The sequence below is a fragment of the Salvelinus namaycush genome, chromosome 34 (assembly GCF_016432855.1).
Source record: "Salvelinus namaycush isolate Seneca chromosome 34, SaNama_1.0, whole genome shotgun sequence".
Taxonomy (NCBI): Eukaryota; Metazoa; Chordata; class Actinopteri; order Salmoniformes; family Salmonidae; genus Salvelinus; species Salvelinus namaycush.
Window position 1 is genome coordinate 24,200,972 of NC_052340.1, and position 144,179 is coordinate 24,345,150.

At 43.0% G+C, this 144,179-nt stretch overlaps 3 protein-coding genes and 1 long non-coding RNA gene across 5 annotated transcripts; 2 read left to right on the plus strand and 2 right to left on the minus strand.

Moving 5' to 3' along the window:
- Positions 1-17,075: 17,075 nt before the first annotated feature.
- On the plus strand, positions 17,076-18,194 carry LOC120028595. The gene is made up of 3 exons (XR_005473477.1): positions 17,076-17,189; positions 17,581-17,784; positions 17,976-18,194. It is a non-coding gene; the product is annotated as an uncharacterized LOC120028595 (long non-coding RNA).
- A 10,568-nt stretch (positions 18,195-28,762) lies between these two features.
- On the minus strand, positions 28,763-40,989 carry npat (nuclear protein, ataxia-telangiectasia locus). 2 transcript variants are annotated; one of them, XM_038973944.1, is made up of 17 exons: positions 40,811-40,989; positions 40,472-40,590; positions 40,274-40,334; positions 40,091-40,169; positions 39,957-39,997; positions 38,987-39,244; positions 38,730-38,805; positions 36,062-36,173; positions 35,872-35,963; positions 35,667-35,748; positions 35,450-35,546; positions 35,193-35,312; positions 33,709-35,088; positions 31,398-31,510; positions 31,172-31,262; positions 29,731-31,082; positions 28,763-29,527 (listed from the first exon to the last, which is right to left on the minus strand). In XM_038973944.1, exons 1-17 carry the CDS (start codon positions 40,845-40,847, stop codon positions 29,447-29,449), a joined length of 4,191 nt encoding a protein of 1,396 aa, XP_038829872.1. In that variant the 5' UTR covers positions 40,848-40,989; the 3' UTR covers positions 28,763-29,446. The 2 variants fall into 2 exon arrangements, with proteins under 2 accessions (XP_038829872.1, XP_038829871.1); XM_038973943.1 differs by having other exon boundaries at positions 36,062-36,185.
- Positions 40,990-41,289: 300 nt separating this feature from the next.
- On the plus strand, positions 41,290-75,144 carry atm (ATM serine/threonine kinase). Its single transcript, XM_038973752.1, has 60 exons — positions 41,290-41,368; positions 41,706-41,835; positions 41,924-42,045; positions 42,883-43,028; positions 48,542-48,706; positions 49,113-49,278; positions 49,633-49,871; positions 50,089-50,258; positions 50,432-50,607; positions 50,744-51,115; positions 51,260-51,457; positions 54,346-54,447; positions 54,555-54,780; positions 54,863-54,994; positions 55,084-55,209; positions 55,317-55,406; positions 55,548-55,743; positions 55,988-56,181; positions 56,328-56,410; positions 56,505-56,660; positions 56,759-56,834; positions 56,956-57,086; positions 57,216-57,333; positions 57,422-57,592; positions 58,361-58,524; positions 58,918-59,161; positions 60,709-60,827; positions 60,925-61,051; positions 61,224-61,423; positions 61,583-61,757; positions 61,908-62,066; positions 62,197-62,329; positions 62,452-62,547; positions 62,718-62,889; positions 63,303-63,444; positions 63,571-63,747; positions 63,915-64,092; positions 64,309-64,417; positions 64,692-64,850; positions 64,938-65,046; positions 65,128-65,216; positions 65,305-65,407; positions 65,520-65,668; positions 65,884-65,988; positions 66,093-66,212; positions 66,742-66,976; positions 69,230-69,397; positions 69,517-69,636; positions 69,869-70,086; positions 70,309-70,516; positions 70,719-70,844; positions 70,968-71,108; positions 71,270-71,408; positions 72,068-72,150; positions 72,356-72,496; positions 73,854-73,970; positions 74,294-74,443; positions 74,537-74,702; positions 74,833-74,919; positions 75,026-75,144. Exons 2-60 carry the CDS (start codon positions 41,764-41,766, stop codon positions 75,142-75,144), a joined length of 8,874 nt encoding a protein of 2,957 aa, XP_038829680.1. The 5' UTR covers positions 41,290-41,368; positions 41,706-41,763.
- Positions 75,145-99,671: 24,527 nt separating this feature from the next.
- On the minus strand, positions 99,672-112,090 carry LOC120029099 (beta-secretase 2-like). The gene is made up of 9 exons (XM_038974400.1): positions 111,521-112,090; positions 104,471-104,559; positions 103,985-104,198; positions 103,291-103,422; positions 102,619-102,753; positions 102,176-102,277; positions 101,740-101,889; positions 101,423-101,591; positions 99,672-101,205 (listed from the first exon to the last, which is right to left on the minus strand). Exons 1-9 carry the CDS (start codon positions 111,809-111,811, stop codon positions 100,967-100,969), a joined length of 1,521 nt encoding a protein of 506 aa, XP_038830328.1. The 5' UTR covers positions 111,812-112,090; the 3' UTR covers positions 99,672-100,966.
- Positions 112,091-144,179: the final 32,089 nt, after the last annotated feature.

Sequence of the window (144,179 nt, forward strand, 5' to 3'; positions counted from 1 at the left end):
ACGACATAAATCTAGAACCAGCTGAAAAAGAGGTCTTAGTGAGGTAGCACCAGGGGAAAACATACTACAGTCGTAGCCAAAAGTTTTGAGAATGACACATTCATTTCCACAAAGTTTGCTGCTTCAGTGTCTTTAGATATTTTTGTCAGATGTTACTATGGAATACTGAAGTATAATTACAAGCATTTCATAAGTGTCAAAGGCTTTTATTGACAATTACATATAGTTGATGCAAAGAGTCAATATTTGCAGTGTTGACCCTTCTTTTTCAAGACCTCTGCAATCTGTCCTGGCATGCTGTCAATTAACTTCTGGGCCACATCCTGACTGATGGCAGCCCATTCTTGCATAGTCAATGCTTGGAGTTTGTCAGAATTTGTGGGTTTTGTTTGTCCACCCACTTCTTGAGGATTGACCTCAAATTCAATGGGATTAAGGTGGAGAGTTTCCTGGCCATGGACCCAAAATATCAATGTCTTGTTCCCCAAGCCACTTAGTTATCACTTTTGCCTTATGGCAAGGGGCTCCATGCTGGAAAAGGCATTGTTCGTCACCAAACTGTTCCTGGATGGTTGGGAGAAGTTGCTCTCGGAGGATGTGTTGGTACCATTCTTTATTCATGGCTGTGTTCTTAGGCAAAATTGTGAGTGAGCCCACTCCCTTGGCTGAGAAGCAACCCCACACATGAAGGGTCTCAGGATGCTTTACTGTTGGCATGACACAGGACTGACGGTAGCGCTCATCTCGTCTTCTGCGGACCATATTTTTTTCCGGATGCCCCAAACAATCGGAAAAGGGATTCATCAGAGAAAATTACTTTACCCCAGTCCTCAGCAGTTCAATCCCTGTACCTTTTGCAGAATATCAGTCTGTCCCTGATGTTTTTCCTGGAGAGAAATGGCTTCTTTGCTGCCCTTCTTGACACCAGGCCATCCTCCAAAAGTCTTCGCCTGACTGTGCGTGCAGATGCACTCACACCTGCCTGCTGCCATTCCTGAGCAAGCTCTGTACTGGTGGTGCCCCGATCCTGCAGCCGAATCAAATCAAGTTTATTTTATATAGCCCTTCGTACATCAGCTAATATCTCGAAGTGCTGTACAGAAACCCAGCCTAAAACCCCAAACAGCAAGCAATGCAGGTGTAGAAGCACGAATCAACTTTAGGAGACGGTCCTGGCGCTTTCTGGACTTTCTTGGGTGCTCTGAAGCCTTCTTCACAACAATTGAACCACTCTCCTTGAAGTTCTTGATGATCCGATAAATGGTTGATTTATGTCCAATATCCTTGCCTGTGAAGCCCTTTTTGTGCAAAGTAATGATGACGGCACGTGTTTCCTTGAAGGTAAGCATGGTTGACAGAGGAAGAACAATGATTCCAAGCACCAGCCTCCTTTTGAAGCTTCCAGTCTGTTATTCGAACTCAATCAGCATGACAGAGTGATCTCCAGCTTTGTCCTCGTCAACACTCATACCTGTGTTAACGAGAGAATCACTGACATGTCAGCTGGTCCTTTTGTGGTAGGGCTGAAATGCAGTGAAAATGTTTTTTGGGGATTCAGTTCATTTGCATGGCAAAGAGGGACTTTGCAATTAATTGCAATTCATCTGATCACTCTTCATAACATTCTGGAGTATATGCAAATTGCCATCATACAAACTGAGTCAGCAGACTTTGAAAATTAATATTAGTGTCATTCTCAACTTTTGGCCACGACTGTACACTGAACAAAAATATAAACGTAAAGTTTTGGTCCCATTTTGCATGAGCTGAAATAAAAGATCCCAGAAATGTTCCATATGCACAAAAAGCTTGTTTCTCTCAAATGTTGTGCACCAATTTGTTACATCCCTGTTAGTGAGCATTTCTCCTTTGCCAAAATAACCCCTCCACCTGACAGGTGTGGCATATCAAGAAGCTGATTAAACAGCATGATCGTTACACAGGTGCACCTTGTGCTGGGGACAATAAAATGCACCATTTTGTCACAACACAATGCCACAGATGTCTCAAGTTGAGGGAGTGTGCAATTGGCATGCTGAATGTGGCTGGTCATTTTAGAGACAGCTGATAAATGTGTTTGCACAACCAGAGAAATTCTGCACAAACTGTCAGAATCTGTCTCAGGGAAGCTCATCTGCTTCCTCACCAGTCTTGACGTGACTGCAGATCGTCGTCGTATCCGACTTCAGTGGGCAAATGCTCACCTTCAATGGCCACTGGCATGCTGGAGAAGTGTGCTCTTCACAGATGAATCCCAGTTTCTACTATATCGGGCAGATGGCAGACAGTGTGTATGGCGTTCTGTGGGTGAGCTGTTTACTGATGTCAATGTTGTGAACAGAGTGCAGCCATGGTGGCGGTGGGTTTATGGTATGGGCAGGCATAAGCTACGGACAACGAACACAATTGTATTTTATCGATGGCAATTTGAATGCACTGAGATCCGTGACAAGATCCTGAGGCCCATTGTCGTGCCATTTATCTGCTGCCATCACCTCATGTGTCAGCATGATAAGCATGCAAGGATCTGTACACAATTCCTGGAAGCTGAAAATGTCCCATTTCTTCCATGGCCTGCATACTCAACAGACATGTCACCCATTGAGCATGTTTGGGATGCCCTGGATCAACATGTACCACAGCGTGTTCCAGTTCCCGCCAATGGCTGTGCGAAGTTGCTGGATACTGAAGAGGAGTGGGCCAACGTTCCACAATCAACAGCCTGATCCACTCTGCGAAGGAGATGTGTCACGCTGAATGAGGCAAATGGTGGTCACACCAGATACTGACTGGTTTTCTGATCCACGCCCCTACCTTTTTCTAAAGGTACCTGTGACCAACAAACGCATATCTGTATTCTTAGTCATGTGAAATCCATAGATTAGAGCCTAATTTATTTCAATTGATTGATTTCCTTATGAACTGTAACTCAGTAAAATCTTTGAAACTGTTGCATGTTGCGTTTATATTTGCGAATAGTTGCTGCCCATAGTTTTATCGGAATCCTCTGCATTTGCACCTCTCTCACCGTTGCGCTCAGACCCAGGAGGAGTTGGGTCCTCTGCCTGGAACTCAGCAGCTCTGGAACCACCTCTGTCACCAAAGTCACAAACTCCTCCAGTTTCACAAAATGCTTTACAGTATGCTGCTGAGCCACTTGCCACAAGAATGCTGACATCAGGCGTAATGGTGGAGCAAGGAGACGTAGGGAGGAGAGAGTTAAACGGGGACCTACAGTGGGAAACACAAACAAGAATATGTATTACATAATAAAATCCTAGGACAGTTTAAACCCAAAATATTGTATAGGTTAGATATAAAAATGTCTTTAGCTATGGTTTGGGATACTAGCCAGCTTCAGTGAATATCTATGAAGCTAGGCACCATTTTAAAAGCACTCACACAAACATAGGGGCCAAGTTAACATTTTGAGAATGTAGAGTACAACTTAATTTACCGGAGTCTTCTGCCTCTGGCAAGGACTTAAGCTGAGTCGACTCCAAAAGCATTGAAGTTCTTGTTCGCTGACTGAGGACAGCATCCATGATGGCAAACCATCTTGTTCCACGAATATTAGAACTATTTTTGCTAGTGTCGTTCTTGATTTTTTTGTATTCCTGTTTCAGCTTTTTTATTTTCTCTCTGCACTGCTTAGACGTCTTCGTAGATCCGAGGGCAGCGAGCTCGGAACTAAGTTTGGTAAAGACTCTCTTGTTTCTCACTGTGGAGAGAAGCTGCTCCTGAACACTCCCATCTGCCCAGAGTGTTAACAATGCATGGACCTCCTCAGGTGACCAGCTGGCTCGAGATTCATCTGTGAATGCACCAGATCTGTTAAAAGCACTTAAACTGGCAAACAATGTTACCTAGCAAGTTCAAACAGTTTCCCAAAAATGTGTACTATACTTTACAAAAATAAACAAAACATTCAACAATTTCAACGATTTTACTGAGTTACAGGTCATATGAGGAAATCAGTCAATTGAAATACATTCATTAGGCCCTAATCTATGTACAGTTGAAGTCAGAAGTTTACATACACTTAGGTTGGAGCCATTAAAACTCGTTTTTCAACCACTCCACAAATTTCTTGTTAAAAAACTATAGTTCTGGCAAGTCAGTTAGGACATCTACTTTGTGCATGACAAGTATTTTTCCAACAATTGTTTACAGACAGATTATTTCACTGTATCACAATTCCAGTGGGTCAGAAGTTTACATACACTAAGTTGACTGTGCCTTTAAACAGCTTGGAAAATTCCAGAAAATTATGTCATGGCTTTAGAAGCTTCTGATTGACTCAAATGATGTCAATTAGCCTATTGGAGGTGTACCTGTGGATGTATTTCAAGGTCTACCTTCAAACCCAGTGCCTCTTTGCTTAATATCATGGGAAAATCAAAATAAATCAGCCAAGACCCCAGAAAATAAGTTGTAGACCTCCACAAGTCTTGTTCATCCTTGGGAGAAACTTACAAACGTCTGAAGGTACCACGTTCATCTGTACAAACAATTGTACACGAGTAAAAACAGCATGGAACCACGCAGCTGTCATACCGCTCAGGAAGGAGATGCGTTCTGTCTCCTAGAGATGAACGTACTTTGGTGCGAAAAGTGCAAATCAATCCCAGAACAACAGCAAAGGACCTTGTGAAGATGCTGCAGGATACAGGTACAAAAGTATCTATATCCACAGTAAAATGAGTCCTATGTCAACATAACCTGAAAGGCAGCTCAGCAAGGAAGAAACCACTGCTCCAAAACCGCCATAAAAAAAAGCCAGACTACGGTTTGCAACTGCACATGGGGACAAAGATCGTACTTTTTGGAGAAATGTCCTCTAATCTGACGAAACAAAAATAACTGTTTGGCCATAATGACCATCATTATGTTTGGAGAAAAAGGGGGAGGCTTGCAAGCCGAAGAATACCATCCCAACCGTGAAGCACGGAGGTGGCAGCATCATGTTGTGAGGGTGCTTCGCTGCAGGAGGCACTGGTGCACTTCACAAAATAGATATAGATATATAGATATATAGATATATAGATATATAGATGGCATCATGAGGCAGGAAAATTATGTGGATATATTGAAACAATATCTCAAGACATCAGTCAGGAAGTTAAAGCGTGGTCGCAAATGTGTCTTCCAAATGGACAATGACCCCAAGCATACATCCAAAGTTGTGGCAAAATGGCTTAAGGACAACAAAGTCAAAGTATTGGAGTGGCCATCAAAGCCCTGACCTCAATCCCATAGAAGATTTGTGGGCAGAACTGAAAAAGCGTGTGCGAGCAAGGAGATCTACAAACCTGACTCGGTTACACCAGCTCTGTCAGAAGGAATGAGCCAACATTCACCCAACTTATTGTGGGAAGCTTGTAGAAGGCTAGCTGAAACGTTTGACCCAAGTTAAACAATTTAAAGGCAATGCTATCAAATACTAATTGAGTGTATATAAACTTCTGACCCACTGGGAATGTGATGAAAGAAATAAAAGCTGAAATAAATCATTCTCTACTATTATTCTGACATTTCACATTCTTAATAAAGTGGTGGTCCTAACTGACCTAAGACAGTGAATCTTCACTAGGATTAAATGTCAGGAATTGTGAAACTGAGTTTAAATGTATTTGGCTAAGGTATATGTAAACTTCCGACTTCAACTGTATTTCACATGAATGGGAATACAGATATGGATCTGTTGGTCACAGATAAAAACATTTTTTTTTTTTAAACTACCCTCAGGATCTCGTTGCGGTATTTTTGTGCATTCAAATTGCTATCGATAAAATGCAATTGGATTTGTTGTCCGCCACCATGGAACACTCTGTTCACAACATTGACATCAACAAACCGCTCACACACACGACGCCATACACATGGGCTGCGGTTGTGAGGCCGGTTGGATGTACTGCCAAATTCTCTAAAGCTACGTTGGAGGCGGCTTGGTAGAGAAATTAACATTAAATGCTCTGGTGGACATTCCTGCAGTCAGCATGCCAATTGTGCGCTCCCTCAAAACTTGAGACGTCTGTGGCATTGTGTTGTGTGACAAAAAATGGCACCAACAGATATGGCAGCTCTGCTTCTTGCTCCTAAGCAACTTTGCAGTATTTTGTTTTTGTGATTTATTTCCTACATTATTAGCCCAGACATTTTTTGGTGTTATTACATTCAACTAGAAATAACATTTGGATATCAGAGCAGCGGTAAATTACCAGAATTCCAACCAGGAATAAGACTTTCCCCAGGGCAATTGAACTTATTCCCAGAGGCTGCTTCAAAACACCGCCGGCCAAGAAGAGATATTTGGAGTGGACTTCTAGTCCGACTCAGTAGGCGTGCACACCATCCACCGCTTCCGAGTATATTACTCACTAATGTTCCGTCTCTGGACAATAAAGCAGACAAGCTTAGGGCGAGGATCTCCTTCCAGAGAGACATCAGGGATTGTAACATACTCTGTTTCACAGAAACATGGCTCTCTCGAGATATACTGTCCCCATCCATACAGCCAGCTGGGTACTCAGTACATCGCTCAGACAGGAATAAAGAACTCTCCGGGACAAAGAAAGGCAGGGGTGTATGTTTTATGATTAACTACTCATTGTGCGATTGTGATAACATACAGACACTCCTTTTGTTCACCCGACCTAGAATACCTCAATCAAATGCCGTATTACCTGCCAAGAGAATTCTCTTCGGTTAATCTCGGCCGCGTATATCCCCCCTCAAGCCGATACCACGACGGCCCTCAAAGAACTTCACTGGACTTTATGCAAACTGGAAACCACATATCTTGAGGCGACATTTATTGTAGCTGGGGATTTTAACAAAGCAAATTTGAGTAAAACACTACCGAAGTTCTACCAACACATTGACTGAAGGACTTGCTCTGGAAAAACATTGGACTACTGCTACTCAACTTTAAAAATGCCTACAAGGCCCTCCCCCGTCCTCCCTTCGGCAAATCTGATCACGACTCCATTTTGCTCCTCCCTTCTTATAGGCAGAAACTCAAACAGGATGTACCCGTGCTAAGGTCTATTCAACACTGGTCTGACCAATCGGAATCCATGCTTCAAGATTGTTTTGATCATCGGACTGGGATATGTTCGGGTAGCCTCTGAGAATAACATTGACGTATACACGGACATGGTGACTGAGTTCATCAGGAAGTGTATAGGGGGTGTTGTACCCACTGTGACTATTAAAACCTACCCAAACCAGAAACCGTGGATAGATGGCAGCATTCGTGCAAAACTGAAAGCGTGAACCACCACATTTAACCATGGCAAGGTGACTGGGAATATGGCAGAATACAAACAGTGTTGTTATTCCCTCCAGAAGGCAATCAAACAGGCAAAATGTCAGTACAGAAACAAACTGGAGTCGCAATTCAACGGCTCAGACACAAGACGTATGTGGCAGGGTCTACAGACAAGCACGGACTGCAAAGGGAAAACTAGCCTTGCCGCGGACACCGACGTCTTGCTTCTGGACAAGGTAAGCACCTTCGACCGCTTTGATGAGAACACAGTGGCACCGACGCGGCCCGCTACCAAGGACTATGGGCTCTCCTTCTCAAAGCTAGCGCAGACCAGCTGGCTGGTGTGTTTATGGACATATTCAATCTCTCCCTAACCCAGTCTGCTGTCCCCACTTGCTTCAAGATGTTCACCATTGTTCCTGTACCCAAGAAAGCAAACTGAACTAAATGACTATCGCCCTGTAACACTCACTTCTGTCATGAAGTGCTTTGAGAGGCTAGTTAAGGATCATATCACCACTACCTTACACCCTAGATCCACTTCAATTTGCTTACCGCCCCAATAGATCCACGGACAATGCGATTGCCATCGCCCTATCCCCTATGTTAGAAAGCTGTTCTTTGATTATAGCTCAGCATTCAACACCATAGTACCGTCCAAGCTCATCATTAAGCTCGGGGCCGTGGGTCTGAACCCCGCCCTGTGCAACTGGGTCCTGGATTTCCTGATGGGCCGCCCCCAGGTGGTGAAAGAAGGAAAACACCTCCACTTCGCTGATCCTCAACACAGGTGCCCCACAGGGGTGCTTGCTCAGCCCCCTCCTGTACTCCCTGTTCACCCATGACTGCGTGGCCACACACGCCTCCAACTCAATCATCAAGTTTGCAGACAACAGTCGTAGGCCTAATTACCAACAGTGACGAGACAACCTACAGGGAGGAGGTGAGGGCTTTAGGAGAGTGATGCCAGGAAAATAACCTCTCACTCAACGTCAACAAAACAAAGGAGCTGATCGTGGACTTCATGAAACAGCAGAGGGTGCACGCCCCTATCCTTCATCAGTGGAGAAGGTGGAAAGCTTCAAGTTCCTCGGCCTACACATCACTGACGATCTGTCATGGTCCACCCATATAGACAATGAGGTGAAGAAGGCGCAACAGCGCCTCTTCAATCTCAGGAGGCTGAAGAAGTTCCCTCAAACTTTTATAGATGCACAATTGAGCCTGTCTGGCTGTATCACAGCGTGGCGTGGTATGGCAACTGCACCACCTGCAACCGCAGAGCTCTCCAGAGGGTGGTACGGTCTGCCCACCGCATCACCGGGGGCAAACTACCTGCCCTCCAGAACACCTACAGCACCCAATGTCACAGGAAGGCCAAAAAGATCGTCAAGGACATCAACCACCCGGACCACGGCCTGTTCACCCCACTATCATCCAGAAAGCCAGGTAAGTACAGGTGCATCAAAGCTGGGACTGAGACAGAAGCTGTTTTTCAATCTCGAGGCCATCACTGTTAAATAGCCATCACTAGCCAGCTACCACCCGGTTACTCAACCCTGCACCTTAGAGGCTGCTGCCCTATATACATAAAATCACTGGTCACTTTAGTAATGTTTACATACTGCTTTACTAATCTCATATGTATATACTGTATTCTATTACACTGAATTTAGTCAATGCCACTCCGACATTGAGCAATCTAATATTTACAGTACCAGTCAAAAGTTTGGGCATACATACTCATTCAAGGGTTTTTCTTTATTTTTACTATTTTCTACATTGTAGAATAGTGAAGACATCAAAACTATGAAATAACACATATGGAATCATGTAGTAACCAAAGAAGTGTTAAACAAATACTTTATTTTTTTTTATTCTTCAAAGTAGCCACCCTTTACCTTGATGACAGCTTTGCATTCCTTCAACCAGCTTCATGAGGTAGTCACCTGGAATGCATTTCAAATAACAGGTGTGCCTTATTAATTTGTGGAATTTCTTTACTTAATGAGTTTGAGCCAATCAGTTGTGTTGTGACAAGATAGGGGTGGTATACAGAAGACAGCCCTATTTGGTAAAAGACCAAGTCCATATTATGGCAAGAACAGCTCAAATAAGCAAAGAGAAATGACAGTCCATCATTACTTTAGGTCAGTCGATCTGGAGAATTTTAACAACTTTGAAAGTTTCTTTAAGTGCAGTCGCAAAAACCATCAAGCGCTATGATGAAACTGTCTCTCATGAGGACTTCCACAGTAAAGGAAGACCCAGAGTTACCTCTCCTGCAGAGGACACGTTCATTCGATTTACCCGCCTCAGAAATTGCAGCCCAAATAAGTTAAAATAACAGACATCTTAACATCAACTGTTCAGAGGAGACTGCGTGAATCAGGCCTTCATGGTCAAATTGCTGCAAAGAAACCACTACTGAAGGACACCAATAAGAAGAAGACACTTGCTTGGGCCAAGAAACACGAGCAATGGGCATTAGACCGGTGAAAATCTGTCCTTTGGTCTGATGAGTTCAAATTTGAGATTCTTAGTTCCAACCGCCGTGTCTTTGTGAGACGCAGAGTAGGTGAACGGATGATCTCCGCATGTGTGGTTCCCACCGTGAAGCATGGAGGTGGTGTGATGGTGCTTTGCTTGTGACATTGTGATTTATTTATAGTTCAAAGCACACTTAACCAGCATGGCTACCACAGCATTCTGCAGTGATATGCCATCCCATCTGGTTTGGGCTTAGTGGGACTATCATTTGTTTTTCAACAGGACAATGACCCAACACACCTCCGGGCTGTGTAAGGGCTATTTGACCAAGGAGGAGTGTGATGGAGGGCTGCATCAGATGACTTGGCCTCCGCAATCACCCGACCTCAACCCAACTGAGATGGTTTGGGATGAGTTGGACCGCAGAGTGAAGGAAAAGCAGCCAACAAGTGTTCAGCATATGTGGGAACTCCTTCAAGACTGTTGGAAAAGCATTCCAGGTGAAGCTGGTTGAGAGAATGCCAAGAGTGCGCAAAGCTGTCATCAAGGCAAAGGGTGGTTACTTTGAAGAACTCAAATATATTTTGATTTGTTTAACACCTTTTTGGTTACTACATGATTCCATAACTGATATTTCATAGTTTGTATCTAAACTATTATTCTACAATGTAGAAAATAGTAAAAATATAGAAATACCCTTGAATGAGTAGGTGTGTCCAAACTTTTGACTGGTACTGTATATTTCTTAATTCCATCCTTTTACTTGTGTGTATTGTTGTGAATTGTTAGATACTACTGCACTGTTGGAGCTAGGAACACAAGCATTTCGCTACACCTGCAATAACATTTGCTTAATATGTGTATGTGACATAACATTTTATTTGAAAACTGCACATTTTAGAGTGGCCATTGTCCCCAGCACAAAACGGTGCATTTTATTGTCCCCAGCACAAGGTGCACCTGTGTAACGACCATGCTGTTTAATCAGCTTATTGATATGACACACCTCTCAGGTGTGTGGAAAATCTTGGCAAACAAGTTTGTTGATCAAATTTGAGAGAAATAAGCTTTTTGTGCATATGGAAAATTACTGGGATCTATTATTTCAGCACATGGGACCAACACTTTACATGTTGCGTTTATGTTTTTGTTGTTTGTGTTTCTCATTGACTATTTTACTGTCTGGTCCCTCAGATGGTTAGCAGACATTGAGTCCGTAAAAAAGGTTCAGAAAGACATCACTAGATGACTTACCATAATGTTCTGCTTCTAGAGGGGAATCAGTCGACTCCAACAGCATAGTAGGTGAATTCATCATAGTAGCTGAGGTTCCTAGTCGGTGACCAAGGAAACCATGGACCTCGTCAGGTGTCCAACTGGATGGAGATTTGTCTGGGGAAGCAACAGATAAGTTGACAAAGAATATCAACTTCCGAGCTTTCAGTCGCAGGCCAATTTAGTGTTTTAAAAATGTCACTGGTGTTGATGCTGTACTAGGCAGCTTAACTTACCAGAATCTTTGACTTCTTGTGGGGAATCAGGTTGAGTTGACTCCAAAATATTTCCATCTGAATCTATTACCAAAGTACTTGGTTGGTGACGGAGGACACTATCCATGATGGCAAACCATCTTTCTCTACGGCGGTTGTAGCTCCTCTTCTTATTGTTGTCTTTGATTTTATGATACTCTTGTTTCAGCTTTTTTATTTTCTCTCTGCACCTCTTTGACGACCTGTTAAATCCCAGGGCTGCGAGCTCTGAACTAAGTTTGGTAAAGACTCTCTCGTTTCTCACTGATGAGAGAAGCTGCTCCTGAACACTCCTGTCTGCCCAGAGTGTTAACAATGCATGGACCTCCTCAGGCGTCCAGCGGAATGGAGATTCATCTGTGAATGCACCAGATCAGTTGAAGGACACAAGAAAAGGCAGATAAATGTTATCCAGTAAGGTCATAGGCCATTTAGGCCTACTAAAAATGTAATGGATCAGTGTTTGAGCTTACCATAATCTTCCGCTTTTTGTGGGGAATCAGCCGACTCCAACAGCCTAGAAGCTGAATTTATCCCGCCAGACCCTGAAGTTCCTGAATGGTGACTAAAGAGACTGTGGACCTCATCAGGCATCCAACTGGATGGTGACTTGTCTGTGGAAGCACCAGATAACATGAGTACTCACACAAACAGGGACATAATAACTAGCAAAGATTGTGTAACACGGTATGTGAGAGCTTTGTACTGTACTGCCTCTGCCCAGAGGCCTGGGCTTAGCCTGTGGCACAAGCTGTTTCATTCCCACCGCTGCTGTCAATGTAGCGGGAAAGAAGAGAGCTGCATCATGGCTTTTACAGTGCAGATACGAGCACCTAACAGACTGCACCACAAAAGCCTGGGCCTCTGGGCAGAGCTGTATATTGCTAACATACGCAGTGTTAACCTACACTTGCAACTAGATTTAGCTATGGAAACACCATTCACCATTATCTAATGTTACTTAGTTTATAACACTTGGAAACCAGTGGAGGCTGGTGGGAGGAGTAATGGCTGGAATGGTATCAAACATATGGAAATCACAGACTCCAATCCACCCATTCCAATCAGCCCGTTCTCCTATAGCTCGTCCCACCAGCCTCCACTGTGGGAAACGCATGGAAAGTCACATTGGTGTTGGCATGATGAAAAATAGGCCATGGCCCAATACTTTTTTGCCTGGCCTCCAGGGGTGGAAATACAGGCCAAGTGACAGTGTAAACCAATGGTTTATATATATATACACACACTAGACCAGTTATAGTGGGCGCTGTGTTGAAGCCACCGTGCCTCCATCTTGGCACTCCTCCACATTGTAAAAATATATTTTGGAAGCTATAAAAATGCATTTATTGTCTACATTCGTTTTTTCCACATGGATTTAATTACAGACACCTTAATGCATACTTTTAAATTAGATTGTGTGCTAAGCATGCAAATAATAATCAAATGGCAACCCAGACTATTTGCATAGCCCCCTCACCCTCTTCTACGCTGCTGTTACTCTGTTATTATCTATGCATAGTCACTTTAATAACTCTACCTACACGTACATATTACCTCAATTACATTGACACCGGTGCCCCCGTACATTGACTCTGTACCAGTACCCCCTGTATATAGCCCCGCTATTGTTATTTACTGCTTGCTCTTTAATCATTTGTTATTCTTCACTTTTTTTTGTATTTTCTTAACTGTATTGTTAGTTGTAAGTAAGCATTTCACTGTTGTATTCAACGCATGTGACAAATACAATTTGATTTAATAAATTAAATTAAAACATTTTCCTTAAAGTATATATTACTAATGTTACTGTCCACTAGAACAAAAAAATACTTAAATACATGTAATTCTGTCCTTGAAACACTTAATTGAAATACTGTAGAATTCCATTAAATCCTATATAGAGGTCTGCTCCTACTGGGGAGTGCCAATATGGCCGACCGGTGGATTCAAAGCTTCTCAATGGCCAATACATAGTATTAGCAATCCAGTGTTTATATACAGCCTGGTGTACAACCCTACTTTGGAAAAGGGACATCAGTCTAAATTACCGGGATCTTCCTCCTCTGGTGGGGCATCAGGCGTGGACTCCAAAATATTTTGAGAATTCATTACCAAGCCAGACTCCAATAAGGTACCACTTGGTTGGTGACCGAGGACACTATCCATGATGGCAAACCATCTTCTTCTAAGACAGGTGGAGGCATTCTTGTTTTTGTCGTCCTTGATTTTTTTGTATTCCTGTTTCAGCTTCTTTATTTTCCACCTGCACTGTGTCGATGTTTTGATGAAGCCTAAGGCATCAAGCTCTGAACTAAGTTTGATAAAGACTCTCTCGTTTCTCACTGCGGAGAGAAGCTGCTCTTGAACACTCTCGTCTGCCCAGCGTGTTAACAATGCCACTACCTCCTCAGGTGTCCATTGACATGCACAGGACAGGGATTTTTTGTTTTCCATGGTTATTTATTTGCTATTTGTAGAAGTTTATAGAATACCCTTTTCACAATAGTCTGCCTAGCACGGTTCGGATAATGCAAAGATGTGTATAACTAAACCAAGATAGACCACAGCCTGTCGTTTCAAATGGGAACAAATAAGCAATAGTGGGCAGAACAAGCAATGAGGTAGGCAGAAGCAAGCGTGATCCTATTGGCAGGTCATTTGCATATCTCCGTTGGGGAACGCCTACTCTGAAGTGCGCGTGAGCAATAACTCAATACGCCTTCTAAACAACGCAATTTTTTAAAAACTTTGGCCATGGGTCAAGTTTACCAAACTTAGTCCACTCTGTTCGTAACATATTGTACTTTCGGGAACAGAAAACTGTATTGAGATCAAATGTTTAATTGATGAGTAAATTAGCAGAATGTCGGCCAAAATCCATCTCGTTCCATCTTCTCCCACTGCCGGCCACTGGGCTTCCTCTCACTACCATATGTGGTAGTGAGTGGAAACTCCAAACGGATGCTCCACATTCATACATCCGGTGAAATAGCGGTCTCATTGTTTCATCTGTGATAAAAGTGGGCCGAGATAGCCCACCTATTGAAGCCTCCAGGTCAGAAAGAAGAATCACAAATCACTTCCGGCTCACGTTGTTCTTCCCAAATCCTTCAAAATAAGAGTTTTCCCAAAGATGAAAGGGATTAGGTCTCAATCTCTTTGGTATTCCCAATGGCTCTTGGTTACAGCAAAAAAGTTAAAAGTCCAATGCAGCCTTTTTTATCTCAATATCAAAACATTTTGATATTGAGCTCCTGAGTGGCGCAGCGGTCTAAAGCATTACAGACCCCGGTTTGATTCCAGGCTGTGTCACAACTGCCGTGATTGGGAGTCCCATAGGGCGGCGAACAATTGGCCCAGCGTCGTCCGGGTTAGGCCGGTGTAGGCCGTCATTGTAAATAAGAATTTTTCTTAACTGACTTGCCTAGTTAAATAAAACATTTCTGGGTAACAATTAAGTACCTCACTGTGATAGTTGAATTAAAATGGTCAAAAATAAACAAAAATACCTTCTTAGCAAAAAACTATTTCTCAAGCAAGAATTTTGATCTGAGTGGGTAGGGGAAAACTAGCTGTTATTGGCATAGAGGTTTGGAACCCTTTTTATTGGTCTATTAACAAATTTAGCACCTGATGGTGTCACCAGGCAGGCCAAAACGCCATCCCACCAAAACAGGCTGAAAGTTCATGCAGCCTTTTCAAACCGGTCTTAAACATTTCTGACAAGTTATACATATCTCTCAAAGGTATGCCTTGACTGACATAACAAGAGGAAAAGTGATGATGGATTACCCAATTTCGAAATTGCAGCTTGTGCATTTTACTATTACAACTTTCAAGAGTCAGTTGAAAGCCGGACTGAGTAAAAATGGGGGGGATCCTGCACCCCACAGTTTGGGAACCACTGATATAGACCACGTAGAACCTTGCACAAGACTGACTGAAATTAAAAGGATGTGTGCTGGCACACTTATTTTTTGTTCATGAATAATCACAAAAAAATACTCTGATCATAATCGTATCCAGAAAATTGCCCATATCCGTTTTGATACTCATTTTGTCCGAATACTCGGCACAGCTCAAATTCGCAGTTTCAACTACTTCAGGAAGTAATGTTGCAGGCTAGCTCAGTGCTGCCTCCTCTCATTGAGTAACTCGAGTTGAAGGCAGACTGGGGTACTGCAGGCTGCAATCAGCAGCTAAATTATAACTTCTTCTGTGTGCAATTTTAAAAGAATTGTTTCAAAGACATACATACATCTGGTGTAATAGAAGCAATTATTGGTACCATGATTGTCTTTGATTTTGTTCTATTTTTATTCACAAATAGACCATGAAGATTGCCATTTTCCTATTCGGTATAATGGGGATCCTTTTTTCTGCAAACAATGCCTGCAGTTCTGCGGTCGGCCTTGAACTTCAATGAAAGGGGGGAGTCTTTCTCCCCTGTTTAAAGCAGTGTGTGGAAGGGGTGGGGCTTTGTCTGAGAGTTTCCTTTTGCAAGGGTGGAGACTACTTCCTCTTTGGCACAACACAACTCTCAATTGTTAACACGTTTGGACCCAGAAGTAAATAAGGAAGCTGACCAAATTTCACAATAATTTACTTCTGGGAAACCCGAGATCACCAAAAGGTGCAAGTTGCTCCAAAACAGTCCCCACCCAAGCGCATACAGGCACATTAAACAACAAAGGGAACTGTTAACCATGAATACACATAAATAGACCATATTGTAAATGTTAAACATGATTGCCTACATAACAAAGGATATAGAGAACTTTATTATGACAAGGTTGTTGGCAATGCAGCTTAACAGCACACTGGTCAGAAATAGCCGGCGGTTGTTTGTTTGTTTGTGTGAGTGCTTTTATCTGATCTGGTGCTTTTCCAGACAAATCATCATCCAGTTGGACACCTGATGAACTTCCACAAACTTCAGGGTCTGGGGTGAGAACTTCAGCTTCTAAGCTGTTGGAGTTGACTGTTTCCTCTGAAGATTATGGTACATCATCTAGTACGAAGTAAAAAAAAAAATATATATTGTACCAGGGACAGGCAAGATTTGGCGCTCCCCTTTGTGGAATGGATTAGAACGGATTTTGTAAGTTCTAATCATCTGAGGGACCGGCCAGTAATGGCCAGAAGTTGAGAAACACTTATCTAGTTCACATTTTTCATAAACTGTACTGTTAGCTTGCTAGCTAATATTGATTACAAGTTTCTGACTGCTTCAACTTATGCTGTTCTTTCACAGAGGAATATGCCACTGGTCGTCTTAGGAGGTTAACTCTGGGACTTAACTCTGGGCAGCTGGTAGTGTCCAGAAGCAGCTTTTCTCCTATAAAAACGAGCATGTCTATGCCAAATTGGGTTCAGAGCTCGCCGCCATAGGATTTACGAGGATGTTGAAGCAATGCAGAGACAAACTAAAAAAGCTGAAACAGGGATACAAAAAACCCCAAGGATGACAATAACAAGAGTGGTTCCAACCATCGTGGAGAAAGATGGATTGCCATCGTTGATAGTGTCCTCTGTCACCAACCAAGTACTTAGGAGATTGGGGTGATAAATTCAGATGCAAAGCTTTTGTAGTCTACTAAATCTGATTCCCCGCAAGAAATAGAGAATTCTGGTAGGTTCTCTCATACGGTCTCTCGTACACATTTTTTTTTACACAGTAACTTGTCCTGTTACCACAAGCTTGGTAGTTAATATTGATTATGTGAGTACTGTCAATTGAGCTGTTGCTTCAACAGACCAATCTTCATCCAGTTAGACACCTGATGAGGTCGTTGGTCACCAACCAGGATCTTCAGGGTCTGAGATGATAAATTCAGCTACTGTGCTGCTGGAGCCGACTCAACCGGATTCCCCTGTAAAACAGGAACCTTATTGTAAGTAATTTAGTACAGTCTTTCTCGACCTTTTTTGTACCAGGGATTAGCAAAATGTGTTCCTTGGTAGATTGCTTGGATAGAAACTAGCTTACTACTACTAGCTAACTAAGTTAATGTCTGCTAACCATCTGAGGGACTGGCCAGTAATAGCCTGAATTTGAAAAACACTTATCTAGTACACATTTTTCATAAACTGTACAATAAACTTGCTAGCTAATATTGTTTACCAGTTTCTGATTGCTTTCAACTGATGTGGTTCTTTCACATTAAAATCGGCATACAGCTGAATGTCTCAGGAGATCCATGCATTAAAACTCTGGGCAGATGAGTGTTCAAGAGCAGCTTCTCGCCTATAAAAACAAGCATGTCTATGCCCAATTTCTTTCAGAGTTTGCTGCACTAGGATTTAACCAGACATTAAAGCAATGCAGAGAAAAGTAAAAACATCTGAAACAGGAATAAAGAAACCTCAAGGATGACAAGATGAGTGGTTCCATCTATCTTGAAGAAAGCGTTTTTTTGTCGTCATCGATAGAGTCCTCACTCGCATATCAAAAACTCAGGCTTATTCCTTTCCAGGAGCAGAAGACTGGTAAGTTAACTTTTACTGTGTACATTTTTGTAGTTTGTGTGAGGGCTTTCACAATGGTGACTGGCTAGTTAAGTAGCTAGTTTCCTAATGTTTTTCTGGATACATTTTTTTTTATAACTCGCCTACAGTATTTCCAATATGTCATTGGCTTTTACGCTATGATATTTTCTTGTTTGTGTTTCCCACTGTAGTTCCCGGTTTAAAGCTGTCCTCGCTGTGTCTCCTTGCTCCACCATTACGCCTGATGTCAGCATTCAGGTGGCAAGTGGCTCGGCAGCATATTGTAAAGCATTATGGGAAACTGGAGGAGTTTGTGACTTTGGCGACAGAGATGGTTCCAGAGCTGCTGAGTTCCAGGCAGAGGACCCAACTCCTCCTGGGTCTGAGAGCAAGGTGGAAATGCAAAGGATTCTGATAAAGTATGGGCATCTACAAGTTACAATAAGTATGTTTTCCCCGGCCTCCCGGGTGGCGCAGTGGTCTAGGGCACTGCATCGCAGCGTTAGCTGTGCCACCAGAGACTCTGGGTTCGTGCCCAGGCTCCGTCGCAGCCGGCCGCGACCGGGAGGTCCGTGGGGCGACGCACAATTGGCCTAGGGAGGGTTTGGCCGGTAGGGATATCCTTGTCTCATCGCGCACCAGCGACTCCTGTGGCGGGTCGGGCGCAGTGCACGCTAACCAAGGTCGCCAGGTGCACGGTGTTTCCTCCGACACATTGGTGCGGCTGGCTTCCGGGTTGGATGCGCGCTGTGTTAAGAAGCAGTGCGGCTTGGTTGGGTTGTGTTTCGGAGGACGCATGGCTTTCGACCTTCGTCTCTCCCGAGCCAGTACGGGAGTTGCAGCGATGAGACAAGATAGAAACTACTAACAATTGGATACCACAAAAAGGGGGTAAAATTAAATGTAAAAAAAATATATATATATTTTCCCCTGGGGCTGCTTCTCACACGTCTACCTTATTTTCAGCTGGTTCTGGAGTTGTGACTCAGGGAGAGCACCGGTGACCTTGTCCATCCAGCCTCACCTGGACAAATCCATTTGTTAACAGAATACGTTTATAAGTTAACTTATGCTTTAAGTTGAAGAAAATATGAACTTTTTCAGCCTTATGTTGAGGTTGAGTTCATGTCTGAAGTAATTTGTTTTGTTTATGCTTACTGACAGAGTAATGATGATGAGTTGGAGGTTACAGTCTAACTTTGTGGAGTTGGTCCAAACTCTGCTGGAAGACCCTTCTGAGAGGTGTGTATTTAATGCATCTGCAAGTGCATTTTTTTTGGCACAGTAGTCACGTCAAAGCCAAGTGTTGCTATTATTGACATTGTTAATTGTCACATTAACAGGAGATGATTGCAGACTTTTCCACATTAAAAATGATCCACGAAAGCCATGCTGAAGAAAATACTTGCCACCGGACTTATTGTGTGTTAAATTGTCTATTTTTCAGGAGGTGTTCCCAGTACATTATGGCCCTCAGTATGACACAGCACTGCAGGTACTGGTGTGGGAGTTCCTCTCCAGATTGGAGGAGCTGCTACCTGTACCAGACTTCAGACAGGTACAGATTGAAACATCAGTGCCCATTCAGTTTAAGTATTGAGGTGCCTCCCAAGTGGCGCAGTGCTAGCTGTGCCCAACGTCGTCCGGGTTAGGCCAGCAGGGATGTTCTTGTCCCATCACGCTCTAGCGACTCCAATGCACACTGACACAATCGCCAGGTGTACGGTGTTTCCTCCGACACATTGGTGCGCCTGGCTTCCTTCGCCTCTCCCGAGTCCGTATGGGAGTTGCAGCGATGGGACAAGACTGTGACTACCAATTGGATACCACGAAATTGGGGAGAAAAAAGAGAGGGAAAAAAATATTTTAAAACGTATTGAGTGCTGTACACTGTTTAAAAATAATGTTGGACTGAGGACTATGGTGAGTTGAAGGAAAACATCTACCCAATGCGCAAGGCTCTGGCATGCAGAGAAGGAACAATACCAATGATACACAGTGTTGAATTCAATTGCAAATCTAAAGCATTGAAAAACACTGAAATGTAATCGATTACAAATTTATGTAGCACCACCAGCATCATGGAAACCTGAAAAAGAGTAAGTCTCCATCCAGAATTATGTATTTGTTACTGAGTATGTTCAAGTCTGGTATGTAGTGGAAGACAATGTATGGCAAGAGTGTAACTTACTGGATCAGTATGTTCTGTCTTTCCTAGGTTATTTATCTTACTACACTGCAGATACCATCCTGTTCCTCCCTCCAACAATAAGAGTTGTCATTAGCTCGGAGCAGGCCAGCTCTGACAAAATGAGGTCATGCTCAGATGGAGATAAATGCTTCAAGAATGGGACAGAGAGAGCAGGAGATGGAGAAGAGAGAGAAGGACAATCTAATGGGGTCAGAGAGGAGGAAAAAGATATGCAGACTGAAGAGGACTGGGAAAAGGAAGACTGCAGAGAATTCTGGTCCGTGTATCCCAGTACCCAGCAACGGCATGGAAATTCAGGTAATTGCTAAAATATTTGACTTCATTTTACAGCATTATTATCACTGTTATTTATCTGGTATTTAAAATGAAATTACTTAACAATTGGTTCCATATCGTAATTAGCAACTTGGAAATGAACAGAATCGGTAAATTCTTGATAACAATTGGTACATCCTTGTGTTCTTTGCCAAATAACATCAATGCTTATCTTTTGTTTATGTACTTTGTAAGTAAATACCTGGTAGTCAGCAAGTTGTTAAATGTAGTGTTACTCAAAATTGCTTTCTCAAATGATAATTCATTCATCTGGACATCTTAAGCAATCTGCCCTCCTAATTTTGGCATTGCAGGTTTGAATAGTGACATGTTATCCCAGGTCCTTGCCTGCTCCCTCTGCACATTCTCTCATATTATGGTAAAACTCCACCAGCACATCAGGATTAGGCATGGCGGTGAGGACAGGAAGCGTCTATGCTCTAAAGAATCTGGGACTGAAAGCACCTTTCCTCAAGCAGCACAAAACTCCCCCAGCGTATCAGCACTAGGCACCAAAGGAAGAACTGGAAGCATCTCAACTCTAAAGAATCTGGGAATGATAATTCCTGTCCCACACGCAGCACAAAACTACTTCATCAGTAGTACGGACTAGGCACCAAGGGGATGAACGGAAGTGTCAACACTCTGAAGAATATGGGACGGAAAACCTTCCCTCAAGCACAAAAATTATACCCTAGAGACCCGATAACATTGTTGCCCTCATTGTGGGAATGTTTACCAAAACCTCAACTCCCTGGAAAAACATAAGAATTCACACATTTCCATTCTGTTGTAACCAGTGTGAGAGAAGATTCTCGACCAGATTAGATCTCAAAAGACATCAGCGAGCTCACACAGGGGAAAGACCATTGTGATGTGTGCATATTGACTCAAAATGCATGTACACACACACACTGTGGAGAGTCCCTACTCTTGCACCATTTGTGGGAAGACATCTGTTCAACATCTAGCTAGACACATGCATTCAGGGGAGAAAAACTATTTATGTAGCATCTGTGGTAAGGCATTCCTTAGCTCAGGAGAACTAATGCTGCATACATGATCACACACACAGGAGAATGACCCTACATCTGTGAACGTTGTGGAAGGGGTTTCAAAGCAGCATGCCATGTTCAGATTCATGTACAAAGATTTCACACAGGGGAGTGTCCATACCCCTGCACCCTGTGCACAAAACATTGTCATTCTCAGGGAAAATAAAATACATGTTAATTCACACGGGTGAGAAACCTCACCAGTGGTCCAAGTGTGGGAAGAGATTTTCTTTAAAGGAAACTCTGAAAACGCATCTTAAAAGGCATGGATTTTAAAACATTCCAGACAGATCATATTAGTTATGCATAAAGTCTGGTAGATGGTATTACTTCTTTCCCCCCCAGGTCCGGCGTTATGGGCCGGCCTTAAGGGCCTGGCCCGGCCTACCGTAACCTTCTTTCCCGTACAAATAAAATACAGAAATATTAATAATTTATTTTACGCGCACCGACAGAAAGACTCAATCTATGTTCAGGCACCCGAGCTTGCGAAACGGTGCCCCTCTGTCTCAGTATGTGTAGACCATGTATCTGATGCTGTCTGCACCAAAGGAGTATTGCATGTCATACTGTTTCTGGCCAGACGGCATCAGATACATGGGCTACATATAGAGGGGAGCTGTTTTGCTCACTGCTTTCTCCAGTGATTTAGTTTCAGCAAAGAGGAAAATCCGAAGCGAGAGGGCTCACTTGTCAAAATCTGTCCAGAATAAGAGCTAATTTATGCTTGATCCGAAAATGTGGTCAGCGGCGCATTATGGATGGTGTGACGCAATTGGGGAGCCTTCTGAGGCACGCAGAGACCAAATTGGCCTCTACTGCACCCTGTGCGCCTTTAAAAGTTTGTAACAATGCACAGAGCTACCTATAGGTCCGCATTGACATGATTGGTTGACAGTAAGTGAGGGCGGGAGGTCCTGTATAAACACCAACTCACTTTCTTGACAACTTAATTCACAACATCCCTCGCAAGGAGTATGATGCCCTGACTTCTGCAGAGGTCGTGTCACAGTAAATGCTGCACAGCCAATGCAGACTCGGATTGACCATGCAGCGCCTTTTAGCCCAATGCGTTTCTATGGGCATAATATGCAGACTTAATCTTATCGGCTGCCTTCCAGCTTTTGGGACGAAGACTCCCATTGTTATGGCGAAGACATGTGAATCTCGTCATTATATACAGATCTCTGGTTTCAGCCTCTTGTGAATTGGAAAGGAAAGTTGGCACTAATAAAGGCGCAGCATGGTCAATCCGACATCTGCATTGGCCATGCAGTGGCCTCTGCAGAAGTCAGTTCATTCATACTTTAGGTGCTTTACGGGGCAGTGCAGAGCTGTTGAGCAGAGCCGTTTTGAAAGAAGTGAGTTTGTGTTTATATAGGACCTCCCGTCCCCACCTACCATCACCTAGTCATGTCAATGCGGAGCTATATGGAGACCTCTGCATTGTTACAACATTTGGGATGCGGTAGGGAGCTCAAGTTGGCCTCTACATGTCTCCAGAGGCTCCGCAACTGCGTCACACCCTCCATAAGTAGCCTCCAACCACATTTTCAGATCAAGCATAAATTGGCTTTTAGGATGCTAATTAAATTTGTTTTGCCAAAATGATATAAAATCATTCAAAATACTTCACTAGGGAGCATGACTTAGCCATAGAGGATCATTATAGCTGTGGATTGTTTCAAATCACAAGTGTGTAGACCTATGCCTACACTTTATGAAATAGATTGCAGTCAGAGTGCAGTACACTGCAATTAGAGTGCAGTTCAACTGCAGTACACTGCAGTTATTCTGTAATTACAGTGTCCAAAACAACTGTCGACAGCAGTTACTGCACTTTTACTGCAGTTTCAAAACTGCAATCTTTTTTTTGTAAGGGTGAGAATGTTTAATGTACAAACCGGGCGCCAGGGGGCACACGTGTATTACCGGCTGGTCACATCAAGCCCAGATGATAGTGGAGATCCTTAGCGCCAACTAGCGGCTGCCCAGGCTAGGTAGAGTACCCGGTGGTAGCCGGCTAGTGACAGTGTCTAAGGTTCAGGGAAGGGTCCTGTGCGGAGGCCGGCTAGTCATGACTGTTTAACAGTCTGATGGCCTGGAGATTGATAAACATCTGTCTCTTTGTCACAGCTTTGAGGCACCTATAGTGTCTCCACCTTCTAGCTGGCTGAGGTCCCTGATAATCTTATTGGCCTTCCTGTGACACTGGGTGCTATAGATGTCCTGGAGGGCAGGTGTGCCCCCGATGATCCTCAGCGAAGTGCACGCTGAGGATCTTGAAGCTTTTGACCCTCTCTGCTGCAACCCCTTCAATGTGGATGGGGGTGTGCTCGCTCTGCGGTCTCCTGTAGTCCACGATCAGGTCCTGGCACCACTCGGCCAGTGTTCCCACCTTCTCCCTGTAGGCTGTCCATGTTGGTAATCAGGCCTACCATTGTTGTTGTCAGCAAACCTGATTGAGTTGTAGACGTCCGTGGGCTAAGCAAACACCCCTTTGGGGCCCCCACAGAAACGTACTTTACAAACACACGTGGTGGTGTTGTTGCCTACCTTCACCACCTGCGGTCGGCCCATCAGCAAGTCTAAGACCCAGTTGCACAGGGAGGGGTTCAGACCCAAAGCCCTGAGCGTACTGATGAGCTTGGAGGGCACTATGGTGTTGAAGGCTGAGCTGTAGTCAATGAACCAGGTGGGATAGGGCATAATGCAGTGCAATGGCGATTGTTTTGTCTGTGGATCTGTTGGGGCGGTATGCAAATTGTAGTGGGTCTAGGCTGTCGGCTAAGGTGGAGGTGATATGATCCTTAACGAGCATCTCAAAGCACTTCATGATGACAGAAATGAGTGGTACAGGGAGATAGTCATTTAGGTTAGTTACCTTCACTTTCTAGGGTACGAGAACAAGGGTGAACACCTTTAAGCAAGTAGAGACAACATATCGGGATAGGGAGAGATTGAATATGTCTGTAAACACTCCAGCCAGCTGGTCTCCACATGCACGGAGGACGTATTTAGGATTGTCAAGACTTCAGCCACCCAAGACCGTTCTCTACCGCACGGGAATCGGTACCGATGCGCCAAGTCTGGAACCAACAGGACCCTGAACAGCTTCTAACCCCAAGCCATAAGACTGTAGTAATTAATTATCCAAATACTTGACCAAAAGTATGTGGACACCTGCTCGTTGAACATCTCATTCCAAAATCACGGGCATTCATATGGAGTTGGTCACACAGATCTTGACAAACCATTTCTGTATGGGCCTCGCTTTGTGCACAGGGGCATTGCCATGCTGAAACAGGAAAGGGCCTTCCCCAAACTGTTGGCACAAAGTTGGAAGCACAGAATCGTCTAGAATGTCATTGTGTGCTGTAAAGTTAAGATTTCCCGTCACTGGAACTAAGGGGCCAAGCCCGAACCATGAAAAACAGCCCCAGACAATTATTCCTCCACCACCAAAGTTTACAGTTGGCACTATGCATTGGGGCAGGTAGCGTTCTCCTGGCATCCACCAAACCCATATTTGTCCGTTGGACTGCCAGATGGTGAAGCGTGATTCATCACTCCAGAGAACGCGTTTTCACTGCTCCATAGTCCAGTGGCGGTGAGTTTTACACCACTCCAGCTGACGCTTGACATTGCGCATGGTGATCTTAGGCGTGTGTGTGGCTGCTCGGCCATGGAAACCCATTTCATGAAGTTCCCAAACAACTGTTATTGTGCTGATGTTGCTTCCAGAGGCAGTTTGGAACTCGGTAGTGAGTTTGGCAACCAAGGACAGACAATTTTTACGTGCTACAGCACTCTGCAGGCCCATTCTGTGAGTTTGTGGCCTACCACTTCCCAACTGAGTGGTTATTGCTCCTAAAAGTTTCCACTTCACAATAACCCCGTGCCCCGTGTGGCTCAGTTGGTAGAGCATGGCGCTTGCAACGCCAGGGTTGTGGGTTCGATTCCCACGGGGGGCCAGTACAAAAAAAAGTATGAATGTATGTACTTGTAAGTCGCTCTGGATAAGAGCGTCTGCTAAATGACTTAAATGTAAATAACAGCACTTACAGTTGACCGGGGCAGCTCAAGCAGGGCAGAAATTGACCAACTGACTTGTTGGAAAGGTGGCATCCTATGACGGCGCCACGTTGAAAAGCACTGAGCTCTTCAGTAAGGTAATTCTACTGCCAATGTTTGTCTATGGTGATTGCATGGCTGTGCGCGCGATTTTATACACCTGTCAGCAACAGGTGTGGCTGAAATACCAGAATCCACTAATTTAAAGGGGTGTCCACATACTTTTGTATATATAGTGTAGCTACCCATACTATCTGTATTGACCCATTTTGCACTGACTCTTCACATACAGTGCTGGTACGGTTTATCATCTTTCCTGTTGCCTAGTCACTTTATCCCGATCTATATGTACATACAGTGCCTTCAGAGTATTCACACCCCTTGACTTTTTCACATTTTGCTGTGTTACAGCCTGAATTAAAAATTGACACAATACCCGATAATGTCAAAGTGGAATTATGTTTAGACATTTTTACAAGTGAATTAAAAAAAAAAAAGTATTCAACCACTTTTTGACGGCAATCCTAAATAAGTTTAAGAGTAAAAATGTGCTTAAGTCACATAAGTTGCATGTTCACTGTGTGCAATTAGTTTAACATGATTTTTGAATGACTACTGCCTCTCTGTACCCCACACATACAATTATCTGTAAGGTCCCTCAGTCGAGCAGTGAATTAAATAGAGTCAACCACAAATACCAGGGAGGTTTTCCAATGCCTCACAAAGAAGGGCACATATTGGTAGATGGGTAAAATAATAATTTTTAAAAAGCAGACATTGAATATCCCTTTCAGCAAGGTGAATATATTAATTACACTTTGGATGGTGTATCAATACACCCAGTCACTACAAAGATACAGGCATCCTTCCTAACTCAGTTGCTGGAGAGGATGGAAACCGCTCAGGGATCTCACCATGAGGCCAATGGTGACTTTAAAACAGTTACAGAGTTCAATGGCTGTGATAGAAAACTGAGGATGGATCAAAAGCATTGTAGTTACTCCACAATACTAACCTAAATGACCGAGTGAAAATAAGGAAGCCTGTACAGAATAAAAATATTCCAATAAGTCACTAAAGTAAAACTACAAAAAATGTGTCAAATCAACATTATGTCCTTAATACAAAGTGTTGTTTGGGGCAAATCAAACATCACTGAGTAACACTTCATCTTTTCAAGCATGGTGGTGGTGCATCATGTTATGGTTTTGCTTGTCATCTGCAAGGACAGGGTCATTTTGGGGGGGGGGGGGGGGGGGGTGAAAAGAAACTGAATAGAGCTAAGCACATGCAAAATCCTAGAGGAAAACCTGATTGTCTACTTTCTAACAGACACTGAGACAAATTCACCTTTCAGCAGGACAATAACCGAAAACACAAGGCCAAATATACACTGGAGTTACTTATCTTGCCGCATCATACGGACCAGATTTCTGTATTTTGAAAGTTCCATACCTTAAACTTGATTGCTGACATTCAAAACATTGTAGGACTATATCAATGGACTAATGAAACGAATGCCAAAAGATCATTTTGGGGGACAGTTGTCCTTTAACATGCTTGAATGTCTTACCGTGGCGAAGTGTAGAATTGTTATAAACTAAGATTAGTGGCAGTGGAGATTCTTCTATCACTGTGAGATATACAGTTGAAGTCAGAAGTTTACATACACCTTAGCCAAATACATTTAAACTGTTTTTCACAATTCTTGACATTTAATCCTAGTAACAATTCCACGTCTTAGGTCAGTTAGAATCAACACTTTGTTTTAAGAATGTGAAATGTCAGAATAGTAGAGAATGATTTATTTCAGCTTTCAAGTCTTTCATCACATTCCCAGTGGGTCAGAAGTTTACATACACTCAATAGCCTTTAAATTGTTTAACTTGGGTCAAACGTTGCGGGTAGCCTTCCACAAACTTCCCACAATAAGTTGGGTGAATTTTGGCCCATTCCTCCTGACAGAGCTGGTGTAACTGAGTCAGGTTTGTAGGCCTCCTTGCTCACACACTTTTTTAGTTCAGCCTACAAATTTTCTATAGGATTGAGGTCAGGGCTTTCTGATGGCCACTCCAATACCTTGACTTTGTTGTCCTTAAGCCATTTTGCCACAACTTTGGAAGTATGCTTGGGGTCATTGTCCATTTTGAAGACTCATTTGCTTTAACTTCCTGATGTCTTGATGTTGCTTCAATATATATCCACATAATTTTCATCCCTGATGATGCCATCTAATTTGTTTAGTGCACCAGTCCGTCCTGCAGCAAAGCACCCCCACAACATGATGCTGCCACCCCCGTGCTTCACTGTTGGGATGGTGTTCTTCGGCTTGCAAGCCCCCCCTTTTCCTCCAAACATAACGATGGTCATTATGGCCAAACAGTTCCATTTTTCTTTCATCAGACCAGAGGACATTTCTCCAAAAAGTAAAATCTTTGTCCCCATGTGCAGTTGCAAACCGTAGTCTGGCTTTTTTTAATGGCGGTTTTGGAGCAGTGGCTTCTCCCTTGCTGAGCGGCCTTTCAGGTTATGTTGATATAGAACTCGTTTTACTGTGGATAGATACTTTTGTACCCGTTTCCTCTAGCATCTTCACAAGGTCCCTTGTTGTTGTTCTGGGATTGATTTGCACTTTTCGCACAAGTACGTTCATCTCTAGGAGACATAACGCGTCTCCTTCCTGAGCGGTATGATGCCTGCGTGGCCCCATGGTTTTTATACTTGCTCCCAAATGAACCAGACTTGTGGAGGGCTACATTTCCCCCCCCTGAGGTCTTGGCTGATTTCCCCATGATGTCAAGCAAAGAGGCGTTGAGTTTGAAGGTAGGCCTTGAAATACATCCACAGGTATACCTCCAATTGACTCAAATTATGTCAATTTGCCTATCAGAAGCTTCTAAAGCCATGACAATTTTCAGGAATTTTCCAAGCTGATTAAAGGCAGTCAACTTAGTGTTTGTAAACTTCTGACCCACCGGTGATACAATTCACTGTAAGTGAAATAATCTTACTTGCGTCATCCACTAAGTAGATGTCCTAACCGACTTGCCAAAACTATAGTTTGTTAACAAGAAATTTGTGGAGTGGTTGAAAAACGAGTTTTAATGACTCCAACCTAAGTGTATGTAAACTTCCGACTTCAACTGTAAGCCTACTATATAGTAGTCATTTACTCAAGTGAATAAAATAGTGCAATATTAACTTGGTTATATTGTTAGGCTATTCTGATCGTGATGCTTTGGACAGAAAACTGGTCAGTTTTTACCTGCACAGAGACGATATTAAATGGAACTCGATTTTTCTAGAAAAAGATCATGATTACTTAAGATTCTTAATTTTTGTTTAATATAAAATCACTAGTGAAGAAAACATCTGCAGAAACATACTTTACACACAACACAGTCTGCATTTAGGCTACATCTACACATTCAGCCCAATTCTGATGTTTTTCCCCACATGAATTGGTCTTTTGACCCATCAGACCAGCTCTGAAAAAGGGCTAATATGAAAAGATCTGATGTGATTGGTGAAAAGACCAATTAGTGAAATTAAGATCAGAATTGGGCTGCCTGTCTAAATGCAGCCATAGTGTGTAAGATGGATCATTTAAAGTTTAGACACAGTCAAACATTGACCAAGGAAAGGGTTGTTTTCTTGAAATTATTGATACAAGATTGGGAAACCATTCTTAACATTACAGTCCTTGCATGGAATCAAAGTGCTCACTATCTAGCATTTCTACAATAATTACTATACAGTTCATATATCACATGTATAATTAGTTAAGTCCAAGGGTATAGGACACACCCTACAAGCAGACAGTACAAAGAAAAAGAAAATCTGAGGATATGCTCCACTAGACCACAGATGCCTAACTCCTAAAAGACATGATGGGTTAACCATAGGCACTGTGACACTAAATCATGGCTTGTTCTATTCCTGGAGAGTAGGTAGGTAGTGTTTGGGAGATTCCCATCTCACTGTCAAACTGCTAAAACTCAACCCATCACTCATCATAATGCAGTGAAGACAGGAACTTATCCACATCCAAGTCATCAGGGAAGGAATCCATTAGTTTCTGCTGTTTCTGAGGGGAAACAAATAATAATAGAGACGCAGTTGTTTTAATGTGCTTTCTCACTATACAAGCAAAAAGAAAACATTCACATTTAATTCACGGTCATTATGTCAAATATCTAAGATTGGGTTGATGCGATTACATTCAATTTTTAACCTTAGGAAAGATTAGGATACACAGCTTGAATAGAAAATTCTGTATGTTTTGCACACCTTTGCTTTCTTCTTACTACCAGATGAACCTGAGAGATCTTTCTTTGCTGGTGGGCTGGCCAGGGGCTCGGGCTGCTTGCGCTTCTTGCTTTTGGCGGCTACAGTGGCCACTGTTCCAGCCCCCTCCTGGCGCAAGCTGTCTTTCAGTGGGGTGCCTGTCCTGGCGATGGCAGCTCGGGATAGGATCATCAGTGTGTGGGCCGCCATGTTGATGCTGTTTTCACTCCCTGCCTCACTGGCTGGGCTGCAGGAGGGAAGGTCCGGGGTGGCGGGAGGGACCAGGGCCCTGGGGGTGCCCTCTCCATCCCTGCCTAGCCTCTGACGTGCAGGGGTCCTGGGGCAGTCTAGAGTTTCCTGGAGACGGCCAGGGGTCAGAGGAAGAGGCAGGTCCGGACAGCCCATGTCTGGCCTCTTAGAAGGGGTGGAGGGAGGGTTTAGACCCTGGATGTCGTGGAGCATTTCGGCCGCCTGCTTGGTCAGCGGGCTGGTCTTGGAGGGGGTTTTACTGGAGCTAGCCTGGTGGACAGGGGTTTGTGAGCCCACTGGGGCCTGGCTGAACTCTCTTGGTGCTGGTGTGGGCTGCTGCTCTCGCCTGCCTCCCTCCAGCTCATTCTCCTTATTGGCAGTGACATGAGGGGGGTCCTGAGAAGATGTCATTTTCTCGGTCCGTCCCTCCCACTCCTTGGCAGGAGATTTCTCAGTAGACTCTTGTCTACTTGTTTCCTCCTTTTTCCCCCTGCTCCCTGATCTCAGTCTGTGATCAGAGGAAGAAGACCTGGAGCTCTGGGGATCCTTAGGTTCTGTTCCACCATCATCCTTCTGGTCTGCTGATTGTGATCTCTTTCTGGACTCTGACTGTGAGGCATCAGTCTTACTGCTACCAGCACTCTGAAATCTACTGGTACTTGCAGTTTGACCTCTAGCATTTTGATCTGCGTCCCTCTTTGAAGGGGTCTTTTTCACAGTCTCTTTCTGATTTTGGTCAGTGGAGGATTTCTCGGTCTCTGTTCCGGTCCATGATGTTTGAGTGTTGTCCGTGCATCTTACAGTCTCTATTCTCCTTTTTGGCCTGCTGCTACCCAAGATAGCAGAATTTGCTGAGGCCGATTTAGTTCTCTCTTTCTCCAACTGTTGGACAGAAGGTGATACAGGAGTAGCTGTTGCTGGAGCTTTGGAGGAGAAAGCAGTTTTTCTGGTCTGAGTGGAAGTTTTACTAGCAGACCCATCAAAGCAAAGCATCCTTCTATGGCTGGGGCTCAAGCCAACTGCTACCTTCTGCTGCTCTGTGCTTTCAGAGGATTGCCCCTGAATCTGCTTTGTAATCATATTCAATCCAGAAGCTCCCATTTTGTCTGAAATGCACACACAAGCAACAACAGTTGTGAACAAAACAACAGTAAACAGACAAGGACATTATATATAACTGAACACTAATCCTTACCTGAGACTGTGGTGTCCTTGGGTGCCAGTTTAGGCTTGGTTTTCACTGCTGCTGGCTGCTTTGCTGAAACAGGGCTAGGCATGGCTATCAACTGTAACAGACAAATTATCACTGGATGTACATGTTACTGTTGCTAAGGTAGCCTATCAGTTAAAGAAAAGGGATTAAATGCAAATATGTAAAACAGTTTGTTTTTCTTCTTTATACAATAAAAATGAGTGCTTACCTGATTAGGAACTATTGAGAACTGTCCTGCATTATTCTGCCCAACAACAGATACAGGAACCACCATGTGTTGCAGCATGGGCTGAACTGGTGAAGATATGATGAGTCTAGATCCTGGAAGGATATAAATGGTTAGACATTTCCCTCCAGCAAAACAGCATGGCAAAATGAGTGATGACTAATGGGTAATTCCCCAGTAAGAGAGTAGCGTTGAGACTTAAGTATGCCAAACAAAAGCTATTCATTTCAAAGTTTAACAAACCATACAACTTTATGCACAAGTACTACTTTTAACAATTTACACGGAATTAAAAAAATTATAACATTTACTTTAAGAACTGGGCAGATGCAAAGTTTGGTAACAGAATTTGGGGTAAAAAAAAATGTGTGTCCACGTTTTAAATATATTAGGATTTAACGATGACTGCAGAAAGAATGATGTGTCATTACACTATGTAATGACACATTGACTTTGAAAAAATATATATATTTTGGCTATTGAACTACAGTAATTTAAGTGGATTTACACCCGGTAACATAATTGCGGTAACGGAATTTCATCATGGATCCCTGATCTGTCCTACACAGAAATGCATAATTATGAATATCATTCCCTTCATGGTGATGTATCCTAAATAGGTACACAAAGGTGTAATGCCATATCCTCCTTTGCATATTTGGGTATTGTTGTCCACACGGGCTATTATTTTAATGAGCTCTGTCCCCAAACGAGACCAAATTTGTTTGGTCCAAATCTAAACCAATAATAGACGTCTATGTTTCACAAGTTTGGACATCAAAGCACAGCACAGTAGAGCTCAGTAGAGTACAGAACAGTACAGCACTGAACTATACTCTACTTTTCCTTACTGTGCTCTACTGTGCTGTTCAAACTTGTGAACCAAACTGTGGTTTGTGACTACTATGATTTTTCATTGTAGCTGTTGGGTTCTGAGAATATGAAATATAGTTATTCATGTCACTGATGGAGCAAGGGTAATGTATAACGTTTACATTAGATCAGGTGTCCTATTGAGTGCTTAAGGTTAGAGGGTCTACACCAGAAGTTAATGGTTATCTGTGGGAGGAAGGTATATAGCGTGTGCAATTAAGCTAGGAATGTACTGAATGCAGGGAAAGCGATCACGTGGCAGGCATTGATAAGGGGAGAGAGCCATGGATTAGTGACGAAGGGGGTCGAGGTCATGTCACGTTAAGGGAGAAAGAAAAGTTTATGGCCCGTATCACTTAGTGTCCTGCCTAGCAGTAAAGATACAATGTTTGTTCAGATGTGTAGGAGGAGACTCAGCCTGGGAGGGTTAAATATCAGTGCTTGTGTGAAAATGTTTTTGTCTAATGCAGCTGTATTGATCCTCTGGGAAGAATAAACTTGGTTAAGCTTTCATAGTGTCCGTAGAGTTTCTCTGAAAATTAGAACCTAACATAAACCAATTCAATAGCAGACATTGTTACAGATTTTTCAGAAAGTCAAGTTTTAATCACTTAATTCATAAACAAAATTGATATCAGTAAAAGCACTATAACTAATTGATAGGTCTACCTCCATGATCCTCCCTCTTCACGAGGAAGATAAATTAGAAAAGATCGTGTGGGTTTTTGGTAATGAAATTTCAAGGTACAAGGCCATGTTTCTTAAATTTACAGAAAGCAGAACAATTTCTCAAACTACATACAAGTGTTGATATAAGTTGGCAGGGGTCATTTCTTTAACATTGTGTTTTGATGTATTTCTAATACTTATTCTGGTAGATGTTTTCTAAGACTCCTTTTACATCTGTTTGACCAGAAATCAAAGCATTTGCCTATTCCTAATTTTTAGGATGGAAAATGGTCAGAAAATTTACACCCAATTTGACATGCTCCTATGAACTTCATATGTTGGTGCTCATTGGTCCTTTTACATGTAAATTACCTATAGCTTTATGAAGTTCAAAATATTAAAGCTGCAATATGTAACTTTCTGGGCGACCTGACCAAATTCACATAGAAATGTGTGTTATAGATCTGTCAATCTGATTAAATGCAAGTCTAAGAAGCGGTAGATCAGTTTTATGTGCACTATTTCTATGCTTCCCGTTCTTATGTTTAGTTTGAGTCTTACTTTCAGTTTTGTACACAAGCTTCCAACAGCTGAAAATACAATATCTTTAGTTATGGAAAATATATTTCACAGCAGTTTAGATGGTACAATGATTCTCTACACTATACTTGCTTGTTTTGTCACAAACTGAAATTAGGCGAACTATTAGAATTTTTGCATAGTGCATCTAAGTATTTAAAGTCAGTCTTACCAGGGGAATAGCGGGGTGGAGTGGCCAGAGCATATGAGGTCGGGGATACAGTCGGTACCTGTGGGGCGCCACTGGGTAACATCACCTTGTTGGATTGGTGGTTTGTGGCTGTTGTGTCTGTCACTAAGATGTAGCTGTTGGTGGATGTGGCTGAATCAAAGGGGAGCTGAATGTAGTAGCCTGGTTGTGTCAACGCAGATGACGTCCCTGCCAATGCTGCCACCTCCCCTGCTTTCTCACTAAGAGGATTAGTCTCTGCTGGCTGGAGGACTTCTGTCCTCTGTAAACTGGTCACCGCCTGCACCGTCTCCTCCTGAGCCATGGGGGCGCCACTGAGGGCCGGGGCCTTAGCAGGTGACTTGGTGGGGGAGGAAAGGAAGATGGTGGGGATCCTGTCCCCAGTGATGCTGGACACAGCCTGGTTCAGGGCTGAGTCACAGGAGGGCTCCCCTTGCTCATCACTGATGATGATCTTCAGGGCTACAATCTTACTGGGGTCAACTTCCTTGCCTGTGGGGTTGGGGATGAAGGTTGGGGCAGCAGGAGTGGTTGATGTTTTAAATGTTGATGGGACAGCCATAGAGGGTATGGTCTGTGGTAGAGGTTGGGAAATTTCTACACTGCTGGGAGGGGTCATATTCCTGTGAGACAGGTTAGAGGCCTGGATGGGAGCCTTGTGAGACTGATCCAGCGCTAGCATGGAATTGGACAGGCCAGGTGAAGAGTTAAGAAGTGATGCTTGGTTATCCATCATTTGTCCATCATCAACCCCGGTAGGGTTCTCATTGCCTAATATGTTTTTGACAGCAGAGACCATACTGGTTTCAGATGAAGCTGCATTGCATGCTGACACCGGATTATTTGTTCCACTCTCCTGTCTGACTGGCTCAAAGAGATCTGGGAGAGCTATACTGTGAAGGGGAGGAGTATTCAGAGGTTCATCTATATCCACGCCTGATCCATCCTGATCAAAGATGGAGCCGGAGTCAACAGTATCAGAGTCCTTGGCAGCAGAAAAGGCAGCAACAGTAAGTTTATCGATATGTGCTGACGGTTGAGTTGAGCTAGCTCCCCTTCTCGACCCTCTGGTACTGGGTCCAGGAGTTGTTGAGCTAGCTCCCCTTCTCGACCCTCTGGTACTGGGTCCAGGAGTTGCTGAGCTAGCTCCCCTTCTCGACCCTCTGGTACTGGGTCCAGGAGTTGTTGAGCTAGCTCCCCTTCTCGACCCTCTGGTACTGGGTCCAGGAGTTGCATTTGAAGTGCTTGAAACATGAGGTGCAGATTTCCTTGTTTTCTTACTCTTGGGCTCTTGACTAGACTTTGTCTTTGTTGCTCTAGTTGTTGTTTCTTGCCCCTGTGTCGAATTTTCAGGCCCAGTGCCTGAGAAATGAGAGAGAAATCCCATTGTCAGAAAGATGTTTCTGATGAAGCAGCAATATTGTTTAGTATATGATTCCATCAGATCATGAGGACTTTGTCCATACCTGAATCTCCAGTCTCAGGAGAGCCATCAATACATCTAGTCTCAGTCTCACCATTCTCTGTGGTGGTATTGCTCACGTTCCCAGCTCCTTGTTCAGTATCCTCACTGGTTTTGCTTTTGCCTTAATGCAAAGAATCAAGAGATTTAGTGGAAGAATGTGATTTTATATCATCTTAGTCAAACATTAAACCAACAGGCCCACTTCATGCATTGTCAGGAGCAACAAAATCCTGCACATGATTAGTTGAAAATGTTTACCGTAATCAAAGAGGTCAAAGAGAGCCTGGAAGGCTGGGTCGGACTCTGTCTGCTCCAAGATGTCTTGTATAACATCATTAGACATATGGATTTCCCCCTGCACAAAGTAAATGTCAGGAGAAAGCACATATCCACACTATGCACTAAAGACTGACAATGTTCCCTTAGGTCGAGTGGATAAATTAGGAATAGCAAGTCTGTCAGAACATGACATTACTTGCAGGCCCAGAATTTCATCTATGGACTGGTCAGGCTCCATGGTGCTGCATGATGCCTTTAAAGCCTGTGGACTGCCATCACTACAAGTAGAGAGAAAGAAACACATGTACAGGTAAGAAATATCTACTCAACAGCCAAATGTAATAAGTAATTAAGTCAGTACTGTTCAAATGTTACAAAAGAAGATGTACTTTTATTATTACCTTGCTAGGATTTTGTTGATGTTTTCAGCAAGCTTCTCTTGTAAGGACTTGTCATTTAGAAACCTCTCTCTTGCATTTTGTATCACCATTTGCTGCAAAGACAAAACAATTCAATGATTCAACAGGTTAGGAGTTTTCAAATGCAACATATTTATAGAAAAACTGAGTATTAACTTTGTTTTGTACTCACAGGGAAATTCTCTGTGACTGTCTCTTCACTCTGGGGCTCAGCTGTCAGGCTACTGGCCGCCATGTTGGTTCTTCCAGTCCCACCAGATCCACTGAAGCCCCCACCTCTCCTCCTGGGGGAGTCACTGGGAAGATTACTCGTCATAACTCAATCTACTAGGGATGGGCATCTTTCATTTTCAAGATGATTCGATACGCATCTAGATACTTTGGCTTCAAAACATTACAGGAACTATAAGTTTTACTCTGAAACTAATTGGTGCAATTCGGTTTGATTAGAGAACGAATTGATGTGATTCGATACACTAACATTTCTTGCATAAACACATTCAAATTCTGCTGCTGATGGGAGCTCATGAGCTGGGCCTCTCTGAGCTGACTTCGGTGTGTGTGGTGTGTAAATTATGCATGTCTATGGTGTATGTACTATGTAGGCACCTGAGCTGAACCATAAAGGAGGCTTCTACCATCCCACTACCAGATTGGGGGGGGCAATGTAGCCTGTTTTCATGTCACCGTCACCCACTAATTAAATTGTAATTTAATAATGTAATGTATCAATATTTATAATTTACAAACTAGCTATAACATAGCCAATGAATATATAGCAACAACTTTGGATTTCACCCCCCATCTCAAAATGAAATGGTTTTGAATGATCTTCCTTCGCGTCGGCCATGTAGTCCGTCTCGCAAAAGTGATTGCGGTCCTCATTATGAAATTATCAACTTTACTCTGTATATCGGTGCGACAGGTAGCCTAGCGGTTATAGCGTTGGGCCAGTAACCAAAAGGTTGCTGGTTTGAATACCTGAGCCAACAAGGTAATAAAAAATAAAAAAAAGTATCTGTCAATGCACCCTTGAGCAAGGCACTTGACCACAATTTGCTCCAGGGGCACTGTACTACTTTTTTTTATGACAATATACACTGATTGTTTGAAGCAAAACTACACAAACTATTGCTGATGGTGAAACTGAACAATCCAAATAAAATCTATTGTAAACCCCATTCAGCAGATATAGCCAGATGAGAGTTGCGTCTCTGGTAGCTTACTTTTATTCCGGTAAAAAAACATTTTCAACAGTGCATAGATAACAATAACCTAGCAAATTACATAGGTTGTCACTCAAACAATAAAGCCTAATATCATGCAAGCCATTGTACTATTTGAATGCTGAAGGTGCTGCGCAGATGTGCACAGTGCGCAGTTTGACTAGGCTACTGATATTGCCTGGGGTTGTTCGGCATTCAAAATGGCTTGTAGATCAATGACTGACAACACAGTTATAGTGCCTTCACAAAATAGTCATACCCCTTGACTTATTCCACATTTTGTTGTGTTACAGCCTGAATTCAAAACGGATTACATTAAATGTTTCTATCAGTCATCTACACACAATATTCCATAATGACAAAGTGAAAATGTTTTTAAAAATGTTTTCTAATTTATTGAAAATAAAATACAGACATCTTATTTACATCCCTTTGCTATGACATTACATATTGAGCTCAGAGGTGCATCCAATTTCCTTTGATCATCCTCGAGATGTCACTACAACTTGATTGGAGTCCACTTGTGGACAATTAAATAGTTTGGGCATGATTTAGAAAGAAAGACCTGTCTATATAAGGTCCCACAGCTGACAGTCCATGTCAGAGCAGAAACTATACCATGAAGTCCAAGGAACTGTCAGTAGATTTCCGAGATATATTCCTCATCACAATTCTATCTGAGGAAGGGTATAAAACAATTTCAAGAATGTTGAAAGTTTTCAAGAGCAGTGGTCTCCATCATTGGGAAATGGATAAAATATGGAACTACGCAGACTACCTCAGACTGGGGGCGAAGATTTACGTTCAGGACAATGACCACCAAACATACAGCCAAAGCAACGCTGGAATGGCTTCAGAACAAGAATGTGAAAGTCCTTGAGTCGCCCAGCCAAAGCCCTGACTTAAATCCCATTGTAAATCTGTGGAAAGACTTGAAGATTGCTGTTCACCACCATGCCCCATCTAATTTAAGAGCTTGAGAAAATCTGCATGAAAGCATGGGAGAAAATCCCCCAATCCAGATGGCCAAAGCTGATACAGACCTACCCAAGACAACTCAAAAATGTAATCGCCGCCAAAGATGCTTCTACAAAGTATTGACTCAGGGGTGTGAATACTTATGTAAATGAGCTCTATGTATTCCATTTTCAGTAAATTTGCAAACATTTTTTAAAACATGTTTTCACTTTGTCATTATAGGGCATTGTGTGTTCATGGGTGAGACAAACAAATGATTTCCATTTTGAATTCAGGCTGTAACAACAAAAGGTGGAATAAGACAAGGGGTTTGAATACTTTCTGAAGGCACTGTAACTGTTGAGAGTCATTGATCTACAAGGAGAGGATGCATTTGTTGTCAACAAAGATGAGGTATTTCTCGAAGTTAGAAACAATGTAATATGAGCAATTTTCCCCCCGTAATGTTTAAATCAATTTCCTGACCGATGCATGCTACATTTGACTTATTTGGGGTCCACGGACTGATGCAGTTGTATCTTTAAACATTTTAATAATGGACCAATGCGTATAGTTGAATCGTTACATCACTAGAATCTACACACGGGTAAGAAGAACTTCTAAGAACTTACAAATGGATGACAATGACTATCTCACCATTTCCGACGCCCTGGGGATAATGGTCCTGGTGTTAACCGGTTGTCTGGAACCATTATTTGCAAAGGTGACTCTCCTGTAATAAAAAAACAAGGGTTGATTATTCAATGAAGCTTTGACAACTTTTCCTACAAGTTGGTATTAATGTCCATAATATTTACAGTAATCGATGGTTAAAATGAGATGTGAGACATACACCTACTGTAACAACCTTCCCCAGTACACTGCTGCTCATGGACGTGTTTGTGTTTACTTACGGTTCACATTGATGAGCAGACGTCCTCCATCTTGGATCTGGGGCGATGTGCTGCAGATGGGGGAGGGTCTGGTCAGCTGGGAGCTGTAGCAGACTGGAGTGGAGTGTCCCAAGATGTTCTGAGGGGTATCAATGGGGCTGGCAATGCCCTGGGGCAACAGAGGGGCTGACGATGACAGAAACCCAGAGCTGGGGGACTGCGTTGATGACAAGGCTTTCTGTCGCCCCCTCATGTTCACGATCCCATTACGTGTGCGGACTGCAGAGGAAATAGATTTATGAATCACGTCATACAGCAGGGTTCCCCAATAGGCGGCCAGGGAGTGAATTCATTCGGCCCACCATATTTTCTGAGCAGAAAATATATAATTGCTTGGACATAAAAGACTGTAAAGTCACCAGGAAATGTGTATTCCCACGCATAAATAAGGAGGAATATTGGATCGTATACCAATGTAATGGAAGGTTGAAAATTATTCATTTTTTTCTCAAATACCTGGTACACAACGATTAGCTTTTTGTGTGATGTAAACTTTATAGTTATGCTGCCATATAGCCAGCAGTCTGCCTCCTGTTTAGCCAATGTTTGCAATGACCATGAAAAAGAGCATTCAATCGCTATTGACTGCTGTTTTGTGAACATTGGCAGCGTCATGAGTGACTGAGCAGCAACTGAAAGGAGGTAGGCTAGTGGATCCTGCATGCGCAGAAATCTTTGTCTTTTTTGCAACAGCAAGTCTGACTCCAGAAAATCTGGAACCACAGCCACTCCAAATTATTCTTTACTATGTTTCAAGTCCAGCCCGCGGCTGAATGTAATTAGGGACCCCTGCCATACAGCCATGGAGTTCTGCGCTCTGCATGACTGTTTGAGCCACACAACATTACAGAGAGACAATAAAATCCAAGTTCATAGGTCGTACTAAGATCATAACCATTTAACTTGCAAGAATATTTAATAAAGCACTTACGTCTTTGATTCTGGCTAACAGCTGGGGAGTTCTGCATAGACCTAAGGAAAGAAAGCAGTTGAATTGAAGATGTCAGTAAGTGCAAGATGACTGAGTGACACCATCAAACAGCAATCTGTTGGTGAGTTTCTTACTTTATTTGATTGAGTGTGAAGTCAAGCTTTTTCCACAATGATGTCATCATGATGGGTATCTGAGTCTCTTCACTGGTCTCTAAGCAGAAATAGCAGGGGGGTGACAACCAATAATACAATACATACACATGAAAGTCCTGTACTCATTTACTGAAAGTGGTAGAGGTCATAGGTTAAGCTTACCTTTAGCTTTGACAGCAACATATTCATTCAAAATGGTTGTCAGGTTTTTCCCGAAGAGGGACTGCAATGGGAGTACACATGGATTAGCTACCTAGCTAAGTAATCCACTAAAGAATTTACTGTAGCTAGATAGTCATTACAATGACAGAGTTGAACACAGCTATATGCAGTCTGAACTGACAACATAACGTTACTTACAAACACACAAGCAGGAATAGTTCCATCATCTGAGCTGTGTTCTGCGTACTCCTTCAAATTGGGGCTTTCGCGAATGAATGCCTGGCTTGTATTACACAGTCCCTCTTGTTGCAGGTATCCTGTAAAAGCAGTGTACAAGAGAGTAGCTGAATTGGAGGCTCAGTTTGTCAAAATCATCTAGATTTTTGCTTACTACAGTGCAGCCCTCCTTGCAATATCATCAGCAGGATCTTATAGACAGTAATCTAACATTAGTTAGCTTCCTGCTACTGCCATAGCTCGCTATCTTTCAGTTGTTAGGTTAGGTAGCAACACAAACAGGACCCAGTTAAGATTTACCTAAAACGAGACGCGCCATGTCAGACGGAAGCAACATGGCTGCAATGTCGAATTATTGCAACAATTACAAATTACATTCTCTGTCAAATCAAGTAAGAACACATTTAATCTCGAATAAAGCAAGTACAGTTGTCAAAACATAAAGTGTGTTGTGTAAGCAACGTCCTACGAGTTGTGAAAAGGCGGGGAACTCGAGCACCTGTAACCCGGAATTTCCATAATATTTAGCAGGTGTGCATTATGGGAAATGATGTTTAAATGGTGAGTGTCCACTTTCAGTTTTTAGCACATTTCAAGTTACTTCCACGAAGTTACAGATATAAGCTGATGTCAGTTTGTCATTGGAGTTTGTTTTGCTGATTATTATTACAGTAAATGGACTCACTTTTGCCAACACCAGAAAAACTAGACACTCGTGCGATTTCTCTGTGACCCGGTTGTGAAGTATCTTTTTCAACCGTGGGGGGCGCGGTTTTGCTGCGTGCGCACGTCAACATGTCAAAATCCCTTCTATCTTTGGTGGAAGTTTCACTTTATATGAGGAGAAAAAACATCAAGGTATGAAATAACCGAGCATCAATATCAAATGTGATGGGTTTGATATGTGACTCTTTTAAAATGGATTATTTTGGTGTTATGTGTGAATTCAATACCATGCTTGCTATTATTGCAAGCTAACTGCAGCAGCTTTAGCTTGCTAGTTAGCTAGCTAGCTATTTTTCATCAACCAGGAGTATTCATTGTGAATTAGTATGATTTGTTATGAAGCTAGGCTTGCTACACTCTTTCCAAAGTGATGAAATTGTTGACACTTTTGTTTGATCAATGCATCATATCTGTTTAATTTGTCATACTTGTCATCAACATCATGCATGTCATTATCATTTGTTTTTAGAGATGCATACCCCCCCCCAAATCTGTTGATGGAACCTGATACACGACCCTAGAGCATCATGAGCTTGGTCCTACACGAGCTCCTGGTCTGCTGCAGAGGTTTAGAGAATGACAAAGCAACTGAGAGAAAGGTAACTTATATCACTCATAAAATCAGTGCATTGAATCAATAGGCCTATTTCAACATCTGTACACAGAACATTCTGTTCTTGTATCCAGAAAGAGGCTGATCGCTTCAGACAGCTCATCCGGTCTCCTGACACAGTGGAGGAGCTGGATCGCATTTCTGGAACCAGAGCTGCTAAAAGTTCCAAGCAGCTCACCTGGAATGCAGTCTTCAGGTACTATTGCTTCCTACACTGTGTATGACACAATTCCCACTAATAGGGGACTAATAGGCTGACCACACCGCTCGCGCACGCGACGTGAGCTTTGCAAAATAAATTTAGAAATCCATGTTATTCAATTATTGCACCCACACTGCTCGCGTCTGCGTTGCCATGGGCTAAAATAGAAACCAGTTCTATTTCTGACGCATATCGCGCTGCAAGTCCTGCCTCTCTCATCTCCTCATTGGTTTATAGAAGCAGGTACCCACGTGCCATCTCCTCATTGGTTATACCCATGTGGGTGATTGAAAGATTAACTGTTTTGCCAGTCGTCGTGGTAATACTATGAAAGTTTAGATGCCAATCACCATATAAGTTCAACGATGAAAAAGCCTGGAAGGAGGAGAGATGACTAGAAACGATTCGGTTGACCATTTTATCTATGGATTAATTGTCGGAGTAGAGGACCTTGTGCATTTCAGGTAAAATAACAACTCAATGTTTATATCCCAGGACAAATTAGCTAGCAACAGCAAGCTAGTAAATAAGACAAATTAGCTAGCAAGTGCAAGCTAACTAGCTAAATTGCCATAAATGTTTAATGCTTTTTGACCTGTCCCCAAATTAATGTAATTGGTTTAGAGTTTGTTTTGATATTTTAACCTGCGTGTCGTGATCGCGTTTGGTGTAAGGGGACAAAATATATTTATGCACGATAGCGCATGATGGCGCACGGTTTGGGTTCCGTGTAAGGTGTAGCCAGGCTACTATTTTATTGATTAAGTCCATCGCTTTGCGTTCTCACTGTTTGCGTTCGCACTGTTTGCGTTCTCACTGCCTTTCTTTCAGGTTTCTGCAGAAGTATCTGCAGAAAGAGACTGAGCTGCTCCAGTCAGGGAAAGCCAACGTGTCAGCCACCACACAGGCTAACCGTCAGAAGAAGATGCAGGAGATCAGCAGCCTGGTCAAATACTTCATCCGCTGTGCCAACAAGAGTAAGGGTTTGGAGAATCACATACCAGATAAGATCATAGACCTATAGAGCCTAATGTCCATGTAACAGTACTCTTCTTGCGTTGTGTACAATCATCGACACGGACTCCAACTTGTAGCACTAGGTCTTGGAGATGTATTCTGATACACTGCATCTTGTGTGATGATCTAATAATATTTACAAAAAATTGATATAATTGTAAAAATATTTTTTGACCACCTAATAGATAAAACTAAAAGGTAAAGCTGCGTATATTGAAGATGCAGACCAAATAAAATAAAATGTATTTATATAGCCCTTCGTACACCAGCTGATATCTCAAAGTGCTGTACAGAAACCCAGCCTAAAACCCCAAACAGCAAGCAATGCAGGTGTAGAAGCACGGTGGCTAGGAAAAACTCCCTAGAAAGGCCAAAACCTAGGAAGAAACCAAGAGAGGAACCAGGCTATGAGGGGTGGCCGGTCCTCTTCTGGCTGTGCCGGGTGGAGATTATAACAGAACATGGCCAAGATGTTCAAATGTTCATAAATTACCAGCATGGTCAAATAATAATAATCACAGTAGTTGTCGAGGGTGCAACAAGTCAGAACCTCAGGAGTAAATGTCAGTTGGCTTTTCATAGAGAGTATCTCTACTGCTCCTGCAGTCTCTAGAGAGTTGAAAACAGCAGGTCTGGGACAGGTAGCACGTCCGGTGAACAGGTCAGGGTTCCATAGCCGCAGGCAGAACAGTTGAAACTGGAGCAGCAGCACGGCCAGGTTGACTGGAGACAGACCCTGCTTTAAAACAGTCACTAAATATTCCAGTTGTTAGACTATTCTCCATGAGAATTAGAGTGAAAAGTGGTTGATCAATATCCCTCATAGGTAAAAATGCCTGTTACATGTTAATTACACTCAACGACTTTAAAACATCCACGTAATAAAAGAAACCACCATAAGAGACTATCATATTCGTCACATTACCATCTTGTAACCTCTAATCATGGTCACAATGTCAAAACAAATAAAAGATGTCAATACCATTGACCCTCTGTATTCACATATTAACCTTCAAGTGCTAACTTTCTGCTGATTCATAATCTCAATCAGTCTAGACACTGGTTTACCTAATACGACCCAGAGTACCTTCAACTGCATGAAGAGTGACAGTGTAGTGTTGCAATAGTGGGTCTGTCAACACAGTCAGTGCGTAACTGATCAGGTAAGGAATGGTCCGAGTTTGGTAGGTCAGTACGGATATTGTAAGCAGACTGGTCAATTAGCTCACTCACTACACTGTTACGGTCTGGGTCAGATTCTTGAAGACTCTCTGATCAAGGCATACCTTCCAGCTGCAGTACATCTTCCACAGAATCCAAAGGTGGTATGTCCTGAGCATCCAAGGATCGCACATCACCCTCCAAGCTTGGGTCACCTGTTCCTTCAGAAGGCAACTCCGACACCCACACTTTTGTTCTCTACTCAGCATCATCACCCACGGCAGTTCCATGGCAGCTGAGACCACAAAGCCGTCCTCAGAATCTGTTAATCTAGACATCTGTTCCATCATCAACCGCAGCATGGGGAAGAGGAAGAAAGTTGACTGGCATTATCAGGTTGCGATGTAACATATTTTCCTGTCCAGTGGAGCTGTTCTGAATCTTAAAAGGTGTGACTGTCAGCTTTCAATCCAGTGACAAGATAGACAGTATCCTCCCAAAGGTCAGCGAGCTTCTGCTTTCCGCGCTCCCCCTTGTTAGCCAGCAACACTCGATCACCAATCTACACTGGTGCTCCTCTGACTCTTCTGTCGTACAGGTCAACATGCCTCAACTGCTTAGCTGCAGATGCATGTACTGTATTCATGGCTTCTTTCAGATATCTCCTCAAGGACTGAACAAACTGGTCATAGTCGACAACTTCTGGGTTCTCTGACAGAGCCAAAGACTATCAACAGGCAGTCTTGGTGTCCTCCCAAACATTAACAGTAAAGGGACAAAGCCTGTGGTCTCGTGGATTGTACAATTGTACGCAAACGTAAGAGACTTCAGCGCCTGAGGCCATCTGTGCTTTGCTCTCGTTGGCAGGGCCCGGATCATGTTTCCCAACATCCTATTCATCCTTTCGCATGACCCGTTCCCCATCGAATGGTACGGCGTGGTGTGAGACTTCTGAACACCTGCAACCCTCAAGAGTTCTGCTATTAAAGCGCTCTCAAAGTTGGCTCCTTGATCCGAGTGTATACGGCGAGGCATCCCATAGACACAGAAATACTTGTTCCACAACTGATGAGCAACAGACTTAGCAGACTGGTTCGGACACAATAAGGAATGAGCCAACTTTGTAAAGTGGCCAGTAACAACACATCCAAGGACTTGTTTGAAGAATTTTTAGCAGACAAAAAGTCGATGCACACTAGTTTGAGAGGCTCAGTTGTTATTATGCTCTCCAGAGGAGCTCTGGCTTCCGGGTCAGGAGTTTTGCTCATGATGCATCTCTTGCAGCACAACATATTCCTTTACCTCCCTCTCCAGGCCATGCCAGAAGAACCTCTTGTCTTGTCAGGTAGACTGTTCTCTGTTGTCACTGGTGGCCAGCTTCATCATGGACACCCTTCAACACCATCGCGTTCATGGAGGCTGGAACCACATACAGATACATTTCTCTTTGTAACCACATTCTTCGAAACACGATACAGTACACCCATCTTCATGGTCAACTTGTCCCAACTTCTGAGAAGACACAAAACCTCAACACTCATGGGCACGGTCTCTCCAGGATGGTCTTCTCCCCCTCTCCATAAAGAAGATCACTCTGCTCATCACGCTGCTTACTCATCAGTAGATTGTGTGGCAGGACATTGACATTTGTCTGCTCTGATGGCATTACAGCCTGCGGAAGCTGTGGCAACAGCAGTGCATGTGAGCCCACATCACCATCCCAGCACCTGTGTGAATGAAGAGCCGCAACAACTTCTTGTCTTGATAAAGCACCAGATGGGGGGGTCAACAGTAGCCTGGCAGCTAATAACCACCTCGTTGGTGTCAGAGGCTTTGTCAAAGGGGTGGTTGGACCAGCGAAACACACCTTGCACTCTGTCTGTGCGCACAGCATTAGCTTCAGCTAGTAAGGTCTCGTACCGAATCCTTGTCATTCTATGGAGTGCACTGAGTCGTATGAAGGGCTATCTGCTCAAAGCATCTGCAACAAAAAATTTTGCTCCAGCACACGCTCCAGCATTGCAAGGATACATTCCATCGGCTCAGAGCCCTGGGCACCGGTCTGGGGAGCCTGGTCTGGGGAAGGCAACGCATTAGGTGATTCCATGTGGAGCCCCACAACAGGCATGGTGAGCGGCCTGACACCACCAACTTCCTGCTTCATTGTTGCGAATGCTGGACTCACCTTAGATAAGTGAGAGTACCTCCGCTCCCTCCTGTATTCATCCAACCTCTCATGAACATCTTCAGCGGTCGACTACTGTAATGGCTTGCACTTAAAGATAAGCGACAGTTCAGCGTTAGGGCAGTGTCTGAGGAACATGACTGTGAGCTCACGAGATGGGTCTTCAACACTTTTCTTTTGTCTTTTTAGACAATCTTCAGCAACCTCCATAGCCCTGTTTAGTCTGAGCCAATAGTCAAATGGTTGTTCAGTCAGAGGTAATGTGGCATAAAAGTCAGCGAGGGGCATGCTTGAAAAATAAGTGTCACTAAAATGTTGTTTCAGTATGTCAAAGATGGGACTTGGGCCTTTTATATAAATCAACAGAGGGATTGCTGCGTATGCCCACTTTAACAACATTGCGGGCCCTTCTCATAAGCCTACGCATAACCTCATCTGCTTGGTCCACCACAGATACGCCCCTTTTACGCATGTAAACCATGACCATATCCTCCCACTCATGCACTGTGCACTGTTCAGAGCCATCCCCCCCTAAAGTACACCGGCTCCTTGATAGACTTCAATACCAGGTTTCAGGCCCAACACATCCATAACCCTAGATCTGCATGCATTCCCCATAACATTGTCCCCAACATGTCCAACAATTGCCTTTGACTCCAAACAGGAGGAAATGTTTTCCCCAATGGAATGACCAATCTGCTAAACAATGTCTGCTCTGAAATCCATGGAGATGTCATAGCTCCCTGTTTTTGGCAAACCTTTTTCATTCACATCCTTGGGCGTTTCCCTGTTGAAACTATCATCAACCCCCCCAAAACCCTCCAGTTTAGGCATGTGTGTAGAAGCAACCAGAATTCTGGCTGAACCCCTACCAACAGATGGTGACAGATTAAATGTCAGGAAACCCCTACCTCTCCCAACACCTCACCTTTCATCTTATTAATGGGATATCAACACACTAAAACAAAAATGCAAAACATTTAAAAATAAAATAAATAAAAACTCACCTCAAAATGTAACATTTACAATGGTAAAAACCCAGCCTAGTTATACACTAGAATTGCAAATAAACAAGTAACACAGAAGTTATCGTTTATCCGTGAAAAGAAAGTTCCAATCAATATAGAAAGTCTCAATAAGAGAAATCACCAACTTAAGTCATCAAAAAATGGCGCACTAGCACCCTCTTGTGGCGAAACGCGATATCGCCATAAACTGCACTAGTAAAGTCTTATGTGATTCTCCAATGTCAACCACCGCGGATTTCTGATATGGAAATCCAGCGAAGGATGATCCGATCCAGAAGAACGGTCACGGCACCACTGCAACGCTACTCTTCTTGCGTTGTGTACAATCATCGACACGGCCTCCAATTTGTAGCACAAGTCATGGAGATTTATTCTGATAGAAATAGCACAAAATTGCACGTCATACAATGCACGGCTCACCATCCAACTCTGCACGCACGCAGGTTTGGTGCTTATTCACTGGGGAACGTAGTTACCAAAATAATACAACGATTACAATACACAATGTAATATTTTCAACAATGTACCTGATAAGTAGCACAAAATTGCACGTTATGCAATGCACGGTTCACCATCCGACTCTGCACTGTACAACATATACGAAACCCCCACACCAGACACAGTAAGTTGCTAGCTAGCATTAGCTGGAATTCTCTACAACAAAATGCACAAAAAACGCTTAATCTTATGTGATGTTCTAATAATATGTACAAATAAATTGTACATTCAAATCATCACTTGGGAGTGATAAATCACTTTTGACGTGGGCTTTGCAACCAACAACCTACTGCTGGTTTGGTGCTTGTTCACTGGGACGATTCTAACTTAAACATCCCCCCTCAAGCAAGTCACGCAAACCAGCCAATAAGATGCCATGTTGAGTAGGTGAAGGCAAGACAAAACTTAAACCAGTTGGCTTAACAATAAAGTGGCAAGGGGAATCACCAATATGTGTCTGAAATGGCTCCCTATTCCTTATATAGTGCACTACTTTTGACCAGGGCCTGTAGGGCTCTGATGAAAAGTAGTACCATTTTGGATGTACTGACTTTATTGTAGTCCCTCTGGGTACTTTAACCCTCCACTTCTCTCCCTACAGGAGGGCCTCGGCTGAATTGTGGTGAGCTCCTGAATCATGTGATGGAGATTCTGCGGAGCTCATTCAGCTGCTCGGCCTATGGGGAGGACTACAGCAGCATCCTGCTCAAGAACATCCTGTCTGTCCGCAAGTACTGGTGTGAGATCACCCAGCAGCAGTGGCACAGTCAGTGGTTTTTATTGTTCCTCTCTCAATACAGCAGAGACTTCAATTTTTTTTTTAATTAACTAGGCAAGTCAGTTAAGAACAAATTCTTATTTACAATGACGCCCTACCGTCGAACAGTGGGTTACCTGCCTTGTTCAGGGGCAAAATGACATATTTTTACCTTGAGCTAACAGCAGAAATCTGCCGTCAGGTGATTAAGCCAACCTTTCGGTTACTGGCCCAACACTCTAACCACTAGGCTACCTGCCACCCCTGTTGAATGTAATCTATGAATGTTAGGGGGAAGTAATTGGTGATGTTTTGGAGTAATTGCAGCTAGTAATGGGTCTGCAATGCAATGTATTGTCCAGATTTTAATTTCATTCTTGTTAGTTTCTAAACAATGAATTCTCTAATCATCTAGATTTGCTGGATCTGTATTGTGGCCTTTTCACTGGTTCCTCCAAGGCCATAAATCGTGTGCTTGTGAGCAGGATCATCCACACTGCAGTCCAGGGCTGCTGTCTGCAGACTGAGGGCTTCAGCCATACACTCTTCAGCTTCTTCTCCAGAGCACTGCTCAATGCCAGGTACGATGACAATAACTGCGAGAGGTGACCTGTATCATGCAAGGGAGTTGCTACTTGCCACCGTCATTTTCCAGTAGTTATGCGCCTCAGAGACTGTAGGTGTAAGTTGTCTAATGTGTAAACCTACTAAACTGAACTCTTAGAAATTGAGTCTACAGCAGTGGGGGCTGGTGGTAGGAGCTATAGGAGGACGGGCTCATTGTATTGGCTGGAATTGAATAAATGGAACGGCATCAAACATGTGGTTTCCATATGTTTGATACTGTTCCATTGATTCCATCCTCTGGTCTACAGTGAGACCTACCATCAAGAGACTTAATCCATTACACTGCATGTGATATGTTCTCTCTCCAGGCAGGAGAGACACTTGGCAGTGGTGGAGCACTTGGTCTCTGCTCTGAACGTCTTCCTGAGGTCTGCTGCCATGAACTGCCGTATCAGGGTGTGTCGGCTGGGTGAGGAGCTCCTGCCCTCTGTGCTCTATGTGTGGACACAGATGAGGCCCAGCACCACTCTCAAAGAGGAGATAGTAGAGTTCTTCAACCTACAGCTCTGTGTACATCATCCTAAAGGATCAACGACACAAGACACAGGTATGGCTGGAATTTTGTGGACAGACTGAAAATTTGAAAAAACACCATTGTCTTTATGAATCTGTTTCGATGTTGAACGATGAAAAATGGTGTAGAACAACAGACAAGTGTGAAGTGTTCATCACGGAAACCCTTGAAGTAGAATTATATTATAGATCATGATTGATTCAGTCCATCTGACAACTTTTCTTGACCATTCCACACCTCACTATTCCAGGAGCCTACGCTGAGGACTGGGTCAAATGGCAGAGTCTACTCTATAACCTGTATGATGCCCTGGTGAGTGAGATCAGCCAGATTGGGAGCCGGGGGAAATATGCCACAGGGTCGCGCCACATCGCTGTGAAGGAGAACCTTATGGAGCTAACTGCAGAAATCTGCCATCAGGTGATAAAGCTAAGACCCTTCGTTTTTCCATCTTGACTTCATTTAGTTCAAGACTAAAACCTGAGCTGTGCTGATATCATCTGACATAGTTCTCCAGTTTTTAAGAATGAAAATAGATGATTTTAGTATTGTTGGTCTCATCTTCATGTTTTGGGTGTTTGACTGTTTCTCAGCTCTTTAGCGAGGATTGTAACCTCCAGATTCTGGAGGTGACTCAGGCCCACCTCAGAGCCACCCAGAGAGGCAGTCCACACGGCACGCCCAGCAAGCGTAGACGCATCGAGCTGGGCTGGGAGGTTCTCCGAGACCACCTGCAGCCACACCATAGTGACTTTGACATCATACCATGGTGAGAAAAGACAATATCACACCAAGGTTCAGTGCTCATTAACTTGCCAAATATCCTTATATTTAGTACAATCAAACTCTTCACATCTCCATATCCTCTGTGTTCCCCAACTCAACAATACAATGTTCCTATCTAGGTTACAGATCACATCAGTGTTGACCTCTAAGTACCCCTCCATGGTGCCTGGCCAGGAGCTGGTTCCTCTGCTGTCCGTCCTGTGCCAGCTGCTGGGGGAGCAGCGGCGGGGTGACAGGGGGCCCTACGTGCTGCGCTGCCTGAGGGAGGTGGCTCGCTGCCAGGCCACACACCCAGAGAGGGCCCAATCCTACAGGGTTGAACTGGGCAGGCTGTGGGGCCGTGTCTGGGCCCTGGCTCTACGGGGGGTCAGCTCCCCCCAGACTGAGGCCCTCAGTCTGGCCCTGCTGTCCACCATCCTCCAGGGAGCCTTCATTCCCATTGACAGAGAGCTCTGGAAGCTCTTCTCTGGCTCGGCCTGCAAGCCCTCTGAGTGAGTCCTTGGCTTTGATGAATGACTTTGTCATATAAAGTCACTTCCTCAACATTTGATTGACTAATTTACTCTTTGCAAACTATAGTGCTTTATGTTTTTATCTCTGAAGGACGATTTCATCCTCTGTCTCTATGTCTGCAGTGCTGCTGCTCTGTGTTTGGCCCAGGCCCTTCTCAAGTGTCCTGTTCTTAAGAGCCTGGGCACTGGGTGGGACCATGCAGGGGCTGTGGAGGGGGTCGGGCCACCCAGCCTCAAGGAGAACATCATGAGCTGGCTGCTGATGAACGAACAGAGTGAAGAGGCAGAGGAGAGCTCAAGACCACACCCCATCATCTGCAGGTGGGCAGTTTATCACTGGGCTCATATCACATTTGTATTCACGCTTAACCTCTCTGCTAGTGTTGTCTAAATCAAATCAAATCTTATTAGTCACATGCGCCAAATACAACCGCTGTAGACCTTACAGTGAAATACTTACTTACGAGCCTCTTACCAACAATGCAGTTTCAAAAAAATACGGGTAAGAATAAGAGATAAAAGTAACAAGTAATTAAAGAGCAGCAGTAAAATAACAATAGCAAGACTTTATACAGGGGGGTACCCATACAGAGTCAATGTGCGGGGGCACCGGTTAGTTGAGGTACTATGTACATGTAGGTAGGGTTATTAAAGTGACTATGCATAGATGACAACAGAGAGTAGCAGTGGTGTAAAGAGGGGAGGGGGGGGGGCAGCAATGCAAATAGTCTGGGTAGCCATTTGACTAAATGTTCAGGAGTCTTATGGTATGGGAGTAGAAGCTGTTTAGAAGCGTCTTGGACCTAGACTTGGCGCTCCGGTACCGCTTGCCATGCGGTAGGAGAGAGAACAGTCTATGACTAGGGTGGCTGGAGTCTTTGACAATTTTTAGGGCCTTCCTCTGACACCGCCTGGTATAGAGGTCCTGGATGGCAGGAAGCTTAGCCCCAGTGAGGTACTGGGCCGTTCGCACTACCCTCTGTAGTGCCTTGCGGTCGGAGGCTGAGCAGTTGCATACCAGGCAGTGATGCAACCAGTCAGGATGCTCTCGATGCTGCAGCTGTAGAACCTTTTGAGGATCTGAGGAACCATGCCAAATCTTTTCAGTCTCCTGACGGGGAATAGGTTTTGTTGTGCTCTCTTCACGACTGTCTTGGTGTGCTTGGACCATGTTAGTTTGTTGGTGATGTGGACACCAAGGAATTTGAAGCTCTCAACCTGCTACACTACAGCCCCGTCGATGAGAATGGGGGTGTGCTTGGTCCTCTTTTTCCTGTAGTCCACAATCATCTCCTTTGCCTTGATCACGTTGAAGGAGAGGTTGTTGTCCTGGCACCACACGGCCAGGTCTCTGACCTCCTCCCTATAGGCTGTCTCGTCATTGTCGGTGATCAGGCCTACCACTGTTGTGTCATCGGCAAGTTTAATTCTGGTGTTGGAATCCTGCCTGGCCACGCAGTCATGAGTGAACAGGGAGTACAGGAGGGGACTGAGCACACACCCCTGAGGAGCCCCAGTGTTGAGGATCAGCGTGGCAGACATGTTGTTGCCTACACTTACCACCTGGGGGTGGCCCGTCAGGAAGTCCAGGATCCAGTTGCAGAGGGAGGTGTTTAGTCCCAGGGTCCTTAGCTTATTGATGAGCTTTGAGGGCACTATGGTGTTGAACGCTGAGCTGTAGTCAATTAATAGCATTCTCACATAGGTGTTCCTTTTGTCCAGGTGTGAAAGGGCAGTGTGGAGTGCAATAGAGATTGCATCATCTGTGGATCTGTTGGGGTGGTATGCAAATTGAAGTGGGTCTAGGGTTTCTGGGATGATGCTGTTGATGTGAGCCATGACCAGACTTTCAAAGCACTTCATGGCTACAGACATGAGTGCTACGAGTCGGTAGTCATTGAGACAGGTTACCTTAGTGTTCTTGGGCACAGGCACTATGGTGGTCTGCTTTAAACATGTTGGTATTACAGACTCAGACAGGGAGAGGTTGAAAATGTCAGTGAAGACACTAGTTGGTTAGCGCATGCTCGCCGTACACGTCCTGTTAATCCGACTGGCCCTGCGGCCTTGTGAATGTTGACCTGTTTAAAGGTCTTGTTCACATCGGCTGCGGAGAGCGTGATCACACAGTCTTCCGGAACAGCTGGTGCTCTCATGCATGTTTCAGTGTTATTTTCCTCAACGCGAGCATAGAAGTAGTTTAGCTCGTCTAGTAGGCTTGTGTCACTGGGCAGCTCTCGGCTGTGCTTCCCTTTGTAGTCTGTAATGGTTTGCAAGCCTTGCCACATCCGACGAGTGTCAGAGCCGGTGCAGTACGATTCGATCTTAGTTCTGTATTGGATCTTTGCCTGTTTAATGGTTCGTCGGAGGGCATAGTGGGATTTCTTATAAGCTTCCGGGTTAGTGTCCCGCTCCTTGAAAGCGGCAGCTTTAGCTCAGTGCGGATGCTGCCTGTAATCCATTGCTTCTGGTTGGGGTATGTACGCACGGTCACTGTGGGGACGACGTCATCGATGCACCTATTGATGAAGCCAATGACTGATGTGGTGTACTCCTCAATGCCATCGGATGAATCCCGGATTATATTCCAGTCTGTGCTAGCAAAACAGTCCTGTAGCTTAGCATCTGCTTCATCTGACTACTTTTTTATTGATCTAGTCACTGGTGCTTCCTTTTTTATTTTTTGCTTGTAAGCAGGATTCAGGAGGATAGAATTATGGTCAGATTTGCCAAATAGAGGCCGAGGGAGAGCTTTGTATGCGTCTCTGTGTGTGGAGTATAGGCGGTCCAGACTTCTTTTTCCTCTGGTTGCACATTTATATACATGCTGATAGAAATTTGGTAAAATGGATTTAAGTTTCCCTAAATTAAAGTCCCCGGCTACTAGGAGCGTCGCCTCTGGGTGAGCGTTTTCTTGTTTGCTTATGGCGGAATACAGCTCATTCAATGCTGTCTTAGCGCCAGCCTCTGACTGTGGTGGTATGTAAACAGCTACAAAGAATACAGATGAAAACTCTCTTGGTAGGTAGTGTGGTCTACAGCTTATCTTGAGATACTCTACCTCAAGCAAGCAAAACTTTGAGACTTCCTTAGATATCGTGCACCAGCTGTTATTTACTAGTGGGATTATTTTGTCTTGGTACAATGTTTTATGTCTAATTGTTTTAACACATTCCTAATAAGAGTTTGTCTTATTCCTCTTTTCACAGGGATTTTCCTCATAACCTAATCCCCAGAATCCTTGTGCCTTTGACCCTCAAAGACACCCGAGCTGGCATTATGTTTCTCCTTGGAGCAAAGGGACTTGAGAGGTGAGGGAAATATTTATCTAAAACCGATAAATTCAACCATATTGTCATCAGTGTCAACATAACTCCATAGATTTCATGCCACCTTCAATCTTTCCCTCTGCCTAAAGTGCTGTGATGCAAGATCAAACACAAGTGGAAGTTAAAGGTGCCCTGAGTGAGATTGAGAGCATGTACCTGCAGTTCAGCTTTGACGAGATGCCCTCTAACCCCATGGTGAAAGAGATGGTGTCCTCAGCCGGCACCCAGCTCACTGTTGTCCCCAGCCTAAAACACAAGCTGGAGCAGGGCCTCTTGTCTGTGGCTGACCACCTACTCAACTGCTACTCCCCAGATGTGAGTGAATGCCTATGTTAGAACCATGGTTGTGTGAGTTGGTGTATGTTCAAAGTAAGTACTGCGTGTCTTTTCTCCTCAGTCTCAGACCACACCACCAGAATGCCTGGTTCGTTGTTCAAGTCTCCTTACTGGCGTTTTAGCAGGATATGTCTCTACTGGTCTCCTGACTGAGGAAGAAGCCTGCCATTCCCAACTCTTCCTAAAGGCCAAGGTAGTCTGAACGGGTTGATAACATTTCTTTAATGCCTGCTGAAAGCCACATATATGTATTTCATTGTATATTCTGTTGGCTTTTCGAAGGCACTGGTTCAGGATTTTAGTGAGTACATATCTAATGTGAAGGTGAAGATGGCAGAGGATGGGACAATGACCACACTCAGGTCTGTCATGCGGCTGTGCACACAGTGTGTCAACAGAGGGGTTAAGGTAAAACGAGCATTCTTCCTCGTCGTTATCATCACCATCAACATCTGTGTTTAAAATCTGGCTCTATATTTGTACTTTCATTTACTTCCACATATCCTCTCCCACAGGACAGTATGAGCTCTGTCTCTTGCAACTTGTTCATGAAGATTTTCCCTGCGAGACTTTTGACTGAACTGGCAGAAATATGCAAACTGTTGGTGAGTCATGGAGAGTTTGCTTTCTGTCCCATCAACCATCGTTTTGACCATTTTTAATAACCATAATTTGGACCTGTATAACCACTCTATAATGATCTGAATTCTGTAAGCTCACCCTGTGTCTGTGTCTCTAACTCACAGCTGAACAGCTCCTGTAAGAGAGGCAGTGTGGGGATTGAGGAGGAGACCACAGATGAGGACTGGGACATGACGAGGACACAGGCTGACCAGCAGGAGGACATTGACCTGTTTGATGATGGAGACGAACCACAGACCAGCACATCTAAGGGGACTCACAGACAGAATGTGGACCCCAATGACACCCAGTGTGGTCCTGGCAAGTGGATGATATCCCACATGTAAAATTAACCCCTCAGCGTCAGCCGCTATGCCAGGATAATATAGGTTGAGGTGGAGCTATTGACATATTGTGTACACCCCATCTGATTCTCTCAGATCAATGAGATATTTCCAGAGGTAGGGGCTTGGGGGATGATAATCAGACCAGGCATTGTCCTCCAAGCATTTCTATGAATCAACCAATGACCAGATGGTCATTTAAATACTCTATCTTCTCCTAGATGCTAAAAGCCTACTGGCTGAGGAGCATTTGGCCCAGCAGGATTTAGCCATCTTGGCCAGTCTGGAGTTCCTGTCCCTGTGTGTATCGGCTGAGTTTATCCACGGGCTCTCTTTCAAACCAGTGGAGGTCCGCCGCAAGTTACTACTGCTGCTGGAGCAGATAGACTGCACCAAGCCACTACACCTCAACATGGTGAGTGACCAGGACTGTGTAGTGTGGTCAATGTTGCACAGCTAATTGTTGTTCCCTACCAATCATGTTGGAAATGATGACGGATGATGATCTTTTATCTCTAACATGGAATACTAATAGTTCATTATTTTCCTGTCCCCCCTCAGTACCTGGTCCTTCTGAAGAAACTACCTGCTGAGGACACATCGCTGGCAGCTGAAGAGTTTGACTCACTCCTCAGCCCTCTGGCGTAAGGAAGGCCTCTGTTTCTAGATTCATATGTCAAGTATACTATGCTATACAGTAGGTGCTGGAGACATTAGGAGTTTTTTTTGTGCTTGCAGGGATCTTTGCTCATTGTACCGCCAGGACCAGGAGATCTGTGCTGCAGTGCTGCTGGGTCTGCTACCGTCTATCCGTAGTCTGGGCCGTACTCAGGACCAGCATAATGACATGAGACACGTCCAGGGAGCTCTGCTCCAAGTGGTCTCTGGATTCTGGTCAGCACCAAAGTCTCGATTTTTGTATTTTGACTTCACAATAATTATTTTTCTTTGTTCTAGAATTGAACTTCCAACTTTTTAATGGTCTCTTCTAGCATTTTGGGCAGAACGGGGAAATGCACAGCAATTGTAAAGGTGGCATTAATTCACTGTCTACTGGCTCTACTGGAGGTGAGCTCACAATGTTTTAAAATCACAGCATAGTAACTGCCCATGATAACCACCCTGTCTTTAGGTAGATAGAGGGTAATAACACCAAACATTTACTTCCCTGTCTCTCCCCCTATGTCAGGCTGACCCTTGCTGTAAGTGGGCGGTCCTTACCCTGAGGGAGGAGGAGCTTCCAGTGTCCGTCATCCTCCCGTCCCACCTGTCCGACTCTCACCATCACGTACGAATGCTTGCAGCCATGACAGTGGAAAGGTTGGTTTTACCGACAGAACACTCTCTCACCAGCCTTAATTCCATCACAGAGGCTAATGTCTCTCAAGTTAAAAAGTAAATATTTACATGTTTGACATATCTACCATGCATGCTCTCTTCCATCCATAGGCTGTTCTTGGAGATGACACCAGACAGCTTGGAGAAGAGAAAGATGCTTCCTCTGAAATGCCAGCAGACAGCCTTTGAGAACATCTACCTGAAAGCCCAAGAAGGGATGAGGGTCCAGGTAAGCCTGTCTTTCACATATTACTCTGACAGACGTTTTTATGGCCAGTCCGTCTCACTATCCCTCTGCTCTCCCTGGTGTGTCACAGAAGAACAGCTCTCCTGAAGACCTGAGTGACGAGACCTTTAACCGCAAGGCCACGCTGCTGAAGAGTGTGTCGGTGGTGCTGTGCTGCAGCCCCGTCTGTGAGAAACAGTCCCTCTTCGCCCTCTTCCAGTCCTACAAGGAGAACAACATAGAGGAGCCGCTCATCAAAAAGGTAAGGGAAATTCATTTGGCTACACATATTTACGGTCTCATCAATTATTATGTTTTGTATTCATGTTTCTTAAACTGAAAGCACTTTATAGTGTATGTAGGTAACTCGCCCTTTCCACCAGTGGTGGAAAAAGTACCCAATTGTCATACTTGAGTAAAAGTAAAGATGCCTTAATAGAAAAGGATTCAAGTGAAAGTCACCAAGTAAAATATTACTTGAGTAAATGTAATTGCTAAAATATACTTAAGTATCAAAAGTAAAAGTCGAAAACATTTCAAATTCCTTATATTAAGCAATTCAGACAGCATCATTTTCATGTTTTTTATTTATTTACGGATAGCCAGGGGCATGCTCCAACACTGACATCATTTACAAACTAAGCATGTGTTTGGTGAGTCCGCCAGATCATAGGCAGTAGGGATGACCAGGGATGTTCTCTTGATAAGTGTGTGAATTAGACAATTTTCCTGTCCTGCTAAGCATTCAAAATGTAACGAGTACTTTTGGGTGTCAGTGAAAATGTATGGAGTAAAAAGTACATCATTTTCTTTAGGAATGTAATAAAGTAAAAGTTGTCAAAAATATAAATAGTCAAGTACAGATACCCCAAAAAACGACTTAAGTAGTACTTTCAAATATTTTTACTTAAGTACTTTACACAACTGCTTTCCACCGTCACTACATACAGTATCTCTCTGACTACTGTATCAATATGCTATGATATTGACAGACTGAATGTTAACCTGGTTTGTCTCTCACCCCCTGTAGGTCCTGGGCAGTGTGTCCAGAGCTCTGGGCTACAGGAGTGTGGAGGCATTTGTCAGCTCTCACCTGGATTACCTGGTGGCAGAGTGGCTGGGCCAGCATGGCTACACTCTGGAGTCCTTCCCATACACTCTGCTCAACCACGCCACTCTCAAGGACTTCTACAGGTAGGTGCCACAAGCTTAGTTTACGTTCTACATTTCATGTTTTACTTTAGTTTATTTAGTAAACATTTTCTTCACTCTATTTTTTTAACTGCATTGTTGGTTAAGGGCTTGTAAGTAAGCATTTCACGGTAAGGTCTGCACCTGTTTATATTTATTTCATTTTTTATTTAACCTTTATTTAACTCGGTTACTACTCAAATTCGGCGCATCCCATACGTTTTATGTCCATAAAATGACTTTGTGAATTTACTGATCTGACAGAATTGAGGTGAAAGTAGAGTTTCTACCATATTGCTTTCACCTATTCAATCATGTCAGATCACCTTAAGGAAGGAAGGAAAGAAGGAATGATGCATCTAAAGATTTATTTGTTGTTTCTTTGTTTTATCCCAGCTCCTCCTATCAGGTCCTTATCCCACACCTGGTCTTCCTGGATGACTTTAAGCAGGTGAAGTCCATCAGCACCCACCTGGGTAAGGACTGGAAGAAGCTGCTGGCCAACTGCTTCCCTAAGATCATGGTTAACATCCTGCCCTACTTTGCCGTGTCGGGCCAGGATGCCCAAGTGGCCCAGCAGAGAGAGAAGGCCCACAGGGTCTATGACCTACTCAAGGACAGCAACTGCCTGGGCAAACCGGTGAGGAAGACACGCTTGGAGTCTCTGTGCCTGCAGCTGATGGGCTTAAAACTCTGTAGGATGTTATCATGTATAAACCAGGCTTTTCACTTCATCCCCTGAAGTGGCTGAATTTAAATGGAATTGACTCCAACCCTGGTGCCAGGTTTGCTAACTGTCGTGGAAATTTTTATCAGAAAGGAAGAGAAAGACTGTAGATTCTTCAAAACTTCAACCAAGCAAAATATAAAAAGTTGAAGGACAGGGCTTTCTTACACTACTACATTGTCTTTGTAAATGGCTTCTGTTGAGCCAGTTATTTTACCTTCATATGGTTCAAAACATTCTTATGGAAATCATATAAACAGTTACAAATCATTTAAACAGTTACAAATCATTTGAACAGTTACACAGGAGTACACCATTCGTCTGTACAAAGAGGGCAATCATCACGTTGACACTGTCCACACTGCCAGGGTTCAGCGTCGACCTCCTGCTTCTGCTTCCACCTAATCTGTCACGGTTTTCCAATGTAGTCCTCCAGTGACTCTTTGGCTTTCTGGGGCGGCAGGTAGGCGTGGTTAGAGCATTGGGCCAGTAACCGAAAGGTGGCTAGATCGAATCCCCGAGCTGACAAGTAAAAAATCTGTCGTTCTGCCCCTGAACAAGGCAGTTAACCCACTGTTCCTAGGCAGTCATTGTAAATAAGAATATGTTCTTCACTGACTTGCTTAGTTTAAGAAATGTAGAATAAACAAAAATATATGTATACATATTGTGTGCAACTGGATGGCTGACCAATCAGTCATTGGTGGGTAATGTTCCTTTATGCGATCACACAGTGCAGCCAGTTGGACCTGATAGGGTTCATCGTCCGTACATAATATGAATCTCTCGTCAATACACACTCAGGAAACAAAAACAAACAGTATTTGGTTAGGAACGTCTTCCTTTCTTATAATTAAAAAGGAGTAATTTCTTCTCATCAAAATATTTTTGATTTTGTACCCACATGGTATTTCTTCCTATGCACATTTAAGGTTTTAAATGTATAGCTGGTATCCCAATCAGTCTCAGCTTTTATAACCTTTGTCTACGTGGCAGTTTAGCAAATGTGTAAGAGCCTGGTGGGAACATAGTAACAAAACTGGCGTTGTCACTTGTTTGTACGCTATCTAGCTGCTGCTGCTCAAGCTAGCTTCTGTTCATATCTCCACACAGCTGTGCCCTTGAAAGATACAAAAAGAACAGGATGGACCAAAAATTGTGGTCACTCTCAGACGGCCCTTTGTCTTTGGCCGCGTGACTAAGTTACACAAGAGTGGAAGAACACTAGCTTCTTCTTACATGACAGAAACAGACAGTGGGAATGTACAGGTTTAAGGCTTATACAGGGTATGTGCGTAACAGAGTTTCTAATTTTCCCACCATACAACCCATTCGGGTTGAGCTAGCTACAATCCGCAGCAGCAGTCAAGTGAACCTGCATTAGAAGCTGTAAAAGCAGTCTTTAATGTCTGTCTCTCTCACAGACCTAACTTACTGTATCACTGTTGGACTTTCCACAGCAAATCGACAGCCTGATTCACAGTAACCTGTCAGACATTGTGGTGGAGCTGTTGATGACCCTGTATGAAGGGGCTGCTACTGAGGAGGGGGGCAGAGGGGACCTGAGAAGGTTCATAGGGTAATGTTCACTACACATCACTCCTTACCACTCCACAACCACCCTTAATTGCATTCAGAACCTTTCATTGACTGTGATGTTAATATGTTCTCTGTAGGGAACTGGACCCAGCCCCAAACCCACCCTATTTCAGCTCCTATGTCATAAAAGCCACACTGGACTATCTCAGCTCGTGTCACAGTGCCAATCTCAAGTCCCTGGTGGCCATTTTATCCAAGACTCCGGTAAAATGCTCTCCTGCTCTCATCATTGTATTGCAATGGCTGTAAAATGTTATTACACAATGGAACAGAATAGGGCTTTACAAAGTTGAGTGGTTTCGTGAGCCCAATTTTTCAAAACGTTTAATCTGGAAAGGAATCCGGATTCTGTGATCCTCCTGTGTTGTGATTCTAGATCTCCATCCAGAGGATCTTACTGGCGGTGTGTCAGAAGGCAGCTGAGACGATCAATGCCTACGAGAGGCACCGCATCCTGCTGATCTACTACCTGTTTGTCAGCCTGCTGCTCAAGGAGGTCAAGGACGGCCTGGGGGGAGCCTGGGCCTTCGTCCTCCGAGACATAATTTACACACTCATCCACCACATCAACAGCAGGTTAGGGGTAAACGCACGCACGCACGCACGCACGCACACACACACACACACACACACACACAAAGTCTGCTGCTCACACACAGATCCAATGGAGTGACTCATCATTTTTGCTCTCTCTAGTAGTTAACTGTTTTTCTGCCTGTTCTTGTTTTCTGACAGGCCGGCCCAGTTGGACGAGGTGTCCAGCCGTAGTTTCTCCCTGTGTTGTGACCTACTGACCTCTGTGTGTCGCACGGCCGTGCAGTTCTGTGACGATGCTGTGGAGAGCCACCTCCAGGTCATTGTTGGTACTCTCACTGCCCAGGTGACAAACCAACTTGCTATCTCACAGCAGGTAAGACATGGTTGTATTACATGGCCAATAGACTCTTTGTATGACAAATAATAATTTGCTCTAAGTAGGTATTACACTGTTCATTGTTCTCTTTTTCCTTCTCTCTCTTGTCGCTCTTTTTTTCTTTCTCTCTGTTGATCTCTCTCTCAGGTGCTCAGTCTGTTGAAGTTCCTGGTCGTAGAGAGTCAGGACAAGCTGAAGAGTGCCATCCAGAAGTTAGAGCCCTTCCCAGACCGACCTGAGTTCAGAGAGCTGAGGGCCGTGCAGCACACACTGAAGTACAGCACAGGGAAATTCACTCTCAGACAGGTAAGGGCACTCCCTTCACACACAGGGCACAGCACACACCCTCTAACCACTCATGTATGACCTCTACAGCTGATTCACACTTCTGTCACACTATTGCCACATCCCATTAGCCTCTGTGTCTCGTCCACAGGAGATAGCCCACTTCCTGTCTGTGGCTTCCTGTGACTCCCTGCCTCTGACCAGACTGGAGGGGCTGAAGGACCTGAGGAGACAGCTCCACAACAACAAGAGCCAGATCAGACCGCTGCTGAGAGAGTGCCTCGGTCAGAGTGGGGGAGGGCTACCGTAGTCTAGATATGTTACCAGACCCATGTATCTGTGTGTGGGGGTGAGTGTGTGTTAGTTTGCCCTTTTTGAATCCTATCTCTGTACCTCTTCATTCTAGCGGACCCTGAAGAGAGTGTGTTGGTGCTGCTGGTCCTTAACCTACTACAGCTCTGTAAGCTAGCAGCCAATCACCCTGGAGGAAGAGACATCTTAGGTATGTATGGTTACCACAACCTCACTGTTGGCACTGCGTATGTTTCCTCTCTCAGCCCAAGAAAGCATCAATAATTGTTAGTGTGATAGGAAGTAGTTTCAGCCGGCTTGGCACCGTTGTGTGAAAAGGGTCTTAGTCTTTTCCTTGACCATGTGCCTATGTTTTTATAGAGGCTGCAGGGAGCTGTCTGGGAGAGCTGGGGCCTGTGGATTTCTCCACCATCGCTCTACTCCATGGGAAGGACCAGCTCAATGCCAGAGCTGTATCACTCTTCTCTCCAGTGGAACCACAGTGGCTCTACATCATCCTGAACTGCATCAACAACGCCCTCACACACCACTGGTACACCATACAGGGGTCTACGCTGACATGTTTTCAAAGAGCACATTTGCTCCAAAGTTGAAAAATGTAGGTTTAGAATTTTAGTATAGAAAAATATTATAGGTATAAATGATAAGAATTGCCACCAATTACAAAATACATTTACATTTTTTAGGGGCACTGGTGCTCCCAAAATACAATTCCAGGTAGCACAGTAAAATATTTAGGAGCATATGGGAACATAATGGTAGCAGTTTAGAGCCCTGCCATATACTGTATCTAATGGCCTGAAAGTACAATGACACTTTCCTACTAATTCAACACTGAATTTAGCCCAGGGAAGTAGCTACTGTATTGTCATAAGGTTTTCATATAGTGAGTGTGTCTTGACATGCTGTCATGTTTTGTTGTGGTCCCATGTGTTTTTCTGTCAGTATTGAGGTGAGGCAAGCTGCTGTCCAGAGTCTGAAGGACATCTTGGCCACTCAGGCTGGAGCTGACTTCTGGGAGATCCATAAAGACAACCGTGACCCCATGCTGGCTTACCTCAACCCTTTTAGATCTACCAAGAAGAAGGTTGGGCAGACTTTTCAAGACCTGAAATATCACATCCTCGTATGTGTGTCTGAATTTCGTAGTGTGTGAATTTGTTTGCATACATACGTGTGTGTGTGTGTGTTAATTATTCATTCACCTGTGCAGGTGGTCGGGATGAGTGAGGAGGTGAGCTTGGTGGCTAGGGAGCGGTTGGAGAGCCAGGACCTGTGGGTGCCTGAGGCTGGCGGCCATAAGGCCTGGTTGAAGACGCTCTGCATGGTTCTGCTGGACAGTGGAGGGGTCAGGAGTGAGGCTCTGCTGCTTTCCCGGCCCCTGTGTCTGGTGAGGGCATGGCTGTTATATTTCTAGGCCAGCACTTGTGCTAATGCTAATTTCTTGTTCAGTCAGGCATCTCTCGCTATCGCCGTTGTACACACATGTTCAATTTCGGCTCATCTTTCCAGTCAGATATCCCTGTCTCTAACCCCTATCCTTTCACATGTGTTCAGGTGAAAACAGACTTCTGCCAGAGGGTGCTGCCGCTCATCATCCATGACATCCTGCTGGGGGACTCTGACGGCTCCTGGAGGAAGCTCCTCTCCACACACATCCAGGACTTTTTCACCAGCTGTTCCAGTCGTGCCCGGGCCTCCAGCCGCTCCACCACTCCTCTCCCCTCAGACTCTGGTGGGTTTTACTCTCCATCTCTCTCTAGCTTTCTTTCTCTAGCTCTTTCTCTCTCTCTCTCTCTAGCTTTCTTTCTCTAGCTCTTTCTCTCTCTCTCTAGCTTTCTTTCTCTCTCTCTAGCTCTCTCGCTCACTGTTTATGTTTGACTTTAGACATTTCTAGTAGCTTTTTCTCCTGAAGATGAGGTCATTACAGTGATTTTTATTATCTCAGCAGGAGAGTCGGACATCTCCAACCAGGGTCCGTTGGATAAGGCCTCTCTGCGCACCATGCTCTCTGTCATTAACTATCTGAGGCAGCAACAAAGACCTCTAGAATCTGATAGGTTTGTAGATGCATTTGCTCTTATCTTCCTGACCTGTACGACTATAGAATCTACTGCACCCCTCTCTCTGTTAGGTGGTACGGTGTTTGATGCTGTTGTGTTGGTTCTAGTAACTTGTGTGGTACGGTGTTTGATGCTGTTGTGTTGGTTCTAGTAACTTGTTTGATGCTGTTGTGTTGGTTCTAGTAACTTGTGTGGTACAGTGTTTGATGCTGTTGTGTTGGTTCTAGTAACTTGTGTGGTACGGTGTTTGATGATGTTGTGTTGGTTCTAGTAACTTGTGTGGTACGGTGTGCCACTCTAACTTCTGGTTGGAGCTGAACTACCTGGAGGTGGCCAGGGCGGCCCAGTCCTGCTCAGCCCACTTCACAGCCCTGCTCTACTCTGAGATCTACGTAGACAAGATCAAGACTAACATGGAGGAGAACCGCAGGTACACTAGACATGATGGGAAATACTGATGTCTCTTATGCCTTTCTTATTCTGTGTTGTTCTCATCATTCTTTACCTCTGCTTACAGAAATCCGGCCAGAGCGTCGCGCAGAATCACATTTGATGAGAGCAGTCAGAACTTCCCCATCTTCAGTCTGACAGAGGAGAGTGTGAAAGACACTGGTATCAGTCTACAGGTAGAGTTGGTTTTGCAATTAACCTTTAGTGTTGCTGTCCAATGCATAGCTCTGTACTATCATTTCTTTACCATGTCTTAGGACCTACTGATTGAGGTGTATCGTAGTATTGGGGAGCCAGACAGTCTGTATGGGTGTGGAGGTGGGAAGATGACCAGCGCTCTCACCAGGTGAACTTTGTTATCCTACTTTTGTTCTATCTTGGATATTCAAAGTTCTGTTTGCTGAGAATTCTCTTTTTGTGTGTCTGTTTTGTAGGATTCGGACCTATGAGCATGAGGCGATGTGGGGAAAGGCTCTGACCTCCTACGACCTCCACTCCAATCTTCCTGATGGCACACGGCAAGTGGGCATTGTGGAGGTAAGCAGAAACTTGTTTGAACTCCAAATCTGTATCGTCTCTGTCTGTCTGTGTAAACCATTGTTGGGGACAGATGACAAAACCTAATGCTGTTTGTCCAATGGTCCCTCAGGGTCTGCAGAACATTGGTCTGAGCAGTATCCTGGCCACCTACCTGCGGGGTCTGGAGAGTGAGGGGGTGGAGTGGGGGGCGGAGCTAAGGGAGCTCAGGTTTCAGGCCGCCTGGAGGAACATGCAGTGGGACTGTGACCTATCAGAGAGGTGAGTGGAAAGGGCCTCGGGTTGTGACTTTTATCAGACAGGTGAGTGAGAGGGCCTCAGGACTGTGGCCTATCAGAAAGGTGAGTGGGAGGGGCCTCTGGAAGACAAGGGGTACTAAAGTAAGGGTTCCTGAGGTGGTATTTTAGAAGGTGAAGAAAATATTGCTAAATGGATTGACATGTGCCCTTGGTGTCTTGCCTTCTTGCTTGTTTCAGGAATGAGAAATTGAACCCTGGCTTCAACGAGTCAGTGTTCTGCTCCCTGCAGGCTTTGAGAGACAAAGAGTTTTCCACATTCGATCAAACTCTTAAATATGCCAGGTAAACAAGGTTTCCCTCATGGAAATCAACAACTATCTCTCAGCCATCAAAATATCACCACACAAACAACTATACTCATTGAAATTAATTGTGTGTGGCATCAGGGGCAATGAGGTGGAGGAACTGTGCAGAGGCAGTCTGGAGGCAGTGTCCTCTCTCTACCCTGCTCTACGGAACCTCCAGAGGATCAGTGAGCTGGAGAGCATCCGACAACTCTTCTCCAAGTATGATCTTCCTTCCCAGCATGTCAACATCACTAATTTCAAATATTTATACAGTATAGAAATAGTATATTTTATATTTGATACCTCAACACAATGCACATCCACAAACCTAGAGATTTTGTATTTTTTATAAATGTTTTATTTGCACACAAAAAAAAAATACAAAACAATATGATGGTTTTACAGGTAAACAAAAAGAACATGGGAGACTGTTACGGAGGAGTGTAAATGCTTTTTTCAGGCTGGATCATGTTGTATGTTTTAATTATGTAATGTATTGATTGTTGCTGCTGCCTTGGCCAGGTCTCCCTTGAAAAAGAGACTCTGGGTCTCAATGGGCTTTTCCTGGTTAAATAAAGTTTAAATTAAAAAAACAGAGAGACTTGTAGGCTCCTCCCTCTTTCAATTATTATTAAAAAAACATACAAAAAACACATGATCAGATTTTTTAGAGAGTGCAGGGTTTTGATACTTTAATCTCTTAGGTAATACAAGTCATGTAACTTATATTTCCCATGGCCTGTGGCAGGCCCCTGACCGACGTAGGCCTGGCCGAGGTGTGTTCCCATTGGCAGCAGCACTCCCAGCTGCTGGCGGACAGTGACTTTACGCTGGTGGAGCCCATCCTGGCCCTGCGCTCCGTGGCCCAGGAGACCCTAATCTCCCAGGAGAGAGACCCTGAAAAGAACAAGTACCTCAGCACTGTCCTCACCTCCCACCTCATGGAGCTCTGCCAACTGGCCCGCGCCGCAGGAAACACACAGGTAGACTGGAGCTCAGCGCTCACTGTGGAGGTGTTTCATACATGTATAGGGTTTATATAGTGTGTTCCACATGTATAGTGTGTCTAATCTACACGTAACAGGAGGAGAATGAGTGCACGTGTTTTTTTTGGTCTGGATTCACACAGCACTCAACCATTTACCGGTATGTTCTCTTAAATAGTGCAGCACAACATGCATTTGCATTGGTCTCTATGTGGTGACTATATTGGTCTCTATGTGAGTGACTATATTGGTCTCTATGTGTGAGTGACTATATTGGTCTCTGTGTGAGTGACTATATTGGTCTCTGTGTGTGAGTGACTATATTGGTCTCTATGTGTGAGTGACTATATTGGTCTCTATGTGTGAGTGACTATATTGGTCTCTATGTGTGAGTGACTATATTGGTCTCTGTGTGTGAGTGACTATATTGGTCTCTGTGTGAGTGACTATATTGGTCTCTGTGTGAGTGACTATATTGGTCTCTGTGTGAGTGACTATATTGGTCTCTGTGTGAGTGACTATATTGGTCTCTGTGTGAGTGACTATATTGGTCTCTGTGTGAGTGACTATATTGGTCTCTGTGTGAGTGACTATATTGGTCTCTGTGTGAGTGACTATATTGGTCTCTATGTGTGAGTGACTATATTGGTCTCTATGTGTGAGTGACTATATTGGTCTCTATGTGTGAGTGACTATATTGGTTTCTATGTGTGAGTGACTATATTGGTCTCTATGTGTGAGTGACTATATTGGTCTCTATGTGTGAGTGACTATATTGGTCTCTGTGTGAGTGACTATATTGGTCTCTGTGTGAGTGACTATATTGGTCTCTGTGTGAGTGACTATATTGGTCTATGTGTGAGTGACTATATTGGTCTCTGTGTGAATGACTATATTGGTCTCTGTGTGAATGACTATATTGGTCTCTGTGTGAATGACTATATTGGTCTCTGTGTGAATGACTATATTGGTCTCTGTGTGAATGACTATATTGGTCTCTGTGTGAATGACTATATTGGTCTCTGTGTGAGTGACTATATTGGTCTCTGTGTGTGAGTGACTATATTGGTCTCTGTGTGTGAGTGACTATATTGGTCTCTGTGTGTGAGTGACTATATTGGTCTCTGTGTGTGAGTGACTATATTGGTCTCTGTGTGTGAGTGACTATATTGGTCTCTGTGTGTGAGTGACTATATTGGTCTCTGTGTGTGAGTGACTATATTGGTCTCTGTGTGTGAGTGACTATATTGGTCTCTGTGTGTGAGTGACTATATTGGTCTCTGTGTGAGTGACTATATTGGTCTCTGTGTGAGTGACTATATTGGTCTCTGTGTGAATGACTGTATTGGTCTCTGTGTGAGTGACTGTATTGGTCTCTGTGTGAGTGACTGTATTGGTCTCTGTGTGAGTGACTATATTGGTCTCTGTGTGAATGACTATATTGGTCTCTGTGTGAATGACTATATTGGTCTCTGTGTGAATGACTATATTGGTCTCTGTGTGAATGACTATATTGGTCTCTGTGTGAGTGACTATATTGGTCTCTGTGTGAGTGACTATATTGGTCTCTGTGTGAGTGACTATATTGGTCTCTGTGTGAGTGACTATATTGGTCTCTGTGTGAATGACTATATTGGTCTCTGTGTGAATGACTATATTGGTCTCTGTGTGAATGACTATATTGGTCTCTGTGTGAATGACTATATTGGTCTCTGTGTGTGAGTGACTATATTGGTCTCTGTGTGTGAGTGACTATATTGGTCTCTGTGTGTGAGTGACTATATTGGTCTCTGTGTGTGAGTGACTATATTGGTCTCTGTGTGTGAGTGACTATATTGGTCTCTGTGTGTGAGTGACTATATTGGTCTCTGTGTGTGAGTGACTATATTGGTCTCTGTGTGTGAGTGACTATATTGGTCTCTGTGTGTGAGTGACTATATTGGTCTCTGTGTGTGAGTGACTATATTGGTCTCTGTGTGTGAGTGACTATGTTGGTCTCTATGTGTGAGTGACTATGTTGGTCTCTATGTGTGAGTGACTATATTGGTCTCTATGTGTGAGTGACTATATTGGTCTCTATGTGTGAGTGACTATATTGGTCTCTGTGTGAGTGACTATATTGGTCTCTATGTGTGAGTGACTATATTGGTCTCTATGTGTGAGTGACTATATAGTGCCCCCCTCACCCCTGTGTCGTCTGTCTTACCGCTGTGCCCTTTTCACCCCTGTGCCGTCCTCACCCCTCCCCAGCTGGCAGAGCGGGCAGTTTTCCAGATGAAGCAGCATGGCGGAGGAGGGGCGCGGGGCTCCACAGCGTCGTCATGGCAGCTGGAGGAGGCCCAGGTGTTTTGGGCGAAGAGAGAGCAGGGTCTTGCTCTGGGGCTACTGAGACAGATGATCCACACTCTGGAGGAGCAGGTCAGTGGGAGTCAGTCTACATGTTAACTACTCAGTCTTGGGGACAGGAGTTTTTGTTGACCAGGGAAAAACTCTAGGCCTATAACTAGAGCTTAATTTTGTTCCTTTGTCTTGGCCAGGTTAACTTTAACCCTGCCCTGGTGCCGGTGTTCACGGAGTGCCTGAGGCTGTGTGGGAACTGGCTGGCAGAGACGTGCCTGGAGAGCCCTGGGGTCATCCTGGAGAAGTACCTGGAGAGGGTAAAACTAAGGCCCATATAGTATAATCCACTCCTTGGGCACAGTTGATCTATAGTGTGTGACTGTCTGGGTCTGTGTGTGTGTGACTGTCTGGGTCTGTGTGTATGTGACTGTCTGGGTCTGTGTGTGTATGACTGTCTGGGTCTGTGTGTATGTGACTGTCTGGGTCTGTGTGTGTGTGACTGTCTGGGTCTGTGTGACTGTCTGGGTCTGTGTGTTTGACCTCCTGTAGGCAGTGGAGGTGATCGAGGGCCATGCGATAGGTTCAGACACCAAGCTGCAGAGCCAGAGGACGCAGGCCTTCCTGTCCCTGGCCAGGTTCTCAGATGCCCAGTATCAGGGCATTGATAACTACATGAAGTCATCTGAGTTTGAGAACAAACAGGCTCTGCTGGAGAAGGCCAAGGAGGAGGTGGACTTGATGAGGGAGCGCAAGGTCGGCACCAACAGGTCAGACACAAACTCACAGCAGAGAATGAGAGCACTGTTAACCTTGTGTGGATTTGAATCAGCTTGTTTTATGCAGGTTCTACACCGGCTGAGTGTAGGTGACAGATGCTGAAGGAGAGTTGGCCTCCTCCGAGCTGTTGTGAAGATTTTATTTTCCACTGTCCTCTCTGCTCAATACCTACTGTGTATGATATTCCAACTCCCTCTCCCTGTCTCTCCCAGGTACACAGTGAAGGTGCAGAGGGAGTTGGAGCTGGATGAGAGGGCTCTGTCCAACCTGCAGGCTGACAGAAGGAGGTTCCTGTGTAAGGCTGTGGAGAACTACATCCATTGTCTGGAGCAGGGTGAGGAGCACGACACCTGGGTGTTCCGCCTGGCCTCACTGTGGCTGGAGAACGCTGACGTCAAGATAGTCAACGACATGATGAAGGTGAGTTAGTGATATCACACTAACTAACATCCCCAAACACTCACTACATTGATACAATATTGTTTGTTGCACTATTTGTTTAGTCTGGGCTCCATTCCAAACTGAAATCTCTCTGTTTGGATCCCAGGCTACCTGGCATTAGTGTGTCTTCCCATTCACATGAGAGAAACTACAATTTGTTTGACTATTTCTTGTGCTTCAGGGAGGTGTGAACAGGATCCCGTCCTATAAGTTTCTGCCTCTCATGTACCAGCTGGCTGCCCGCATGGGGACCAAAATGTCTGCTACAGTGGCAGAGGATGTGGGCTTCCATGGTGTTCTCAATGAGGTGAGACTTCAATATGTTTCAATAGGCAACAGAAGTCTGTTTGAACTATAGAGTTGTCTTCCTCAGCTTAGCATGTTTCCATCTATCCATCCATACATCTGTTCATCCATCCTTCCATCACAGCTGATCTGCCTGTCGTGTCTGGAGCACCCTCACCACACCCTCTTCATCATCCTGGCTCTGGTCAACGCTAACAAGGACGAGAGCTTCTCCCGCAGCCGCCTGTCCAAGAGCACCCCGCGCCATTCCTCCCAACTGGACCTGGTAGGCCCAACACCTCGCTAAACACTGCCAATAAAAGAAAGAGGGAACTTTACTTTACTGTGTGCATGACCTGTTACTGTCTTGTTGGAATTCTCTTAGGAACTGAGTTAGTTTTTAGTGTGTGTCGCGTGAGAATGAAGGAAAGATGTGATGTCTTGTAGGAGCGGTCTGAGGTGGCCCAGAGGATAATGAACAAGATCAGGAAGAAGAGAGCCCAGATGATCAGAGGCATAGAGGTCCTCTGTGATGCCTACATCACTCTGGCCTACATGGACGCCAGTCGACACAAGACAGAGAAAAGTGAGTGACAATGGCACACTCCTTACAGCACTGAACACAGCATATCAAATCAAATGTATTTATATAACCCTTCGTACATCAGCTGATATCTCAAAGTGCTGTACAGAAACCAGCCTAAAACCCCAAACAGCAAGCAATGCAGGTGTAGAAGCACATGTCACCCTGCATCCCACTGCTGACTTGCCTCTGAAGCAGGGTTGGTCCTGGTCGCTCCCTGGATGGGAGACCTGATGCTGCTGGAAGTAGTGTTGGAGGGCCAGTAGAAGGCACTCTTTTCTCTGGTCTAAAAAAAGGTCCCAGGGCAGTGATTGGGGACATTGCCCTGTGTAGTTTGGATGAGACATTAAACGGGTGTCCTGACTATGTGGTCACTAAAAGATCCCATGGCACTTATCGTAAGAGTAGGGGTGTTAACCTTGGTGTCCTGGCCCTCATACCGTCATGGAGCTTCTAATCATTCCCTGCTTCCAATTGGTTTATTCATCCCCCCTTCTCTCCCCTGTAACTATTCCCCAGGTCGTTGCTGTAAATGAGAATATTTTCTCAGTCAATTTACCTAAATAAAATAAAAAAACACAACCACCTTCATGAATGACTACCTAGTTTTTACCACATGCTAATGTGTTTGTGAAGTTATTGTACCTTGTGTTCCTCTGTAGAAGCCATCCTCATCCCCTCTGACCAGCCCATCATGCAGATAAAGAACCTAGATGATGTCATCATTCCTACAATGGAGATCAAGGTAGAGAATGGGTTTGATCATCTGTGGATCCCTCACTAGTCGATCACCTGACATAAGGGGATTTTTGTTATGCAATAGGATGTTTTGCAGCCAGTTTGTATAGTGTTTGCACTGTAATGTATGTATATACCATGTCACACCCATGGCATGCTTTGAAAAGGGATGTAAGAAGGACTTGTGTCCATATTGGTCTCTGTTTTAACAGGTGGACCCCTCGGGTAAATATGACAACCTGGTGACCATCAAGTCCTTCAAGCCTCACTTTCACCTGGCCGGAGGGGTCAACCTGCCCAAGATCATTGACTGTGTGGGATCAGACGGGAAGAGCAGACGACAACTGGTCAAGGTGAGATGAACTGTGAACCATAGATTTATATCGCTGTTCCCCCTGCAAGTCATTGTGTGAGTAAACTGTGTGTTCAATGCAATTCAAATCAAATTTATTTATATAGCCCTTCGTACATCAGCTGATATCTCAAAGTGCTGTACAGAAACCCAGCCTAAAACCCCAAACAGCAAGCAATGCAGGTGTAGAAGCACGGTGGCTAGGAAAAACTCCCTAGAAAGGCCAAAACCTAGAAAGAAACCTAGAGAGGAACCAGGCTATGAGGGGTGGCCAGTCATCTTCTGGCTCTGCCGGGTGGAGATTATAACAGAACATGGCCAAGATGTTAAAATGTTCATAAATGACCAGCATGGTCAAATAATAATAATCACAGTGGTTGTCGAGGGTGCAGCACCTCAGGAGTAAATGTCAGTTGGCTTTTCATAGCCGATCATTTAAGAGTATCTCTACCGCTCCTGCGGTCTCTAGAGAGTTGAAAACAGCAGGTCTGGGACAGGTAGCACATCCGGTGAACAGGTCAGGGTTCCATAGCCGCAGGCAGAACAGTTGAAACTGGAGCAGCAGCACGGCCAGGTGGACTGGGGACAGCAAGGAGTCATCATGTCAGGTCGTCCTGAGGCATGGTCCTAGGGCTCAGGTCCTCCGAGAGAGAGAAAGAAAGAGAGAATTAGAGAGAGCATACTTAAATTCACACAGGACACCGGATAAGACAGGAGAAGTACTCCAGATATAACAAACTGACCCTAGCCCCCCGACACATAAACTAATGCAGCATAAATACTGGAGGCTGAGACAGGAGGGGTCAGGAGATTCAAAGCATTTCCCGACCCTTTGAAGGGAAATCCACTGCCTTGTGTACCTAAGCCATGTCAAAGACAATAGAGGACTTGAGGTTCTGTTGTGGGTTCAGTTATTTTCCATGTTGGCCTGAGGGTAATTATTGATCCCCTATGTTTCTAGTCTAACAAATAAACACTATCCAGTGCTTTGTTCCTCATGAGTGTGTTCTTTAGGGAACTGTTCACATTTTGTTTATTTGATGGAAAACTTGTCACTCCCAGTCTAATAAATGCACAGTCAAGATGTTGGAGTTTCATGATGAAATAACAGATTAGCTCATGGAAAATGCCAAGAAGGAATCAGTCTTGAAATACTTACCTGATGGTCCTGGAAAAAAATATTTGGTATATTAGACCGTTTTCTGACGTTCTTTTTTGGCAAATTCACTCAACATAGCATGTGGCAGTGCACCCATCACACAAACTCTATAGAGAATTGGTCAGTTCCGGTGTAGTGTTTTATTTTGATATTATGTAGTTTGTTACCACCTGTGACCTTTGCCCCTCTGTATCCTCAGGGCCAGGATGACCTGCGGCAGGATGCTGTGATGCAGCAGGTGTTCCACATGTGTTCTATGCTGCTGCAGCGCAACACTGAGACACGCAAGAGGAAACTCAACATCCGACGCTACAAGGTCACTCACTGCCCCAGTCTCACAGCTCAACTTATTTAAATACATTTGCCGGTACTGTAAATTGCTCTGTAGAAGAGTTTCTGTTTTGGGAGGGGGGGTACGATTTTTTATTTATTTTTAATCTACTTACACAATAGACAACTTAACATTTCACAGACATAGATCCACAAGAGACAAGCTTCTGTTAAATTACTCAGTTGACTATTCCTCATCATATCATTGTTATGTTATATGTAAAAATACATATACATATACATATTCTTAAGGAGCTGTTATCAATTTTGGTGGATGGGAGTGATTGAGGCCCCTGTCTCTGCCCCCAGGTGGTGCCCTTCTCCCAGCGTAGTGGGGTTCTAGAATGGTGCTCGGGGACCGTCCCTATAGGGGATTTCCTCATAGACCCACAAAAGGGCGCTCACACACGCTTCTGCCCCCAAGACTGGACCAGCATAACCTGCCGGAAAAAGATGATGGTGAGTCTCACTTTGACTCATTTATTCTTAGTCCCTTGATGGCTGAATTGTGTAGTACTGTAATTTCGTAGTAACATATTGTTTTTACTGTAGGAGTCTCAGAGGCTTGGTTCCGGTGGGAAGACCCAGGCTTTCAGTGAGGTGTGTCAGAACTTCCGCCCTGTCTTCCGGTACTTCTGCATGGAGCGATTCCTGGACCCGGCAGTGTGGCTGGAAAAACGGCTGGCCTACACTCGCAGTGTGGCCACTTCCTCCATCGGTACAAACACCATCACCTCTGCTCTCCACAACACAATACAATCATTACCATACCTACACAATGTTTTGGGGCTATTCATCTGATGTACTTCAACACATTCTTCCTTTGTTTCTGTGTTTGTTCTCCTCAGTGGGCTACATTGTTGGACTGGGGGATAGGCACATTCAGAACATCCTTATAGACGAACAGACAGCTGAACTGGTGCATATTGATTTGGGTAAGGAGGATACTCATAATAGCTGTGTCTGAGTTAACATTTGAGGAACGTGTCTTGAGAACATTTTGGGTTAGGTATTTGGTGTAATGCGTTTATCTCTCTTCAGGTGTAGCGTTTGAACAGGGCAAGATTCTCCCAACTCCTGAGACTGTTCCCTTCAGGCTATCCAGAGATATTGTGGATGGGATGGGCATAACGGGGGTGGAGGGCGTTTTCAGAAGGTGAGCAGACAACGAGACCCAATGCAGATAGATCTGGATGGATTTTATTCAAGCAAAACATTTTTTTTATCAGGATATAATTTTTACTGTGTTCATCTCTACCATTCAGATGCTGTGAGAAGACCATGGAGGTCATGAGGAGTTCACAAGAGTCCTTGCTGACTATTGTAGAGGTATAAACACAAACATATACACACACACAAATACTGTTCACATTCACTCAATGTCTGTATGTGAGCTTGGAGTGTATGTTCATTACATGTTTATGTGATAACTCCTGCTATTCCTTTGCCCTGTGGTGTAGGTACTGCTGTACGACCCTCTGTTTGACTGGACCATGAACCCTCTCAAGGCCTTCTACCTGCAGCAGCAGCATGATGAGCAGGCTGAGCTCCAGGCCACGCTCAACTCTACACTGGGGGGAGACATCCTGGAGGCCCACCGCAAGTCCAGGTACTCTTCAGTACTATAAACCCCCCACATCAGGGTTCTCTGCCTACTAGTATACCATCAAGTGGAATCATATGCCTGAGAGCACACTCTCAGTCCTGTCTCAGTCCTGATGTTACTCATCAAACCCTCCACATGCTTTTGAAACATCAAATCAAACTTTATTTGTCACATGCGCCTAATACAACTTAGTGACATACTTACTTACAAACCCTTAACTAACAATGCAGTTCAAGAAAGAGTTAAGAAAATATTTACCAAATAAACTAAAGTAAAAACGAATAAAAAGTAACACAATAAAATAACAATAACGGGGCTATATAGAGGTGGTACCGGTACATAGTCAATGTGCGGGGATACAGGTTAGTCGAGGTAATTTGTACATGTAGGTAGGGGTAAAGTGACTATTTGGGGACCCATGCCAAATCTTGTCAGTCTCCTGAGGGTTAAAAGGCGTTGTCGTGCCCTCTTCACGACTGTCTTGGTGTGTTTGAACCATGATAGTTCATTGGTGATGTGGACACACTCTCGACCTGCTCCAGTACAGCCCCGTCGATGTTAATGGGGACCTGTTCGGCCCGCCTTTTCCTGTAGTCCACAATCAGCTCCTTTGTCTTGCTCACAGTGAGGGAGAGGTTGTTGTCACTGACCTCCTCCCTATGGGTTGTCACATTGTTGTCGGTGATCAGGCCTACCACTGTTGTGTCATCAGCAAACTTAAAGATGGTGTTGGAGTCGTTTGGCAACGCAGTCGTGGGTGAACAGGGAGTACAGGAGGGGACTAATCACACACCCCTGACGAGCCCCAGTGTTGAGGATCAGCGTGGCAGACGTGTTGTTGCCTACACTTACCACCTGGGGGTGGCCCGTCAGGAAGTCCAGGATCCAGTTGCAGAGGGAGGTGTTTAGTCCCAGGGTCCTTAGCTTAGTGATGAGCTTTTTGGACACTATGGTGTTGAACGCTGAGCTGTAGTCAATGAACAGCATTCTCACATAGGTGTTCCTTGTGGACAGGTGGGAAAGAGCAGTATGGAGTGCGTTTCAAATTGTGTCATCTGTGTATCTGTTGGGGCGGTATGCAAATTGGAGTGGGTCTAGGGTATCCGGGATGATGCTGTTGATGTGAGCCATGACCAGTCTTTCAAAGCACTTCATGGCTACCGACATGAGTGCTACGGGGTGGTAATCACTTAGGCAGGTTATCTTTGCTTCCTTGGGCACAGGGACTATGGTGGTGTGCTTGAAACATGTAGGTATTACAGACTCAGTCAGGGAGAGGTTGAAAATGTCAGTGAAGACTTGCCAGTTGGTCCGCGCATGCTTTGAGTGCACGTCCTGGTAATCCGTCTGGCCCCGCGGCTTTGTGAATGTTGACCTGTTTAAAGGTCTTGTTCACATCGGCTACTGAGAGCGTTATTACACAGTTGTCCGGAACAGCTGGTGTACTCATGCATGCTTCAGTGTTGCTTGCCTCGAAGCGATCATAAAAGGCATTTAGCTCGTCTGGTAGGCTCGCGTCACTGGGCAGCTTGTGGCTGGGTTTCCCTTTGTATTCCGTAATAGTTTTCAAGCCCTGCAACATCTGACGAGCGTTAGAGTCGGTGTAGTAGGATTCAATCTTAATCCTGTATTGACGCTTTGCCTGTTTGATGGTTCGTCTGAGGGCGTAGTGGGATTTCTTATAAGCATCCGGATTAGTGTCCCACTCCTTGAACGCGGCAGCTCTAGCCTTTAGCTCGATGCGGATGTTGCCTGTAATCCATGGCTTCTGGTTTGGATATGTATGTACGGTCACTGTGGGGACGACGTCGTCAATGCACTTATTGATGAAGCCGATGACTGAGGTGGTATACTCCTCAATGCCATTGGATGAATCCTGGACATTCCAGTCTGTGCTAGCAAAACAGTCCTGTAGCGTAGCATCTGCGTCATCTGACCACTTGCCTGCATTAAAGTCCCCGGTGTGGTGGTTAATTTCTGTATTACCAAATGAGGAGAGACAAACTTCACACACCAGTCAAAGTTATACTTAAACTACATCTTTAATAATAAGAGCTTTGAAATAGCAATGACTTTCAACGATTCCCTATTTTCTTTTTTTTGTAACAGTATTTTTATTGGAATTTCACAATTTTCACCCATATTAAGAGATACAACAAAAGAGACAAAGCAACAAAAAAAAACAGCACTCACTTACACATACCTGCGTATATATATACATATACATACATACATACATACGCATACATACACATATACATACATACACACCCATACATACGTACACCATTTTCCTCTCCCCGCTCGGCGCTTCTCTCACCCCATCACCATCATTGCGTCTCTCAATACATACATTTTGAACAAACTTACAAACAGAAATTAACAAAAAAGCTCAGTTTAAACTAAGAAGTTAGGTTCCACACATGGAACGTACAGTGTAATTCTGAAATACATAGATCACCACCATTCTAAGAGAATTGTTGCAGGTAATTTAGATAAGGTTCCCATACTTTGTAGAACTGATCTGTTTTAGAATGCAATGTACATGTCAGATATTCCAGAGGCACCCATTCAAATAGTACCTTATGCCAATCTTTAATAGAAGGAACCTTATCACTAATCCACTGTAAAAGGATGTTTTTCCTTGCTGCAAAGGTAAGGATGTTGTAAAGCCTCCTCTCTTAGAAGTAACATGCCTACTAGAGGTCGAACGATTAATCGGAATGGCCGATTAATTAGGGCCGATTTCAAGTTTTCATAACAATCGGAAATCGATATTTTTGGACACCGATTTTGCCGCTTTAAAAAAAAAAAGTAAGATTTTTTTTTACACCTTTATTTAACTAGGCAAGTCAGTTAAGAACACATTCTTATTTTCAATGACGGCCTAGGAACAGTGGGTTAACTGCCTCGTTCAGGGGCAGAACGACAGATTTTCACCTTGTCAGCTCGGGAGATCCAATCTTGCAACCTTTCAGTTAACTAGTCCAACGCAATAACGACCTGCCTCTCTCTCGTTGCACTCCACAAGGAGACTGCCTGTTACGCGAATGCAGTAAGCCAAGGTAAGTTGCTAGCTAGCATTAAACTTATCTTATAAAAACAATCAATCAATCATAATCACTAGTTAACTACACATGGTTGATGATATTACTAGATATTATCTAGTGTGTCCTGCGTTGCATATAATCTGACTGAGCATACAAGTATCTAAGTATCTGACTGAGCGGTGGTAGGCAGAAGCAGGCGTGTAAACATTCACATTCTGCATGGCGTTTTGCCATGCAGCTCTTCAATGTGCGTCAAGCATTGCGCTGTTTATGACTTCAAGCCTATCAACTCCCGAGATGAGGCTGGTGTAACTGAAGTGAAATGGCTGGCTATTTAGCGCGCGCTAATAGCGTTTCAAACGTCACTCGCTCTGAGCCTGTGGTTGTTTCCCTTGCTCTGCATTGGTAACGCTGCTTCGAGGGTGGCTGTTGTCGTTGTGTTCCTCGTTCGAGCCCAGGGAGGAGCGAGGAGAGGGACGGAAGCTATACTGTTACACTGGCAATACTAAAGTGCCTATAAGAACATCCAATAGTCAAAGGTTTATGAAATACAAATTGTATAGAGGGAAATAGTCCTATAATTCCAATAATAACTACAACCTAAAACTTCTTACCTGGGAATATTGAAGACTCGTGTTAAAAGGAACCACCAGCTTTCATATGTTCTCATGTTCTGAGCAAGGAACTCAAACGTTAGCTTTCTTACATAGCACATATTGCACTTTTACTTTCTTCTCCAACACTTTGTTTTTGCATTATTTAACTTCTCTAGGGTAGGGGGCAGCATTCGGAATTTTGGATGAAATGCATGCCCAAATTAAACTGCCTGCATCTCGGGCCCAGAATACAGTGGGGCAAAAAAGTATTTAGTCAGCCACCAATTGTGCAAGTTCTTCCACTTAAAAAGATGAGAGAGGCCTGACTGTTTGAGGTTGTGGACAGTTGTCTTTTATACTGATAAGTTCAAACAGGTGCCATTAATACAGGTAACGAGTGGAGGACAGAGGAGCCTCTTAAAGAAGAAGTTACAGGTCTGTGAGAGCCAGAAATCTTGCTTGTTTGTAGGTGACCAAATACTTAAGACTTACAGAAAACGTTTGACCTCTGTCATTGCCAACAAAGGGTATATAACAAAGTATTGAGATAAACTTTTGTTATTGACCAAATACTTATTTTCCACCATAATTTGCAAATAAATTCATAAAAAATCCTACAATGTGATTTTCTGGATTTCTTTTTCTCATTTTGTCTGTCATAGTTGAAGTGTACCTATGATGAAAATTACAGGCCTGTCTCATCTTTTTAAGTGGGAGAACTTGCACAATTGGTGGCTGACTAAATACTTTTTTGCCCCACTGTATATGATATGCATATAACTGGTAGATTTGGATAGAAAACACTCTAAAGTTTCAAAACTGTTAAAATGGTGTCTGTGAGTATAACAGAACTAATTTGGCAGGCGAAAACCTGAGAAAAATCCATTCAGGAAGTAGTTATTTTTTTGGGTTTTGTAGTTTTCTATTCAATGCCAATACAGTATCCATTGACTTAGGACTCAAATTGCAGTTTCTATGCCTTCCACTAGATGTCAACAGTCTTCAGAAATTGTTTCAGGCCTGTATTCTGAAAAATGAAGAAGTAAGAGCAGTCTGAATGAGTGGACCCTGCCGTGTCACAGAGCTTTTTCCTGCGCAAGACCGAGAGAGTGCGTTTCTTGTTTACCTTTTAAATTGACGACGTTATTGTCCGGTTGAAATATTATCGATTATTTAGGCTAAAAACAACCTGAGGTTTGAATATAAACATCGTTTGACATGTTTCTATGAACTTTACGGATACAATTTGGATTTTTTGTCTTCCTGTTTTGACTGCGTTTGAGCCTGTGGATTACTGAAGAAAACGCGCGAACAAAACTGAAGTTTTTTGGTATAAAGAGACTTTATCGAACAAAAATAACATTTATTGAGTAAATGAATGTCTGCTGAGTGCAACCATATGAAGATCATCAAAGGTAAGGGATTAATTTTATCTCTTTCTAAATTGTGTAACTGTTCTACCTGGCTGGCTCTGTTTGTAATGATTTGTCTAGTGGGCTATGTTCTCAAATAATCGTAAGGTATGCTTTCGCCGTAAAGCATTTTTTAAATCTGACACCGTGGTTGGATTCACAAGCTTTAAACCTATGTAAAATATGTTTTGTTTTCTGAATTTTTATAATGAGTATTTCTGTATTTGAATTTGGCGCCCAGCAGTTTCACTGGCTGTTGAAGAGGTGGGACGCTACCGTCTCACGTGCCCAAGAGAGGTTAAACCAAATTGAACATGTTTCATTATTTATTTGAGGCTACATTGATTTTATTGATGTATTATATTAAGTTAAAATAAGTGTTCATTCAGTATTGTTGTAATTGTCATTATTACAAATAAAAAAATGTTAAAAAATCGGCCGATTTTGTCGGTATCGGCTTTTTTGGTCCTCCAATAATCGGTATCGGTATCGGCGTTGAAAAATCATAATCGGTCGACCTCTAATGCCTACTAGGGAGACCCAACAGTAAAGAAACTGGGTCCAATTCTAGATCAACCCCTAGGATCTTTTCAATTTCTTGCAGAACACCAGAGCAGTATCTTTGTATTTTGGTACATGACCATAAACAATGTGTTAGGGTGCCTGTATCAGTTTTGCATTTAAGACACTGAGGAGAAGAGGAAGAGGGGCTAAAAGCATGTCTGTGATTTGGGGATATATGCAATCTGTGTATTATTCTTAATTGGATTGCTCTAGTACGATTACATATAGATATTGTTTTTGCATATCTCCAAATGTCCTCCCACATCTCTTCGTCAACAGTAATAGACAATTCTTTCTCCCACACTTGTTTCACCCGCTGTGTTTCGACAGCAGAAAAGGACCTTAAAGCATCATAAAACAGACTTACAGACATTTTCCTTTGTGGGAAAAAAAAGCATTCTTTCAATGACAGACATATCAGGGTTACCAATTAAGGTGGTGCTCTTCACAATATAAGGTCTTACTTGTAGGAAGCGGAAAAAGTCCTGCTTTGGGAGTCGATATTTCTCGACCATCTGCTCAAATGACAATAAAATCTTATCAGCAAATAAGTCCTTTATGTATGTATTTATGTATGCCCTTATTAAGCCAAAAGTTAAAGCCAGCATCCAGCAATCCTGGACCAAAATCTGGGTTGTTAAGAATTGGGGTAAGAGCAGAGGTTAGTTTGGACCTTCTCAGGAAGCGTTGAACTGACCTCCATACTTTGAGTGTGTTAAGTGTATTAGGATTATTGCAGTGATCTTCTACAGACTTGAAACTTCTGAAAAATAAAAGATCCTGTAAGGGGTATTTTGAAAGAGAAGTCTCAATGTCTAACCAAATAGAGGAGTCATCGTTTGTGATCCAGTCAGAAATATAACATAGGTGGGCACACCACTGATAGAACCTGATATTGGGCAGATCCAAGCCACCCATAGAACTTGGCAGCTGCAATATTGCCATCTTAAGTCTTGGCTTGCGTTTACTCCATATAAAGGAACTTAGCCATGCATTTACATCCTTTATTACCTTATTGGAGAGTAATACTGGGATCATTTGGATTGGGTAAAGTAGTCTAGGTAAAATGTTCATTTTCAAGAGGGATATTCTACCCAACCAAGAAATCGGGAGAGAGTTCCAGCGCTCCAGATCCTGTCTTATTGTATCAAACAAGGGAACAAAATTGGCTTTGTACATTTGCTGGAATTTAGGAGTTACAAATATACCCAGATACGTAAAACCTGAGGGAGACCATTTAAAAGGGAAGGGGGGAGAAGTATTAGGTACGGAGTGAAGGTTACCAAGTGGCATAGCCTCTGATTTAGTTAAGTTAATCTTGTAGCCTGAGAATTCGCTGAATAATTCAATAATATTAATAAGAGATGTAGTTGAAGTCTTGGGACTAGAGACGAATATCAGGACAACATCAGCATACAAGCTTATTTTATGGTGAACATCACCAATGAGCAGCCCCTGTATAGCAGGCGTTACCCTGATGGCCTCGGCCAGTGGTTCCATAACGAGTGCAAATAGGAGAGGGGACAAAAGACAGCCCTGTCTGGTACCTCTGTATATAGAGAAGCTATTTGACCTTAGCCCATTAGTAAGGACAGCAGCCTGAGGATCATCATATAAAACTTTCACCCATTTTATAAAGTTGTCCCCTAGACCAAATTTATTTAGAGCAAAGAATAGGTAAGACCACTCCACACGATCAAATGCCTTCTCAGCATTTAGGGAGAGCACAAGACCATCCATAGCACTTTGTTGGTAGGCTTGAATTACATTAAGAAGCCGCCTGACATTGTTCCATGACTTACGGCCCTTAATGAAGCAAGTTTGGTCTCCTTTCACAATTAGTGGCAGTGAGTCCTCTAATCTTGTGGCTAGAATTTTAGAAAGCAATTTTCTATCCACATTCAGGGGGGAAATTGGTCTGTACGAGGAACAAGACTGTGGACATTTTCCCTTTTTGAGAATAAGTGATATGTTGGCTTCTCTCAGCGTTTGAGGGAGCTGGTCATTTGAAAATTAGTGGTTAAACATATCACGCAATGGCTCAAGGATCAGGCCATGGAACTCTTTATAGAACTCACTACAAAACCGGTCTGGTCCTGGGGCCTTACCATTTTGCAGATTCTTAATTGCGAACATTATCTCTTCCTCGGTAATAGGGGCATTAAGGTGAGACCTCTGTTCTTCGGAGATAGTAGGGAGCTTAATCTTAGAAAATAAGTTCTCCATTAATTTGGGTGCATCATTTGGCAGTTCTGAGGCATAAAGGTTTGCATAAAATGTCTTAAATGAGTCATTTATCAATTTATTTTCATATAAATGATTGCCATCAGAATCAGTAATAGTAGCAATTGACTGTGAGTCAGCTCTCTTTTTAGCTAGGTACGCCAAGTACTTTCCTGGCTTATCGCCATGTTCATATAGCTTTTGCCTGACAAATCTAATTTTCTTTTCAGCGTCCTGTGTTAGGAGAGAGTCCAACGTTGATCTAAGAACTGATATTTCCTTTAATAGGGCAGGAGTGGGAGTTTTAATATAGTCCTTCTCTTTAGTTCCTAATTCACCCTCTAACGTTTTTTGCTTTTCACGCTTTTTTCGCCTCTTAGTGGCTGTGTATGACATAATCAGACCCCTGGCGTACGCTTTACAGGTTTCCCAAAGGAGCGAGGGGTTATCTGTTGATTGAGAGTTAATAGAGAAAAATGCTTTAAACTCTGTAATAAAATATGATGTGAATGTATGGTCTTTAAGGATGGTTGTATTCAACCTCCAATGTCTTGACAGATTGAATGAGTTTTATGTCCAGGATCACCTCCGCATGATCAAATCAAGTTTATTTTATTTTATTTTATTTTATTTTATATAGCCCTTCGTACATCAGCTAATATCTCGAAGTGCTGTACAGAAACCCAGCCTAAAATCAGATATGACTATGTTTCCTATCCTAGCGGATAAAACAGACTGCAAAGACGTCCTGGGCATAAAAAAAGTAATCTATTCTAGTCTGACATCCATGAGGTGCAGAGAAAAAAGTGAACTCTGTTGGAGGGGTGAAAAGTTCTCCAAACATCAGCATACCCCAGATCATTACAAATAACTTTAAGTGACTTAGCTCGAGGAGAGAGTGAAGCTATACCGCTGGGAAACTTATCAATAAGGGGGTTCAACAAACAATTAAAATATCCTCCAACCACTGCAGTGTCTGAGTTTAATTTTGAAAAGTCTAGAAATACCTTAGTGAGGAAATCAGGGGGGTGGGCAGGGGGGAAGTAAATATTCATTATGGAAATGTTCTGCCCTTGTAAAGTACCATTAATTATAACAAAGCGACCAAATGTATCTTTCACACAATTCAAGACCTTAAGTTCTTTTTCACAAGAATTGCTACACCTCTACTTCTGGATGTAAAAGATGAGAAAAACACTTGACCAAACCCCCCTTGTTGTAATTTCAGATGCTCCTTATCATCCAAATCAGTTTCTTGCAACAGGGCAATATCAATATTTTATTTTTTCAAAAAAGACAGTACCTTCTTCCTTTTAATGGGGTTATGGCTCCCTCTAATGTTCCATGTACATACACGCAGTCTGTTACCTGCCATTGCACTTTGACCATTCAATATCCAGACTGAATCCTACTGTAAAAGTGGGGTGGTACCTTTTTCCATGTGTTGAACTCTCTTCTATCTCACCGAGCATAAACAAACGATATGAACCCTGAACTCGAACTATACTAAACCCAAAAATTAAACATGTAAAGATCCAAAAGGGGGTTTTCCCACTAGCTAACATGCAGGGGATTTCAACTTTCAACAGACTCTTAAGTCTGCATTGCCACTCAATAGCCTCATCCTTTATATATATGGAAATGAAAATCAATAGAAGAAGATTGAGGCTCTTCCACCTAAAACCAAGCCTGGGCACCAATATAGATTCACACATATCTCAGCCTGAGCTATAGCGGCAGTTACTTTAGCAAGAAAAATAATAAAGATACGAATATTACTGAACCGGAGCACGTGAGAACTCACACCGCTGTTTCATGATCAGATTCAAATTTTAAAAAAGTTATCCAATGCTGCGGAGGTGCAGCTTAAAGTTATTTACCCGAGAGAGTCAATAAACGCAGCAGCCTCTTCAGGTGTGTAGAGTTTTTTTAGGCGATCCGTTGACCATAATCTTCAATGTGGCTGGGTACAGCAGTGAGTAGTCCATCTTCATTCTCTTGAGTCGAGCCTTCGCCTCATCAAACCCTTTGCGTCTTCATACAACCGCTGTGGAATAATCATTGAAGAATGAGACCTTTACGTTGACTGCCGTCAGAACCGATGTTTCTAGCCGCATCCATGACGCGCTGCTTGTCAGTGAAGTTGTGGAACTTTATAACCACTGGCCGTGGGCGCTGGTTGGGACCGGGTATTGGTGCTTGAGAGCGATGGGCTCTGTCCAGCTTCACACGACCAGCCTTAGTGTCCATTTGTAGGTAGTCAGGGATCCATTCCTCAAAGAAAATTACTGAACGTGTCCCTTCAGAATTTTCCGGGAGTCCCACAACCCGAATATTGCATCTGCGTCCTCGATTATCCAAGTCGTCAATGTGCTCCGCCATTTCGCGCACCTGTTTCTCAAGTGCTTTTATCTTAGTGTCCATAGATGTAGTTGAAGTTTCCACTGTAGCAATTCTTCCTTCTGCCTCATCAACACATTTGACAACCCTCTGTAGTTCAGCTGAATGGCCTGCTATTGCTTCCAAGACCGTTCTTATCTTAACATCGATCACTTTAGTAATGTTATCCGTCATCTTTTGAATCTCCAGGTCCATTGTGCCTGGATCCGCAATGGTGTTAGCTTCGCTAACGTAAGCTAGCTCCTCCTGCACATCTACAGGGATGGTGGTTTTGGTCGATTTCTTAGTAGTTCTGTTGGGCATGTTGTCGGAGATTTTTGAGAAATAGCCGTCAAGACTCATTGTAGAATAACTTATTTAGCCAATTCTACCACTTTTACAAGCCAGGAGATTAATGTAAAAATATAAATTTACGAATGCCACGGGAGCTCGCTAAAACACAGTGTTCTCTCTACGGCGCCATTTTGTCCCCCGGATTCCCTATTTCTAATGAACCGTTGAGAGTGACAACACAAAAGTACAAAGATCTTTTATAGCCAAGATACACCCCTCTCAACCTACATGACGAACAACAGATACATAAAATTGTCACACGGTTAAGATTTGTATAAAAGATATCTATAATACATAGCAGACAGCAACTGCTATGTCAACAGTTTTCATTGTATAGACCAGTGTCTGGCCCTCCTACTCCAAACTGGAACCATCTCTTCCTGGTACGGTATAGAACAGAACCATTAGCTCATGTTCTCTGGAATGCTCTTTAGGTTTTATCACCCAAAGACATCGTAAATCTCCTCTGTCAGTGTTATCTCATAGAGGCCCATCCTCAGTAGAACACACACACACAATAGTTAACTTCTTAACGGGATCGATTTGACAACAGCCAGTGAAAGTGCAGGGCGCCAAATTCAAACAGAAGTCTCATAATTAAAATTCCTCAAACATACAAATATTATACACCATTTTAAAGATAAACTTGTTGTTAATCCCACCACAGTGTCCGATTTCAAAAAGGCTTTACGACGAAAGCATACCATGTGATTATGTTAGGTTAGCGCCTAGTAACAGAAAAACTAAAGTTTTCCAGCCAAAGAGAGGAGTCACAAAAAGCAGAAATAGAGATAAAATGAATCACTAACCTTTGATGATCTTCATCAGATAGGACTTCATGTTACACAATACATGTATGTTTAGTTCGATAAAGTTAATATTTATATCCAAAAATCTCAGTTTACATTGGCGCGTTATGTTCAGAAATGCATTGTCTCAAACAAACATCCGGTGAAAGTGCAGAGAGCCACATCAAATTACAGAAATACTCATCATAAATGTTGATGAAAATACAAGTGTTATGCATGGAATTAAGATTCCAAGAACACAGGATGAGATGTTACTATCCTTTGTGCAAGCACTTCCAAGAGTTCATGAACAGTGAGCCTGGTGAAATTTGGGGAGCGCATCGTCAGTAGTGTACCTTTGGTTCCTAGGGTGTTTCGGCCTTTCACACTATACACCCTCCCCAAAGGCGGTCAGCGACAGAGTGATCAATCCTACGCTTGCGTCCCATTCCAGATATAAAGATATACTTCTCCTTAATGCAACCGCTGTGTCAGATTTCAAAAAAGCTTTACGGAAAAAGCACACCATGCAATAATCTGAGTACAGCGCTCAGGCACCAAAACAAGCCATACAGATACCCGCCATGTTGTGGAGTCAACAGAAGTCAGAAATAGCATTATAAATATTCACTTACCTTTGATGATCTTCATCGGAATGCACTCCCAGGAATCCCAGTTCCACAATAAATGTTTGTTTTGTTCGATGAAGTCCATCATTTATGTCCAAATACCTCCTTTTTGTTCGCGCGTTTAGTTCACAAATCCAAATTCACGAGGCGCAGGTACTTAGTCCAGACGAAAAGTCAAAAAGTTTCATTACAGTTCGTAGAACATGTCAAATGATGTATAGAATCAATCTTTAGGATGTTTTTATCATAAATCTTCAATAATATTCCAACCGGACAATTAATTTGTCTTTAGAAATGAAAAGGAACGCAGCTCGCTCTCACGGCTGCGCATGACTTAGCTCATGGCATTCTGCCAGACCTCTTAGTCAAACAGCTCTTATTTGCTCCCCCTTCACAGTAGAAGCCTGAGAAAATGTTCTATAGACTATTGACATCTAGTGGAAGCCGTAGGAAGTGAAATCGGACCAAATTTACACTGTATCTTGGAAAAAACCTACAAACCTCAGATTTCCCACTTCCTGGTTGGATTTTTCTCAGATTTTTTCCTGCCATATGAGTTCTGTTATACTCACAGACATCATTCAAACAGTTTTAGAAACTTCAGAGGGTTTCTATCCAAATATACTAATAATATGCATATCTTAGCTTCTGGGCCTGAGTAGCAGGCAGTTTACTCTGGGCACGCTTTTCATCTGAACGTGAAAATAGCGCCCCCAGCCATAAGAAGTTTACAGAATACTCTATTCTGTCGAATAAAACAACCATTATAATGCAATACAAGCGTTATAACATAATCTTGCAATTTCCATGACACCGGCCACAAGCATTTTCTTGTTTGCTTATGGCCTTATACAGCTGGTTGAGTGTGGTCTTTGTGCCAGCATCAGTTTGTGGTGGTAAATAGATGGCTACGGATAATATAGATGAGAACTCTCTTGGTAGATAATGTTGTCTACAGCTTATCATAAGATACTCTACCTCAGGCGAGCAATACCTTGACTTCTTTAATATTAGACATCGCGCACCAGCTGTTATTGACAAATGTACACACACTGCCACCCCTCGTCTTACCAGACGTAGCTTCTCTGTTCTGCCGATGCATGGAAAATCCCGCCAGCTCTATATTATCCGTATTATCGTTCAGCCACGACTTGGTGAAACATAAGATATTGCAGTTTTTTATGTCCCGTTGATAGGATAGTCTTGATCGTATATCATCCATTTTGTTTTCCAATGGTTGCACGTTGGCCAATAGAAGGCAGCCCGACCACCGCCCCCTTTTTCTCCGTCTTTTCTTCACGCAAATGACAGGGATTTGGGCCCGTTCCAGAGAAAGCAGTATATCCTTCGCGTCGGACTCGTTAAAGAAAATCATGTGGCAAGGCTTGGTGTTGGTCATTTACATTTGTGCTATAAATATTTTTAACGAATCTCATATATTGGCTGCACAATATCCTGTCTCTTCTCTCTCAGCAGTGATAGCCAGAGCTTTAACAAGGTGGCGGAGCGCGTGCTGCTGCGGCTGCAGGAGAAGCTGAAGGGGGTGGAGGATGGCAGGGTGCTCAGTGTAGGAGGGCAGGTCAACCTCCTCATCCAGCAGGCCATGGACCCTAACAATCTCAGCCGCCTCTTCCCCGGCTGGCAGGCCTGGGTCTAGGGCTAACATACTGGGAGAAACCAGGGGGCCTGGGTCAATCTTAGTCTGCTTTCTACAAAGTACTATGTATGAATAATGAATGTTTATGCTTTGACATACTTGATGCACCATGTGCTTCCTTATCAATCACAGCTGATATTTTAGCTTTCTGCACTTAATAGACTGTAATCAATTATTAGGTTTCTAATGCAACATGTAAATGACTTGTTTTCTTGTGTTGCTCTGAATTCTTTGTATCAAGTATCAGATTATATATCAAGTCGATTTTTTTTGGTCACTTTTAAAGTGAAAAATGGTTGTTCTTGAATATGTTCATTGTACCGTTGGATGGTAAATAGCTGACATATAAGATAATAAAGAGATAATTGATTCAGGAGATGAGGAGATTTAATTGACTCGGGAGATCCCCTCTCAAACCATCTGCGGAGGAACTACCCCAGTTTGTACATGAACTGGGCCCTGCACCTCCCGCTGATAGCACTGCCTCTTTACCTTGTTACCTGTATACATTTGGTTCTCTTCCTGTCAGACTAATGTGTTATTGTAATTAAGCAACAAAAAAACCAAAAAAAACTTTTTTAGTAGTCTTTGATGCTATGTTGAAGAAGAATGTAGAGGAATTCGTCCATATACCTTAACCTGTTTCAGGTGTGAGGGACAGGCACATCAAGTACTTAATGACCACGGTCATCAGTGTGCGCCTCCTATTGGTTGCTGGGATCTTGCTTGGATACTACTGTAAGTATTAGTGTTTTTCCCTCATCATTTGGCCTCTACCCTAAAACACACACTATATACACTATATATACAAAAAATATGTGGACACCCCTTCAAATTAGTAGATTCGCCTATTTCAGCCACACCCGTTGCTGACAGGTGTATAAAATCGGGCACACAGCCATGCAATCTCCATAGACAAACATGGGCAGTAGAATGGCCTTACTGAAGAGCTCAGTGACTTTCAGTGTGGCACCGTCATAGGATGCCACCTTTCCAGTGGTATAAAATACTTAAGTTAAAGTACTACTTAATTTGTTTTTTGGGGGGGGATCTGTACTTTACTATGTATATTTTTGACAACTTTTACTTCACTACATTCCTAAAGAAAATAATGTACTTTTTACTACATACATTTTCCCTGACACATAAAAGTACTCGTTACATTTCAAATGGTTAGCAGGACAGGAAGATGGTCCAATTCACACAAATCATGGCAACATCCCTGGTCACCCCTACTACCTCTTATCTGGCAGACTCACTAAACACAAATGCTTTGTAAATAATGTCTGAGTGTTGGAATGTGCCCCTGGCTATCCGTAAGTTTTTAAAAAACAAGGAAATCGTGCTGTCTGTTTTGTTTAACATAAGGAATGTTAAATGATTTATACTTTTACTTTTGATTCTTAATTATATTTTAGCAATTACATTTAATGTTGATACTTAAGTAGATTTAAATCCAGAAACTTTTACTCGAGCAGTATTTTTACTGGGTGACTTTTACTTGAGTCATTTTCTATTAAGGTTTCTTTACGTTTACTCAAGTATGATAATTGTGTACTTTTTCCACCACTGCACCTTTCCAATAAGTCAGTTTCAACACATTTCTGCCCTGCTAGAGCTGCCCCGGTCAACTGTGTGTGCCGTTATTGTGAAGTGGAAATGTCGAGGAGCAACAACGGCTCAGCCTCGACGTGTTAGGCCACACAAGCTAACAGAACGGGACCGCCGAGTGCTGAAGCACGTAAAAATCGTCTGTCCTCGGTTGCAACACTCACTACCGAGTTCCAAACTGTCTCTGGACGGAACTTCAGCAGAACAATTGTTCGTCGGGAGCTTCATGAAATGGGTTTCCATGGCCGAGAAGCCGCACACAAGCATAAAATCACCATGTGCAATGCCAAGCGTCGGCAGTGGTGTAAAGCTCGCAGCCATTGGACTCTGGAGCAGTGGAAACGAGTTCTCTGGAGTGATGAATCACGCTTCACCATCTGGCAGTCCGACTGGCAAATCTGGGTTTGGCGGATGCCAGGAGAACGCCACTTGCCCCAATGTATAGTGCCAACTGTAAAGTTTGGTGGAGGAGGAATAATGGTCTGGGGCTGTTTTTCATGGTTTGGGATAGGCCCCTTAGTTCCAGTGAAGGGAAATCTTAACGCTACAGCATACAATGAAATTGTAGATGATTCTGTGCTTCCAACTTTGTGGCAACAGTTTGGGGAAGGCCCTTTCTTGTCTCAGCATGACAATGCCCCCGCGCACAAAGCGATGTCCATACAGAAATTATTTGTTGATTTAGTGTGGAAGAACTTGACTGGTCTGCACAGGTCCCTGACCTCAACCCCATCAAACATCTTTGGGATGAATTGGAATGCAGACTGTGAACTAGGCCTTATTGCCCAAAATCATTGTCCGACCTCACTAATGCTCTTGTGGCTGAATGGAAGCAAGTCCCCACAGCAATGTTCCAACATCTAGTGGAAAACCTTCCCAGAAGAGTGGAGGCTGTTATAGCAGCAAAGGGGGGACCAACGCCATATTAATGCCCATGATTTTGGAATGAGATGTTGGACGAGCACGTGTCCACATACTTTTGGTCATGTAGTGTAGGTGCACTTCATTCACTTAAATTTGATGAATTAACTTGTTCCCTTCTGACCATCCTTAACCTCACCCTCTCACCCTTCAGTGTCCTCCATCTGTGCATGTAGGGTTGCATGTGGCGATGGTCGCTGTGTCAGGCAGTCTTAGTGGTGTGATGGGGTAAGAGACTGTCCAGCAGGGCAGGATGAAGCTCAGTGTTGTAAGTATTCATTTTTACATTACATTTTGGTAATTTAGAAGATGTTCCAATCCAGAACACTTTACAGTCAGTGCATTACACTTAAGGTAGTATAACAACCACATCAGTGATTGTAAGTTAACCTGTTTGGCGTGCAAGCCCGACGTCGGTACACTTATGACAACAGCCAGCTCAAAGTGCAGGGCGCGAAATTCAAAAGATATTTTTTTAAAATATTTAACTTTCACACATTAACAAGTCCAAGACACCAGATGAAAGGTACACATCTTGTGAATCAAGCCAACATGTCCGATTTTTAAAATGTTTTACAGGGAAGACACAATATGTAAATCTATTAGCTAACCACGTTAGCAAAAGACACCACTATTTTTACTCCATCAGTTTTTTACTCCATCAGTAGCTATCACAAATTCGACCAAATAAAGATATAAATAGCCACTAACCAAGAAACAACTTCATCAGATGACAGTCTGATAACATATTTATTGTATAGCATATGTTTTGTTAGAAAAATGTGCATATTTCAGGTATAAATCATAGTTTACATTGCAGCTACAGTCAGAAATTGCACCGAAAGCAGACAGAAAAATTACAGACACCAACGCCAAATAACTAAATACTCATCATAAAACATTTCTGAAAAATACATAGTGTACAGCAATTGAAAGACAGGCATCTTGTGATTCCAGACAATATTTCCGATTTATCAAGTGTTTTACAGCGAAAACACAATATAGCGTTATATTAGCTTAGCACAATAGCAAACATCACACCAGCATTGATTCAAGGCAAAAATAGCTATAACGTATAAACCACCAAAATATATTAATTTTTTCACTAACCTTCTCAGAATTCTTCAGATGACAGTCCTGTAACATCATATTACACAATGCATATAGAGTTTGTTCGAAAATGTGCATATTTAGCGGCACAAATCGTGCTTATACAATGAGAATAGTGTCCATAACGTCAAGCAATCTGTCCGGCGCCATCTTGTAAAGGCACCTATTCTTATCAAAAACTATTCATAAACTTGACTAAAAAAATACAGGTTGGACAGCAATTGAAAGACAAATTAGTTCTTAATGCAATCGCTGAATTACATTTTTAAAATTAACCTTACTGCGCAATACAGGCTGCGATAACGCAAGGCTACACTGCAGGAAATGGCGTCTTATGCATTTGACATTTTTCAACAGAACAATGAATTATCAGCATAAATAGTTCTTACTTTTCGATGAACTCCCATCAGAATCTTGGGAAAGGTGTCCTTTGTCCAAAAGAATCGTTGCTAGGTTGGAGAACGTCGTCTTCAACGTTGCAATTAGCAGTAAACAATAGCCATGTGGGCCAGAGATACCCAACTTCCTACAACGTCACGAAAATAAATACCCGAAAATCGCAATATGCTGACATAAACTGATATAATTCGGTTTAAAATAACAACATTACGATGTCTTCAACACCTATATCGAATAAAAACAGAGCCGGATATATCTAGGAGCTAAAACGGGAGCTTCTAAAATGACATGCCAAGACCCTCCCTGCGTCAGAGCGAAGAGTGGAAAGATGGGACACTTCGGTTCCAAGCAATTTATAACCTTTGGGAACTACGTAGAAACTCCATTTCAACTCTCCCTATTCGCTGACACCCAGTGGAAGGCGTATGCAGTGCATCTCAACCAATAGAGGACAGGCAAATTAATACACAGGTCTCAGAACAGCCAGCAAAATTCTGCATTCTGACATACACATAGGAAAATTGCTTGAAAAGTCCAGTTCTGTTTCACCCACAGATATAATTCAAACGGTTTTAGAAACTAGAGAGTGTTTTCTATCCAATAGTAATAATAATATGCATATTGTACGAGCAAGAATTGAGTACGAGGCCTTTTTGAAATGGGCACCTTTTATCTGGCTACTCAATACTGCCCCTTGAGCCCAAACAGGTTAAACTTTTCTTAATAAAGCAGCTATCAGCAAAATCGTAGCTAATAAGAAAAGAGAAGCGTTAGTGTTAGTGCAAGAAAGGCAAGTACAACAGTAAGGTCATTTTGCAGGGCTCTGGCAGTGCACCTCCTTGCACAAAGGCGGAGGTAGCGGTCCTGCTGCTGGGTTGTTGCCCTCCTACGGCCTCCTCCACGTCTCCTGATGTACTGGCCTGTCTCCTGGTAGCGCCTCCATGCTCTGGACACTACGCTGACAGACACAGCAAACCTTTTTGCCACAGCTCGCATTGATGTGCCATCCTGGATGAACTGCACTACCTGAGCCACTTGTGTGGGTTGTAGACTCCGTCTCATGCTACCACTAGAGTGAGAGCACCGCCAGCATTCAAAAGTGACCAAAACATCAGCCAGGAAGCATAGGAACTGAGAAGTGGTCTGTGGTCACCACCTGCAGAATCACTCCTTTTTTGGGGGTGTCTTGCTAATTGCCTATAATTTCCACCTTTTGTCTATTCCATTTGCACAACAGCATGTGAAATTTATTGTCAATCAGTGTTGCTTCCTAAGTGGACAGTTTGATTTCACAGAAGTGCGATTGACTTGGAGTTACATTGTGTTGTTTAAGTGTTCCCTTTATTTTTTTGAGCAGTGTAGTTGAAGTCGGACGTTTACATACACCTTAGCCAAATACATTTAAACTCAGTTTTTCACAATTCCTGACATTTAATCCTAGTAACAATTCCCTGTCTTAGGTCAGTTAGGATCACCACTTTATTTTAAGAATGTGAAATGTCAGAATAATAGTAGAGAGAATGATTTATTTCAGCTTTTATTTCTTTCATTGCATTCCCAGTGGGTCAGAAGTTTACATACACTCAATTAGTATTTGGTAGTTTTACTTGGGTCAAATGTTTCCTACAATAAGTTGGGTGAATTTTGGCCCATTCTTCCTGACAGAGCTGGTGTAACTGAGTCAGGTTTGTAGGCCTCCTTGCTCACACACACTTTTTCATTTCTGCCCACAAATGTTCTATAGGATTGAGGTCAGGGCTTTGTGATGGCCACTCCAATACCCTGACTTTGTTGTCCTTAAGCCATTTTGCCACAACTTTGGAAGTATGCTTGGGGTCATTGTCCATTTGAAAGACCCATTTGCGACCAAGCTTTAACATCCTGACTGATGTCTTGAGATGTTGCTTCAATATATCCACATAATTCTCCCTCATGATGCCATCTATTTTGTGAAGTGCACCAGTCCCTCCTGCAGTAAAGCACCCCCACAACATGATGCTACCACCCCCGTGCTTCACGGTTGGGATGGTGTTCTTTGGCTTGCAAGCCTCCCCCCTTTTCCTCCAAACATAACGATGATCATTTTGGCCAAACAGTTCTATTTTCTTTTATCAGACCAGAGGACATTTCTCCAAAAAGTACGATCTTTGTCCCCATGTGCAGTTGCAAACCGTAGTCTGGCTTTTTTATGGCGGTTTTGGAGCAGTGGCTTCTTCCTTGCTGAGCGGCCTCTCAGGTTATATCGATATAGGACTCATTTTACTGTGGATATAGATACTTTTGTATCTGTTTCCTCCAGCATCTTCACAAGGTCCTTTGATGTTATTCTGGGATTGATTTGCACTTTTCGCACCAAAGTACGTTCATCTCTAGGAGACAGAACGCGTCTCCTTCCTGAGCGGTATGACGCCTGAGCGGTCCCATGGTGTTTATACTTGCATACTATTGTTTGTACCGATGAACGTGGTACCTTGACGCGTTTGGAAATTGCTCCCAAGGATGAACCAGACTTTTGGAGGTCTACAATGATTTCTTTAGATTTTCCCATGATGTCAAGCAAAGAGGCACTGAGTTTGAAGGTAGGCCTTGAAATACATCCACAGGTGCACCTCCAATTGACTCAAATGATGTCAATAAGCCTATCAGAAGCTTCAAAAGCCATGACATCATTTTCTGGAATTTTCCAAGCTGTTTAAAGGCACAGTCAACTTAGTGTATGTAAACTTCTGACCCACTGGAATTGTGATACAGTGAATTATAAGTGAAATAATCTGTCTGTAAACAATTGTTGGAAAAATTACTTGTCATGCGCAAAGTAGATGTCCTAACCGACTTACCAGAACTATAGTTTTTTAACAAGAAATTTGTGGAGTGGTTGAAAAATGAGTTTTAATGGCTCCAACATAAGTGTATGTAAACTTCCGACTTCAACTGTATATATATAATTTATTATTTTTTTATTGGTTAAGAAAAGATGTACAGCACATGACATGGTGTTGAGTAACAGCATATTACCAACCTAGTTGGTGTCAAAATAAATACCCTACACATCAATACAATCAGAAGCCATTAGATATTTTGTAGCTAAGATCTGTTCTTTTGAGTATGATGAAGGGAGATGTTCAATGTGTTCACCTGTCTGTCCCAGGCTCAGGCTCCAGCTCTTTGATGGAAGCTGAGGTGTCACTGATAGACAGGATCATCTCTAACAGCTCCTCTGTCTACAATGGGAATATCACACAGGATATGAAATGTGCCGGCAGGCTGGAAGTAGGAGTGGACTCATGCCAGGTAAAAGATAACTGACCCCTCTGCCTCATAGGTCCCTATTAGCCTGGGTACCAGACCTGGTTGTGCAGTCATTCCACTCCTTGCCCTCCTTGTCATATGCCAGGAGTGGAATGATGGAACAAACAGGTCTGGTACCCAGGATAGGTCCCTATATGTCCAGAGTTTTTACTGGTCCGATTAAGGGTTTTTAGAAAAACTTAGAGCCCCACTCAAATTCTGTTTACTCTGAATGACAAAATATATTTGAAGGTTAAGAAAAATAAAGACAATTGATGATCTATTATATCATGAAAGTATCAGGAGCCTAAATCATGTTTGATTTGATCACTTGCTCTGTTCATTCATGGTGTCATTCTGATTTCAGAACATCTTAACTTATAAACAAGATGTTTAAAGACAGTTGGATAAGGCTTTCACACTGCCACAGCAATGTACCTCTGTTCTGTTTCTATAAAAGTCAAACGAGTATCATACCAGTGGAATCATACAATTCCACTTATCCTGTACAAACATAGCAGTGACATCAAGGGTGTTCCTACGCTTTGAACAGATCATACAGAGGGTTTTCATGCCTTTATGTAACATGCTCTCTGACCTTGGTCAAACAAAACCTCCATTATATACCCCGCCTTTAGCTTTTGTTACTTCTAGGTTAGACCACTGCAATGCTTTACTTTCCGGCTACCCGGATAAAGCACTAAATAAACTTCAGTTAGTGCTAAATACGGCTGCTAGAATCCTGACTAGAACCAAGAAATTTGATCATATGATGATGATAAAATCTAAATGTAAATCAATAAAACAATTCAGGCTGTAATAACAAAATGTGGGAAAAGTTGAGGGTTGTGAATGCTTCCTGAAGGCACTGTAACTACTGACAATGTGAACTAAGCCAAATGGTTGTTTCCAATGACTAACATGGAGACATTTCTACCTTTTGAAATATTATTTTTTCTTTTTTTAATAAACAAATTTACCCTTCTGTGAAACAAATTAAGTCACATTTTTTTACACACTCCGTAGCTTCCCTACACTGGCTTCCTGTTAAGGCAAGGGCTGATTTCAAGGTTTTACTGTTAACCTATAAAGCGTTACATGGGCTTGCTCCTACCTATCTTTCCGAGTTGGTCTGCCGTACATACCTACACGTACGCTACGGTCACAAGACGCAGGCCTCCTAATTGTCCCTAGAATTTCTAAGCAAACAGCTGGAGGCAGGGCTTTCTCCTATAGATCTCCATTTTTATGGAATGGTCTGCCTACCCATGTGAGAGACGCAGACTCGGTCTCAACCTTTAAGTCTTTACTGAAGACTTATCTCTTCAGTAGGTCATATGATTGAGTGTAGTCTGGCCCAGGAGTGTGAAGGTGAACGGAAAGGCTCTGGAGCAACGAACCGCCCTTGCTGTCTCTGCCTGTCCGGTTTCCCTCTCTCCACTGGGATTCTCTGCCTCTAACCCTATTACAGGGGCTGAGTCACTGGCTTACTGCTGCTCTTCCATGCCGTTCCTAGGAGGGATGCGTCACTTGAGTGGGTTGAGTTACTGACGTGATCTTCCTGTCTGGGTTGGCGCCCCCCCTTGGTTTGTGCTGTGGTGGAGATCTTTGTGGGCTATACTCGGCCTTGTCTCAGGATTGTAAGTTGGTGGTTGAAGATATCCCTCTAGTGGTGCGGGGGCTGTGCTTTGGTAAAGTGGGTGGGATTATATCCATCATCGGATGGGGCCACAGTATCTCCTGACCCCTCCTGTCTCAGCCTCCAGTATTTATGCTGCAGTAGTTTGTGTCGGGGGGCTAGGGTCAGTTGGTTATATCTGGAGTACTTCTCTTATCCGGTGTCCTGTGTGAATTTAAGTATGCTCTCTAATTCTTTCTTTCTCTCTCTCGGAGGACCTGAGCCCTAGGACCATGCGTCAGGACTACCGGGCATGATGACTCCTTGCTGTCCCCAGTCCACCTGGCCTTGCTACTGTTCTGCCTGCGGCTATGGAACCCTGACCTGTCCCAGACCTGCTGTTTTCAACTCTCTAGAGACCGCAGGAGCGGTAGAGATACTCTTAATGATCGGCTATGAAAAGCCAACTGACATTTACTCCTGAGGTGCTGACTTGCTACACCCTCGATAACTACTGTGATTATTATTATTTGACCATGCTGGTCATTTATGAACATTTGAACATCTTGGCCATGTTCTGTTATAATCTCCACCCGGCACAGCCAGAAGAGGACTGGCCACCCCTCATAGCCTGGTTCCTCTCTAGGTTTCTTCCTAGGTTTTGGCCTTTCTAGGGAGTTTTTCCTAGCCACCGTGCTTCTACACCTGCATTGCTTGCTGTTTGGGGTTTTAGGCTGGGTTTCTGTACAGCACTTCGAGATATTAGCTGATGTACGAAGGGCTATATAACATAAACTTGATTTGATTTAAGTGGGTGAGTGTTGTGTATGTCCACGAGCACATTATGTGATAAAATGGCCTGTAATATATCAATACTGCTTATTCAGTTACAGAACAACAAGCTCAATGAAACTGCAGTTAATAGCATATAAATAGAAGAAACCCTCTAAGACTCTTGGATTGTGTATTGCACCATTCCTTAAATGTGACATGGACTCTATCTCCAAGGGATACAGTGGTGGCCCACTTGTGACAGAGAAGGACTCAGTATGGTGGCTGGTAGGGGACACAAGCTGGGGAGATGTCTGTGCCCAGAGGAACAAACCAGGCGTCTATGGAAACGTCGCCTTCTTCCTAGGCTGGATCTATGAACAAATGCAGGTATAAGAAACCATTAAATCCATTGTTGTGATTTACATGCATACACTTTTTAATAATGGGAAGTTGTAACTATGGTGTGTTTGGTTTTGCAGAAATAAAGATGAAAACTGAGAAATTACTGGTGGACAATCAGGATGAAATGGTGGAAACGTATTTTTTTCTGAATAGAAAAGCCAGAAAGAGATGTTTGTCTACTTTTTGTACGTACAGTGTGTCATCAGAAATTCCGACGCTATGTGCTACATATTGAATTTGTATATATGTATTAATTGAATCATTAAATTACTACTTCTACATCCTGATACTGTTTTGTGTAATATATACTGTACAGTTTGAAAAGTCGTTACATTTATGTATCACTTTGACCACCAGATGGTGCTTGAGTGTTCTTGGTAGTTCCTCTTGAGCTCAAGATTAGAGAAAGTGAACCTGAACCATGGTGCCCTCTACTTGTGTAACTCTTTCTTTAGTCATACTAGTCAAGTGAATGGTGGATTGTTTATCCAGGTTGAAGGCTGTTGGAATAGAGGCCGGTCCTATTATCACACTGGAATGAGAGAGCTGTTACTTTAATCTGGTCAATGTAATTATATACAATCACAACTTTGGCACTGATATAGTTAAAACACATTTAAACAAACATGATCATCATCTGCACCAACACCTTTGCAAAATATTTTCTTTAACTTTTGAAATCATGGGTAACTTTGGGTATTTAGAAAATATTAATTAGCATAGAAATATATGTGCCCACTAATGGCAAGTTTTTGAAATAATATTATACAATCACATTGACATTTCAAATATGTATAGCAGTAAAAGTACATAATTCAACAATGTCGTTACGAAATCCTATAACACAGTTGCAGTGATATTGATCTTCATATTTTTGATACTTTTGATCAGTATTTGAAAAGTGCAATTAAAAATGTTGCAAACCATGCTAGTTCCCATATGACAACATTGTAAACCAGAAGGGAAGTATGATATCAACCTAAGTGATTTTCTTACCCCAACATAATGTGTGCATCTTCAATTGTCTGAACTCCTGGTTGTGCTTTGTGAATGAAACTAAGAAACTGCTACGAAACATTCCTCCTTTTATCGCAGAGAAGAAGTTGCCATGAAATAATGGTATTGATACCTGTGGGGAACATTCAACAAACTTCAAAGCATCATTTACAATATCCTATTTTGAGTTGAGGCTTCTAAGAAGTAAAAAGAAACCTGACTGTTTAAGAGTTCTTGGGACCTTGTCTCTCAGCTGAGAGCAGTGTGCTTCACTACCATGTTGTAGGCAGTGGAGAATCAGCAGGTAATATGTGCAATAAGGGACTGGGCTGGCATAAGGATAGCATGATTCCTTTCTGCTACCCAACCTTCAGTCTTATAACATGTGTCTAAATTAATCAGAGGTTGATGTAAAATTGGAGTGCAAAGAACTGGTAACATCTAAGCTAAGTGTTCACTGGTCAAACTGGTTCATTTTTTCCCCCCATGATGTGTCCAGAGAACAGTCCTATTGGTCAGTGAAGCCCCAACCCCTCCCCTTTCCCAGCCTCAGTAGAACTGGGACTGCCGGTGGCCGCCGTCGTGTCACCCGAGGCCCGCCTCAGTCACTTGATGCGGTGGCGGACCAGCGAGGACTCATCAGTGATCTCGCTGGACCGGTCTCGGTGACGACAGGACAGGAGGAGGAGCAGGATGAGGAGTACGACAGCACAGACGGCCATCAGGGCATAGGAGATGACCCAGAGAAGGGGCTCCTTCAGCAGCCCTCCAGCAGCACAGTCAGATGCCACGTCTGCAGATGAGAAGGGCCCCAAGATCTCTGACACGGCTAGCCCACCGTTCACTAGAGAGAGGGAGGGTCCGGGGCTATAATGACTGACGTATTGTGGAATGCGATATTTTGGATATGAAGGGCACTTGACCAAGCAGATAAACATTTAATAGCCCAAAAAATTACATATTTTTTGATGCTAGAGCCATAACCATATTGTATTGGAAGACCAAGGCTTTATGTAAGACCCAATAATATCCTTTATGCCCTAAGTGTCTCCAGCCCTCACCTGCACATCTGCTGACAGCGAAGCCCACCCTCTTCTCAGCCCGGTCGAAGATGACGTAGAAGCCCTCCATGACGGTTGCTCCTATCACCAGGCCGTTGGCTGACGACGAGATGCCGAAGCGGAAGCAGGCCAGCCTACCGTCCACGTCTGTGATTCGCTGGATATACAGCTGCAGGGAGGAGCCACACAGACACACTAATGTCAATCAAAGAGCTGTCGGCAAACAGATCTAAAGCTCATAACAAGATGACGGATGTTGGTTGGAGTAAGCAAACAACAAAACACACGGGGGCAACATGGGGGACGTTTGTTGTCACCTGAGGGAGGATGGAGATTTTGAAGGACTGGCTGGTGTTGGTGGCTCTCAGGTAGATGGACAGTTTGGGGAAGAACCTCCACGGTGTCTCTCCCTTCAACCAGCAGGCCAGTTTAGTACCACCCCAGAACCCTGAGGTGAAGTCCTGGATCTAGTCCATAGAAAGACAGTGACTGATTGTTAAGACTCCAACAAAACTACTGAGTTGTGAAAAAAAGTGTACTTTTACATAGATGACTACACATTTTCTCTCAGATCTGTAGACCAGAACAAAGTTGGTCATATTGGGGTGGAAAAATACAGGCCATGGTCATACTGTATGAAAAGGAAATAACTTGCAGTGTCCTCAGTCTACACAGTTACTGAAGTGTCCTCAGACAACCAGGTAATCCTAGAAGTCCTTGGTCATTTGATCATGGGCACAGAGGCTGACATACCAGAGATGTTTTTGAGATGGCCTCCACCACAGCATTGAACACATTCACAGGCAGCCGCAGCAGAGTGGTTCCACTGTCCACTATGGCTTTATCCTGGTTGTACTGAGAGATAGAGAGAAGGAGAGAGAAGATGTATAAAGAAACGGGGAGACAAAAAAAAAAAAATCTTCAGTTACATGGTTTCCTTTCAGAAAGTCTTGATCAAACAAAAAGCTGAAATGTCCACCTTGGTTCCTGGAAGGCTTCAGAAACAGGATTAGCATATTGTTGTCTTTATTAACTGTTGCTTTATTTCCTCTTTCCAAACCGGCTCTACAGGCTAATCCACCAAGAATGCTGACTAGAAACAGCCTTAGGCTTAGGGCCAAGGTTAGTCTTTGTTCCTGACGTGTTGTGCAGATTGAAACATTTAGAAAACAACAGGGGGCCAGTCTGTCTCATACCTCTTTGCAGTCCAGGTTTAGATTCTGGTCCCCAACCTCCAGCTTTAATACTTCCACCTGATAGTACCACTCTTCCTTTATAGGGGTGTACCACATGGACCCCGAATACAATGTTGGTTCAACCCCTCCCATGACCTGAAACAAAACTGGGTTTTCATTCACCGTACAAATGACTGAATACAATGATAGCCTGAATAATATAATAAAACTACAATGGAATGCCTTGGCACAGTTTGGTATGGCATTGCAAACAGTGATTACACCCCACCATCTCTCCCACCTGCCCCTCTCAGAGGCTCACGTGGTCGGCTCGACCGCTCATATAACACCGACAGACCTGCTCTCGGCAGGGGGCTCTCTTAGCTTAATTAGCCACTCACTAACTAGATTGGGCGTCCAATGGGGAAACGCATTGAGAGGCGCAGAGACTTGCTAGCGATCATGTTTCTAAAAATGATCATGCCGCTCAGTCTCATCCGCCCTTGAAAGGTTTATCTGGTCTGGGCGTTGGGAGCAATATTATGCCAAGAGTCAGCCTAGCGTGCGTGAGATGAACAGCCTCAATAATCATCCTCTTTTGCAGTACAATAACCAGCCTTTGTAAGGAAGTCTCCCCCCCAGCATTCACTCCTCCCATACATAGCCTTTAGCTTTCTCCACCTGACTACTCACAAGACTTCCCCCCGCGGGGTCGGCAGTGGAGCTGTCTGACAACCCAGCTCCGCACATCTGGAGGGAGAACACATCTGGGATGCCTGTCTGTCGTACCATGGAGTTAAAGAAGGGCTCCACCGAGGAGTCAGGCTGAGAAACAGGAGACAAACACAAAACTTAGTATAAAACAGTGTAATGTCTTGGCTGTCCTATTGGTCAATAGTGAAGCTGTAAGCACAGAGAATGACAGCATAAAGTCTTATCAGTTATCACCGTGACTAAACAGGACCCCCCCATATACCTTGACTTCACATGGTGTATATGTCAAAGGCCAGATATATGCATGTGATGTTTGACAAACATTCTGCAAATCATCTGAACAAAAGCTGAGAACTGCAGTACAGAGTGGTCACCGTACGTTCTTGCATGTTAATGATTTAAAATGGTTGACCTCAAAATCTGCATAAGGCATACATTGTGTCAGCTCAGAATAGCCTCAGCCACCACGCCCCATGGGTCTATGTGATGATGAGAATATGAACAATATCATGTGTGTGAACCTTGATTTGCTCTTTGATAACATTCAGCAGCTCTTCATGCCCCACCACGCTTACGTACACCACTGTGCCAAATCAAACAGACATGGCGATAGGCATGGAACCCCTTCCTTCATATCCAGAGTCCCAGGGGCCACCAAGCCCACTCCCTTTACCTGAGCCAGCAGGGGGTAGGCCAGGCCCAGGATGCCCTGCCAGTTGACCCCCGGGAGGAAGAATCCGCCAGAGGAGAGGATGGTGGCGATGTTGATGGTGGGGGTGCCGGGGATGCTGGGAATGAGGACGCGGTCGGTGCCCAGCTCGCCCTCCCAGTTGCCCTGGGTGTACTTGACGGCCACGCCCCTGCCAGTGGACTGGTACGTACTGGAGCTGAACACAGGGAGGGACAGGGAGAGTAACCAGTACTCTTAGACAAAGGAAATCTTATCAAACGCATGCCTGAGCGAATTCTAAACAAAAATAAACACAATCAGATTGTTGTATAAATTATGAGATTGATGTGAAACACTGATTATTGAGTTAAGGCATTTTCTAATATTATTGGGGCCACCAAATATAATGTGTAGATAACGTAGGCTTCTTATTGACCTTATAGAAAGAGCTATTCCACTGAGAGCAAATATGAGAGCCTGATGACTCACAGTGCTGTGTTGAAGAAGTGTGTGATGAAGGGATGTGCTGCTGCAGCCACTGCAAAGTTACTGCTTCCTGTATCAACCAGGATATTCAGCTGAAAAACAAAAGAGAGTAGTGAGTACTTTATCAATCATTCAACCATCTGGGTTAAGCACACAGAACAACTCAACCCCATTCATCTTAATACACGCAATAAACACACAAACTGACTCACAGTCAGTAATCGTGCTTTGAGCTGAACAGGGTATTTACTATGCTTCTGACGTCTGAAGATGAAAAAAAAGCTCTCTGGTCTGGTAGTCTTTGGGAAAAACGTCCACCCATTGTTCCAGAGTCTAAATGTCCCTCCAACCTGGTATTTGTCGGCTGTGTGCGAGCAGGAGCAGAGCATGAGCTAGCAAAGCAGCAGTTGAGATGATGTTGTCTCAGGCATCAATTCAACGAGGGGGAACTAATGAGATAACCGACTTCTGTCACCTCGGTGACCGGCACAGAAGAGTCATTACTTAACATTCCTCATCATTAAAGAGGCCATAATAAACAGTGCCCTCCACGGCTCTCAAAATGAGTTTCTTTGCCATTTAAACATGACCTCAAATCATGTTAGGCTGCATACCTAGTCTTTAAGGCACTTTGGATTGATGGAAGAGAGGTAACAAAGGAAACACACAGGAATGCGGTCTGCTGGTGTGACATTCTACTTCCGGTGTCTTCCCTAAAGCAGCCTGAGGAAAACAGGATTTTCTGGATATTTGTTTCCATTCAACTAAAGCATGGGCTTCATCAAAGCTAAGAATAAGAAGCGACTTACTCAGAGATTTTAAATTGAAGACCTTACTTGACACCCAGACAGAACAAATGTAGCATTCTGCTCTCAATAAATAGGCTACTGAAGAGTATTCTGCATTCTTGTGTTGTCGACCCTGTTCTGAAAAAAACAGATGAGCAGGAAGTATTGATGACGGACAAACACTGAGTAAATAGGCCTAGCTATTCCTCACAATATACGGTAAACAAAAACCCTAGCGGGATCTACAGTACCTTCAGAAAGTATTCCTACCCCTTGACTTATTTCACATCTTGTGTTACAGCCTGAATTCAAAATGGACTAAATAAAAATTAATCTCGCTCATCTACACACAATACCGCATGTTTTTAGACATTTTTGCAGATGTATTGACAATGAAATACAAAAATATCTAATTTACATAACTATTCACATCCCTGAGTCAATCAATACATGTCAGTATCACCTTTGATAGTTATTACAGCTGTGAGCCTTTCTGGGTAAGTCTCTAAGCTCTTTGCCCACCTGGATTTTAAAATATTTGTATTATTCTTTTTTAAATTCTTCAAGTTCTGTCAAAACTGTAACTAGGTCACTCAGGAACATTCAATGTCATCTTGGTAAGCAACTCCAGTGTATATTTGGCCTTATGTTTTAGGTTATTGTCCTGCTGAAGGGTGAATTTGTCTCACAGTGTTGGAAAGCAGGCTGAACCATGTTTTCCTCTAGGATTTTGCCTGTGCTTAGCTCCATTCCATTTCTTTTTATCAACCCAAAAAATAGCCACCACCATGCTTGAAAATATGAACAGTGGTACTCAGTAATGTGTTGGACTTGCCCCAAACATAACACTTTTTATTCAGGACATAAAGTTCATTTTTTGCCCACATTTTTTGCAGTTTTACTTTAGTGCCTTATTGCAAACAGGTTGCATGTTTTGGAATATTTGTATTATGTACAAGCTTCCTTATTTTCACTCGGTCATTTAGGTTAGTATTGTGGAGTAACTACAATGCTTTTGATCCATCCTCAGTTTTCTATCACAGCCATTGAACTCTGTAACTGTTTTAAAGTCACCATTGGCCTCATGGTGAGATCCCTGAGCGGTTTCCATCCTCTCCAGCAACTGAGTTAGAAAGGACGCCTGTATCTTTGTAGTGACTGGGTGTATTGATACACCATCCAAAGTGTAACTAATAACTTCACCATGCTCAAACGGATATTGAATGTCTGTTTCTTTTATTTTTACCCATCTACCATTACCCTTCTTTGCGAGGCATCGGAAACCTCCCTGATCTTTGTGTTTGAAATTCACTGTCCGACTGAGGGACCGTACAGATAATTGTAGGTGTGTGGTACAGAGATGAGGTATTCATTAAAAAAAATGAAACACTATTATTGCACACAGAGTCTATGCAACTTAAGTACATTTTTACTCCTGAACTTATTTAGGCTTGTCATAACAAAGGGGTTGAACACTTGACTCCAGATATTTAAGTTTTTTATTTTAAATTAATTAGTAAGCATTTCTAAAAACATAATTCCACTTTGACATTATGGGGTATTGTGTGTAGGCCAGTGACACAAAATCTAAATTTAATCCAATTTAAATTCAGGCTGTAACACAAGACAATGTGGAAAAAGTCAAAGGGTGTGAATACTTTCTGAAGGCACTGTACTTCCTTAAAGCTCTATGTTGCGTCCCTATCTGTGTTTCCTAGTTGGACTGGCCGAAGTCCCACCACCGTGGCTCTGACATCTGAAACCCTACTGCCACCACACCGATGGCAGCAATCCACTCACGCTGGGCCCAAACTGGACAGACCATCCTGACGCAGCCTGTTGGGGAAAAATAGGGGCATTTCTTTGCACCTCCAACCCTCTCAATCCTCTTCCGTACTCCCCTAGCCTGGCTGGGCCACTGCCAGGCAAATCCCTCCTCTTCTCCATCCCTGAGCCAGCGCGGCGGCCTGGTCGCCTGTGGTTGAGGCCTGCCTGGCTAATTAGCAGAGGCTCAGTGGCGGGGACGTACATCTGCTACCTGTTTGTACCAATTACCAGATGTGAGGCACTCCAGCCAACACCTCAGCCTTGCTGTGACGGGGCTAACAGATGTGGCAATTAGTGGATCATTTGAATAACGCCTTGTTTAACATCAGGCCTCTAATTACATCCTACTGTAGATAGAACTGTTTGAGGTTTGGTGTTATTGTGCCCCCTCCCCTTGTTCTCTCTTTCTCTCCGCTCCACATTCTCTCTCCCCTCCCTACCTCCCCTCTTCTCTCCCCTCCCTACCATTTTCTCTCCCCACCTACCCTCTTCTCTTCTCTCCCTGCCTCCCATCTTCTCACACCTTCCCTATTCTGTTCTCTCCCCTCCCTACCTTCCCACTCCTCTTCTCTCCCTACCTTCCCCCTTCTCTTCCTTCCCTACCATCTTCCTCCTCTCCTCTCCTCTCCCCTCCTCTCCCTACCTTCCCTACCCTCTTCCTCCTCTCCCCTCTTCTGTTCCCTCCCCTCCACCCCATCCCTCTTCTCTCCTCTTTCTACCTACTGTCATGACGTTGGCCTGGGGGTAGGTTTATGACAGTCATAAATAACTCTTCCCCCCTTTTTCCTCTCCCTACTCTACTGATGTGACATTAGAAAACCCCTTGGTTAACATAGAGATTCTGGGAACATCAGAAGTTGGGGGGAAATGAACTATATTCTGGTAATCCGACCAATTGAACATATGCGGTGGTACTTAAGGTATATTATGTCAGTTCGGTTGTCATCTGGCACATTCTCATCAATGATAGAATGACAAACTCTACTGTGGAAAGTCTACACATCAGAGTTATCAGATTCACATGGAATTGTTGTTCAATTCAAATGTTTGAATATGAAATTATTGGTGAAGAGATGAAATGTAATTTTAGCTTCCAAATGAGAGATTTGGGTTTTCATAAGGTTAGGGCTCTGCTCAACCAGTGGCCCGCCCCTGTGAAGAGACATGGGTTATAAACTTTTCAGACACACCCTTCTCCCTCCACTATATAAGCCATTGACGAAAATGTAACTTCCTGTTCCAGGGATGTGAGGACGACGGTCCGATGTCAGAAGGGTTCAGATAACATGTCAACTACAGAACTAAGCCAACCTCAGCATGAGCTTTGGTTGCGAATGGTATGAACTTTGAACTCTTATTCACTATAGAAGTGACACCTCCTAGACGTTGAGTTAGCAACAGCAGCTGCAAACGTAAATTAGGACAGACAAGAGTATCCCGTCTACCACCCAATGACGTTACTACAACGTATTCAATTTACCAGCAGCAGAGACATTCTTCAAAGGACAAAGGACCCGGTTGGGAAACACGGCCTTCCGTCTACCACCAACCTACCGAAGCGCAGCTCAGAGTAAATATTTATTGCATTTTCCTTTTCCAAATGGGCGGTAATTTAGAATGCATAAGATATTGTATTTACGATAGCAGAGCTTCGCCCTTTGTTCCTCAGTCTTCCCGCTCTTTCACTCAAACCCAGCTCCTTTTCTTTTGTGTAACAACCTGTCATATCTGTTCCGCCCGCTAGGGACGTTTTCCTTTATGATGTAATTTGTAATCAAGGTATGATTCATTGTGTATATGTAATTCTGTGTGATTAGTTAGGTATTTAGTAAATAAATAATTAAACCCAATTTTGTATTGCTGATTCAACTTGTTAGCCAGGGTTCGTGAAGATAACCAAGAATTTACAACTTTTAGATGAGACTGAAATAAGGTGACGATTAATATTGACTGCTATTGATGTAAAATATTACTAGGTCTTTAAGAGTTTATTCGGAAGATAACAGCTCTATAAATATTATTTTGTGGTGCCCCTCCTCTCTAGTTAATTACATTTACATGATTAGTTCAATCAGGTAATATTAATTACGGAGAAAGTATTTTATAGAATAGCATGTCATAACACTTAATCCGGCATAGCCAAAGACACGACACTACCCTCTTCTCTCCCCTCCCTACCGCCCCTCTTCTCCCTTCCGTACCCTATTCCTCCTCCCTACCTTCCCACTCCTCTTCTCTCCCTACCTTCCCTCTTCTCTTCTCTCCCTACCTCCCCTCGTCTCTTCCTACCTCCCCTTTTCTCTCTCCTCCCTACCTTCCTCCCCTCTCCTCTCCCTACCTCCCCTCCGTACCCTATTCCTCCTCTCCTCTCCCCTCTTCTCTTCTCACACCTTCCCTCTTCTCACCTCTCCCCTCCTCTCCCAACCTCGCCTCTTCTCTCCTCTCCCTTCCCAACCTCTCCTCTTCTCGCCTCTCCCCTCCCTCCCAACCTCGCCTCTTCTCTCCTCTCCCCTCCCCTCCCTACCTCGCCTTTTCTCTCCTCTCCCCTCCCTACCTCCCCTCTTCTCTCCTCTCCCTTCCCAACCTCTCCTCTTCTCGCCTCTCCCCTCCCTCCCAACCTCGCCTCTTCTCTCCTCTCCCCTCCCCTCCCTACCTCGCCTTTTCTCTCCTCTCCCCTCCCAACCTCGCCTCTTCTCTCCTCCCCTCCCTACCTTCCTCCCCTCTCCTCTCCCTACCTCCCCTCCGTACCCTATTCCTCCTCTCCCCTCTTCTCTTCTCACACCTTCCCTCTTCTCACCTCTCCCCTCCTCTCCCAACCTCGCCTCTTCTCTCCTCTCCCCTCCCTACCTCGCCTTTTCTCTCCTCTCCCCTCCCTACCTCGCCTCTTCTCTCCTCTCCTCTCCCCTCCCTACCTCGCCTCTTCTCTCCTCTCCCCTCCCAACCTTGCCTCTTCTCGCCTCTTCTCACCTCTCCCCTCCCAACCTCGCCTCTTCTCTCCTCTCCCTTCCCAACCTCTCCTCTTCTCGCCTCTCCCCTCCCTCCCTCCCTCCCAACCTCGCCTCTTCTCTCCTCTCCCCTCCCTACCTCGCCTTTTCTCTCCTCTCCCCTCCTCTCCCCTCCCTACCTCGCCTCTTCTCTCCTCTCCCCTCCCAACCTTGCCTCTTCTCGCCTCTTCTCACCTCTCCCCTCCCAACCTCGCCTCTTCTCTCCTCTCCCTTCCCAACCTCTCCTCTTCTCGCCTCTCCCCTCCCTCCCTCCCTCCCAACCTCGCCTCTTCTCTCCTCTCCCCTCCCTACCTCGCCTTTTCTCTCCTCTCCCCTCCCTACCTCCCCTCTTCTCTCCTCTCCCTTCCCAACCTCTCCTCTTCTCGCCTCTCCCCTCCCTCCCAACCTCGCCTCTTCTCTCCTCTCCCCTCCCCTCCCTACCTCGCCTTTTCTCTCCTCTCCCCTCCCAACCTCGCCTCTTCTCTCCTCCCCTCCCCACCTCGCCTTTTCTCTCCTCTCCTCTCCCCTCCCAACCTCGCCTCTTCTGTCCTCTCCCCTCCCCTCCCTACCTCGCCTTTTCTCTCCTCTCCCCTCCCTACCTCGCCTCTTCTCGCCTCTCCCCTCCCAACCTCGCCTATTCTCTCCCCTCCCCTCCCCTCCCTACCTCTCCTCTCCCCTCCCCGCCTCTTCTCTCCTCACCTCGCCTCTTCTCTCCTCTCCCTACCTCTTCTCCCTCCCTCGCCTCTTCTCTCCCTCCCTCGCCTCTTCCCACCCACGCCTCTTCTCTTCTCTCTTCTCCCCTCGCCTCTTCTCTCCTCTCCCCTTCTCTCCCTACCTCGCCTCTTCTCTCCTCTCCCTACCTCGCCTCTTCTCTCCTCTTCCCACCCTCGCCTCATCCCTCCCCCCCTCCCACCCACCCTAGCCTCTCTCTCTCTCAGCCTAGTGGTTAGAGCGCTGGACTAGTAACCGAAAGGTTGCTAGATCGAATCCCCGAGCTGACAAGGTAAAAAAAATCTGTCGTTCTGCCCCTGAACAAGGCAGTTAACCCACTGTTCCTAGGCCGTCATTGAAAATCATTTGTTCTTAACTGACTTGCCTAGTTAAATAAAGTTTTTTTTAAAATGCCAAGAGTGTGCAAAGCTGTCATCAAGTCAAAGGGTGGCTATTTGAAGAATCTCAAAAATATTTTGATTTGTTAAAAAAAAAAAATGGGTTACTACATGATTCCATATGTGTTATTTCATAGTTTTGATGTCTTCACTATTATTCTACAATGTAGAAAATAGTCAAAAGAAAAACTCTTGAATGAGTAGGTGTTCTAAAACTTTTGACTGGTAGTGTGTGTATGCATATCTCCTTCATTTGAAAACATTTGGACTGTTATACCAAAGAGGTCAAGAAATGTATTCCACATTGAAAATTTAAGAACAACAATAGGTCATATTCTCATATACCTTTTGACCAGGGGTACCCAGTGTCATCTCCATGTAGTAACCTCTGCCAGAGTCGCCTTGTAAGTTATTGACCATGTCCAAAAAGTTCACTATTCCAGCTGGATCAGATGCCAGGGACAGTCCATTTCCTGAGGCTTGTATTCGTTTCATAGGAGTTAAATCCAAATCTAAAGAAGAGTTAAACGTCCCTATAAATATTTTAAGTGGAATGGTATAGAGAGATTTTGCCATTCCAAAACAGAGCATGATAAATAATGCACTAAAAGGAATAGAACCTTTATGGTAAGCCATGGCAAATATTATTTTGGGCAAGTCAAACTTCAGAAGAATTCCAGCGCCTTGTTCAAAGTTTGCTCCTTAGTTTTCAGCTTGGCCAACATGAAACCTACAGTGCGGTAATCATGGTGAACGTGATGTCCCGACAACGACGCTAAAGAAACTCATAAGAAACAACTCCGGCTTTACATTTAGACGCTTGGCATTTAGACGTTTACTCCTCTCTCTGAAAGTTGTTCACCACTTTATTATTTTAGATTACTTCCTGAAATCCATATCGCGGATGTGACGAGATTTTTGTTGGTCAAGGACGATTTGCTTGGAGGGCGCCTATGGGGCGCACCATAGAGATAGATAGAGCACTTATCTTTATATATGTTCCATTATAGCGTCTGTGACACCACGGGCAGCGCCACTGAGGCTACAACCCATAGGCATCCCCACCTAGATGACTACTTAGACTACTTTAAAATGGTGGAAGCATGCTGGAGGTCCTGCCCATGCTAAAACTGCCTTTTGGCCACTAGAGGCCTCTATCAGCCTTTGAATTTCATTTATTTTATTTTGGGTAACAGACAACATATACAACAATATGTACAATGTGGACCCAGACGATATCACTTGAAAGTATTAATTAATATGCTTATTTCCAAAGTGGTCCTCGATGGTAAAAACAATATCACATATAATGATTAAAAGGCAAGACAAAATTACAAACAACCATAAATACATTCATTTATATTGACATCCTAAAAAGTGGCACGATTCACTGCACTCTCCCTAACCCTAAAAATCATCCATATTCATTTCACATTAAAACAATCTATTAATTGCATATCAGGACTCCCGAGTGGCGCAGTGTTCTAAGGCACTACATCTCAGGGCTAGAGGAGTTACTACAGACCCTGGTTCGATTCCAAGCTCTATCACAACCAGCCGTGATTGGGAGTCCCACAAGCCGACGCACAATTGGCCAAGCATTGTCCTGGTTAAGGGTAGGCAGTCATTGTAAATAAGAATTTGTTCTTAATTAACTGACTTGCCTAGTTAAATAAAGGTTAAATAAAAATGAAATCATACCGATCCTTCAAATAAATACACCTGACCAGCAGTAGGGGGCAGAACTGTTTACTTTTGGGATTTTACAAGACAACACTAGCTCTGGTATTGTAACTGTATTGATGATAGACCATATCAATGTGGTTTTTCATATAACCTGGGGCACGATCATTTAAGATGTTAAACATATGATTCAGTTTAAGTTGGTCCACTCTGGACTCCAAAGGCAACAAGCCCACCTCTCAGAACTCCTGTACCCCTATGTGGGTCCTAGGGGGGACATTCAGCATATACCTGATAACATTATTTTGCATGACCTGCATTCTCTTTTTCAGCTTTTTTGATAGCCCACTATACCAAGCAGAGCAGCATAATCAAAATGACACTGAATCAAGGTTGAGACAAGCAGTTTCTTAACTTTAATATCTAGTGTTACACTATAAAACTGTCAATTTGTTCGCCATTTTCATTGATTTTTTTTAGCAGCAATCAGGTCTCCAGAAAGAGATTGATCTAGGGACACACCAAGAGAATTTACACTTGTTTTAGATTCAATCTCCTTCCCTGCACAGTTTACCTTTATCTTGTCAGCCCTAAGCAATCTATGTTTTGTTCCAAACAAAATAGATTCAGTTTTTCCCATATGTAGCAACAATTTGATGTCAGTCAACCAATCTCCCTTTAAAGGCCCAGAGCCGTCAAAAACATGATTTCTTTCTGTGTTTTGTATATATTTCCACACCTTGAGATTGGAATAATACTGTAAAATTGTGAACATGATAATAATGCCATTTTAGTGTAAGAGCTGTTTGAAAAGACCGGCTGAAATTTCAGTCTGTTTTGGTGGGATGGAGTGACATCACCATGCATTAAATTAGTTAATAGACCAATAAGAAAGAGAGTTCCAAACCTCTCTACCAATAACAGCTATTTTTCTGTTTTCCCCTCCCCACTCAGATCACTCCCAGACTAACCTAACATAGCAGGCATAAAAGAAATGCATGAAACTAGTTCCCCTACATACTGGTGTTGAGGAGAAGAGAACAAACTATCGGGGGAGGTTCTCTTCTGCATTGTCAACCAATCCAGTAAATGTGGAGGAGATGTTAAGATAGAGTGCCACCTTGTTAAAAGGATCTGACCCTTTTTTTCAATTTAGCCTAAAATGACATACCCAAATCTAGCTACCTGTAGCTCAGGACCTGAAGCAAGGATATGCATATTCTTGATACCATTTGAAAGGAAACACTTTTAAGTTTGTGGAAATGTGAAATTAATGTAGGAGAATATAACACGTTAGATCTGGTAAAAGATAATACAAAGAAAAAACATGTCATTTTAAAAATATTTTTGTACCATCATCTTTGAAATACAAGAGAAAGGCCATAATGTATTATTCCAGCCCAGGCGCAATTTAGATTTTGCCCACTAGATGGCAGCAGTGTATGTGCAAACTTTTAGACTGATCCAATGAACCATTGCATATCTGTTCAAAATGTTGTATCAAGACTACCTAAATGTGCCTAATTGGTTTATTAATACATTTTCAAGTTATAATTGTGCACTCTCCTCATAGAATGGTATTCTTTCACTGTAATAGCTACTGTAAATTGGACAGTCCAGTTAGATTAACAAGAATTTAAGCTTTCTGCCCAGATATGTCTATGTCCTGGGAAATGTTCTTGTTACTTACAACCTCATGCTAATCCCATTAGCCTACGTTAGCTCAACCGTCCCGCGGGGGGACACCGATCCCGTAGAGCAGGGGTGTCAAACTCATTCCACGGAGGGCCTAGTGTCTGCAGGTTTTTGGTTTTTCCTTTCAATAAAGCCCTAGACAACCAGGTGTGGGGAGTTCCTAACTAATTAGTGATGTTAATTCATCAATCAAGTACAAGGGAGGAGCGAAAACCCGCAGACACTCGGCCCCCCGTGGAATGAGTTTGACACCTGTGCCGTAGAGGTTAACTTCCAAAAGCGGAAGTCACATCATAGGCTCTCTTTCCATTTCCCCTGAAAACCGGAACATCCGGTGGTTGAGGACTTGGCAAAGGCCACTCCCAGACAGTTGCAGCAAAATTTTAGCTTGAGAAATTGTCTTTTCTAAGAAGCAATTTTTCTTTTTGTCCATTTTAATTGAAAACAATCACAGTAAGGTACTTAATGGTTACCCGGAAATGATATGAGGATAAAAACAGCAGCATTGGACCTTTAAAAGGGATTTATGTGCTGTATGGCTAGTCTTTAGCTAGAGGAAAAAATAATAATGTTTTTTTCATTGAGGACATTTTTTGTAAAATACAAAATAAATAGGCATACGTGAGCTTATATTGTAAATGGCAGAATTATATGGAAATTATTTAGTATTTGTCAAAGGTGAAACAGAAGTTTGCCACATAATGACCCACGTGCACAGAGAGGTGTTATTGTCCTATTTGCATTGTGTTCTGGATTGACCCTTGCCCTCCTCGTCCTACCGCAGGCAACAACTGCTGATCCACATGATTGCTTAAAAATTACACAATCATCTGCTGCAAAGTGTCATTAAGGTGGATTCCCTTTAGGCCCTGTCTCACTCACTTGACCAATGTGGTGGATGACCAGCAAACCATCCAGTCTGTCTCTGTCACCACAAGTGGAGGGAGGGAGACCGTAGTTGTCAGAGGGATCAATATGACACACTACATCACCACGCTTCATTCTCTTAGAGCAGCACAGAGACAGGCATTGTCTCCCCGCACAGCCCCAATGAGTTCCACTTGGGCTAAAACAGTTCCAGTGTCACATGTCCTCAATGAAGTTCCACAGCCTACAACCTGGGAAAATCGTTTACCAATCTGCTCCATAGCAATACAGCTGCATGCACTATAGGGCCTATGTGCTCACATGACATAATCAAATGGTGCCTACTATGGATATCACCATTTATATAACACCTGATGTTCATGTAAATAAAATGTACGCAATGTTAGCATCAATGCTTTCCTTTGGCCTCTGCCTTTTAAGTCAAGAAATGTATTCCAGGCAGTCTGCAAGTCAACATTTCAGTTGTAACATCTCCACATTAAATGTGGTATGAAATTAAACAGAAAGAAAGGTTACATTTTACATTTTTTATGAAATATTTGTAGATCCATGCCATGATTTATATGCCAGGTTGAAATTCTGTTGATTGGCCAAAATTATACCTGTCACTTTAAGTATGGGGTCATGTGAGTAGGGATAAGAAAGCAAAATGGCTGTGGTATGAAAACAATGAATACAATGTTTGTTTGAAAACATAATAGTTCAGTAATTATCCTTTGGATAATTTGCCTGGAAAAATGTTATGATATTTTTTTAGAATTTAATTGAATTGGTTCTGGCTCTGGCTCTGGCTCTGCTGGAATTGGTCTTGTGTTTTCTTGGTCTGCATTATATCCTTCTTAGCTTCCTGGAAAGACATTATTATCATAAACTCATAGCACCCTTATGGTCATTTATAATTTTGACTGTGTGTGTCTTTGTGCAGGGCCTCAATGGGCCTGTTGTCCATCATGAGAACTCAGACAATCAGAACAAAGAGAGCTTTAAATTCTTCCTTGCACACATTGAGGGGATTTGATTAAGCTGCCCCAGGTTGAACTGGGCTATGGCCCGTCTTGTGACAGGGCGAAGCCCGTGTGGGAGGTGCACTCTGCTAAAACGGACCGGTAATCTGCACCGCTCTGTCATATTGTCAACAATGCAGCATGGTGCATCTCTTTTCCATAAAATATATGTTAGCATTTTCATACTAGTTTTCATTGGGAAGGCAAAAAGCGTTTTTATCGAAAACAATCACTTTTGCATGTGAAAACACAGAATCCTACTTATTACTCCATGTGCTTAATCTATGTCACTTGTTTTGTTATGCTAACCTGATACGAAAAGTCAAATATGACAAAACTATATCACATTTAGTCATAACCCGGTTTACCCAGGGCGTGCCGGGGGCATTAATCGAATCCCCTCACTACCTTATTGCTGCTCCACCAATGACCAGAAGAGGGCAATCCTGTCCATTACCTTGCTCCCATGTAAACTGGAGGCGCTGTGACATACTGGTGAGCAAATTAGTCAGATTATGGGAGTAAACAGCCTCACAGTGCTGTGCAAAGCTTCTTCAGAGGAACATCGGTTCCTAATCCTCACAGAGATCTGATCACTATGTCTGATGAGAGACCGGAGAGATGACCACACAGAGAAAGAAAAACAGCTCTTCCTTCATATCACCCCCTGCCCCCTCCACCTCTTTCATCATCACAATACACCCACAGCTCCACCCAATCACCTTCAGAGTAGCCATCTCCCAATCTTTACAATGAATACATGTCAAATTATAGAGTTTATATGTACATATATTTCTAGATTAAATGACATTTCTCAGCCTAACACATTACAAGTCAGGTACACGTAAACATATGCTGAGAACTTTTTTGGTTCATACTATGATAATTTGATTGCACACATCATGATTGTATAATACAGTATTAGCTGTAGTAGTTGTGTGCATTGCATACTCAGGCTGCAATGATCAGATCTGTGTAATAACTAGGCATTATTGGTGTCTTTCACTCTTGTGGTCACTGGTCATTATGACCACAGTTGACAGCATCCTCTGAATTGGCTTCACACAATGGCCCTAGAGTTGTCCACCTGTTATGCTTGCCTGTCCTTCCCTCCATCCACCTCACCCCATTGCCTTAGCCAGAGCACAACAATGGTGCAATCAGCATGCCTTGTGCAACAGGCCTAATGACTAGGACATCTCTAAGTACATAATGCTCGTCTTAGACGCTGTGCATCTGTTGGCATTTCCATGTGACATTGGATACTGTGTAATTACAGCCAGGAAAGAGCTGGACAAGCTGGGATTAAAGGGGAAGAAGCGTAATGACCTGGCCACATGTTTCTGCTGCAAATCTAATTTTCTACCCTCACCCTGCCTGCGCCTTTTTATTGGACAGGCAATAGCATTGTTTGTATGGAGATTCTCAGCCTACCTACTCTGCTTCAGATTATTGTGGAGGTCAGAAAGTCTGTAATGCCTCATACTTGTTGCAAAGAGATACGAATCACATTTTACTATTCGTTGCCCTACAGAAATATTTATACTTAAAGTCACTCGCTGACCCTTAAAATGGGGATTATTGGGGACACATATGATACGTAGTAGGATATAGCAGCACAGCAGTCCCTGTAGGAGTCAGGATCACTACCCTTACCCATCTTTTGCAGCAGTATTACACACACACACACACACACCATCTGTGTTAGCATGGTGCCCGCCAGATGCGCACAGCAGCTCAACACAGATGTTCCCATGGTAGCAGCAGGACGGGAGGCTGGTGGCTGGTGGCAGAGCAGAGCAGTTTTCGTGGCATGGTGTTTACAGTACAGGATCACCTGGGGAAGAAACAGTAACTCCAAAGAGCTCCCCGGATGAGTTCATATCTCCAAAGTCACATACAGTAGACAATCAGAGGCATTATACTTGGTTTTATGGCCAAGAGAGTGAGCGATCAGATTGATTTACCAGATTTGTTTGACTATCTGTAGGTCTATGTTCCATAGCAAATTGGTTCAGTTTGATTAATTCTTCTCTAAAGCCCTTTGGAAAAAAGTTGCATACGGTATTGTAAAAATGTATTGTTCTTGCAGGAGAGTTTTAATGTCTGTTCTATTGTTGTTGTCTTAAAGGGAGGAGAGCAAAGGAAAGGCTGCAAAGAAAATAATTCTGTGGTAGCTGCTTTTACTATATTATTCAGCTTGCGAAATATTATTGAATATCTGTTGTGATTCGCTCTGTCCCTCTGTGCTACAGCTATCTATCTGTTTCATGGCATGCGATCTGCATCTCCACTATCTCCCGCCCACCAGTGCTGTATGTGTTGTGTGGCTGTTTTCTGGTTCAGATACCCTTCTATAATGAAAGACGGGCGCTTCCAGGCAAAAACACCCACCCCACTGCTGCCCGGGCCGCGGTAAGAGAGTGCAGAGTGTGCTTGCCCTCTGGCTGTGTGCTGGTGATTGTGCTCTGAGACGGGGAGATAAATAAATATAGAGGTGCGGGGGAAAGGGGGTCTTCATACATTTTTATGACCACATAGATAAGGTCAGTTGTGTGCCATTGTTACTAGGCAACACTGCGACCCTGTGTTGGATTGAGTTGTGAAGCTGAGAAGTCAAATTCCACATTCTTATTGCCGCCATGCTTCTGCGTTTGTTATCAATCGGGCAGCTCACAGCTCCGTGCATGGTCTGTGTCAAGACCGAGAAACTAATTTAGACTTTGAGGGATTAAAGCAAACACATAATTGATAAGAGAATATCAAAATGTTATTACACCATTGTTATGACACTATAATAACATTGTGGTGAAATGATCTGCATTCCACATGTGTAATGATAAAGATGATGATCATGATGGGTTGAAAAGGGTTGATCATTTTGGAGATGAAATGCATAATGATGATTTATTGATCTTTCACTTTTCCAGTGATGAATGGGAGAGAGGGAGACAAGGGGAATGCAGCTATAAGCACCAAATCACCAAACAGCCCCCTATCTTCCCTCTCTCCTTTCGTCCTCTCTCTCCTTTCCTCCCTCTCTCCTCTCACTCTAGCCCCCTCAGCGCCCTAGTTTAGCACGTCAAGGTTGGCTACAGATATGCTGCTCCGTGCCTTGGGGCTAGCAAATGGAAAGCAGGCTGTGGTTGCGGTATCAGGGTGGGGCATTGGTATTGTGGATTGGTACCGGATTGCTCGGGGAGGAGAGGTGGGGGGTAGATAACTGATCTCTATGGATGAAGGGGAATGGGTGACAAGTCGTAGAGGGAGAAAGACAATGGAATGCATGCATTTGTAAACCAAATACATATATTTCTATTGTTTATATTTGTGATTTGTTTATGCAAAATGCTTTTCTTATTGATCCTGTATTACTGTTTTCAACGGTTGGCATGTTCTTTTTCTCTTGACCAAAATAAAACCATTGCTCATTTTTCCAAGCTCTCTCATGTAGACTGTGCACGTGTGTTGATATTGACTGATTCAAGTGTTCATCTCCCTTGAGAGTGATATATGGTTGGTAACAGAACACCAACAGAACACCATTCTACCTCAGCCAACTTGTAACTCTACACATTGTTATTTGGAGCCACATGCACAGTTTGTCCCCTATCAGCATCATTGTTTTAAGCAACAAATGGGATAATTTACTGGTGCTGTGGACAGTTCTATTCTGAGCTAATGGGTTGCATAGTGAGAGGGAACCTGATCCTCCTTTGGGTGACTTGAAAAAGGGCAGCCTGACATTTTGCTGATGATAGGTAAGTCTGTGTTTTGTTGTAAGAGACACCCGGCTTCAGAGGAGTTGTCAAAACATGAATGTTGTTCCTGGGCGATTACCCCTGATCCACCGTCTGCAGCACACGCGCCATGGAAAGGCCAGGGGAATGTTGATGGGAGAGAGGGTGGATGGGCAGACTGGATAAAGGCAGCAGAAATAATGAGTTCATTAGATCTCTTTCATTGTTTAAGATGGAAATAAAAAAATAAAAAAATAAGCCTTCATCCTTATGTCTTTTTACCAAAAATATGAACATTTTTAAGTAACTGAAAATACTGTAAAAGTGTTAGTATATTGTTGCATGACCACAGTTTGTGTTGGCTTTGATGACACAGAAGAAATGTCAGCAACACAACAATTCAAACCATTTTGTGAAAGCAATGTGTGTATTTCTAGGGAGTGTGTGTTTATGGGGAGTCATGACCTTCAATATAGAGACCTTTCTTCTCAGTTCCATTGTTGTCCCACACGAACCCACAGCAAGGGCAAGGCTGCAGTAGCCCATGGGCCTCATTGTCAGATGTATTTACCAGTATTTGAACAACTTGCTGGGAGGCTAAATTACACCCCACCCCCACCTAACCCCACGCCATATTCAAAATGTAATAAAAGAAGTCCTCCTATTATCTGTGTATACAGAACATATGAAATACATTTACACTGTTAAACCTGCATTGGAGTGGCTACTTCTTCACTGAAAACTAACCATCTATGCTTACTTAGCCTTACTTCATTAACAGCTAGTACATTGTGAACAGTCAGTGGTCCACTGCTCTGGGAGTGTGAATGACGGTATTGTGTTTCACAATGTAAGTAAGCCACAGAGATTGTACAGCTGTCACTGCAGCGAAGTGATAAATTAAAGCACCTGTTATCCATAAAGAATTGAGGGTTACTGTAACATTTGATAGATGCGTATCACCTACTCACAAAATTCCCCCATTGAGTGTGACATTTTTAAATACGGCAGAGATGTATGACATTATTCTCATAATTATAGCCCATAATGTAAAAGGGCACTTTACCTCTTGCTGCCTACAGATATAGGATCTTAATTTGAGACAGTTTGCTACAGCAGGAAAATAATCCTGCAGCAACCGGAAATGTGGATTATAATTAATGGACATTTTTGTAGGGGAAGTGGAAATTTCAAACTTCAGAAGCCTTTTTAAACCTCAAATACATTACCAGTTTTAAATGTCCTGCATTGCAGGAAAGTTCTCCTGCAACAGGATGATTAAGATCCTATTGTATACATCAGACATGGCTGAAAATCTATTTTATGACAGTGGTATTGTATAATTGTTTTATTTTAGATGTCCATTAACGCAAACCTCCTTGATACAAACATGTGAAGTACCTTATTATTTAGGTCTACTAGCTTTATAGGCAGTTCACTGAAGGTTATTAGATCCCCTTTGATGCTATCTGGTATGTTTATTTGCCACCAAACACACAAGAAACCAAGTGTGAAGGAGGAGCATAATGATGATATGAAAATATTGTAGAAGGTCACCTACTCAAGAGATTCTTGACCTCGGATAACTATTTTACATTCTATTATTCATAGCTATTTATTCTCCCTTGTTTCACTTTTATGTAACTTGAATATCAACAACGAGCAGTACCGATGTCATCACTGGACTACAGTATGCACTTTGGTGAATGGTGGCCATAAAGACATGAGAGACTCACTCGAAATTACCTGAGACCACAACAATTAGAGAAGGTGTCATTGGTGAGATTCACAAGGACATGCCGTTCTGTAGAAAGGGCTTACATGGGATTTCTGGCCCCATCCCTTCCTGTTCCTGCCAAGAGAAGGAGCCATTTTTCCACTGACAGATGGAGGATTGGTACCTTCAGAGAGAGGTTGGCCTGGAAATGAATCCTGTTGGTGACAGGATAACAATGATGCATTGTTATTACAATTACCCGTATTATTTATGTAGTAACATAAGTATTACACAAATGTCTCACTTGTGGTGACACATTATGTTTGTGATGATACTTTAACTAAATAACCACTACACTATCAAAGGGATTCACACAACTGCAGTATTTCATGTCCAAACTATGAAGCACTTCCAGTTTTTTAATAAGGATCTCCATAATTGGCTTGATGACAGATATCGTGAACATACTCAAATTAAAATCAGTTTTAGTTGTTTCTTGTCTAGTCTCCAGTTGGTATGGAGCTTAATGGCTTACAGTGCCTTCAAAAAGTATTTTCTGTGTTAGTCTGAATTAAAAATGGATGAAAGAGAAACATTTTCTCAACCATCCACAATATGCCATAATGATAAAGTGAAAACATGTTTTTAGAAATGTTTGCAATTGTATTGAAAATGAAAAACTGAAATATATAATTTACACCCCTGAGTCAATACTGTGTAGAAGCACCTTTGATGGCAATTACAGCTTTCAGTTGTCTTAGGTATGTCTGTATCACCTTTGCACATCTGGATTTAGGGATATTCTTCCTTGCAGATTTTCTCAAGCTCTCTTAAATTAGATGGGGTGCGGTGGTGAAACAGCAATCTTCAAGTCTTTCCACAGATTTTCAATGGGATTCAAGTCTGGACATTGGCTGGGCCACTCAAGGACTTTAACATTCTTGTTTTGAAGCCATTTCAGCATTGTTTTAGCTGTATGCTTCGGGTCACTGTCCCGTTAGGAACGTAAATCTTTACCCCTCAGTCTAAGGTTGTTTGCACTCAGAAGCAGGTTCTCATCAAGGATTTTCCTGTATTTGGCTCCATTCATTGTTTTTGTCTCATCAGACCACATACTCTTTTGCCTTATGCTCTGGGTCTTTCAAGTGCCTTTTTGCAAACTCCAGGTATGATGTCATGTGCATTTTTCTCAGGAGTGGCTTCCGTCTAATAAAGCGACCAGACCCCTCCTCTACTCTGTCCATCCCCTGTCTAAACTATGTAGCAGAAAAAATAACTATTGCTAGCTTAACAACCGGTATCATTAACAGGTTCAAAAGAAATCCTGTTTTTAGTTTTTGGCATGGCGCTGGATGCTTTATGTATAATGCATCATAATTCCATGTCCATCCCCTCAGCTGGGAGAGTGCAGAGCAGCCATGGCAGGCCCATTGAGCAGCCTGGTTGATAATGAGAAGGAGCTGGAGTAGACGAGCCCCTCAGGTGGTCTGCTAACAGGATCACTTCTCGTCATCTGTAGGAAACAGAGGTTGCATCTACAGGCCATCTCTGTCTTGGACATCACATCAGCAATAAGCACCAGTAAACAGCCAAAGCCACTGGACAGGCAGCCTCACAAAGCTACATTCCTTTTCCTTGGGGCTGGGTCAATTGTGCTACTACAAATGAACAAGCTTACAAACACATGCACATAGTTCCATACTAGAGCAGACCATTCTAAATCCAATGTAAGTGGCCTGCAGGTTTGTTGACCCACAGGCCTAACTCCTCTTCCTGTCCTTCCCTGACCTCACTTTATTGGAGTGCTCATATGATATAAATAGATAGTGTACCAAATTAAATGAAAGCTAGACCATTTTATTTTGATTAAATCTCTTCTTGTGTCTCGAGAACAGTCTAGTGTAAGTAGCTGTTACTGAACAAAGGAATGCTGTTGACAAGAGATGCTGGAACAGTGTGTTGTGAGCGAACAAGAGAGACTGCACTTCGAACCAGGAAGAGGACACGTCCTCCTACAGCACCGTCCTCCTCACCAAGTTGAGAGACAGAGATAAAAACTATCAACAGAAAATCTGACCCGCATTCATCCTTTTAAAATCGTAGATTTTAAGTAAATTATTCAGCAATGTCCACCATAACGTATCCTGCTCCTTTTCAGTAGCTAGGACTTTATTAGGATCCCCATTAGCTGTTACAAAAGCAGCATTTACTCTTCATGGGGTCCCCATGAAACAGGACATAATACAGAACAATAATGGACAAAACAGCTCAAGGACAGAGGTACAGTTGAAGTCGGAAGTTTACATACACCTTTGCCAAATACATTTAAACTCAGTTTTTCACAATTCCTGACATTTAATCCTTGTAAAAATTCCCTGTCTTAGGTCAGTTAGGATCACCACTTTATTTAAAAAATGTCAGAATGTCAGTAGAGAGAATTATTTATTTCAGCTTTTACTTCTTTCATCACATTCCCAGTGGGTCAGAAGTTTACATACACTCAATTAGTATTTGGTAGCATTGCCTTTAAATTGTTTAACTTGGGTCAAATGTTTCGGGTAGCCTTCCACAAGCTTCCCACAACAAGTTGGGTGAATTTTGGCCCATTCCTCCTGAGAGAGTTGGTGTAATCGAGTCAGGTTTGTAGACCTCCTTGCTCGCACACGCTTTTTCAGTTCTGCCCACAAATGTTCTATAAGATTGAGGTCAGGGCTTTGTGATGGCCACTCCAATACCTTGACTTTGTTGTCCTTAAGCCATTTTGCCACAACTTTGGAAGTATGCTTGGGGTCATTGTCCTTTGGAAGACCCATTTGCGACCAAGCTTTAACTTCCTGACTAATGTCTTGAGATGTTGCTTCAATATATCCACATCATTTTCCAACCTCATGATGCCATCTATTTTGTGAAGTGCACCAGTCCCTCCTGCAGCAAAGCACCCCCACAACATGATGCTGCCACCCCCGTGCTTCACGGTTGGGATGGTGTTCTTCGGCTTGCAAGCCTCCCCCTTTTTCCTCCAAACATAACGATGGTCATTATGGCCAAACAGTTCTATTTTTCTTTCATCAGACCAAAAGACATTTCTCCAAAAAGTACGATCTTTGTCCCCATGTGCAGCTGCAAACCGTAGTCTGGCTTTTTATGGCGGTTTTGGAGCAATGGCTTCTTCCTTGCTGAGCGGCCTTTCAGGTTATGTCGACATAGGACTCGTTTTACTGTGGATATAGATACTTTTGTACCTGTTTCCTCCAGTATCTTCACAAGGTCCTTTGCTGTTGTTCTGGGATTGATTTGCACTTATCGCACCAAAGTACGTTCATCTCAAGGAGACAGAACACGTCTCCTTCCTGAGCGGTATGGCGGCTGCATGGCCCCATGGTGTTATACTTGCATACTATTGTTTGTACAGATGAACGTGGTACCTTCAGGCATTTGGAAATTGCTCCCAAGGATGAACCAGACTTGTGGAGGTCTACAATTTTCTTTCTGAGGTCTTGGCTGGTTTCTTTTGATTTTCCCACGATGTCAAGCAAAGAGGCACTGAGTTTGAAGTTAGGCCTTTAAATACATCCACAGGTACACCTCCAATTGACTCAAATGATGTCAATTAGCCTATCAGATGCTTCTAAAGCCATGACATCATTTTCTGGAATTGTCCAAGCTGTTTAAAGGCACAGTCAACTTAGTGTATGTAAACTTCTGACCCAGTGGAATTGTGATACAGTGAATTGTAAGTGAAATCATCTGTCTGTAAACTATTTTTGGAAAAATTACTTTTGTCAATTGCACAAAGTAGATGTCCTAACCGATTCGCCAAAACTATAGTTTGTTAACAAGAAATTTGTGGAGTGGTTGAAAAACGAGTTTTAATGACTCCAACCTTGTAACGGCAGTCTAGCTCTTCCTCCTCCTCGGACGAGGAGAGGCGAGAAGGATCGGAGGACCAATGTGCAGCGTGGTAAGTTTCCATGATTTAATATACACGAAGACAAGACACTATACAAAATAACAAACGAACTAACCGTCACAGTCCCATGTGGCACAAACACTGACACAGGAAACAACCACCCACAAAATCCCAACACAAAACAAGCCACCTATATATGATTCTCAATCAGGGACAACGATTGACAGCTGCCTCTGATTGAGAACCATATTAGGCTGAACACAGAAACAGACAAACTAGACACACAACATAGAATGCCCACCCAGCTCACGTCCTGACCAACACTAAAACAAGCAAAACACATAAGAACTATGGTCAGGACGTGACAAACCTAAGTGTATCTAAACTTCCGACTTCAACTGTACATACATTTAATTTAGCAGGCTATATGCCTGGAGAGGGATAATGTGTAAGGGGTGAGTATCTGGTGGCAGGGAAGTCAGACGCAGGAGAGCAGAACTTGATAATAGCCGGAGCAGTTTAAAAGTAAAACCAATGACATAAAAAATACTAAGTATGGGCACAATATCCCGACGCACAACCGGTCAAACAAAATGTGCACAAGCACTTACAATAAACAATACCACACAAAGACATGGGGGGAACAGAGGGTTAAATACACAACACATAATGAGGGAAATGAGAACCAGGTGTGTGGGAAAACGAGACAAAACAAATGGAAAATGAAAAATGGATCGGCGATGGCTAGAAGACCGGCGACGTCGACCGCCGAACACTGCCCGAACAAGGAGAGGCATCGACTTCGGCAGAAGTCGTGACATAGGGGCTGGTACTGAATGTGTGGCTGCAGACAGATGCTGACAGACAGGTCCTCTGTTTGCAGTGAATGGCCTCTTGGGCAGGTCTGATGGTTTTGGAAGCTTATCAGACAGGGCCTGCTCCTGGGCAGAGGCTGGGTGGGGAAAGGACCAGAGGCAGGTCAATGTAAAATGCACCAAATCCAGTTAGAATTCCCCATCAAAACAATTGTGGTAATAATTGTTGATGTTAGAATTAAATATTGAATGATAGCCTATTTCAACAAAATGCCAAAATGTAATGCCAACCCAAAATAGAGTAAAGAAATTAAGAAAAAATGACTTTTTCCATTTGTTTCACAAAGATATCATGACATATTTTACATGCATTTTACTAACCTAATGCTAGATGTGTGTATGATTATTTTTAACTCCATTTAAAAATAATGTTTTTTATCAAATTATTTCCCACAAACATATAATTTAAAAACCTCAAGAACCTTGAGTCAAGAACATTTTGAAGGCGTAATCCTGTGTACCTCTCCTGTATAGAAAATACGTTTTTAGTCATGTTCCTAGTTTACCTTAATAAAAGTAAAACATTTTTACGCACGCACTTTGTGCCTGTATAACACTGTGCGTAAAATGTTCTCCTTGTTAACCGGCTCTTCAGGTGCGCCTTCTTTAACTGCAAAATCCCCCTCCTTAATGTAAATGCTCTCACCTAGCGCCTAGGAGGACTGGCTATCTATCGCCTCTGCTCCTTTAAGGCAATGAGGAATTAAAGCGGCTGCAAAGGCAGGGGAGAGGGTTATTCTGTAATGCTCTGAGGCAGCGAGGGTTAGCGCATGGACCAATGCGATTAAAAGGGCAGTGGGAAGATGCGCGTGCTTGCCTCTTGCTGGACGGAGAGAGGTGGTGAAGATGGTCTGACTTCAGCTCATCCGGATTGGGTTTTCATTCTTATTGAACTGAACATTGACTCTTTATTTTAAGTTATTTTATTTGTCACATTTTGATTCCAAACCTGATTTTATTTTTCAGTTTTCGTTTTAAGATGCGTTTTTGTGGATTCCACATCGTTATTGTTTAGGTGTCCCCGTTTCACACCCGGAGATTTATTTTAGTACCTACGGTTGCCCGCGTGCCACTACCCTGACTCAGCATCACACCTGGGCTGCAGGCGAGCACTGTAGCCCCCTCGAGCATCCCTTTGAAGAGCAGGGAAAGTAGCAATGCACGGAGGACCAGCGTAGAGCTGCGTAGAGTCGGATATCACAGCTTTAACCAAGACAATCAGAGAGGCACATATCCTCCAAGCTCAAAGAGGGGTCTGAAAAGGGGAGAGGAAGAGTAGGCTTCGAGAGCACCAGGGAGGGCGTTATAGAGAAAAAAGGAGGAGACGGTAAAGACATTATTATCAGCAGAGAGTTGGACTGGTTACTACAAGCTAGTAGCAAATGTTTAACATTACACCTGCCACACAAAACCTAATTATAGGAAAGCAGCTGTCAAAGTGTGCGGAGGAAGACGAGAAAGCATAGCTTGGGGTGATTGAACGGAGCAGGGGATGTGGATATTGGCTGTTATCTTTTTCCAGAGCATCTTAAATGGTAAGTTTAATTTTCTAATTTTAATGTTCATTAGTTATGTCAGTAATTCAGTGAAGAATGTAAAGTAGATGAGGGGGGTGGAGTTCACCTGTGTTACACATTTTGTGGTTGCCAACAGTGCTAGGGAGAGAGGAACGGGAGTGAAATGTGCTTTAATCTATTTTAACTATAAGCCACATCATTGGTCAATATTTGATAGATTCACATAAATTGTGTTAAGGCAATGAAAATATTTTTTATGATGCCTTCATTCTTCAATTGCATATTTCATTGATTGCTGAGGAAATAAATTGATGTTCGTGAGAGGCTTGATAAAGTGACGTGACCTTAAGGTTAAAACCTTAATTGTTGTCAGTTGCAATTACTACATCGAATTTAATCATTTTTTACATGCCTGGATGTTTATGCCGGTAGACTATGTCAGTCAGTAGTAGCATGGGCCTCAATAATGACTGACGTATTTTATATACTGGAAATTTGGTTTAACCCCCTTCCCCTCCCCCATCCAAGCTATTTATTTAGAGTTGTATATTTTCAAGTTCAATGTAGGGTATTAAAATTCGAAAGGATATTAGACACATGTAAAAGCTTGATCATGTAGCTTATCATTTTACTCTATCCTTAGAGATGTATGATATTAGATTAAAATAGCACATTGATTTTGAATAAATGCATTAGTTTTCATTAAAGTTTTCATTAAACAATGCGATACATTTCTAGCCCGTTTCACAGGGGTGTAGACAAATGAAGACTTGTAAAGAAACAATAATTGTGTACAGAGGAGATAAGAAAATGTAAGCCACCAGAACCTGATAATGATGCAAAAGGGAAAGGCACCCCTGTAGACACTGCAGACAAATATAATTTTTTGTTGTAATTTCTTATTGAGATTAATGCTGGTAAATAGATTTGAAAGAGCTTGCAGTCCATATATCATGTAACAGAAATAAAAAACAATGATATTATAGAATATTACACACAGAATTATACTGTCTCATTTCATGTGATCAATTCACATTGATTTGCAACCTCAAAGATTAAAAGGACCAATAAATGATAGAAAGACTTTCTCTATGCATTCACTTAAAAGGTGTGTGTGTGTGTGTGTGTGTGTGTGTGTGTGTGTGTGTGTGTGTGTGTGTGTGTGTGTGTGTGTGTGTGTGTGTGTGTGTGTGTGTGTGTGTGTGTGTGTGTATTTGTGTACTGTGTGTGCTTTCATAAATCTATGAATCTGCAATGTGAAGCTGATCGGTGAAAGCAGTAAATGTATACAATTTATTACTTACACAGGATCAAATAAACCATTATAATCCCTTCCCCAGGAAGGGGGTTATGACAAGGCTGGGTGTGTATGGAAAGGGGGAGATGGAGACTGAGAAAACACAGAGGTTGAAGAAGGGGGGGAAACGGAAAGAAAATATATCTTCTTACAAACTGTACAAGCTGACAAGATGGGGGCGTTGCAGATATTTTAAGTAAACAGGATAGAACCTCTGGTTGTGGTTATGTCGTAGAGGGTCGCTGAATTTACCGCATCAGGCAAAAAGGGGGCATTGGAGGTTTGGGATTAACCCATTGTAGCACATTGAGGGACATTAATTTTATACCAACGCAGATGTGACTAGGTGAACCCAAACCACTTGGCAAGAAAATCAGTGGTTCCTTTCTAGTTCCTTGTTTCACTCCACTCCCCTCCCCCCAAAATAATCTTAAATGATACATATTTGACTATCTTCCCTTTTTCCTTGTAAGGCTATTCTCAGTCAGCTGCTTATTGACATCCAGGTTAGGCTATTCCATCTCTACTCCACATAAAATGGTATCTCCCTCACTCACACTGTCTTCTGTGGAAACTCATAAAATAACAATAAGGATTCGTGATTAATCATTATAATTGTGCCGTGACATTAGATCAACTGTCAGGCCAGGCTGGATCCATATATAGTCTCAGAAGCCTTATATTGGCAACCTAATATAAGAATAGAATAGAGGGTACATGCAAAATGTATTTTATTATTTAGAAATGGCTTCACCCTTCTGTGTTGTTCTATTGTTATCTATGTTATGCCTTTTTGGACGATGGGTATAGAATGCAATTGGAGCTGGAATCTTGTTTTATTTCGCTGCACTGTATTTCATTGTATTTTGTGGTTGGTTTCTGAAGATGGTGATTATCATGATAATGATGAGGTCTGTATTGACTGAGCTGAGCTGACAATGGCAGAATGAACGACCTTGTAGTTAATTGTTGCTTTTTAGAGTTAGGTTTGTCTATGGAGATCCTATTAAATTACTATTCTAAATACCAAATTCGTATTCTAATTCCTAAATCTACAGGTCTATCACATGTTCACTGGCCTGTCTCTATGGAAACCTCCATTATGGGTGTCAGGAAAGTGTGAGTTTGACTAAATAAGGCAATACACTGGGTGGGTGGCCAGGAATTGCTTGATAAGGGCAAAGCCACTTCCTGTGCCCTTATTTAGCATATTCTGGCATAATGATAATTGAGGGAATTATACCTGAATTGCACAATAAAAGATGCAGCTAAAATATATAATTTTTGAGGGAACTGGGTCAGTAGATTAGTTTTCTCTGTTGTAATTAGCCTCCAAATACAAAATTCTACAGGTATGATCTTTTTAAGCCTTCTTTTAATTTGTATTCTGGCCTATTTAGACATTGTGCTCTCATATTAACTCCATTTATCCATATTATCCAAAGATATTGGGATTTTATTTTGAACCATTAAAGCATTTATAAAACATGAATTAATAATGCAATATGGAAATTAAAATATGTATTTATTTTGTGTACTGTGGGTTACCTTTTATAATTTTTATTCAAATTGAAATGTAATTAAGAGATAAAGTAGGCTATAATAGTTATATTTAGATGGCTGAGGATTTTGCTCTCTAAAAGATGCCTTAAGGCAAAACCAATCCAAGCTCCAATTCTGTTTTTAAATACATTATGCGGAGAGGCAGCTCACATAGGGCCATTATTCATGTGTTGCACGTTTCCTCACAATTGTTTTGAACATTCATTTCAGGACTGATGCCCGACTGAGCATTCTGCTCAATGCATTGTCAATGAGCGCTGATGAAGATTTCATCAAAAGTGCATTACAGTGGCTTGGAAATGCAATGACATTTCAAAAGGAGCCAAATAATTATTAGGAAAACCCTTTGTTAGATTGACTTTAGATGTAGTATAATGTTAGCTAGCTAACTAAGATTGAGGGGAGAGCACCGGATTTTAGCTAGCTAACGTTAGCATTACTAGCTATTTTTTACCAACTAGGCTAGCTAATGATGACATTGCCATCTGTCTAAAGTAAAATTGACAACATGATAATCATGGCGAAGTTGTTTCCTACTAAATATTTGCAATGTCAATGTATTTCCAGGCCACTATAGTGTAATTTAGACAAAACAGTCATTCGCCTCCGTTCAGAATGACTGGGCAGCTTTTTGGGCACCACTATGGCGGAGGGCTGCTTGAGAATGTTCATAACAATGGCATGACGCAACGAAGTGACTGAGGTGCAAACCATAGATTTCAGCACAATGATTGAGAGACAGACCTGAGCAAGGCCATTTGAGATGGCCTACACCTTCGTTTGTCTTCAATAAATTAACATTTACACTAAGGTCAATAGGTCATGTACACTTCTCATGTACACATTTCTATCTCAATCAAAATGCCTTTCTTTCTCATTGTCGAGGGATGACTCTATGTACAAAATCCTTTTCAGAAAAGATAGTCCTCGTAGGGCATCTAAATAGCTGCCAACATCACTTAGCCTGCCAAGCTAGCATGACAACACATTAGAAACCTGAGAAGGAAAATGCATTGGAGACTGGGGGCAGATTGATTTGACAAAACTTGGCTGAGAGGAGGAACCTGTGTTTCAGGGGAGTTAATATGCTGGGGGCAATTAAGGCAGCGCACTGATTTAGAGATCCATCTGTTCCAGTATAGTGAGGTGCTCCTCTTGTAAGACTTATGCCCTTGAATCCTCCATATCTATTTAAAGATCTTTAAGACTTACCGTCTTTTGGTAGCAGTGGCCTCATGCTGGCAATTGAGGAGGACTTAGATCTAAATCTAAATCAGTATTATTTGTTTAAACCTATTTCTAGTTAGGGAACAGGGTCGTTCCATTTGATTTCAATCACTTTTTGACCGCACCGCTTTTCATTTTAACAAAACGTTCAATCCATATTTGCCCATGGTAGAAGTGGTAAGAAAGTGACTTTTCGAACTTGAATGACATAACATTTATGAGACAGATGTGCTCAAAGTTTTTCATACCCCACCCTACCATGAGACATCCATGTCTTCATCACTGGAAAAGATAAACAGTTGAGTTTGATATAATTTAAAAGCTTACCAGCAGAGTTGTCAAACTATTTTATAATTTATTGAAAAAACAATTTTCAGCCAAAACATGCCACCCACACTCAAGAGTATGCTGTGTCTCAAACGATGGTGGACACAACACAAACACCTCAGAGGATGTAAAATAGGGTCTAAACTACATAATTGATGTTAAAGGTTAAAAGTTGAAAAAAAATGATGATAAAAAAAAAAAATGAAATGATATAACAGTTTGACAATCTTGTTTGTAATTGTATTTATTTAACCCTTATTTTACCAGGTAAGTTGACTGAGAACACATTTACAGCAACAACCTGGGGAATAGTTACAGGGAGAGGAGGGGAAATTATAGCAAACTCAACTGTTTATCTTTTCCAGTGATGAAGATATGAGGGTCTCATGGTAGGGTGGGGTATGCTTTGAGCACACTTAAATGTTTGGTCAATCAGGTACAAAAAGTTACTTTCTGAACACTTCTACCATGGGCAAAAATGTATAAAAAGTATATTTCAAATCAAATGGGGTGCGTTCAAAAAGTGATTGAAATCAAATGGAATGACCCAACAGTCAACTAGGTATCCGAGCAGCACGGTTGACCTACCTATGAAAATGGGTATAGTAAGGCAATAAAATATAGTCGCTCTGTATGCATTGATAGATACATATCTGAGAAGTAAATGTGAGTTCAGTTCAAACATGAATTCAGCACTTGTTTAAGGTCAATTGTTCTCTAGAGTAGTTCCCCTTTGAGAGAGTGTTTGCTGGTGAAAACTGTGAATGGTTGCGTTGTTGTTATTCCTGAGGAACTGTTACTAATGGTAATGTCTGATGATGGAGACCCTGATGTGTAATAATGGATCTCCCAGTTCACACATACTGACTGCATAATGAAGATGCCTACTAAAGATGCTCAGCAACCGTCTTGCAGTCTAATTAGTAATGGGGCATGGGAGACTCACAGGGGTGGTGGTATGTTTCACTGAATGTAAAATCTAATTACAAATCAGACTGTGTATCCTTAAGGATTCTGCTGAATCAGAACAACATAATTGCATGAGCACCATGTAAATGTCTTTCACATTAAAATGTTAACTATACTGTTTAGCATCGGCTGGGGAAAAAAACTCACACAGATTTACGTGTTTGATCAACCTGGCAAAGACATGACATGTTATTTTATGTAATGTTATTTTAAAAGGCTGAGCACTTAGAAAAGTGGCATGGTGAAGGAACAATGAGACTAAAGCAGTTTTTAGAGAACACTGACAAAAGAAATACATGCACTAACATTCTACCTATGTCTAATGCACATACTGTATGTTGGATTAGGACTACTGTATATGAGTGGTGTGTATATAGAGCTCAAGTATGATGTAGAGCAACTCATAAGAGTGCAGTGGACAGGACAGATGTTGGAAGTGTGGTTGATGTGGCTAATCAAATCAAATTGTGTTTGTCACATGCTTTGTAAACAACAGATGTAGACTAACAGTGAAATGCTTACTTACAGGCCCTTTCCAACAATGCAGAGAGAAAAGATAAATAATAGAAAAGTAACAGCATGAGAAATAAATATTCAAAGAGTAACGATAACTATTCACAAAGTCACAAAGATCACATATCATTTTTGAGGGACAGAATTAATCGGTCACTTAATCTAGTACTCAAATGCTCATGCTTTGAACTCCACAGCCATGGGAATGAACTGGATGGATCCCTGTATGCCCAATGCACATGTTTGCTCTGGTACTGTATGGCTGGATCACCTTGGTGACTCTCACAGTGTGTCCCTGGATCACCTTGGTGACTCTCACAGTGTGTCCCTGGATCGCTTTGAGCTTGGCAGGTTGCTCACATTTCATCTGCTTCCCTTTGTCTTATTGATCTACACTCTTTTACCTTTCTTAGTGTTTAATCTATGTCCTTATCACAGCTAAACTTCTCAATCAGTCATTCTGTAAGATGCAAATACTGTTTGGGTTCACAATATTCAAACTTCATATCTGATTTCAGAATACCGAGAAAGAGACACAAACCACAGTGTATGAATGAGCGTGCATTCAAATGAATTTGGATCAGTCACCAATTTGATGTTTTAATATGCAGAGTTGCACCTTTAAAAAGAGGTGGATCATATTTAAAGAGTCCCCAGGAATCAGTAACTTTGTGAATGTTGGCAAATGTCTCATTAGAGTGTTGCTAGCCTGAGCTTTATTATGTGTTGCTTTCCCTCTCTCTCTATCAGCCTTTCCCCAGAAGTGATTATGCTAATTGCTGTTTGATCAGATGATTAAATTATAATTCGATTAATCCGGAGTACTAAATGCTCTGAATACATTTGCTTCCGCTTGGCTGGCTGGCTGGCTTTACAGAGCTAACGTTCCCTGTCACACAGCGAACACATAGGAGAAAGGGACAACCCTAGAGGAGAGGAGGAACATTACCTTTTTTGGAGGGATGGTGTGTAGTGAGGAAGTGGGATAACAAAGAAAGCAAGGGTAGTGACTGAGAAGAGAGAGGAGGGGGCAGGTTGGCTAGGGGGTTCTTTAGGGAACACATGCTGTGCTCCTTAGTGTTAAATAAATGTTTGCTTTACGGATTGGATGTGATAAATGTTTAATATAATATCTCTATAAAGATTGTCAAATAGGTCTGGAGTATTTAAGTGAGTGTGGCACATAGCATATTTAAAGGGCCCTGGTTATGGGGCAGCTAATAAGATGACAGGAGCCAGCTGTTGTGACATTAGCACTGACACACATCACAACGCCAGCTGTTCATGACTGAATTCTCTTTGACAACAGTGGAATGTGGATCAATGGAAGTAACAACAATATGTGATGACATCACTTCTGTTGGTTTCTCAATTAGTGTTACATCACTGTCTAACAATAAATGGGGCGTTTGCAACATATTTTACATTTGCTACATGATTTATGATCACCTGGGTATCACCTGTTCACCTATTTTAATTTTCTCTAGAATTTCTCCTCTACACTGTAGTATGTCTACATTTGCCACCATTCTGGAAGATCCTGTTCCCATAGCGAGCATGCAGGTTGGCAAGGATGTATATATGCATGACAACATCATTGATGTCCCTGCACCTTACTGTTTGGTGACATAATAAGGAGTGTTGACCAGTACATGCTATCCCCAGTATGTGAAGCTGATGTAAAAAGAATATCTGACCAACAAGAAACACCTCACGGCCAGACCTGTCGTGTTGTAAGATGGGAACCAATTACAAAATACTATTTGAGTAACTGCTAATACTATCAATAGTGCATCATTTATTTTCTGAGAGATATTATTATTTTCAAAGTCACCGTTGTGTAGTTCTAAAAAGTGGAAAATCAATTGTTTGGAATTGTAACAGTAATTGCTTATCTACCTAGCAACTACTTTGTTCTATTCTGATTGGGCAGATTTAGGTTAATGGTTGGAGGAGAACAGGAAGTAGTTGTGTTCATGGATGGCAGTAACTGTGGTCAGTCCATCATTAATTCTGCAGATGTGTAATCTGTCTCCTTCCAGTGTTTGTCTACATAGACAGTCATCCATCCATCCACCATCTAAATAACCCTCAAACTGCACTATCAACAGTATGTAATAAACTTAATTACTCTAACTCTGTGTGAGGAAGCTAAGCAGGGTTGTCTGTCAAAATACTGTTGAGCCCATGTGCTCTTCTTGACCTGGGGTGTGTTCAGTTCAGTTTAACGCTTGCTACGTTACGGTTTGTACTGAACGACACACAACAGCCTTTGAGGTACACTATATGTATAAATGTATGTTGACACCCCTTTAAATTTGTGGATTTGGCTATTTCAGCCATGCAGCCATGCAATCTCCATAGACAAACATTGGTATTAGAATGGCCTTACTGAAGTGCTCAGTGACTTTCAATGTGGCACCGTCATAGTATGCCACCTTTCCAACAAGTCAGTTCGTCAAATTTCTGCCCTGCTAGAGCTGCCCCGGTCAACTGTAAGTGCTGTTAGTGGAAACTTCTAGGAGCAACAACAGCTCAGCCACACAAGCTCAAAGGCCAAACAAGCTCAAAGAACGGGACCGGCAAGTACTGAACTACGTAGAGCGGTAAAATAGTCTGTCCTCGGTTGCAACACTCACTGCCAAGTTTCAATCTGCCTCTGGAAGCCACGTCAGGACAATGACTGTTCCACAGGAGCTTCATGAAATGGGTTTCCATGGCTGAGCAAGCGCACAAGTCTTTTATTTATTTATTTAACCTTTATTTAACTAGGCAAGTCAGGTAAGAACAAATTCTTATTTACAATGACGGCCTACCTCGGCCAAACCCTAACCCAGACGATGCTGGGCCAATTGTGCGCCACCCTAATGAGACTCCCAATCACAGCTGGTTGTGATACAGCCTGGAATCAAACCAGGGTCTGTAATGATGCCTCTTGCACTGAGATACAGTGCCTTTGACCACTGCGCCACTTGGGAGACCGAGTGTCTAAGATCATCATGTGCAATGCCAAACGTTGGCTGGTGTGGTATAAAGCTTGCCGCCATTGGACTCTGGAGCAGTGGAAACGCATTCTCTGGAGTGATGAATCATGCTTCACCTGGCAGTCCAATGAACAAATCTGGGTTTGGCGGATGCCAGGGGAACACTACCTGCCCCAATGCATCGTGCCACCTCTTTGGTGGAGGAGAAATAATGGTCTGGGGCTGTTTTTCCTGGTTCGGGCTAGGCCCCTTAGTCCCAGTGAAGGGAAATCTTAACTATACAGCATACAATGACATTCTAGATGATTCTGTGCTTCCAACTTTGTGGCAACAGTTTGGGGAAGGCCCTTTCCTGTTTTAGCATGACAATACCCCAGTGCACAAAGCGAGGTCCATACAGAAATGGTTTGTCGCGATCGGTGTGGAAGGACTTGACTGGCCTGCACAGAGTCCTGACCTCAACCCCATCGAACACCTTTGGGATTAATTGGTAAGACAACTGCGAGCCAGGCCTAATCGCCCAACATCAGTGGGCAATTAGGCTGAATGGAAGCAAGTCCCCGCAGCAATGTTCCAAGAGTGAAACAAGTGGAAAGCCTTCCCAGAAGAGTGGAGGCTATTATAGCAGCAAAGGGGGGACCAACTCCATATTAATGCCCATGTATTTGGAATGAGCTGTTTGACAAGCAGGTGTCCACATACCTTTGGCCATGTAGTGTATGTTTGATCCCGTTTGGTGGGTGTGGCGAGGTGTGCCCTGATCAATATGGATGTGACCATTAGAAATCACAAAAACCTGTGCATCACACCATACACAATCACCCTCTGGGCCACCATAGTCACGCTGTCTTCAACTGGTTGTACAGTACCATTTCTGGTACAAAGGAATCTGACAAAGGATATAAGAAAGATTCAGCATACTATACTCAAAAGGTTCACAGCTCATTCTTTATTCAAACAGTCCAGTGTGACCATGTCCTCCTCATCTAAAATGTTGCCACCCAGCATTGGTCTACTTGGATGTCATTAAATCAAGATGGTCTAGCATCTTGGCATTATACCTGTAGGTTTAAGCAGTGGTTTAGTTTAGTCTACACGTATTGACTGCCCCTTGCTCTTCCCTCTGCCGCTCACAGGCTTTGACAAGGTGATTAGCTCCAGCTTGCCATAAATACATCATGTTGTTTTAATTTCTGTTCATTTGTTTGTGGAAAGTCTACCCAATATGAAGAAAATGCTGCACTCGAAATTTCTTGAGAAATTTGCAAAAAAACCTTAGTATTCCCTCATTGGCACAGATAGATTGAATCAACCTAGAAAAGTCTGGGCACTGAGGAGGACAATCATTGAGCAATTTTAAGAACTTGGTATTCTCATATGAGTAGTTGTAACAACAATTGTTTTCTCCCATCCATTTGATTGAATATACACATTGTTTGCTCGGTTAATGCCTGTAGACTACAGCAAAAGAGGACCGAGCACGCCTTCATTCTCATCGACGGGGCTGTAGTGGAACAGGTTGAGAGCTTCAAGTTCCTTGGTGCCCACATCACCAACAAACTAACATGGTCCAAGCACACCAAGACAGTCGTGAAGAGGGCACGACAAAACCTATTCCCCCTCAGGAGACTGAAAAGATTTGGCATGGGTTCTCAGATCCTCAAAAGGTTCTACAGCTACACCATCGAGAGCATCCTGACTGGTTGCATCACTGCCTGGTATGGCAACTGCTCGGCCTCCGACCGCAAGGCACTACAGAGGGTAGTGCGTACGGCCCAGTACATCACTGGGGCAAAGCTTCCTGCCATCCAGGACCTCTATACCAGGTGGTGTTAGAGGAAGGCCCTAAAAATTGTCAAAGACTCCAGCCACCCTAGTCATAGACTGTTCTCTCTGCTACCGCACGGCAAGCGGTACCGGAGCGCCAAGTCTAGGTTCAAGAGGCTTCTAAACAGCTTCTACCCCCAAGCCATAAGACTCCTGAACATCTAATCAAATGGCTACCCAGACTATTTGCAATGCCCCCCCCCCCCCCTCTTTTACACCGCTGCTACTCTCTGTTATTATCTATTTCATAGTCACTTTAATAACTCTACCTACATGTACTGTACATATTACCTCAATTACCTCGACTAACCGGTGACTCTGGACCAGTACACCCCTGTATATAGTCTCGCTATTGTTATTTTACTGCTGCTCTTTAATTATTTGTTACTTTTATTTATTTTTCTTATTCGTATTATTATTATTATTTAAACTGCATTGTTGGTTAGGGGCTTGTAAGTAAGCATTTCACTGTAAGGTCTACTACACATGTGACTAATGGAATTTGATTTGATTTGAAATAAACTCTTTCTCCACCCTCCAGTGTTCATATTGCGCAACGAAACAGTTTTATTTTTACCCTGGTACTTTTTATTCAGCTGTAGTAGCAGCAGAGGGAGCTGCTATAGTTTGGTATATACTGCAATCCCCCATCAGATTCTCTCCCTCCTGTTGGTTCATCAGCAGCATAATTCAGACATCAACGTCTGGAGCGCTGACATTCTCCCTACTGAGATATGCTGCTGCTGCCTCCTCTATTAATGAGACATCCACTCTCACCCGTTTAACGCATGAAAATAAAACTAGATCTAGAGGTACACCATGGGGCTATGCTTTACCATATCCTACTCCTCTGACATCATACAATGGATCTGTCTTTGCATATCACCAGTGAGCAGAGCAGAGCAGACAACGGCCCCTTCTGTCATGTCCTGGTTAATATTCATGAAAGCAAATTGGGAGACTGTCATTTGGCAAGTTCCTGTACAAGCCCTGTGTATAGCCTCTGGGCAGAAAGAGGAGAATGCTTACTCACATTGGATAACCCCCCTCATTGCCCCCTACCCTGTTTCCTTTCCTCCCCTGTCTCCTGTCTCTGCTCCTGGTCCCAGGCCACCCCCCAGGCATAGCACAGAGGGCTGCTTTAATTACCAAGGGTTCCTGGCTGACAGAGCCTGTCACAGTGCAGCAGCTGCCCGCCCCGCCCCACTCTGCCCCGTGTGCCTATGCCCACTGGCAGCCCCGACGACAGGCCACTGGCTCACCAGACATGACATGGGTACCCTATAAAATACTTGGACCCAGTTGATCAATCCACCCTCCCAGTCTCTCTGGATTTCTCTTTTTCTGCTCTCGATGTCTGTCTGTCAGATGAGCTCATGATAAAACGATGGCAAAATATGGAATACCACCCATGGATGAAGCACAATTTAAACAGTAAACTTCCAAGCAAATGCACTACATAAACTGTACATGTGGCTGTATTCATTAAAGAAAGAGGCAGTAAGGGGTTAAAGCATGCATACATGTTGGTGTTTGTCCCATCAGCATCGATTACACGTTGAATTAAATGAAGCGCCTCGGTAGTCCTGAAAGCACTCTGTGATGGCTGATTACACCTGCCTGTCAGCTGATGAATTCTACTGCCTTTGATTGATCAGCTTCACTCAAAGTGTGAATATTCATATTTATGTTCATTTTCATGGTAAATGTGTTATGTAAATATCGTTTTTTCACACTGTACCTCTATGTTAATACAAGGGGCTGTTTTGTGTGCAGATAATAATCATGCTCAGCATTCCATCCAAAAATATTCCATCTTGATGTTTGTCCAATCGCAACACAGCAGTTGCATAATGACAGCGTGATTGAGAGTTATTTTCATATTAAAATGAGAGAGGAGCCATTTGGTGCTATGGAATATTGATGCTAATTGGCATCATTTCAATACTGAAGTAAATGGATAATATAATAGATTACAAATGATTGTTGTTACTCTCAAGTGGTACACTTTCAGATTTACTGCTCAATTATGGTTTTCATTAGATGTTTTCATATTAGCAGTATTGTTTTATTTGACCAATCTAGTGCTATGATACCACGTATTTAATGGAATGATTAAGCTATCATTCTCTGTACATATACATTCATTATTTCATGCACCGCTCTGTTCAGTTGCTCAGGAATTAAACATGCATTCACAGAAATGGTATACTGTGAATATTCCCAGGTGCATGTAGCTACAGTACAGTAGTTGCTAGATATGTGGTCTTAACACCAGGCATCATTTGCCTCTGGCATAAACATTTTCCTTGTTTTTCATGGTTGGATGCCCATCTCTGGGCTATCTAACATCTACAACATTTACAAATCTAGGAAATGTAAATCTGTTCGGGGATATGTTTGTGTGTATAAAATGTTCTGGATTTATATTCCCAACTAGAATCCTCCCCCCTTCTCACTGAAAAAGACAGTGGCAATGGAGTGGCCTTGTCTTTTTTCTTCTCCCTCCAGCTTTGCTGATAGCAAAAAAGTAAGCTTGGTTAATTATAGATGGATATAATACATTATTGAACAGTGTCACTTCTTTCGTCTTTACGGTTCAGCTCATGAAAAATTATGGCAATTACAAATGACCTCTGTGGTTATTTAGTAAGTGGTTAGGTTTGAGAGAAGTTGTTCGGGCATGAGAAGCATGACCCTTAGTGGGGCCTCTGAGGAGGTTGTACCTGGGTTGGATGAACCCTTTGTAGAGTAACTCATGTAGAGCTGCTCCGTTAGGAATGGGTGTAGTAGTGCAGTGACATGGTACTCAGTATGATTAGATCCACAAGGACCTTTGACTTCTCTGCAGTTGGTCTTATCAAAACAATCTTTGTTATGACTACACGGTGCTAAATTGAGTCGCTTTTATGAGTTTCAAGTTTAATTAGTCGTATGTTCAGGATACACATGGTATACACCGTCCAACACAATGCTTACTTGCACGTTCCTTCTTGACAATGCAACAACAATAAGAAATAATAAAATATAAGAAAACTAACATAAAGTAAATAAGGCTCAGTAGAATGTGAAATATGACGGATGTGAAATATGCCATACTGAGCCCACTGCCGCTATTCCCATTTATTTTCAGTACTCTCGCAGAATACAAGCTTTTCAAAATGTCACACTCCTTTGATGTACTTCTCTCCAGGCATTTACTATTGTGGCATTTTCTGCTTTCAGAGTATAGACTGCGTGTGCAAAACATTATGCACACGTGCTCTTTCCATGACATAGAGTGACCAGGTGGAAGCTATGATCCCTTATTGATGTCACTTGTTAAATCCACTTCTATCAGTGTAGATGAAGGGGCCAGTATCCCTGAATGGGCCAGTATCCCTGTGGAACGCTTTTGAGTCAAATTTAATAGAACGTTTTGTTGTTTGGGAATTGGACAGTGTTTATTGGACAGTGTTTTTTCTGTATGAAATGACTAGAAAGAACTTCTTGTGTCGCTAGTGTTATAAATCTAATGTGTGCTGCATCTGTTTTCTTTCTCAGCCATTGGCTCAGATTGCTCTTGATAAACAGCCAAAGATCTGTAACACCGAAATGTTTGAGACAGAGGATTTTAGAAAGCCGTCAAATATTATATTCAACATATCTTACGTTTTATCAATGCAATAGGGATTTTAATGTTTCTAAAATATGAACAACATCACCAATTATTGATTAATTATTTAAGACACCTACCTATACACATTGATGATTTCAGAGGATTTTTCATTAAAATTGCTTGGCACACCTACAGGTTGGTTTTGATCTCTCCCTCATGTCTGAGGCTGTATTATCAATATGCCACAAGGAAGGGTTCTACTTCAGCCCCAGCTGCAAAAGGGAATGAATTACAATTTGATATGACTTTGATGTATTCTTTTCAATTGAGTCTTTAAAGCAGCTACACACCCATACATAGCAATAAGACTTTCACTCCATTTTAAAAGATTTAAACAGGCACAACCTAGATAGAATTAGTATTTTTTTTCTCTCAATCAATGTTATTTATTTGTTATTGGGCAAATCATGATGGGCTTCAATGTGTAACAGATGTGTTCTTACCTCGTAACTCTCTTGCGTTATGTTTTTAAAGAAAGTCAAGCCAGCGGTCCCAGGTGATTGGTGTTTATTCTGACGATAGACACAAGGAAGCACATTAGATGTGCAGGACAACAATATGTTGATGGCTGTAGATTCATGATTCGTCTGTTAGCATGAAAATAACTGTGAATTAGCAGAGAGCTAATGTGACCATTACAATAAGAGCATGCTAGCTAACTCACTCTTTCAACAATAACATAGAAAAGCACATCCCAGGATGCCCCCAATATCTAACAGGTACCGTACACATATGTATGTGCGTGGGTGTGTGTATGTATATATATTAGGAAATGTACACGTTGTAAATATGGAAATAGATTACAGTATTTCAGAACGTGACCTACCGCTTGCATGTCAATATCAGACTGGCAAGAATTGACGTTTCCAATCTCCCCCTTTCTGCAAGCGTAGCCAATGACATTACCACTTATTGACTTCTGACTTAAAAGAACCAATCAGAATACATAAACATTAAATACACATTTCTGCATTGGCAAGTGGAAACATAATTAACCGCGTTACAAATGGATAAGCCTAGGTCCATCATAGACAACATTCAAACCTTCCCGGAGCTATGTTGCAGATGCTAGTACCACAGAAACAAGCTAGAATCAATCAGAGATAGAGGGAGGGAGGGATAGAGAGAGAGAAATCAGTGTCCTGGGTAGCCCTCTCTGTTGGAAGTCATGAGCGTCACGCAGCTAGACTCAGGATACCCCTAAGTGTCTGTGAAAGCATGTGTGGGTGTGCGTCATGAGTCATCCCTATCGTCTGTCCTCTGTGTGTGCGACTGCCATTGACAGATTGATCTATCTGAGGAGGCTAATGCTCAGCTAGCGCCTCCATCACCTACTAAGGAATGAGCTCAGTCACAGCCAGGGATTCTCTCAGGCCGACTCTCTGCCATAGAAATACAGTTATGGATGAGCCACAGGTTATACAGGATTGTGTTTTCCCCCAGTTCGTTGTTTTCGTTAATGCCTTCTACAGTAAATGGGGTCAATTGATAAGTCAGAGTGTCTACCATTTGATCCCGACTTACTTCTGGACTGAACAGACTCTCAAATCAGGGTAGATCAATATGGAAGTTTCGATACAAATATATAAGTGCTGACAGATAATTTGTTT

Excerpts from the sequence above, each read along its gene's own strand:
- npat (XM_038973943.1), bottom strand. The coding sequence starts at position 40,847 with ATGTTGCTTCCGTCTGACATGGCGCGTCTCGTTTTAG. Across the intron at positions 38,806-38,986 it reads TCTGCTCATCAATGTGAACC|GAGAGTCACCTTTGCAAATA; the intron begins GTAAGTAAACAC and ends TTTTTATTACAG. Across the intron at positions 29,528-29,730 it reads GTAGTAAGAAGAAAGCAAAG|AAACAGCAGAAACTAATGGA; the intron begins GTGTGCAAAACA and ends GTTTCCCCTCAG.
- atm (XM_038973752.1), top strand. The coding sequence starts at position 41,764 with ATGAGCTTGGTCCTACACGAGCTCCTGGTCTGCTGCAGAGGTTTAGAG. Across the intron at positions 65,669-65,883 it reads GACTGTGACCTATCAGAGAG|GAATGAGAAATTGAACCCTG; the intron begins GTGAGTGGAAAG and ends TGCTTGTTTCAG. Across the intron at positions 74,703-74,832 it reads TGTGGCCACTTCCTCCATCG|TGGGCTACATTGTTGGACTG; the intron begins GTACAAACACCA and ends TGTTCTCCTCAG.
- LOC120029099 (XM_038974400.1), bottom strand. The coding sequence starts at position 111,811 with ATGGCTTACCATAAAGGTTCTATTCCTTTTAGTGCATTATTTATCATG. Across the intron at positions 104,560-111,520 it reads TGGGTACCCCTGGTCAAAAG|CTGAATATCCTGGTTGATAC; the intron begins GTATATGAGAAT and ends TTTGTTTTTCAG. Across the intron at positions 104,199-104,470 it reads CACTTCTTCAACACAGCACT|CTCCAGTACGTACCAGTCCA; the intron begins GTGAGTCATCAG and ends CCCTGTGTTCAG.